A 121,896-nucleotide genomic window follows, 5' to 3' on the forward strand; every position below is an offset into this window, starting at 1 on the left:
CAAAGAGCCTGGAAGTAGTAAGAAGCCAGTGCAGCAATGCATGGGGGGTAAATTGGGGTGAGTTTTACTTCCACCATTAATTTTGACAAAACCAACAGGTCTTATTGCAGTTCACTTTAATGCACATTTAAAGATGAAAGCAATTTTCTTTCTTTCTTTTGTATATATTTTGTATTAAATTTTATGTTTTACAATTTAAAATACTCATTTTACATCCTTAAGATATCAATGACTTCCCTTCTTCTCTTTCCATGGTTCATTTTACATATCATAAATCCCTGCATATTTTACAAAAACTATACGATTCAGTATTCCATTATTACGTTCATCAAAACTTCATTACACTGTTGCACTTATCTTAATGCTGCCAGTGTTTTCAGCTGTACAAAATTATTTCCCATATATTCTATAAACGCTTTTTCTTTAAATGTATGTTCTTCTTGTTCTCTTATTCTATATGTTAAATCTGCGAGTTGTGCATATACTGTCAACTTAAGTTGCCATTCTTTTTTAGTTGGGACCATTTTGGGGCTAACAAAACACGGGCCACAGTAGTAGCACACATAAATAACCTACCGTATTTTTCCCTCTATAAGATGTACCAGACCATAAGATGCATCTAGTTTTTGGAGGAGGAAAACAAGAAAAAATATATTCTGAATCCCAGAAGCCAGAACAGCAAGAGGGATTGCTGTGCAGTGAAAGCAGCGATCCCTCTTGCTGTTCTGGCTTCTGGGATAGCTGCACAGCCTGCATTCGCTCCATAAGAAACATACACATTTCCCCTTACTTTTTAGGAGGGAAAAAGTGAGTCTTATAGGGCAAAAAATATGGTATTTTGACACCTGGGAATTTCAGTCTGAATTATCCCCAACAGAAGGGACTCTGGGTTTTCGGGGAAAGTACTTTTAAAGATTTTTTTCAATTCATTATGGATCATTTCCCAATTTTTTTACCCTTTTACAAGTTCACCACTTTCCCACCACGTCTTTGCATCTCCAGCACTTACCTGATTCAGTCTTATACATCTTAGCAAGCACACTCGGAGTTAAATACCATCTGTAAATCATTTCCAAGTACATCACCTTCAAAAAATAACGAGCAATTTTCCCATATTAAGCACTTGGTCAGTTGCTTGTCTGAATTTACCTTGTGTTTGCTATAGGTGCTGAAAATCACTGGAAAAGAGAGTCACTTTCATCTTTGTTTCTTATCGTTGGACTGGGTAACAAGGGACAAACAAAGGTCCATACAGTTAAAACGATGATTTTCCCAGTAGTGATGTATGGAAGTGAGAGCTGGACCATAAAGAAGGCTGATCGCCGAAGAATTGATGCTTTTGTTTTTGTTTTTTATAAATAATATTTATTAAAATTTTAAAGGTTACAGAAAGAGTAAAAACACCATATCAAACAAGAACAAAACAACGCATCACAATAAGGAAGAAGAAGAAAAGAAAGGGGGGGGGGAGAACAGAGCTAATCTTCCTATAACTTGTCTTTCATTTGCTTGTTTCCTTGACCTCCTCACACCTCCCTTTTTTGTATTCTAGTTCAGTTAACTATTTCAGCAAATCCTTTCCATCTTTTCCACTTTTTGTTCTGTAATTTATCTTAATATAATGTAACTTTACTTTCCCTCCTTTCACCATCAGTCTATTTTTTCCTAAACCCTTATAACATTTCTGCTAAAACCACATAACTTCATTCCAACATCCTTCTAACATTCATTGAAGAATTGATGCTTTTGAATTACGGTGCTGGAGGAGACTCTTGAGAGTCCCATGGACTGCAAGAAGAACAAACCTATCCATTCTGAAAGAAATCAGCCCTGAGTGCTCACTGGAAGGACAGATCGTGAAGCCGAGGCTCCAATACTTTGGCCACCTCATGAGAAGAGAAGACTCCCTGGAAAAGACCCTGATGTTGGGAAAGATTGAGGGCACAAGGAAAAGGGGACGACAGAGGACCAGATGGTTGGACAGTGTTCTCGAAGCTACCAGCATGAGTTTGACCAAACTGTGGGAGGCAGTGGAAGACAGGAGTGACTGGAGTGCCCTGGTCCATGGGGTCACGAAGAGTCGGACATGACTAAATGACTAAACAACAACACATTTCAGCTTTAAAGGCTTTTTTGGGGGGGACGTGGTAGAATTTTGCATATTGGTACTATTTTTTGTAGCAACCGGTTTATAATATATACAATATATAGCCTTGGAAATGTAGAAGTGAGGAAATGGACAAACCAGAACTGTTTTTCATTCAAGAGTTTCTAAATGCAACTGCTGCATGTCACATTCAAGCCAATTTTACATAAATTACATTTCTTAAGATGGTGTGCTATAAATATTGGATAAAACTGCTTTCCTGCTTGTTGGTTTACAGTTCTAAAGATATCTCACTTATCAACAAAGTATATAAAAAACACTTTAAAAAGACTCAGGCACATCACACATGGAAAACCTCTCATTTACTTCTGAATATTTTTGACAGCAAAGCCTTCTTACATTGCTTTTGAAAAAGAAATGTTTGCCAATTGTATTTGCATTTTCTTAAAAGCTATAAAATGATATGTTTGATATTTCTCTTAATTTGAAAAGTGATAAATAAAAGGTCTGAATCTTAACATTTAAATGGGTGCTTTCTTCTCAGATGAAGAACATCAAATTCATGCACGTCTACATTAGGATTTGGTACAGGAGAACTATGTTAAAATAAACAGGCATAGGTTCGATATGGGAAGATATAATCTTTACTTACTCTGGGTTGGATCCAAATTTAAGGGAGTAATCTTATACACAAGAAGATGGCGTAAAGCAAGCTGGTGTGAGTTAAGAAGGCCTCGCAGATCCAAATTCCATTCTATATTGGGGCAGTAGTTGGATGAGCCAGCCTAAGTTACACCACCCTTTTGCCAGCTTAATTTGTGCTGGGCTGCCAGGTCATATGGCAAAGCTGAACAGGTTTAGGAACCAACTGAAGACCCTAATTTCAGCTGCAGCAATGCCCTTAGAACGCTGCTTTTTCAGGACTTAAGATCCATTGCGCTCAGCTCGGCCATTTGGGTCCTGGGATGTATCAGATACCTCCCCATGTCTCCAGCTAAATCAAGCATGAAGGAGTTAAACCAGCATAGCCCGGTTGTGCGGAGAACCTCCCACCTCAGCCAGAGATCTGATGAATCCTAACCCACTCATCCCAGTGGATCTTGTTATCGGATTGTTCCCAAAGGTAGGAATCCTGTACCTACTAACCTGAACATAAATCCATTGAACTCACTGCAATTGTATCAGGTCTACTCAAAAAGTAAGTTGCATTAGTTCTCATTTAAACCTGTTGAATGTCATTCATGACTAGCCTGTGCCATTGATTTCTGCGTTATCTCAATTTAGCTAACCGTCTGGATCCAATTCTCTGTCTATAACAGGATTCCCCAAACTTTGGTCTCCAGCTGTTTCTGGACTACAACTGCCATCATCTCTAGCTAACAGGAACAGTGGTCAGGGATGATGGGAAATGTAGTCCAAAAACAGCAGGAGGCCAAAGTTTGGGAAACCCTGGTCTATAGTAAGCCCAATGCTGACTCCAATGAGATAGCACCATACATGTTCTCTCACTGTGTGTGATGCACACAACAGTTTCTTTGGTTTGTGGTGGACGAAAAATTGTTTGCACTGGTCAAAAAAACGTTGGCAACTCCTGGATTACAAAGACGGTTTGTGGGTTGCATTTGTCCTGGCGAGGCGATGTTGTGAGAGTGTGGGTTGTATTGACTGACACATTCCTTTATCCTGCAAATAAATGTAACATTGTTAACTGCCTAGATGACATTGTTAATTGGACAGCATAGACATGATATAAATAAATGCATAAATATATCTTATTGCTTTTATTCAGTTGCTAGCTAAAGTGACTTGACTTACTTTCCCCCACTTGACTTACTTTCCCATCACACCATCTGGAATCCTTATGCAAAGGCTAGAGTGGCAGAGGGAACAAAATTGGATATTATTATGCAACAGCAGGATAATAATAATACTGAATGAATGAATGAATGAATAAATAAATAAATAATACTCCTCTGTCCATCTGACTGGGTTGCTCCATCCAACAAAAATGCATGAAAAACAGCAACAACATCAAACATTAAAAGCTTCCAAAAAAACAGGGCTGCCTTCAAATATCTATCAAAAAATTACATTCCGTGTCGAGGTCCCCAGGCCACCCCAAATAACTCACACAACACACAGAATTTTTGTTTAATGTTTTTGGCATAATTTTGGCCACAACTTTATTAAAATACAAAAAATGTGAGTGGTTGCTTAGGCATTGGTTGCGACTATCTGCCCCCCAGTGGGGGACAGACTGACATTTCAGTCAGAGAAGGGGAATACATTTGGGGGTATTGAAGGAACAGGGAACCTGCCCTCAGCCTTCCCCAAATGCAACCAGGGGCTCTTGCATGGCCCAAGCCCCTTGACAGGGTTCGGACAAAAGCAATAGTGAGCACCTGTATTCCTTTAACGGAATTCCTTGCAGCAGCAACATTAGAGGGGCAGGCACAGCCAATTCATGCCCCTCAACCAACCAAACCATAAGCCAATGCCTAACCGCAACCTTGGGGACGCGGGTGGCGCTGTGGGTAAAACCTCAGCGCCTAGGACTTGCCGATTGCATGGTTGGCGGTTCAAATCCCTGCGGCAGGGTGCGCTTCCGTCGTTCGGTCCCAGCGCCTGCCAACCTAGCAGTTCGAAAACACCCCCGGGTGCAAGTAGATAAATAGGGACCACTTACCAGCGGGAAGGTAAACGGTGTTCCGTGTGCTGCGCTGGCTCGCCAGATGCAGCTTGTCACGCTGGCCACGTGACCCGGAAGTGTCTGTGGACAGCGCTGGCTCCCGGCCTATTGAGTGAGATGAGCGCACAACCCTAGAGTCTGTCAAGACTGGCCCGTACGGGCAGGGGTACCTTTACCTTTACCTTTAACCACAACCTTACAAGTTGTGACGATTTGCTACGCACTAGGCAAAAAAATAAAATGACCCCAGCCAATCAGCCAGATGGACAAAATTCCTACCGGGCCCCTGCCCCAAGAGCAGATGACCCCATGACAGGCATAGCAAGGTCAAAGCGAACAACCCTGAATATAGGGAGGGAGGGATGGGCAATCCGATGCAAGGAGCGAAAAGAGGAAGCTCTACGCCTCTTGCAGGGAGTTTTAACATTTCTGGCTGTCAATCATCAAATGACAACATTAACATCTTCCTAACAAGGGAAGCCCAATCACAACAGTGGCCAATGATCAATTAGCCTGCCCCACAACTTTGGAGTGTCCTGGCGGTCCCCGCCACAACACGTGCTCTCCATGAAGAACATGCTTTGTTGTTTAACTCTTTGACGTATGCTGGGAGAGCATTCTACAGAGTGGGTGCTACTACCCAAAAGGCCTTCTGTCTGGATCCCTGTAGTTTCATTTCTTGCGATGAGGGAACCACCAGAAAGCCCTCAGATCTGGACCTCAGTGTCCAGGCTGAATGATAAGGATGGAGATGTTCCTTCATGTGTGATTTAAAACAACAACAAGGTCTCCATGGCACACAATTTTGATTTTATTGTTCTGTCTTTTGCACGGCCCTCTACTTAAGGTCGTTACCGTTCTTTCTGCTCCAGTGCTTTTAACACTGGCATGACAAGCATAAATTCTGAAACATGATATTCCTGGTGAGAAGAGGCCGCGATGCAAAAAACTTCTAGACTTCTGGCTCTCCTGCTGCTGTTAAAGGCACAGGTGCCCTGCCAAAAAGAAAGTTGGCTGCCTTACATATAAGTAGAACTTTCATTACCATGACTTCATGCACTATTTGGCAACACATTGCATTGAAAAGAAAAGCAGCATGCTCCAACAGTTCCGCCAAATGGCATGTTCCGTTGCTCTCTTGTCAGCGGAGCATCTGATTGTTATTCAATAAATACGTTTCAGAAGTTGCTATGTCCTTCCCTTCACAAAGCATCCGGTTAAGCTTGAGAAGGTGAAATATTCGTGAAGGTTCTATCCGGTGCAAGGAACAAAATAACACAAGGGTGATTGTGCTCCAAAAGAGAGCATAAAAGCACAGCTCCAGGTGGTTGAAATAAAATTCAAGAAGAAAACTGTGAAAGCCATGGCCAAATTGCAGTGAAAACAACTGCGGTCAACAGCTGAGCTAATTAGTACAATATTCTGTGGCCAATTAGGCTCCAAAAACTCATCACCCAACTTGTGAGTGGTGAAAATGCTACTGGATATTATCTGGGGGAGAGTAGCAGAATTCTCCCCAACCGTTTTGGGGCAGGTTGTTCTACAAAAAGGAAACATTCAGGAAATTATCCTCTGTGAAATTTTGGCTTAGTCAATACTGAATGTTAGAGTTAGTTCATACTGGGGGATGAAGGGAATGATGTGGCAAGGGAGGCAAATTGAAAGGAGTAGGGGCCACGTTTCTTACTTCCATCAACAATATGAAAATGATACTAAACATTGAAAATGGAACCACAGATGCAACTGGAAGTCTCTGTCTTATTTATGGGTGGTAGAAGGCATATATTCTCTGATGCGGTGGGAGTGGGGGCACTGCAGAAATTCACCAACAATTCAGAGTTTCACCTGTTATCAGTATGTGATTTCCTTCCATGCAGAAAATCAGATGCCAAAGAGAATAGTTTTAGCCTAGCCTTCCCCTCATAACAATAGTTTTCTATTTTTTTTAAGTATGGAGGCAGATTTGTGACCTCACTAAGCATTAGACATTTCTCTCATCCTCAGAGCAATAATTAAACTAGCATACTTTACAGAAGTGTTATTATGATCACCTCAATAAAGTACAGGTAACTCGCATCTCACGTGGGGGTTACTTTCCTGGTTATCGTGTGTGTCTGCAAAATCACAAAAAGCCAGAACAACCACTAGAAAACCTTTTAAAAAATAACTGGACTTACCAGTGAGAGATGACTGCAGCTCTTAGTCTTCCTCCTCCTCTCCATCAAGAGATGGAATTAAATTATTCTTTGGCAATGCACTGAAGTATAAGCATAAGATGTGAGTAACCTGTAAGTGAAATGTACATAATAAGAAGTGGTGATTTTTCTAAAAAAAAATGTTTAGGGGTGCTCTCATTTTGACTCAAGAAAATCACCATTTTATAGTTCAAAGCCGGAGAAATAAACATTAAGGAAACACCGTGACAAGAAATGAGGCCGCCATCGGAGGTAGCAATGGAAGTGATGGTTCACTGTGCTAAAGAAGAAACTAAAAAAAAAAAGTTAACGTTTTTTCTTTTGTTAGATTCACATGTTTAGGGGTGCTCATACCCCTGTGTACCCCCAGAAAAAAGCACTGATGATAAGTATTATCCTTCATTTTGTTTTCCGAAATGGCATGTTTAGATGCAAAGTGAAGAGGGTGCTCATTCTTTGAAAGTTGTGTAGAAAAAAATAATAATTTTAAGTATGTGCAGCTTTTCTTCAACGTTCTTGGTGACAAACGATGCTTCTTGATATTTTCACTTCTCCACAACTAAAAGGTGCAGGCACTCTGTTGCCCTTTGCAGAAGGTTACCTTGCACGCTAAGGCTGCCTTAACTCCTAGTCACTGGCATTTGTCCCATTCTTTGTGGAATCAGATAATTCAGATGAGTTCCACCAGCACATCTGCTTCCAGCCAGTTCCATGTGTACATTGCGTGCAGTTGTGGAATTTTCCTTTTGCTGTTTAATTAAATCTGGTAAACATTTGTTTCATTTGATGCTAACCAGTGTTTGCAACTTTCAGAGGGCCGAAACAGCTCTTTTCGTTGCCTTTCTTTCAAACCACCCTTTAGAAAACTCAACAGATTGCAGCGCTCTCCCATCAACGTACTGATTAGGACTGGGCAATATACAGTGGTACCTCGGGTTAAGTACTTAATTCGTTCCGGAGGTCCAATCTTAACCTGAAACTGTTCTTAACCTGAAGCACCACTTTAGCTAATGGGGCCTCCTGCGCTGCCACACCGCTGGAGCACGATTTCTGTTCTCATCCTGAAGCAAAGTTCTTAACCTGAAGCATTATTTCTGGGTTAGCAGAGTCTGTAACCTAAAGTGTTTGTAACCTGAAGCGTATGTAACCCAAGGTAGAACTGTATTGATATATTGTCCCAAATTGGTTTGAAGTCCATATGGTGATATCGGTTTCATAATTTTTGAGCCAGCAATATTCTGTAAATCAGGGATGTCCAACTTACAAGAGACTATGATCTACTCCCACTATAAAAAAACTGCCAGTGATCTACCCAGTGGATTGACAAGAGTTGTTGAGCATTTTTAGGGAGCCAAAGTTAGTTGTTGAGCTTTCTTGGGGGGGGGGAGATCTCACAATCAACCGCGATCTACCATGGACCCACCGCGATGAACCAGTAGATCGCGATCCACCTGTTGGACCTACTGTAAATCATGTGTGTGTGCATGCATGCTACACATACAAAAATCACAATGTGTGGGGAAACTGAAGCCAGCAAATGCCTCTACATAGCTCCATCCTTATTTCAGACACTCTGATACATTGGTATATCATGATGTTTAGCTAGTGATACGTCACGATGCTGAAAACCAGATATCGCCCAGCCCTTGTACTAATTTGATCATCAGTATCTTAATGACAGCAGTGTGACTGGATCAGATTCTCCCAGGCTATTCATTCTTGTATCCTCTCACTTGCTCTACAGTTGCCAAATATTTTACTGTTAAGGCTCTTGTGTCATCAACAGCAGAGAAATCCAGCACATGAAGCTTTCCCAAGTAGCTCTCTTGGTCCCAGAAAAATCTTCATCTGCTAAGGAACAAAATAAATGTTGTATCAATATCATATTTCTTGTGCAGAGTGTGTTTTTTAATTAAAAAATGCAGATAGCACTAAGTTGGCGAATAGGTTATTAATTATTATCCCTGTACTGTTCACCTTCTAGCCTGAGGTCAGTCAAAGAGGGCCTAATCCTCTTTTCACTTCTGTAAAAGATGCTAGGAAAGGAACAACATGGGACAGCCCCCCTTTTTTTAGTGCTCCTCAACTCTGGAACTCCATTCCTAGAGAAATATGGTTTGTCCTTGCAGTGGATGGTTTTAGAAATGAGCAAAGATTTGTTTATTTTTTAATTCCTCCCAGGGCTTCATTAAATAATTTTTGCCTTTTTTGTTCTCTGATCTCTTACCCTGTTGTTTGTTCTGTAAAGTTCTGGGGGTTTGGGGTTTGGTTTTTGGTATTTCATATGTGTGTGTGTGTGTGTGTGTTTGTTTTTGTAAGCTGCCATGGGCGCCAAATTGAAGGAAAGACAAGGAATAAGTATAACTAATGAATAACTAAATATCTGTGAAGCACCCTGGGATCTCTTGATAAAGGGTGGCATATTGAATTTAATAATAATAAAAAAAATTAAAATTGTAGGACTATCATTCCACTCTTCCCACCAATATCTTTAAAGAAACTCCTTTCTTGTTTTAAATCAGAGCAGGACAGCCAGCGGTGGAGTGCCCTGGTACTGACACCAGAGAATAGTGATAGATGTGGATGAGGCTGTGGTCTAAACCACCGAGCCACTTGGGCTTGCAAATCAAAAGGTTGGCGGTTTGAATCTCCATTATGGGGTGAGCTCCCATTGCAATGTCTGAGCTCCTGCCAACCTAACAGTTTGAAAGCACGCCAGTACAAGTAGATAAATAGGTACTGCTGCAGCAGGAAGGTATACGGCATTTCTATGCACTCTGGCTTCCATCACAGTGTCCGTTGAACCAGAAGTGCTTTAGTCATGCTGGCCACATGACCCGGAAAGCTGTCTGTGGACAAACGCCGGTTCCCTCGGCCTGAAAGCGAGATGAGCGCCACAACCCCATAGTCAAATTCAACTGGGCTTAACCGTCCAGGGGTCCTTTACCTTTTCCTTTTACCTAGTGATCTTTACAGCCCTGCCCTATGTGTGTTTAGTCAAAAGTCAGAACTGTTCAAACCAACAAGATATGCTAGTGTATTTCAGGTGTAAAGCTGTATCAAAACTCTGCTTGATACAGGTGGCCTGGGATGAATTTTCAGTTACACTTGAAAAGTGTAGTGCACATGGGGGAGGCAAAATCAATGGATGAAGGAAGGGATGCAGCAGAAATTTGTTCAAGCCACTGCCTAGATTTCCCTAATATGAAAGTAATGGGATTGCGACTTCTCTTCTAAACTCAGCAAGGTCTGGTAACTTTTCTCTAATGACAGCCATTTTGTGGTCAATGTGATGGTGATTTTAAGGCATTGTGTACTGTTTTTCTTGTAAGTTCAGAGTGTGGCGATGACAAATTTAAGTTGTATTTTTGTGGTTGGAAACTTTATATCTCAAATTATATATTTGATCTCCTCCCTCCAATTGCTGTAGTCTATTTTGAGCTGCAGATTGTGGGGCAATATGTTGCCTCTATTTGTGGGTGCCTATTATTATGGGTCATGTGTGCTCTGCTTTTAGAATAATTTCCATAACTATATAAAGAAAGATTTATGTCAGTAATTAAAAAATTACAAAACGTGACTTTGAATTCTGCCTGAGTTGGGTAGAAACATATTTTTGTGAGTCTGACTTAATTTATAGTGAACTTCATTTAATTTTAAACAGGTTTGGTTGTAGCTCTGCTGGAAAACCCATATGTATTTTTCAATCCACATATTTAGCAATTGTGGGGTTTGTGAGTGTGTTAGATCCTAATTTCTTACATTACCATTGAGCATGTGACATGTTTTCGTGCTGTGCAAGTGGAAAGAAGAGAAATATTAATTGGTCCCAGACTGGAAAATGGTTTTGGTTTCTTTGAAGAATAATTGTTTTGTGGGGGAAATCCTCATCTGGTTTTTTAAAATTATTATTATTGTTCTACTTATGGGCTTGTAAATAATAATAATAGAAAATACACATTCAATAATGTATCACACACTGATGAAGGTTCTGCTTATGTGGTGTGTTCTCTATTTACCGTATGTTGCAGTAGTTCAGATTGTACTTGATTCTGGAATAATAGCAGCTAAAAAACATCCAGCAGTATTTACAATCTGGGTAGTCTTCTTATGGGGTTGGGCATTGGCTAAGAATATGGTTTGGGTGCTCTGGTGAAGGTGATCAGGGGTACACCTGGTCCCTTAGATGAGAGAGGCTGCAAAACCCATATAAGAACTTTGTGAAAAGCGAAACACATGCAACACTTATTTATTTAAAAAGCACTTTCAAAATTTCCCCCGAAGACAATTCAGGGAGAGTGGTTTACCAGGAAACAGGTAGGGAAAAAAGGTTGAGCTGTGTCAAAATGTCTCAGAAGACATATTTGAGTAAATGTTTTATAAACCCCTCTACAGAATTGGCACTATGCACAATCTAATTATTATTGTTGTTGTTGTTGTTGTTGTTGTTGTTGTTGTTGTTGTTCAGTGGCCATCATTCTTTCCATCCCCATATGCCTTGGAATGGTGTTAGGTCCAGGTCACTATGGAAATCCAGTTGTGAAAGCCAGGGCTCTGAAACATTTTTGAGGTGTGACCCTCTGAGGAAGACATTCGAAACAGAACCTTACCCAGAAACCTGTCTTTTAGAAGCTTATCACATTCTTCAATATTGGCACCTCCCCACTGACTACTGACATGTGCACCATTTTTGGCACCAAAATAGAACATGGTGTAGCAGGCCGGAACTTGCTTGCACATGCCCCATTGATGCAATAGTCCTAAATTATATGTAGAGCTATGAAATATTTTTGTGTGTGGTCTAAACCACTGGGCCTCCTGGGCTTGCCGATTGGAAGGTCGGCAGTTCGAATCCCCACGACAGGGTGAGCTCCCGTTGCTCTGTCCCAGCTCCTGCCAACCTAGCAGTTCGAAAGCACGTCAAAGTGCAAGTAAATAAACAGGTATCACTCCGGCAGGAAGATAAACAGTGTTTCCGTGTGCTGCTCTGGTTTGCCAGAAGTGGCTTAGTCATGCTGGCCACATGACCCAGAAGCTGTACACCAATGTCGGCTCCCTCGGCCAAGAAAGCGAGATGAGCGCCGCAACCCCAGAGTCGGTCACGACTGGACCTAATGGTCAAGGGTCCCTTTACCTTTAACCATCCAGGAGTCCTTTATCCCTTTTCATCTTTACCTTGTAAGCCTTGCTGAAATCTGCACTTTGCAGTTGTTAACTCATCATCATCATCACTATATTGTTGCCACAGTCATGTAGCTTTCAGCACTTTTTGTGGTTGCTATAAAGAAATGTGCCCTTGTATGCAATTTTGTACTGCTCGACATTGTTTAGTAGGTACATAGACCAGTGGTTTCAAATTGTGCTCTTCAGCTGGATCCCAGAAGCTTACAAGGGGTTTGTCATTAAAACAGGTAATGCCAATAAAGGGAGACAGGTTTTCCGGAGAGCGGGGGCAGAGGACAGCTTGGCTGTCACTGCTGATCTTGGGACATGCAGCCACAACGGAAGCTGGGAGTGCTTTTTATTGCATATTCTAAGGTTACAATGGCTTAGCCCAGGAGGTCTCTGCGATACCCTACAAGAACTGAGTACGCATCCTGGAACATGCTGTAGTATTCTCAGCAGTGCTCAGGACTCAGTTAGTTTTCACCCGTAACTCTCTTTTTGCTTGCTGATTTTCTGTGCTACTCCCCTTCCCAACTCCACTGGAAAATTGGTTTCTGAGAGAAGAGACAAGGAGAGATAAACGATGGTTGGAGAAAGGGAATTGGGAGCTGTGTGTCTAGTTTCTATTGCCACAGGCTGTTGGAGATTTCAGAAGTCTCAGCAGATACTCTCAATTTTAATGTATAGCCAGGATCTCTGTCATTGATGGGGGACACTTCCCAAACTGAGATCTCCAGCTGTTTTTGAACTACAGTTCCCATCATCCCTGACCACTGGTCCTGCTTGCTAGGGTTGATGGGAGTTGTAGTCCAAAAACATCTGGAGACCCAAGTTTGGAAAGCACTGACTTAGCCTTTCAGATGTTGGTGGACTTCACCTCGCATCTGCCCCAGCCAGTATGGCCATAGGTCAGGAATTATGGGAGTTGTAGTCCAGCAACCTATCGAGGCCAACAGATTCTCCATCACGTAGACTCCATGATGCAGGTCCTCTGATATTCTAAGTTGTTAATATGGAAGTCTGTTACGTAAACTGCCCAATGGAGGAAATACCTACTCTGAAGTGTACAATTTTAGCAAGTGTAGCAGAATTGTAAACTGTTTAGGAACACTTGCAGCACATTCTCTTGTACCCTGGTGTTCCATAACAGGTGTTCACTTTAATTCTTCCTAATTTTAATGGTATCATTTTTCTGCCTCTTCTGAAAATTACCTTCTCCTTTCTGTAATTTGGGCCACTCGAGATCTCCCATGCTGTTCCAGTGGTGGTTGGAGTGATTGTTTTCTTTGAAGTGGGACCATTAGGGTGTCAGCTGGATGACGTTAATCATACTCCCAATTTAGGAGCATGGCTGCTTGTGTCTTAAAAAAAAGACCTGCTTGATAGTTGACGACAGAAGAGGCTGCCTTTTAGCATAGCTGATGTAGGCAACTAAGCAGGCCTTTGCAACTGCTTTAATCCTGATTAATCATCAGCTTCTGGTACCCTTCAAGAATGTCACCTGTATCCACAAGCTGTGGTAACATCAGCACACACACACACAAACAAACAAACAAACAAACAATTTGGGTCCTGGAGTTCCAGAGCATATCAGTGATTTTACTGCATCTGTTTGTTGATTTATAGCAACAGGGAATAGAAATGGGCTGGCCTGTGTTGTACTATTGTTCCCCATACAAAAATTTTCCCACCATAAATGGATGTGCAAAGCCTGTCCTTTTCTTTCTTTCTTTCTTTCTTTCTTTCTTTCTTTCTTTCTTTCTTTCTTTCTTTCTTTCTCTCTCTTTATCACACAAACAAAGAGAGAGAGAGAGAGAGAGAGAGCGCAGTTGCAACTGGAGCCAGGATGAAAGAGATGAAATGCTTGAAACTGATTGAACTAGGGCCAGATTATATTAATAACATAAAGGTAAAAAAGGTAAAGGAAAAGGACTCCTGGACAGTTAAGTCCAGTCAAAGGTGACCATGGGGTTGTGGCACTCATCTCACTTTCAGGCCAAGGGAGCCGGCGTTTGTCCACAGACAGCTTTCCGGGTCATGTGGGCAGCATGACTAAGCCACCTCTGGCACAACGGAACACCATGATGGAAGCCAGAGCACATTTACCTTCCTACCTGACCTATTAATCTAATTGCAGGGATTCAAACTGCCGACCTTCCAATCAGCAAACCCAAGAGGCTCAGTGGTTTAGACCACAGCGCCACCCGCACCCCTCATTTACCAGGTAGAAATGAGGAGTACAAGGAGTTATTTCTGCCATCGACCTTGAGTTGAGCACAACCTTGTGCATGGGAAGGAGCACAATGAGGGAGGTCTTCTTGCCCCCACTCTCTCCTGGGCCCCCACAACACTGGGCAGGTGCAGTAGGGTGCCCTCAAGAATGGCCCCTACACCTAGAGCAGCTGGTTTCTAGAAATGCCCTTCACCTTCAAGGGTGCTTCACCTATTCCGCTCTCTGCCTTTCACTTCCATTGTGCCTTCCTGCCACAGGAGCTTGGCACACCTCCGTTTAGCTCAACCACCACCTCACCTCCTGCAACACCATTATTGTAGGCTCCCCTGCAGGTTCAGCAATAAAATAAAATAAAATAATAAATGTCATTGCTCTGTCAGTGCTGAACCACTAAGGGTCTGACACTGGAATTTGCGAAGATCAATTCATCAAGGATCCCTTGGCAAACTGTGGACAATCTGGTGTTCTAGGTAAGATAGGCAGGGGGTGATGGGGCTTGTGGCAACCACAACAAAGGCACAGATACCTTATCCAATTTGAATTGAGTATTGACAATCCTCAAGAATACAATAAACTGTGTCCTTAAATAATGTGGCAATGGAAAACTGGTAGTTAATACATAATGGTTGTCTTCCAGCACATCAGTTTTGCTTTTCAGAGCTGGCAATACTGGTGATGTGGCTGAGTATTTAAAAACAAAGGTATGTATCCCTATTAGGTGTTAAACTGGGCAGTGACGTCCACAGCAAGCTTGTTTCTACCAAGAAAGCCTCACACTTGGTTCCTGCCTTTGAAAGGGCAATGCATGTTCATAACAGCCTCTCAGTGCTGTTCTCAGTGGCTTGGGAAATGCCTATGTGATACACCTTGTGGGAACACTCAAATTTATTCTATTACTTTTTGCCTCTCCCGAATCTTAACAGGCTACTGTGATGAGGGTGGGAACAGGCTGGGGGAAAAAGATTATGTTTTATGCGGCGTGTTTTAATGCTGCTTTAGTGCCTGCCATGGAGACCATGTAACAGAACGTCAGAAGTTCCCTCCAAGTTTCTCAATATGCTTTGCGCCCTGCTGGGAATGTTTGTAAGAATGGCATTATTAAATGGAGCATTCCAGTGATTTCTTGAATGAAACATTGAGGATGGCTGCTATATTTGTTGCCAGCGTGGCAAACATGTATTATAATCTGATGCAGCAAATTTATGTGAGCTCCTTTATTTAACACAATATTAGTTGGCCAGACAATAACTATTTTGTTGAACTGTCAAACCGTGATAGCTGGAGGCTGTCAATAAGTGATGTCATGTGTTTCCCTACACCCCTCTGAGGATTACTTGCTAATGAATGACATTGTAGGAACAAAATTGGAGAGGCTGCTGCTGCTGAGAGTTGGAACCTTCTCTGTATAAAGTCTGTATGGTCTTTTCAGCTTAAATTCCATTTCTGCTGGCATCCCTTTTAAAAAACGGCTGGTAGGAAGGTGGCGGGGAAATAACATTTCAAAGTAATTCTTTCTATGCTCATATTTCTGTTGCCTTCTTTATCAGCTTCTCCACACCCCAAATCTCCAAATACAAGCAGGTGCCCTCGAGACATCATTAAATTTATTCCCTTTCACTTACATTTTTTAAGACAACACTTAATCTTCCTTTTTGGTTTAATGACTAATGAAGCACCTGGCCTTGCCATTGAAAAAGCAAATGTCAGAAGCTGCTTATCCTAAGATTTACGACCAGTAGAGGTGCCCAAGCTGTGCTGTTTTTGCAACAGCATGGTGTGAATGTTGGTGAACAGACAGGCCCGTGCTTCTAACCAAGGCTGCAGTAAATAGAAGGAACTACCATGCTGAGTCAGGCCCACCTTGTCTACCCATGGTTCCCATGGCTGAACATCACGAACCCTGTGAAACTTCCACTATTTTTACCTGAATGTATTTGGCTTTCCATTGGAGTCGCTCAGATGTTCAGCCTAGGGACAACCATCTCTCACCTAGCCTGGGATTTTGTTAACAAGCAGCAGGCTGATAATTATTTGTCCTTCAAACCATGGTTCATGGAGATGAACCTCATTTCCTGGCTCCTGCACAATATCTAGTGGACCATGCTGGCTTTTGGAGGGAGCCTAGCAAAGATTGCAAAATGAACAATCTTGTTTCCTGATCCTTAGCATCCTAAACTTCAGGCTGATTCTGAGCTTTCTAACTTTCAGAGATTTTGAAAACTGCCCAACCAGTTTTTTTCAATCTGTTTAACACCAAAGCCAACGGAAACCGAAAGATGGCTAATGTATTCTGGGATATATTCACTGATACTGACATTTCATTTCACAGGTTCAACGGGATAGCTTTATATATGTATATTAAGTAAAGAGGGCAACAGGCTGACTTATCCGCATATGGTACTCTTGACAGTACTGCAATGCTGTAGGGTTGGCAGATGGTGCAATTACATCTTTCTGAGCTAGGAAGTAACCTTAAAAAAAGAAAAATCACAGGGGGGGGGGATGGAATGTGCAGTATTTCAAAGAAATACCTTCTTGTATTACCAGTGTAGGTAGTGACTGTTGGAACAAAGACTTTTGAAATATAGCTACATTTATTTTTGGAGTATGTAAGAATTATCCACCTGCAGTGTTTGTTTGTTTGTTTGTCTGTCTGTCTGTCTGTCTGTTTGTTTGTTTGGAGACCACTATCTCTGTCTTTTAGAGGGCTTTCTAGGGCAGAGAACCACATTGCCCTAGTGCAGGGTTTCCCAAACTTAGGTCTCCATCTGTTTTTGGACTACAACTCCCATCATCCCTAGCTAGCAGGACCAGTAGTCAGGGATGATGGGACTAGATCAGGGTTTCCCAAACTTGGGTTTCCAGTTGTTTTTGGACTACAATTCCCATTATCCCTGACCACTGGTCCTGCTAGCTAGAGATGATGGGAGTTGTAGTCCAAAAACAGGTGGAGGCCTAAGTTTGGGAAACCCTGCTATAGACAGAGAATTGGATCCAGATAGTTTGTTGTTGTTTAGTCGTTTAGTCGTGTCCGACTGTTTGTGACCCCATGGACCAGAGAACGCCAGGCACTCCTGTCCTCCACTGCCCCCCGCAGCTTGGTCAGACTCATGCTGGTAACCTCGAAAACACTATCCAACCATCTCGTCCTCTGTCGCCCCCTTCTCCTTGTGCCCTCCATCTTTCCCAACATCAGGGTCTTCTCCAGGGAGTCTTCTCTTCTCATGAGGTGGCCAAAGTACTGGAGCCTCAGCTTCACAATCTGTCCTTCCAGTGAGCACTCAGGGCTGATTTCCTTCAGAATGGAGAGGTTTGATCTTCTTGCAGTCCATGGGACTCTCAAGAGTCTCCTCCAGCACCATAATTCAAAAGCATCAATTCTTCGGCGATCAGCCTTCTTTATGGTCCAGCTCTCACTTCCATACATCACTACTGGGAAAACCATAGCTTTAACTATACGGACCTTTGTTGGCAAGGTGATGTCTCTACTTCTCAAGATGCTGTCTAGGCCTGTCATTGCCCTTCTCCCAAGAAGCAGGCGTCTTTTAATTTCGTGGCTGCAGTGATCATGGAGCCCAAGAAAGTAAAATCTCTCACTGCCTCCATTTCTTCCCCTTCTATTTGCCAGTAGGTGATGGGACCAGTAGCCATGTTCTTCGTTTTTTTGATGTTGAGCTTCAGACCATATTTTGCACTCTCCTCTTTCACCCTCAATAAAAGGTTCTTTAATTCCTCCTCACTTTCTGCCATCAAGGTTGTGTCATCTGCATATCTGAGGTTGTTGATATTTCTTCCGGCAACCTTAATTCCGGCTAGGGATTCATCCAGCCCAGCCTTTCGCATGATTCATCCAGCCCAGCCTTTTGCATATAAGTTAAATAAGCAGGGAGACAAAATGCAGCCTTGTCGTACTCCTTTCCCAATTTTGAACCAATCAGTTGTTCCATATCCAGTTCTAACTGTAGCTTCTTGTCCCACATAGAGATTTCTCAGGAGACAGATGAGGTGATCAGGCACTCCCATTTCTTTAAGAACTTGCCATAGTTTGCCATGGTCAACACAGTCAAAGGCTTTTGCATAGTCAATGAAGCAGAAGTAAATGTCTTTCTGGAACTCTCTAGCTTTCTCCATAATCCAGTGCATGTTTGCAATTTGGTCTCTGGTTCCTCTGCCTCTTCTAAATCCAGCTTGCACTTCTGGGAGTTCTCGGTCCACATACTGCTTGAGCCTTCCTTGTAGAATTTTAAGCATAACCTTGCTAGCGTGAGAAATTAGTGCAATTGTGCGATAGTTGGAGCATTCTTTGGCACTGCCCTTCTTTGGGATTGGGATGTAGACTGATCTTCTCCAATCTTCTGGCCACTGCTGAGTTTTCCAAACTTGCTGGCATATTGAGTGTAGCACCTTAACAGCATCATCTTTTAAAATTTTAAATAGTTCAGCTGGAATACCATCACTTCCACTGGCCTTGTTATTTGCAGTGCTTTCTAAGGCCCATTTGACTTCACTCTCCAGGATGTCTGGCTCAAGGTCAGCAACCACACTACCTGGGGTATATGAGACATCCGTTTCTTTCTGGTATAATTCCTCTGTGTATTCTTGCCACCTCTTCTTGATGTCTTCTGCTTCTGTTAGGTCCTTTCCACTTTTGTCCTTTATTATGGAAATATTTGTACGAAATGTTCCTTTCATATCTCCAATTTTCTTGAACAGATCTCTGGTTCTTCCCATTCTATTGCTTTCCTCTATTTCTTTGCATTGCTTGTTTAAGAAGGTCTTCTTGTCTCTCCTTGCTATTCTTTGGAAATCTGCATTCAATTTCCTGTATGTTTCACGATCTCCCTTGCATTTTGCTTGCCTTCTCTCCCCCGCTATTTGTAAGGCCTCATTGGACAGCCACTTTGCTTTCTTGCATTTCCTTTTCATTGGGATGGTTTTCGTTGCTGCCTCCTGTATAATGTTACGAGCCTCCATCCATAGTTCTTCAGGCACTCTGTCCACCAAATCTAAATCCTTAAACCTGTTCCTCACTTCCACTGTGTATTCATAAGGGATTTGACTTAGATTGTATCTTACCGGCCCAGTGGTTTTTCCTACTTTCTTCAGTTTAAGCTTGAATTTTGCTATAAGAAGCTGATGATCTGAGCCACAGTCAGCTCCAGGTCTTGTTTTTGCTGACTGTATAGAGCTTCTCCATCTTTTGCTGCAGAGAATATAATCAATCTGATTTCGATGCTGCCCATCTGGTGATATCCATGTGTAGAGTCGTCTCTTGTGTTGTTGGAAAAGCGTGTTTGTGATGACCAGCTTGTTCTCTTGACAGAACTCTATTAGCCTTTGCCCTGCTTCGTTTTGATCTCCAAGGCCAAACTTGCCAGTTGTTCCTTTTATCTCTTGACTCCCTACTTTAGCATTCCAATCCCCTATAATGAGAAGAACATCCTTCTTTGGTGTCACTTCTATAAGGTGTTGTAAGTTTTCATAGAATTGGTCAATTTCAGTTTCTTCAGCACCAGTAGTTGGTGCATAAACTTGGATTACTGTGATGTAATCATTCTATCATTTTTGAGATTGCATCCCAGTACAGCTTTTGCCACTCTTTTGTTGACTATGAGGGCCACTCCATTTCTTTTACGGGTTTCTTGCCCACAGTAGTAGATATGATGGTCATCCGAACTGAATTCACCCATTCCCGTCCATTTTAGTTCACTGATGCCCAGGATGTCAATATTTATTCTTGCCATCTCATTTTTGACCACCTCCAACTTACCCATGTTCATGGTTCTTACATTCCAGGTTCCTATGCAATATTTTTCTTTACAGCATTGGACTTTCGTTTCGCTTCCAGGCATATCCGCAACTGAGCATCCTTTCGGCTTTGGGCCAGATAGTTAGCTAAACTTAAATACTGCTGAAATCAATGGGACAGGCTAGCCATAAATTACACCTAATAGGTTTAAATGGGAACTAATGCTAACTAACTAGCTAGAGATGATGGGATTTGTAGTCCAAAAGCAGCCAGAGACCCATGTTTGGGAAACCTTGATCTAGCCCAACCTCCTGCAATGCAGGAATATGCAATTGTCCCATATGGAGCTAGAACCTGCAACATTGGCACCACACTCTTAACCTACTGAGCTATCTTCTGAATGTGTGAGAGAGTAGTACCCTCAATCTCACTGACACTTCCTTCTGAACAGACCTACCTTGCAATTCTAATCTCAGGTAGCCATGGTGAAAATGGAAGGTGAGTGGTTTTTATTTCGGACTCCACTCAGAATTGACTCTGGCTAAACTCATGAAATCAGCCCTGAGTGCTCACTGGAAGGACAGATCCTGAAGCTAAGGCTCCAATACTTTGGCCACCTCATGAGAAGAGAAGACTCCCTGGAAAAGACCCTGATGTTGGGAAAGATTGAAGGCACAAGGAGAAGGGAACAACAGAGGATGAGATGGTTGGACAGTGTTCTCGAAACTACAAACATGAGTTTGACCAAACTGCGGGAGGCAGTGGAAGGCAGGAGTGCCTGGCGTGCTCTGGTCCATGGGGTCATGAAAAGTCAGACACGACTAAGCAACTAAACAACAACAAAACTCATTGCTAGCATGCAGATTCCAACAGATATCCCCACCCGCCAGGGGAAAAGCTGTTGACAAAAGAAAAGTTACCCACCTGGTGCAGTTTTGTGTAATCTGATTGGCTGAAGCTCCTTCTTTAACTGCAAATGGGAGGGACCAAACCCTGGGACTTCCTGTAAGCAAAGCATGTCTTCAGTCACTGATCAAGGATTGCTCCTTTTACTCTGCCGTGTGTTGCCAAAGCATACTCTGGCTGTTACTGTGATGAGTGGGTGGGGTTTTTTTGTATGTTGCATGAAAATGTTTGTAATGGTTCTAGGGGTTGCTTGTGCGTAAATCGGCGCCACGCTTGGCTGGGTTACCTGGGTGAACCCTTTCTGTCTGGACAGCCACTCATCCGTGACTGTCTCAATCGCTGGCAGAATCCGTCAGTGGGCGTTTCTTGAACTTCTTCCAGCAAAGAAGCTCTTTGACGCCTAGTCTCCGCCTACTCTCCCTGTGCGGAAGCCTTCTGCACAGGGAGGGTGTGGGCAGCGGAGGACCCGTGCTCTCCCCGCTGGTCTCCGGCGAGGAGTCATGGAGCCCCCTCGCCGATTCCCCCATCTGCCCCCCTTCTCCACTGGTGCTACGCTGATTTCCTTCCCCAGAAGATGGGCTGCCTCTCTCCCTCCTGGGACGCTCTCCGGAATCCCTCTGGAGCCCTCCCTCCTCCTCTGGCTCCGATGGCAGTTCCCTGACAATGTTAATGCATTTATGTTTATGTTTTTTAAATGTAAGTTGCTTGGGGATGTTTTAGGTGGCAAACGACTAAGTCTAACCAGTAGTGATAACAACAAGCAACGATAAATGATAAATTAGAAGAGGATAAAGAAAGCCTTCGGAGAGTGTCCAGGATGCCTTTAAAAATAACAAAATGAAAGCAAAACAAACTACTACCAGATACTATACCAATCTTGGTCCAAGAGTCCTTTGAAAATGCATGTGTGTATTAAAATAGGTTTTTGAGAAAAGAATTAAAATAAAGAGTTGGGAAGCATCCTCACAGCTTGGCATGATTTGAGAATCGTTTGGTCTTCTTGTAGCGCCTTATTTGTTTTTCCTGTGACAAGAAGGCTTAAAAGAAGCAGAAAATGTTTGCTTTAAAGGGTACTGTATAAATAGAGAACTCATCCGTTCTGTCTAAAGAGCCCTTATTAATGTGGCGGCTCCATAGCCGGAGTACATGCATATGTCATATTATATGACAGGGCATTGTTTGCTATACAGCCTTCTGGGTTCAGACATATGTCATTTCAAATAACCAAGCTTAGAGGGCTAGTGCAAACAATTCCTTTTGACATTAGGTCTGTGGTCAGGAAGTCAGCCTATTAATGCACACTTGCAAATATTTTTCTTGTGATTTGCTATTCATGTCGGCCAATTCAAACCACCTTTTGTAGTTAAAATGAAGAAGTCCTCTCTCTTTCCAGCTGCTGTTGCACTAAAAGAAACTTGCTTGTTTTTCTCCTGTGCCTGTCTTATACCACTCTGCACATGAGGAAACACTGAACAGCACATGAATGTGCAGTGTGAGGTGTCTTGCCTCTGCTTATCTCTGTAACTCACTGTATGCCCCCCAGTAGTACACTGGAGTATGCACTCCCAGCTCTTTGGGGCAGATTATTATTATTATTAATAATAATAATAATAATAATAATAATAATAATTTTTATTTATACCCTGCCCTCCCCAGCCAAGGCCGGGCTCAGAGCGGCTTATAAGCAATAATAAAAACAAGTTGAATGATTACAACTTAAAAACAAAATTAAAATACAACATTAAAATATTGAAACATTAAAATATTAAAATGTAGCCTCATCGCAGGAGGAGAAGGAAAGGAAAAAGAAAGAGAGGGAGGGAGGGAATCAAATTGGCTCCAAGCCAAAGGCCAGGTGGAACAACTCTGTCTTACAGGCCCTGCGGAAAGAAGTCAGATCCTGCAGGGCCCTGGTCTCATGAGGCAGAGCGTTCCACCAGGCCAGAGCCAGAGTTGAAAAGGCCCTGGCTCTAGTTGAGGCTAATCTAACTTCCTTAGGGCCCGGGACCACTAGGGGTGTTGCTATTTATGGACCTTGAGGCTCTCCGTGGGGCATACCAGGAGAGGCGGTCCCGTAGGTACGAGGGTCTTAGGCCGTGAAGGGCTTTAAAGGTCAAAAGCAGCACCTTAAATCTGACCCTGTACTCTATCGGGAGCCAGTGCAGTTTGAAAAGCAGTGGCTGAATATGCTCCCATGGCAGAGACCCTGTGAGGAGCCTCGCTGAAGCATTCTTCACCCTCTGGAGTTTCTGGGTCAGCTTCAAGGGCAGCCCCGCGTAGAGCGAATTACAGTAGTCAAGCCTGGAGATGACCGTCGCATGAATCACTGTGGCCAGGTCGGGACGGGTGCATATCATTATTGGTGCATATCATCTTTTTTATATATATAATTATTTATTAAGGTTTTACATAATAAAACAAATATCACAATCAGAAAAAACAAAAAGGAAAAACAATCAAAAGCAGCACAATTCCAAAATGAAAGAAAGAAGAGATAATCAGAAAAAAACAAAAAACAGAGAATAAATTATTTCTTGCTTACTGTCTTTATAACCCTCTTTCCTGACTTCCTCACATCTCCTTTTTCTGTGTTCCCCTTTACACAATCAGATTCAGCAATTCCCTACCCTCTTTCCAGTCTTATTCAATATTATACATTTCAACCTATTATGCCTATAGTTTCCTTTCCTTTTAAAACCATTTATCACATGTTCTTTCTAGCTTATTCCTTTATATCATTTATTTAGTCTCAACATAATAATACTCTGGTCTTACCCCTTTTTTCTTCAAAACATTTTTACGTATTTCTTTTTACCATGTCACTGATGCCCTATTCTCTTTATATCCAACATCATTTTAACATTCAAACATTTTACAGTGTTTTTGGAGATAATCTTTGTTTTTGTTTTTTAATCTTGTTTTTTAAATTGTATTTTTTTTAATACAGTAAAGAGAAAGAACAGCATAAGCAAAGAAAAAACAAACAAAAAGAAAAAACAAACATAAAATTTAGCATCATATAATAACCAACTTTTCTTCGTTTTTGGACTTCCTCACATCTCCCGCTCCTGCATTCCACATTAATAAAACTTTAGCCAGCAATTTATCACCTTATTTCCATTCTTATTATACACATTTTCAATATTTTGTCCCTAACTTTGAAAATTTTATCTATATCTTAAATACCTAATTTTGACATAATATTTATTCAAAGTTTATTATTTTCATACGATTCACTCATTCTCATAATCTTTTCAACTAACTTTATGGTGCCCTGTTATTTTCAAATCTCTCATCCTTCTTAACACTCATATAGTTTACAATGTTTTTGTAAATAATCCTTGAATTTCTTCCAGTCCTCCTCCACTGCTTCTTCTCCCAGGTCTTGGATTCTGCCAGTCATTTCTGCCAGCTCCATATAGTCCATCAGTTGCACCTGCCATTCTTCCAGCGTGGGCAAATCTTGAGTTTTCCAATATTTAGCTACAAGTATCCTTGCTGCTGTTGTTGCATACATGAAAAATGTTCGATCATTCTTTAACACCCTCTGGCCTACAATGCCCAGAAGGAAGGCCTACAATGCCCAGAAGGAAGGCCTCTGGTTTCTTAGGGAAGGTATACTTAAATACCTTTTTCAGCTCGTTATATATCATTTCCCAGAAGGCCTTAACCCTAGGGCAAGTCCACCAGAGGTGAAAGAACGTTCCTTCAGTTTCCTTACATTTCCAACACTTATTGTCTGACAGGTCATATATTTTTGCTAGCTTGACTGGGGTCATGTACCACCTATATATCATTTTCATAATGTTTTCTTTCAAGGCATTACATGCCGTAAACTTCATACCGGTGGTCCATAACTTTTCCCAGTCAGCAAACATAATGTTATACCCAATGTCCTGTGCCCACTTTATCATAGCTGATTTAACCGTTTCATCCTGTGTGTTCCACCTCAGCAACAAGTTATACATTCTTGAAAGTACCTTAGTCTTAGGTTCTAGCAGTTCTGTTTCCAGTTTCGATTTTTCCACCTGGAATCCTAACTTTTTATCCAATTTAAAAGCCTCTTTAATCTGAGCGTAATGTAACCAATCTCACACTTTGTCTTTTAGTTTCTCCAGACTCTGCACTCTCCAATTGTCTCCATCTCTTTCTAATATTTCCCAGTATTTCGGCCATTTGACCTCCATATTGGGTCTTTTCACAGCTTTAGCTTCCATAGGTGAAAGCCACCTTGGGGTCTTATTTTCTAATAAGTCTTTATATTTTGTCCACTGCTTTCCTAACAATATGGTTTGGAGATAATCTTTGAACTTCTTCCAGTCCTCTTCCACCGACTCTTCTCCCAGGTCTTGGATTCTGCCAGTCATTTCTGCCAGTTCCATATAGTCAATCACTTGCATCTGCCATTCTTCCAGAGTGGGCAAATCTTGCGTCTTCCAATACTTTGCGATAAGTATTCTTGCTGCAGTTGTTGCATACATAAAGAATATTCTGTCTTTCTTTGGCACCAATTGGCCGACAATGCCCAAAAGGAAGGCCTCTGGTTTCTTAGGGAAGGTAAACTTAAATACCTTTTTTAGTTCATTATAGATCATTTCCCAGAAGGCCCTAACCTTTGGGCATGTCCACCAAAGGTGAAAGAATGTTCCCTCAGTTTCTTTACATTTCCAGCATTTGTTGTCAGGCAGGTGATAAATTTTTGCAAGCTTGACTGGGGTCATGTACCATCTATAGATCATTTTCATAATATTTTCTCTTAAGGCATTACATGCCGTAAACTTCATATCAGTGGTCCACAACTTTTCCCAGTCAGCAAACATAATGTTATGACCAATGTCCTGTGCCCATTTAATCATAGCTGATTTAACTGTTTCATCCTGAGTATTCCATTTTAGCAGCAAGTTGTACATTCTCGAAAGTATCTTAGTTTTAGGTTCTAACAATTCTGTTTCTAATTTCGATTTTTCCACCTGGAAGCCTATTTTTTTATCCAAATTAAAGGCCTCTCTAATTTGATGATAATGTAACCAATCTCACACTTTATCTTTTAGTTTCTCAAAACTCTGCAATCTCAATGTGTCTTGATCTTGTTCTAGTATTGGTGCATATCATCTAAAGGTTCAGGGCAATCTTATTTCCCCATAAAAATCAACATACAATGGTTTACATTGACCATAGGGAATACCATATCCATATGATTTCACCGGTTATTTTTTAGTAATGGGGAGGTGGGCACTTCTCAGAGTACCCACTTTCAGAAATAGGTATCCGTTGTAGAGGTAAAAACTGAGGCATATTGCCTATTGGTATCCATAAATTATCTGGAAGACTTTGATACTATGAAATGTCTTTACAACTGAGCTTTAATTGAATAAGGCATGCTTTAGAGTGATTTATAATTGCCCATTCAATGTAATCACATGCTATTTTCATGCAGAACATTTGTAGTGACACCTAGATAGTGTAATTTATAAGTACAGGTGCAAATTTAGAAATAATTAATACAATTTTAATGGAAATGAAATAATCTAACCCTAGTGGGGAAGATATCAGGTGATTTGTGTGCCTGCTTAGTCTTCTGATCGGGTGATGCTAAGCGTTGGTATTGTTGAAGTGTTCATATTGTTTCTTATCTTCAAATCAGGCTTGAACTGGATAGCTCTCAAGCAGAGGACACCTTCAAAGAGGGGGCTGTCAAAGAGAAGGCATTCTTTACCTAGTGTAGCCTGGAAGATATGAATTTACAGTCAGGTTTCGTTTTGAAAAAAGAATAAATATTGATTCTCATGAAAATTTCTCAGTATGCCATCATTCAGTTTACTATTTGATGTCCATCATTTGAATCCATGAACTGGCCATTAATTAATTGTTTAATGCATTTTTACCCTGCTTTTCAGCTGAAAAGGCTCCAAGAGTGGATTACAGAACAAGGCATTATGACTTATAATGCCGTCTAAAGACACAGCACAAAAGAGGAACTGAACAGAACTGAACAGGACTGAACAGACACTTGCTTCTAGGGAGTGATGAGCTGCGTGCTTCTGATAAGAATAGCTTTCCACATGCAAATTACTACTTGATATTGTGGCATCATGTGTCAAGCATACGTGTGTGAGCTTGTCCCTGAAAAAAATGATGACCTCTAATTTATAGTAGCACAGCCAGGAACAAATCTGGCTCATTATGACCTGCAATTCATTCTGAGAATTGCAAGAAACTGAAGGATTTATTTATGTCCTCTTGCTTCCTTTAGCAAGGTCCTTGTGTTTCTGGGCACCTGACGCATATTTACAGTGAGACAGGGCCACACAGCATGCATGTATAGTAATTCCACAGGAATGTGGCAGTGCCATTTAGATAAGTGGTGGGCAGAAATTAGATTAGAATCTACTGACAGATCTTTTGCTGCTTTGCAGTAGAGTGCTAAGGGGTTCTTAAGTGAGAAGGGGACTCGCCTCCCTCTTTGCTTTTAAATGAAGATGCTGAAATCAAGAAAACCTGGGCTGGCTAGATGGGTGGAGAACTGGGAGTGGCCTGTTGTGTGAAAGGACTATGAAGTCGATTCTGCTACTGAGAAGGAACTCCTGGACTAAACATGTTCTCGGGGGCACCCTGTTCCTTAATTCTGTGTCCCACTGAGCCACCATTTTGCCCCTAGTTGCAATCACTACTGGACCTTTAGAGCAATAGTATTAAACACACAAACCTTGGACATGTTTTGGACATGATTTCCTGTCCCTGGGAGATAGCATCAGCTCTTCTAACCATACTGGAGACCAGAAACATAACTCATGTTGACTCACTCATGTTCTGGGGCCAGTAGATTCTGTCAACGGCATAAGATCTCATTGTACCTGGGATCTTAAGTTTACTGTACCAGGTTGCTGGTACAGCAATCCTACTACCTGGTACAGCAATCTCCTACTACCAAACTCATCCTGCTTATGCCTAATAAATACCATCAGGAACCTAGGTTTTCCTGTACAAACACACATCCACACTAGCTTTCAGATATTTGCGTGTCGAGATCCCACAAGCCACCCCCCAATAAATCACAATTCACACATAATTTTTGTTTAAGGTATTTGGCATAATTTTGGCCACAATTTTATTAAAATACATAAAAGTGATTGGTTGCTTAGGCATTGGTTCCAGCTATCTGTCACCGCCATCGGGACAGGACTGAGTTCTGGATTCCAGCGAAAGCCAGTCAGGGAAAGCAATACTGGGGAGAGCATGGAGCCGGGCACCAGACCCTCCCCTCCCCTCACATGCTCCCAAGGGCTTGCACGGGCCAAGCCCCAACCAGGGATTTGGACGAAAGGATGGCAAGCCCCTAGATTCCTTTAACGGAATTCCCTTGCAGCAGCAGCATTGGAGGGGCAGGCACTGCCAATCCATACCCCTCCACCAACCAATTCTTTAACCAATGCCTAACTGCAACCTTACAAGTTGTGACGATTTGCTACTCAGTAGGCAAAAACTAGATGGCACCAGCCAATCAGTCAACTGGACAAAATTTTTACCAGGCCCCTGCCCCCAAAGCAGACGACCCCATGACAGGCATAGCAAGGTCAACGCAAAGACCAATACCTAGGGAGGGTGGGCGGGTGTTCCGATGCACGCAGCAAAGAGAACGGTCAGTGCTGCGTATCTTACATTTAAAACCTTTTAGCCCTTTCCCTTCATTGGCAACATCGACATTTCCCTAGTAACAGGAAACTACCCAATCCTTGCTAATGGCTATCCAAACAATCCCGCCCAGCAACAAGGCGGTGGCATGCCAGACCCCACCGCAACACATGCTCTCCAGGAAGGAGAACACGCTTTGTTTCCATGTATGTGCTAAATGTGTGGGAGAAGGCACAATGGAATTGTTTTTGTTTGCTTAGTCCTGGCATCATGTACCCCATGCCCATGCATCCTCTCTTTCTCTTAAAAAGGCAGCCTATGTGCATATAGTTCATTTTTAATGCAGTAAAATATATTTCATGTTAAAAGGTAAATCCTACAATCAATTCTTTCCCTTTAAAAGAACCTGTGTCAATCTCACATTTGGAGATGAGTCAAAAGAGTGAGGAACTGTAAATGCTTTATGTACTTAAGGTGTTTGCGGGCCTACAAACAAAAACACAAAGGTGAGTGCTGAAGTGTGTCTGTGCTCTTGTTGCAGAAAGCCTCAGCCATTCCTCCCTGGTGAGTTTGTAAACATGCATTTCCAGGTCACATTTTATGGCTTTTGCGATCTACACACAAGTGTCAACATGCCTGGAAACCTTGTTGTGGAAAGTGTGAAGTGGCACTTAGTTTTTGAACTGTATTTTACAGCGTTGAGCTTTGAGAACCCTTGTGCAAACAAGTGAGCCTTATGAAGGCAGCGCTTATAAACTCATCTTTCTGATCACAAAGCTTGCACTTCTGAGGAAGAAAATGGCTCCTGCTAGCAGGCTATTTCTGACAAGGGACTGACGGAAACCACCATGTTCTGCAAAACAGACTCTGAATACTGTTACTTCTGGCTAAAACTTTTAAGCAGCAGTCAGTTATGTCAAGCCCCTCTACATGAAACAAATGTGAAGGGAAAGCATCAATTTGAGAAGATAATATGGATGTTCTGAAAATAGGGTTCTACTCTTTTTCATGCTACTTTTAAAGAGACCCTTAATCCTCAAACAACCTTGTAAGATAGGTCAGTATTGTCTGCCATTTTGATTTTGCAGATTGGGTTGTGTGTATGAAGCCGATGACAATCCAATGAGCTGTTGGGGAATTCCCATCACCTTGTCACCATGCCAAGCTTAGTTAGGGGATGGTACCTGGACGACACACTCAACCACTGAATTTGTTTATATTCATGTAGCATCTAGTAGAGTTTCTCTTTTTTTTTTTTAATAATATTTATTCAGGTTTTAAAACATTGCAACGTAAAAAACAGAAAACACAATACAAAAAAAAGCCCTAAACATTTCCAAGAAAAAATGCAAAAAATAGAAAAAGCAAAAACAAAAACAAAAACAGATAAAAAGGAAAAAAAATAAAAAATACACACAATCAAAACATAAAAAAGTTAAACCTTTACATAATTTTTTTTCTATGACTTATTTCCTTGACCTCCTCACACCTCCCCTCTTTGTTTTCTAGTTCAAATAGATATTTCAGCAAATCCTTCATCTTTATTTTTATCCTAATAATTTATCTTAATATACTGTAATTTTCCATTCTCTCTTTCACCAATTAGCCATCCACTTTTCCTTTATTTAATCTTATTTCTCATTAAAATTGATATATTTAAACCTATTCTCTTAAGACATTTCCCCTAGGGTCATAAAAAATCCATTCCATGATTTCTCCATCTCTCATTAAAAGCAAATATATATATATATATATATATATATATATATATATATATATATATCTCAATATATACACTTTAAATTCCCAGTTTTCTTTCACCGTCTCCCCTCCCCAGTCTCAGCCCCTGCCAACAGTTCCATCGGCTTACAACAGTCCATCAACCTGGAGATCTCAAATCCGAGGCTCTTAAGTCTTTTTCATGTCCCATCTGCCAATCTTCTTGATAATCTTTAATATTAAGAAACAGTTCTCGGGGGAGCTCCAACCCAACGATGGTCATATTCCTTCTTATCAAGTCTGCCAGATTTCCATAATTAAAAATAGGGCCCATAAAGTATTCCCGATCTGGTTTCACACTTCTTCCAAGTCCAGAGGCCCCAGAAACTTCGGTCCCCTCCTGGCTCAAATTCATATCCCAAAAGTCATTTGATCCCCACATAGGGTGATCTCTCCACTTTTCCAAATCAAGCCAGGCTCCCATCTCCAAAAACTGGCTTCTCCTAATTACAGTCATGTAAGGCCTCAACTTGTAATCCTCCAATTGTCTCTGTAGGGTTAAAGCTCCCCCTTGCATCACTTTAACAACAACTTTCTCCTTCTCTGATTCTTCAATTTGTTCAATTGAGAAAAATTCTTGTCAACTTCTTTACTGATGCCTACTTTTGTTCCCAAAATATCAACACTGGTAGCCATGGCATCTATCTGTTCATGCAGCTTTCCCAACAGATAAAATGTCCTATTCAATTCAAACGTGACCTTTTTCTCCGCCGACATCCTTGAAATGTCCGAGGTCAAAGCTAATTTCTCAGAGTTTGTATCTTTCCAACTGCATTCTTATGACCATGTCCCAAAACTCCCTCTAGCGGAAAGCAGACTATCAATCCTTCCAGCACAGTCCCAAAAGTCTCAAAAGTAAATTAATAACAATTCCAGTTACCTTTTCTTCTTTTTAGATGCAAAAATGGACAATGGAAACAAAGTCTTTCTTTGTATCTTAACAGCTAGCTGTCAAATTTGACAGCTGTCAAAGCTTTCTATTCACTGTCGATGGGCTCCTCACAGACCTCTCCCGGGTTTGGAGACGTGACGCTTCAGTTCCTAAATTTTACCTTCTCCAGCAAGCTTCCCCTGCTTCTAAAGGGAGTGTAGGTAATAGTTTCAATCAGTGAAGTTTTAATCCTTTACGTAGAGCTTTCCAAGACCTTAGTTAACAAACTCTTTGCTTCAGTCTATTTACAAAAGGGGGAGGTGGACTTCCTGTTTAGACCTTCCCCCGTTCCTTGCCAAATTAAATTGCTTTAAAAACCTAATTTCCCGTTCTACTCACGGGTTGTTGTTTGAAATCCAATTGTCCACAAGAAAAAGTCAGCGCTCTCCGGCAACGGCTATGCGGCTTCATTCCGTAAAAATAGCGGTCGATTCAAAACACTGCGCTGCTCACCCCACGTCGTTTTGAAGCCCCAAAAAAGGGGTTTCCCTGCGGGTAGGGGAGGCGCTCCTGGTGTCAGCCGAATCCCACGTTCCCAGGCTTCCTCCGCCTGGGATTTTTAAGGGGGTCTCTGCCTTCGCTGCGGCAGCAAGACCCGAATTTCACGGAGCGGGTTCCTCTTAATCAGAGGAATTCCGCCATTGCCGATGGTGCTAACCCGGAAGTCATATCTAGTAGAGTTTCTCTACCTGTGAGCAGTGACTTGCAAGTGGGTCACGACGTCTGTGCAATTGGGAGGAGGAAAGACACAAAACCAAAATAATCATTGCTTGTAATCCTTAAGTGGTATGATGAACACCTCTTCCAATTCCAGACTTATACTTAAAATGCACAAAACTGATAGCTGCTGAAGACCTAAGGTCCAAAATCAAAATACCAAATTTTTGGTATTTTGGTAAGTGTTTCTATGAGAGAGAATCAATTCCAGGTGATATGGCCAGTGAGGCACACTGTGTGTGAGTGTGAGTGTGTGTAATTTATTAATATTTTTATTATTTTTCTTAACCAAGGCAGCTATTGGAATAAGGTAGCTATTGAAAAACTTCTTTTCCTTGGCCTGGGAAAGAGGCCCACTACATCACAATATTAACAATGAATTGCGGCATAGCTGCCTTGTTTTTGGTATTTTTTTTATTTTGCATAATATTGACCAGGTGTAGTATGTCAAGAGCAGTATAATTACACACATTTTATTTTATTTATACCCCATCATTTCTCACACAGTTCAAGGAAGTGTCAAAAATGTAATAAAAGAAATTACTGCTTTGCCTACTAACACACCATCATCATCATGAACAGGGCTATAGAAGTGATGTTTCTAAAGTGCTTAAGAAAGTGAAGTGTTTGGAGTGCTGCGGAATTAAATTTCTTTTTAGCATTTTTCGGTAGCTTACCAGACAATGGTGGGGAAATATATGGTTGCTAAAACTCCACTGAAGTGTTGGAGATCACTGTTAAGGAGAAGGTGGTAAAAGGTATCTTTTCTATGCCACTCCAGAATGTTGACTTGGGACAACGACAAGATATTTCTCTTTTCATTTATATTTGCATTGTATTGCTTTGTATAGTCACAGAGTGCCTCAGGTAATGGTTCAAGGACCTCTTTTTCAATGGCAACATTGACTACAGGGGTGCTTTTAGATGTCAGTACCATATGAAAGGAAGTTACAGGAATCTCTTTTTTAATAGTATTTTTAATTAATTTTTACATAACAAATTTAAACACAAACACATCAATCACCTCCATTTAGGATTCTTTGAATCCCTTGACTTCCCTCCACCCTTCCATGGTTACCATTATCAATCCAATTTTCCATCGGCTTATATTATTTCCTCTATGTAAAAAGAATATTGCCCATTTTCCCATTGTTTTTTGTACATTACAAGCATTACTCAAATCCTGCCAATTTTTTTAGTTGTTTACAATGTTCTCTGAAGTACCGTACATTATAATTTTTTCCTATTCCTTCTTAAAATTCTTCTCTTCCTAGTTTCTGATTTTCTCAGTCATTTTCGCCATTTTGGCATGGTCCATCATCTTCATCAGCCATTCCTCTCTGGTTGGAACTTTGTCTTCTTTCCATCTCTGGGCCAGTAGTATCCTCGCTGGTGTTGTCACATACATGAATAGTCTTTTTTGCTCTCTCAGAATATGTGTATCTAAAATGCCTTACAAAAAAGCCTCTTTTTTCTTGAATTTTATTTTAAACATTTTTTTTCAACTCATTAGAAATCATTTTCCGAAAGCTACTGGAATCTCGGGGAATTAAAAAGGAGTGGAAACACATTTCCAGAGGGGAAAAAATAGCAGAGCAGAGCAACAGGGACACAACATGCCAATTGGTTTCCTTAGTACAAGCATGACCATCATTGAATCCATTGGCAGAGCTTCATGCTCCAGCACAGGGGGTGGTGGAGAGCAGGTGGGGGCGGGGCTGGTGTGCATCCTGGGAGCATGGTGTGCTGCCCGCAGGGGCGTGGCACACCACCCATAGGGGCGTGGTGTGTGTCCAGGGGCGTGGTGCTCACCGCGGGCGGGGGGCAGCCACGATGGCACTCCACCGAGATCACACTGCTGGGGGTGGTGCGCTCCCCTCGCACTCCTCTTCCTCCTTCAGTGATTGAATCACAAAGATGGCTGTTCTCTAGGCTAGTCCTTTCTGTGATTTGTGCTGCATTCATGTTCTGAATTTCTGTGCCAGAACTGATTAGGAATTTGTTGGAAGGGGAATGGATTACTAAGATGTGGTCCAGGGGTTAAGCTGTGCATGCTTCCATATGCAGGAACAGCATAGCTGTCAACTTTTCCCTTTTCTTGCAAGGAATCCTATTCAGAATAAGGGAATTTACCTTTAAAAAAGGGAAACATTGACAGCTATGAGGAACAGATCAGGTATAGTGGTACCTTGGTTTTCGAATGCCTCTGTTGACGAACATGTCGATTTTCGAATGCCTTAAACCTGGAAGTAAATACTTCGGTTTCCGAACACACCTCGAAAGTCGAACATGCCACGAGGCTTCCGCTGACTGCAAGATCCTGAGGTCTAGCTGTTGGCTATTGAGTTTTCGGTGTTTGAACGTTTCAGAACTTGAGCAGTCTTCCGGAATGGGTTACGTTGGAAAACCAAGGTACCACTGTACAACCCAATGTCTTCTTGATAGTGTTGATGTGTGATAAGATTACCGTAGTTTTACTGCCTTGTCTATAAGCCGCATACCATCTTGCCGGTAAGCGGTGGTTGCAGCCCAATGTAGTGCCTCCTCTCTAGCCCGGATGGGCAGCACCATTTTAGAATGTTTTCTCATCCTCTCCAGCCACCGTGAAGCCTCACAGGTTCCCACCAAACTCGTACTTCAAATGAGCCAATCTGTGGTAGCTGGGCTGACCAATCAGCACAGCATGCTCATAGAGGTTACTTTTATTGGTTGTTTTTTTAAAAGGTCCATGCATTCACATTTAGTGCACTTCAATGTCTAAAATCCCTGGTAGAGGGCAAGGATCCTGAGATCACGTTAAGGATAGCCAAATTTTGTGCGATTGCCATAACACTTAGGAAACAACCTGTGCTATCATAATGATTAAGGCCTTAAATGATAATTTTAGGTTATATGCTAGTGACTAAGTTTTAATTTATATATTTTTTAACTGTTGCTATATCTGTATTGTCCCTGTTATAGCTAACTGTAAATTCAAATGTATCCCTATCATGTTTTATGACTTCCTTGATATTGTATGTGGGCTGGAACTGGTCTGTGACCGAAATAATAAAATTCATTCATTCATTTAAATGCATATTGAGGCATATTCTCTGACCCTACCCTTTTTTGTTAGGACACCCATGTAACAGATGTGAACAATATAGCAACAAATACAAGAGTTATCCCTACAGCTGGAAAGAATCCTAGAATTGTAGAGTCGGAAGAGACCCCAAGGGTCATCTAAAGAATCCAACTTCTGCTTAAAAACCTCCAAGGAAGGAGAGTCCACCACCTTCTGAGAGAGTCTGTTCCACTGCCAAACAGCTCTTGCTGTCAGAAAGTTCTTCCTGATGTTTAGTTGGAATCTGCTTTATTGTAATTTGAAGCCATTGGTTTGAGTCCTACCTTCCAAGCAGGAGAAAACATCCTTACATAATGTCCTTACAAGAACCTTGTAAATAGCCATTTCTGTGATCACCTGTCAGAAGTAAGCAAGTGCCTACATGTTACCAGGAGGAGGAGGAGTTTGGATTTGATATCCCGCTTTATCACTACCCGAAGGAGTAACATTCTCCTTTCCCTTCCTCCTCCACAACAAACACTCTGTGAGGTGAGTGAGGCTGAGAGACTTCAGAGAAGTGTGACTGGCCCAAGGTCACCCAGCAGCTGCATGTGGAGGAGTGGGGATGCGAACCCGGTTTACCAGATTACGAGTCTACCGCTCTTAACCACTACACCACACTGGCTCTGAGAAGCTTAGGCCAGGTCACACATAGCTTTGTTAGAAGGCAGGCAATGTTTTTTTGTTTTTGTTTTTTTAGTGTTTATTTAGGGCTGCCATTATGTTCAGAATTTCCAAGACATATCCAGAATACTCCATGCACCAGCAGTGTCCGGGTGGAAATCATCCCTGACATATGGCAGCTCATGTCGGGAGCGCTGATTTCCCCTTAAAATAGCTCCTAAACATCAAATTGGTTTGTGGTTTTGCCAAAAACAACAACAACAACAAAAACTCAACAACTTTTTTGTCCGGATTTTCACTGTTAGAAATATGGCAACCCTAGTTTATTTGCAAAGCTGCCCAACGTATTTCAAAAAGGGTTCTGCATCTGAAGCAGAGTTGACACTGTCTCTCATGCTATAGCTGAGGAACTATCCTGCTTCATGTATTTTCATGAAGTTGCCACACGATGCATGTGTTGAGCTGCTTTCAGTGCATGAAATGTGCAGTTCATGTGGAAGTTTTTCATGGCATGGAGCTTGTGATGTGATGTTGTCCATGCTATGGCTGTGTGGAGGAAATGCTAAGATTCCTGTGGTGAGATGAGATGCTGTTCGTGTGCGTATTGTCACGTGTTAACAATGCCCTGTTGTCAGGGAACTGCCATCGGAGCCAAAGGAGGAGAGCAGGCTCCAGAGGGATGCCGGAGAGGGTCCCAGTAGGGAGAGAGGCAGCCCATCCGCTGGGGAAGGAAATCAGCGTAGCACCAGTGGAGAAGGGGGGCACATGGGGGAATCAGAGAAAAGGCTCCTGGACTCCTCACCAGAGACCAGTGGGGAGAGCACGGGTCCTCCGCTGCCCACACCCTCCCTGCGCAGAAGACATCCGCACAGGGAGAGTAGGAGGAGACTGGGCGTCAAAGAACTTCTTTGCTGGAAGAAGTTCAATAAACGCCCACTGACGGATACTGCCAGCAACTGAGACAGCCACGAGTGCAAGGCTGTCCAGAGGGAAAGGGTTCAACCAGGCAACCTAGCCAGGAGTGGCGGCAACTTACGCACGAGCAACCCCCTTAGAACCATTACACTTGTTAATTGACTGTTGATGACCATAGCATTGTAAACCATCCCTTGATAATGTTATGTATGATATTATGCGTGGAATAATACGGTGTGGGCACTGATTGAATTAAATCCAACTCTAGAGAATTTTGCAAGCTCCCTATGGCAAATAATAAATTACTTATGGATACAAGAGCTGAACAAATAGTAGGCCAAGCTTATTTATCCTAATCAGAATAAAATGGAAGCTGGAATACTAAAAGTTCTCAGTGGTGGAGATGTTGGGACTTCAGAAGCAACTATTGTGGTTGTGCTTCAGCCTTTGCTCATTCTGATATGCTCATTTCATAGTGGCTTGTAAGTGGTTAATTCAGAAATGCAATAACGTGCCTTGTCCGGTCAAAATTGCATTGTTTAAATCATATTCCTGGTAAATTTTCATTAGGAGCCTGTGACGATAATTCAGTCAGCATAGCATTTCCAAACTGATTAACTACTCCAAAGTTAAAAAGAAAGAAAGAAAGTATAGGCCGCAGGTAACCTATTAAGGTTTAAATTGCATCTTTCTATCTTCTGCATGACATTTGCAAGTTGCAAATAAATTGGAACAAACATCAGAAGACTAACACGTAGGAATTTGTAACTTAGAAGTCTGTATTGCTAACAATTGATGCTCGTACGATAAATTCTTCCAAGTTGCTTACCTTCCATAGGTTAATGATGAACCCTGTGGTGGAAGGTCTACATCTCTGCTGTAATTTGCAACATGGCTTTTCATCATGGGATAGAATTAGAAAGCTGTGTCAGAACATATAGCCAGAGGGATCGCTGAAGATATAAAAGCAGTCTGCTTTCTTCCTTTCCATAAACAAGCCAATTGTCTGCCCTGTATAAGAGCCTGTTATGTGCCATTGACTTTGTAGTACTTTCTTACAATATGGTATTTGAATTCTGGTGAACTTGGGAAATGACTATATTAAAATATCAGCAATAGTTGCCTTCCTTCCTTTTGTAAGCAGAACTATGTGACCTTGTCTAGCCTTGCTAAAGAGGATAGGTCCTTCTTGGTGGGAGGTGTGGTAGGAATGCCTCTTTATTAATGTTGTTTGAATAATATGCTTAATTGCACCAAATTAGTGACTTTTGACAGAAACACATGTATTAGGGGAAAGTATACATACAATTAGTGAACATAACATACTAAAACGTATTCTGTTAGGGGAAATAGCTCATAAAAATATATAACAAGGGAAATCTGCACCCAAAGGGCAGATAATTTTGTGTGTGGAGTATTGTTGTTGTTGCAAACTGACAGGGAAATGTGGATAACTGAACCGATATCTGGAAAAATGAGAAACTGGAAAAACAACAACCCAGAATTGTCAGATTAATCTATCCCTAGATGAAGCTCTACTTGCTTTTATGTCATCATCCCCCCATCCAAATTTGCCTTTTTCTTTAATATGATGAAGCGATTAATTGGAATAAGTCATAATGTCCTGCCTCACATTGCCTCACAAGTTTCTTAGTTACTGAAATCTAAATTAGTTTCTCTACCCAGCTGTCACAATTTATTCCCTCTATCACAATATTTTCTTAGTCATTAATTTTAGCAAGCATTTGCGAGGCTCCGGCTTAGGGAATCTGAAGTAGAATTACAGTGTATTTGTATGGATAGTAATATCATCTTAGAGGAGCACTGTGACACCAGTATCAAAAGATACCAAATTCAATTCTGCAATCCCCAAATGGAGTTGGAAAAGACTCCAATCTTAACTGTAGAATACAAACATTTAGTGTAGACATTACTGAACTAGATGGTCTGGTGGGTTGACTCAGACAGATTCCTATGTTCCTGGCCCCAAATATAAGCATTTTTGAAACCAGATTAGTGGCTACCAATTGCGTGTCAGGGTCCAAAGGGCCACCCCAATAACTCACACATTACACAGAAATTTTTGTTTAACGTTTTTGGCATAATTTTGGCCACAGCTTTATTAAAATACAAAAAATGTGAGTGGTTGCTTAGGCACTGGTTGCGACTATCTGCCCCCCCCATGGGGGACAGACTGACATTCCACATGCCTGTGAAAGTCAGAAAAGGGGAATACACTTGGGGTAGCGACGGAGCAGGGAACCTGCCCTCAGCCCTCCCCAAATGCAGCCAGGAGCTCTTGCAATGGCCCAAGCCCCCTTGACAGGGTAGACAAGCAATAGTGAGCCCCTGTATTCCTTTAATGGAATCCCTTGCAGCAGCAGCATTAGAGGGGCAGGCACAGCCAATCCATGCCCCTCAACCAACCAAACCATAAACCAATGCCTAACCACAACCTTATAAGTTGTGACGATTTGCTATGCAGTAGGCAAAAAACCAAATGGCCCCATCCAATCAGCCAGATGGACAAAATTCCTACCGGGCCCCTGCCCCAAGGTAGACAACCCCATGACAGGCACAGCAAGGTCAACGCAAACAACCCTAAATATGGGGGGGGGGGGACGGGCAATCCGATGCACGGGCAAAAAGAGGAAGCCCTAGCCTCGTGCAAGGAGTTTTAGCATTTCTGGCTGTCAATCAAGAAATGGTAACATTAACTTCTTCCCAACAACAAGGGAAGCCCAATCGCATCAGTGGCCAACGATCAATTAGCCCGCCCCACAACTTTGCAGTGTCCTGGCGGCCCCCACCGCAACACATGCTCTCCATGAAGGAGAACACGCCATCTTGGAGCTCTTAAATGGACAATTCTCCCAGTGGAGTTCCCCAAGAACTGGTATTGGGACCAGCATTTTTAAAGTTGTTCATAAATGACTTAGAGTGGGGGATGAGCAATGTATCCCAATTTGCTGATGGTAACAAATTGTTTAGGCAGTGTGCAGCGGCCGGGGGTGGGGTGGGGCAGAGGCTGGGCACCCACAGGGAAAAACATTGTGGGTGCCCAGGGACCCTTGGAGCTGGCATTGCTGTTGCTCAATGTAGGAAAATTGTGGGCATAGCAAGTGTGTGCAGTCTCCCTCTCAACTTTATGCTCATGGGTATTATTTTCAATATAAGAAGACTGCAAAATTGGAAAGCACTTCTCCTGGAAGTTTTTAACCATGAAAGGAAACCTACAAGAGCAATGTTAGACATGTCTACACAGAGAGAAGGGCCATTGAGTTTGCTGGAGCTTACTTTTAGGTAAATGGTCATACTTTTGCAACTTGTCAGTGTAATCCTCTGCATGTGTATTCAGAGAGAGAGAGAGAGAGAGAGAGAGAGAGAGAAGTTCTGATTTCAATGGGACTTATTGCCCTGTAATTGGGCTCCATGATCACTGCAGATGGTGACAGCAGCCACGACATTAAGAGACGCCTGCTTCTTGGGAGGAAAGCAATGACAAACCTAGACAGCATCTTAAAAAGTAGAGACATCACCTTGCCAACAAAGGTCCGTATAGTAAAAGCTATGGTTTTCCCAGTAGTGATGTATGAAAGTGAGAGCTGGACCATAAAGAAGGCTGATTGCCGAAGAATTGATGCTTTTGAATTATGGTGCTGGAGGAGACTCTTGAGAGTCCCATGGACTGCAAGAAGATCAAGCCTATCCATTCTTAAGGAAATCAGCCCTGAGTGCTCACTGGAAGGACAGATTGTGAAGCTGAGGCTGCAATACTTTGGCCACCTCATGAGAAGAGAAGACTCCCTGGAAAAGACCCTGATGTTGGGAAAGATGGAGGGCACAAGGAGAAGGGGACGACAGAGGACGAGATGGTTGGATAGTGTCTTTGAAGCTACCAGCATGAGTTTGACCAAACTGCGGGAGGCAGTGGAAGACAGAAGTGCCTAGCATGCTCTGGTCCATGGGGTCACGAAGAGTCGGACACAACTAAACGACTAAACAACAACAACAACAATGTGCATAGGATTGTGGTCTGCATTGCACTGCTGTTCTCTCTCCAAATTTGTCTGGATCTTGCTCTGTGTGCATTCAAATCACCTTAGACCTATTTGCAAAATGAGAACACACCAGCTGCAGAAATCTGAACGTACAGCCATCTCCTATTTGATGTGTATGGCAGCAGCTCTCTTTAAAAGTAACCTAGTTTAATTTCCAACTTTGCTGTGTTAGAATTTTCTTCCTTTCAGGGGGAAGAGTATGCTTTGACATAATTGCAAATGACATCAGAGTGACAAACATGGAGCCAGTTACTGTATGCTTGGGTTGCCAGGCAGGAAAGAGGCGCAGAACAATAGTTCGTTGTTAGTGCTGAAAGGGATCTGCTTTTCAAGTCCTTGTATACTCAAATTCCAAAGCATGCTCCTTGAGAACTGAACTTTGAACAAGCTGAGCTTTAGGCTACATTTTGTGCCAACTTTGTTGTTAGCTTTGTTCAGTTCCTTTCCTTTCAGGCAAGAGAATAAATAAATCTTCTCGTGCACCTTACCCTCTGTGGTCTAGTAAGCAGCATTTGAGATATAAAATATAGTTGCCAGGAATCAGCTCAGTTTTGAAGTGGACGCGGAGAAAACCCATGTATAAGGTGGGCAGAGCTATCTTGACATAACAAAGCACTTCTATCCAAGTGCACGGAACAAAGAAAAACAAGTGGGTTGAGAGATGATTGACAAGGACAATGCCATCGTACAGAACAATGCTGTATCCTTGAACAGGTATACACTGGATTCAAAACTGAAAAGATAAACAGATGAATGCTTTCTAGTAAGGACTCCATTAACCTATTAAGAGATAAATACTCATGAGCCTACACTATGGTTCTTAAATGAGCTCATGTTCTTTGGTTGATGCTGCATAGCAGAGATGAAGAAACCGTAGCCTTCCAAATATTATTGGACTACAACTCCTGACATTTCTAACCATTGGCTGTGCTGGGACCAAGAGAATCCAACAATACATGGAGGGCCACAGGTCTCTATCCCTACTCTTCAGAACAATATTGTTATGAGTTTGGGGGATTCCATTGTTGAAGCAGCCACGCCAGGTCTTTGATAATGGCCCCAGGTACAGGTCTTTAGTATAAGAGAGGAGTTTGCTTTGTGCCGGAGAGCAAATGGGTAGGCTGTCTCCCTCACCTGGCTGGTAGTAGCTGGACTAGAAGCAGGCTTCAGGCAGAAATCTGAGAGTGAGAGCCATGATTGATTTCTGCTTGAATCCAAGGCTGTGGCTTTGGAAGAAGCAAGACCTTCTGGGGTGTTGTGAGCCCCTCCATAATAGTCTCAGGTTGCACATATGTGTAAATAAACTAAACAGTCATACCTCGGGTTGAATATGCTTCATGTTGAGCGCGTTCGAGTTGCGCTCCGCGGCAACCCAGAAGTAACGGAGCGCGTTACTTCTGGGTTTCACTGCTCGCGCATGCGCAGACACTCAAAATGACGTCACGTGCATGCGCAGAAGCGGTCAAAAGCGACACGTGTGCAGACGTGCCGTCACTAGTTACGTTTGCTTCTGGATGCGAACAGGGCTCCGGAACGGATCCCGTTCACATTCCGAGGTACCACTGTATATCATAAAAACTGCACTCTCCCTCATTCAGGGAAGCAGACCCCCGGGTAAGTGCCCAGAACCCCTGGTTAAAAAAAAAAAGAAAAAAAGAAAAAATGTAAAGGACACCTGGACGGTTCAGTCCAATAAAAGGCAACTATGGGGTTGTGGCGCTCATCTCGCTTTCAGGCCGAGGGAGCTGGCATTTGTCCACAGACAGCTTTCCGGGTCATGTGGCCAGCATGACTAAACTGCTTCTGGTGCAATGGAAGACTGTGATGGAAACCAGAGCTCATGTAAACACTGTTTACCTTCCCGCCACAGTGGTACCTATTTATCTACTTGCACTGGCATCCTTTTGAACTGCTAGGTTGGCAGGAGCTGGGACAGAGGAATAGTAGCTCTCTCCGTTGCAGGGATTCGAACCGCCGACCTTCTGATAGGCAAGCCCAAGAGGCTCAGTGCCACCTGTGTCCCATGAATCCCTGGAGTCTTGCATCACACAGAGATTGAGGTGGTGTACAACAATATAATATATCATTATAAAAGGAGATAAAACCATTATGTTATAAAACAAGTAAAACCATTATAAATGGAACAGAATGGTTTGGCCAATTCTATTCAGTTCCAAAATATGGAGTCTTTCCCATAAGCACCATCTCTGTCTTGCAGTCTACTATTGGTCCACTCTCCCCAAAATGGGGGCTGTGTCACTGCCATCACCTTTGGCAAAGATGGTGCATGGTAGATGGGAGGAACCTGAGAGGCAGGGTATTGTAGATATCCCAGGGAGACCTGGGAGGGTCCACCATTTTCTTTGGGTGACAAGGGTTAAGAGCTACCTTGGAGAGAGGACTCTGTGTTTTCTCTTTCTGTGTTTTTATTCAGATTAGTTTCTTTTATCTTATTGCATTATGAAAAGGCTTCAATAAAATCTTATAAATGAAGTCTTTCCTTGGCTCAGAAGGACTGTAGACCTGAGGGTTTTGTAGTAGTAGATTGGGGGGCGGGCAGGGGAGATGATAGTCATTGGAAATGGTTGAGCTAGTGGAAGGGGTCTTATAATTTCCACAGATGTCTATACAGAATAAGTGAAAGAGAAGGTGTAGTTGGTGGGGATCAATTCCATGGTGCATTAGGAAAATGGAAGAATAATGTAACAATGTGAAAGGGAAAATGGATTATGGTCAGGAGCCAGAGCAGAATGAACACTTTCCCACTCTGATCCACTACCCAGGCCCCGCTTCCTAGCTTGCCCCTGATAGGGCAGTTTAAATTTGTGGGTGGTGGGCTATCCCGAGTGGCCAGCCAGGAAATGCACAAGTGGACGGCCACTATGGAGGAGATTTTCACCCTCCAGAATTATGAGGGGCCACCATGCTGGGCCGCAACCACCGCCCACCCCCTCTGGACTGGATGAGTGGTCATTCCATGCTGCATTATCTAACAGTGTGGAAGGGAAAGTGGAATCGGATGAGACGTTTTCAGTATAAGTGAATTTTGGAGGGGCTGGGAGAAGATAAATCTGTGTTTCCTACTTCAAGTGCAACAATGCATTGGAGCTGCCTTGGTTTATTTGCCCTTATCTCTAGAACCTTTTGCACAGTATGGTGTTTATATATGTGTATATGATTTTTGTTTTGTTTTGTCTTGTTTTGTTTTCATTTGCTTTATTGCCGTTTTAGCTTTTTGTGTGCTTGAACCCTGCTGAAGGGAGAGGCATGAAATCTATTTGATGAATAAATAAATAAATAAATAATCCAGATCATAGGCCTACAAAATCAAAGGATGAATGATGGAAAACAAGAACAGAGAGCTGAATGAGGAAACCTTGAAAAGCTTCAGGCCTTGACTTATTCCCTGGGGCTCATGATGTTTCCTTCCCAATGTGCTAAGGGAGGTTTCCAGCCCTATTCTGTGCATGCTGATTCAAAATAAAAGTCCCACATATTACAGTGAGGCTTGTTCCCAAGGGAATGTACATTGGTTACAGTAAAGGTGACACACTCTTAAGAAGAATAAGAACAAGTTGCAGCACTCTAGCCAAATGCTATATTTGTCATTCCCATACAGTGGTACCTCGGGTTAAGAACTTAATTTGTTCCAGAGGTCCGTTCTTAACCTGAAACTGTTCTTAACCTGAAGCACCACTTTAGCTAATGGGGCCTCCCGCTACTGCCGCACGATTTCTGTTCTCATCCTGAAGCAAAGTTCTTAACCTGAGGTACTATTTCTGGGTTAGCAGAGTCTGTAGCCTGAAACGTCTGTAACCAGAGGTACCACTGTACATCTAAATTGGACTTACATTGGAAATGTATGAATCTTTCCACATATACAGTGGTTTGAAAAATGCTTTGATTGTGATTCGCAACAAAATCCTCTAGTTTTGATGCACTTTTTTTAATGCACAATGATATGTCAGTGAAAACAGTATCAGATGAAATACTACATGTGGTATATTAATTATGCATTTTTGGTGTATTAACCTAATTGTTCCAGCTGTTACAATGCTTTTTGCCTTGCCAGTACTAAATAGCCTCTAATGTTGGTGTCAAAAATGCTGTTCCTGACAGATGTTTTCTCATGACTTTTAAAAGCTATCTGCATTTGCAGCGCAAGTATTTGTCTTATCAAAGACACCAACATGAAATAGCTTTATATATTTTTTTAATGCTGCAGAATGTTAATGGAAATAACAAGAGAGGCAACATCTTTCATTGGACATCTTTAAATGAAATACTGGGACTCAGCTAGAAAAAGTGTTTTATATGCGCTGTATGGGGGACGCAGGTGGCGCTGTGGGTTAAAGCCTCAGCGCCTAGGGCTTGCCGATCGAAAGGTCGGCAGTTCGAATCCCTGCGGCGGGGTGCGCTCCCGTTGCTCGGTCCCAGTGCCTGCCAACCTAGCAGTTCGAAAGCACCTCCGGGTGCAAGTAGATAAATAGGGACCGCTTACCAGCGGGAAGGTAAACGGCATTTCCGTGTGCGGCTCTGGCTCTGGCTCTGGCCAGAGCAGCGATGTCACGCTGGCCACGTGACCCGGAAGTGTCTCCGGACAGCGCTGGCCCCTGGCCTCTTAAGTGAGATGGGCGCACAACCCCAGAGTCTGTCAAGACTGGCCCGTACGGGCAGGGGTACCTTTACCTTGACCTTTATGCGCTGTATATGCAATATAACACTGTGACCCCAGATGGCGCTGTGGAGTCCCATATTTCCCAACCGGATTTCCCTGTATGAGTTTACAACGCATTTAACTGAAACACTTGTATGATGTGTCTAGATCCAGCCCAGGCTTTTAGGTTACAGTAAACTTTTCTTCAGGTATAGGTAATAATGAGCACTGCCCGCATTAAACGGGGGGCGCCCTTTGCATGGTCACGCGCAGCACCTGGGACCCTATGTGGCACCATTAGCACAGGCTTGGCTTTGCCTTCCCCAGGTGGGATACCTGGAGGTCTCTGCCTACCTCAGCCAGTTGCCCAATCCCACCTGGGGAGGCGTTGTCCAGGTGATCAGGCCAGGTAGGGGGAGGGACCAGTCTGCCCACACAATAGGGGGAGGATCTTACCTAGGAATTGTCAGTTGGCTCCAGAGCTTTTCCCACCCTACCCACCCTCAGTTAAGACTTCTTTCGCAGGTTAACCTTTTCTCCACAGGTACACAGGCACTGCTACGTCAAGGTCACTGTTGAAGGGCCGGAAAGGAATTCTCCTGAATTGGAAGCAGTGGCGTAGCGTGGGGGGTGCAGGGGGGGCCGGCCGCACCGGGCGCAACATCTGGGGGTTAGGGATAGGGTTAGGGTTAGGGGGCGCAAATCCAGGGTTAGGGGGCGCAAATTACTTGCCTTGCCCCGGGTGCTGACAACCCACGCTACACCACTGATTGGAAGGTTTGCCTTTCCCATAGCAAAACATCACAGCTTTGGCGGTATCAGGCCTTGGGTGGAATCCTTTAGTCTATCTTCCCTAAATGGGGGGAGGCGTGTAGCGGTGACCCACGCCCCCCTTCTCCTTGCGGCGCCGATACCAGGGTTCCTCGTTAAAGGGGTTGTTTTGAGGGGAGGCTTTGGCCGTACGCCTAGAGGTTGTGATTGCTCTCCCCTGTGACGGTGGCGTAACGGGGGCAGGCTCTCTCTGCTTGAACATATGTTCTCCAGAGCCAGCCCATTCCCCCCCCCACTGGATAACCCTGATGTTTCCCAGATCCCCAGCGGGGGACGGGGAGGGATGAACGCCCAATGCCTGAGCCAAGGTCTACCCACATCTGAAACATAATAAATTTGTGGCCAATTTTAATCCCATAGCACGTTGTTTTGAGTAGTTATTCCACATGGGGCCACCCAGGGTTTGGGGGACTCCTCCTGTCCATGCAAAATAAAATAAATATCCAACCAATAACTAATGAGTTGCAGGTGCTTATTGGCCACTGCAGTTGGCATGGAGACAGTGTAGGATGAATGCATCTGATACCATGTATGATGTCACAAACAGGATAAGGTTCAAGTCTTGGCAGAGTGAGAAACAGTTAACAGCCTGTCTGGCTGTTACACAGTCAGATGTACATTATTTGGGGGCTGTATCAGAGGGAGAGTTTACACTGAGGTCCAGCTCCGAGGGCCTTCTGGTGGCTCCCTCCCTGCGAGAAGTGAGGTTACAGGGAACCAGGCAGAGGGCCTTCTTGGTAGTAGCGCCAGCTCTGTGGAATGCCCTCCCAACAGATGTCAAGGAAATCAACAACTATCTGACTTTTAGAAGACATCTGAAGGCAGCCCTGGTTAGGGAAGTTTTTAATGTTTGGTGTTTTATTGTGTTTTTAATATTCTGTTGAGAGCCGCCCAGAGTGGCTGGGGAAACCTAATCAGATGGGTGGGGTATTCTTATTCTTATTCTTATTCTTATTCTTATTCTTATTCTTATTATTGCAATTCATGACGTACCAAAAATTAGGACAATTAATACACATTATAAACATTTTGTCCATCAAAGAGTCAACCTTGTATGTGACTTTTGGAGTTGTTTCACAAAACCTTGTAGGAGATCTAAATTATCTGTATTGTAATATTTCCGCCCTGGTTCTGGACAGCCAACCCCACATGACAACACATTTTTCAAATACGGTAACTAGAAATATTATCATACGCTGGCACATTCACAATAACTTTTTTCAAAGTGGTTGTACCTAGGTGAAAATTAGAGCTGAGCGAAGATGGCTGTCCTAATGTGAGCAGTGGGGCAATTTGCTGCATATCTTGGTGATATACGTATACAGCAAACTGAGAAAGTTTAGCTCACTTAATCTACAATATATTATGGAGAATGGTATGTCAGTTTGTTTGTTTGTTCTCTCTAGGTTCAGCTGCCTCTTGAGATATCACTGGCAAACTGGAATTAAGATAGCGACCACCAAAATGCCACTTTGGTGTGACTTCACTCATTTGCTTTGCTGCTTCTTGTCACCAAATTTGGCGTAATGCTTCCTAGGGTGGGGGTGGCAGACTTTGTAACTCTTTGGATGCTAGGCACCATTTTGAATCAAGATGGCTGACCAAAACATGACATTACTCAACTTTTGGCATGAAGGATCCAACACATAGATTACACTATCCATTTAAAAAACAGAATACTTTGTGGTTTCTAAAAATTCCTGGCCAGTGTTGCGCATTCCTCATGAGTATTGAATAAAACTCTGTTGTTTAGTTTGCCTTGTACAACAAAAGCAAAGAACTCAGAGAGGAGGACAGAAAGAATTATGGGCCAAGGATCTTGACTACTTAAAAAAAATATTATTATTAAACAATGTTAAATATAGAAAAAAACTGTTCTATTCATGTATAGGGAACATTTGTGCTCTCTCCTATTGAAAACCATCTCAAATGGTTCTAGGAATGATCTTTACAGACCTCACACAAAGTAATTAAAGGAATGTGGCTGCTTATTGTGAGGCACTTCAACATGATTGTGGGTCTAACACAATGCATTCACATGCAATAACAGCATTTCCTCTTTGAATTTTATTCAGTTTACATTTAAAGATGATCTTTATTATTATGCACGTTCCAATACAATACATGAACTGAAACACAGAAATCCTTTGAAACTCAGTTTTCCAAATTTTGCAATGTTGTTCTCCCGTCAGTACAAAAATGCATATACTAGAATAAAGTCCTCCTAATTATGCATAAATTACTGAAAATGATGTTACCCTTAGATGGACTTGTTTTACATAAATTTGTATAGCAGGAGAAATTTGATATAAAATGCTGAGGAAATTCCTGAGGACTTATATAAAATCCACAAATTGCTGTAGAGTACTGAACTGTTTAGAAAATGTGAAATTGAGAGAAACCCAAATTGAAAGTTTCATCCATTCCTATTGCTTTAAAAAGTACCTCCCATACCACACACACAGAGAGAACTTTACATCAGAGGATTTGTCCCCAGTTTTTACCATGCAAAATAGGAAATATTAGGTTTGAATTTGCAGCTTCTCCATTTTCCTGTGCCTGCACTTCTCTACCTCTGTTTCTTCAGCTTTTGGTCATACTCCAATCGATGAATCAAGCTAGCAGCCCTGTAGCATCATCTGGGGTGTTACCAAGTACTTAAAAGATTTGAGACATGGGCCATCGACACAAATTTGCATGTGCTAATTTAAATATATACATGCAAATTAAAATGCCATGGAAAGCAAGCCAACTGGTTTCCCAGACAAATCACCCTGATTAACACTTCAATTAATTTGTACCTCAGCTCAGATGACCCCCAAATCAGATTCTCTTCAATTAATTTAAAACAATTACTTTCCCAGCAGATCCTGCTCCAAATAACTTCAGTGCCCTTCAGTTACCCCCAATAGTAATTTTCAATTATTTCCCCAAATTAAAATACTACCCAGTAACCCTGATCACTTCCCCATTCAGTTTCCCCCAAAATTCATTACCAACCCAAAATCACTCAGGGCACTTGTGTGCCATGACACCCAAGCCACAACGTTCCCAGGAGAACAATAAAACACACTGATATGGAATATTTTGGCTTGTGGGTTCAAATAGGCCACAATTTTATTGGTTACAGATGTGAGCAGTTTGGCTTAGGCATTGGGGTGAAACCAGGCTGTATCATGACTCCAGATCATCTGCTGGGAGTCCATGGAAGGGTAAATCACCAATAGTGGGTGCCCTGCAGCTTACATCAAATAGGGGCACCCAGAGAGGTCCCGGTAGGGGCTGTGACATAGCCCTAGCCCACGCCCAGGCTTCAGACAGTATTCATACCCGGATCCCTTTAACAGGATAGCCTTACTTAGGAGGTGCAGGCAAAGGCAACAACCTTCCCTCCAAACGACCAAAGGCTTACCCAATGCCTAACCTCACAAAAGTTGTGACAATTGCTAGAAGGTAGGCAAAAACCAAATGGCTGGTGTCAATTTACCAAGTGGGGGAAAAATCCTACCCAGCCCCAACCATAGCTGTCAACTTTTACCTTTTTTAAAAAGGGAAATTTCCTTATTCTGAATAGGATTCCGCGCAAGAAAAGGGAAAAGTTGACAGCTATGGCCCCAACATGGCGACCAACAATTGCAATACAGTGGACGCTTGGGTTGCAAACGTGATCCATGCGGGATGCACGTTCGCAACCCGCAGTGGCACATCTGCGCACACACAGGTTGTGATTTGGTCTTCTGCGTATGTGTGACCCTTGAAACCCGGAAGTAACCCATTCCGGTACTTTTGGGTTTTGGTGGGTCCGTAACCCAAGAAAACGCAACCTAGAATCACAGAATCATAGAATCATAGAATCATAGAATCATAGAATCATAGAATCATAGAATCATAGAATCATAGAATCACAGAATCATAGAATCATAGAGTTGGAAGAGACCACAAGGGCCATCGAGTCCAACCCCCTGCCAAGCAGGAAACACCATCAGAGGTTGTCAAGCCTCTGCTTAAAGACCTCCAAAGAAGGAGACTCCACCACACGCCTTGGCAGCAAATTCCACTGTCGAACAGCTCTTAATGTCAGGAAGTTCTTCCTAATGTTTAGGTGGAATCTTTTTTCTTGTAGATTTGAACCATTGCTCTGTGTCCGCTTCTCTGGAGCAGCAGAAAACAACCTTTCTCCCTCCTCTATGTGACATCCTTTTATATATTTGAACATGGCTATCATATCACCCCTTAACCTCCTCTTCTCCAGGCTAAACATGCCCAGCTCCGTTAGCCGTTCCTCATAAGGCATCGTTTCCAGGCCTTTGACCATTTTGGTTGCCCTCCTCTGGACACGTTCCAGTTTGTCAGTGTCCTTCTTGAACTGTGGTGCCCAGAACTGGACACAGTACTCCAGGTGAGGTCTGACCAGAGCAGAATACAGTGGCACTATTACTTCCCTTGATCTAGATGCTATACTCCTATTGATGCAGCCCAGAATTGCATTGGCTTGAAGCATCTGTAACCCAAGGTATGACTGTACCAAGTTCATTTCAGAGCAAAGCATGAAAAGAGGGCAGGTGATCTGACAAAGAGGCAAGAAGAGGGTGCCGGCTGGCCACACCACAATTAAATTACCTGCAGCCACACCCACCCTGCCAGCTGATTGACTGGGGCTGTCCCCCAGCACAGATTATGCAGCCGGCCATAACGTAGGGGGGAGGTGGCATACCTACACCCCTAAGCCGTAAAACTATTAAGGCACGGCTGCCTGACCACAGTGCCACCCAGTGTGGTGTAGTGGTTAAGAGCGGTAGTCTCGTAATCTAGTGAACCGGGTTCGCGTCTCCGCTCCTCCACATGCAGCTGCTGGGTGACCTTGGGCTAGTCACACTTCTCTGAAGTCTCTCAGCCCCACTCACCTCACAGAGTGTTTGTTGTGGGGGAGGAAGGGAAAGGAGAATGTTAGCCGCTTTGAGAATCCTTAGGGGTAGTGATAAAGTGGGATATCAAATCCAAACTCTTCTTCTTCTTCTTCTTCTTCTTCTTCTTCTTCTTCTAAAAGGTGAGTGGACTTAGATAAAGATCTGGGGCATTCTCCCTATGGATCCACTGCAGTAACTCCCCTGTACATCACCAAGCCCTGCCTTCTGAAATCAGCGACTCCTGACTCTTGGTTCTCAGACTTTGCGAATTTTTTACTGAGAATCCTAACCCACCATTGAAAGTAAAGAGACATCTCCGAGAAGCATGTGTTCACAGCAATGTTTCAAGGACGTGTCTTAAATTAAGTTGTTTATTTACAATTTAGTACTGCATTCCCCTTAAAAATGGATGCAACAAGGAGGAGAAAGGGTCCATTAATTTATCTTTATGTTTTCTTTACAGCTTTTCCATCACCATGAATGCCCAAGGCAATGTATAGCAGTAATTTCTTTTTCTAAAAAAAAACATCAACTTGTCATAAAAAGCAATTATCCCTAAAATCACAACTTTATATGTTTTGTGGTTTTATATTTTTATTTTGTTCTGTGAACCACCCTAAGACCTCCGGGTATAGGGTGGAATATAAATTCAATAAATCAATAATAATAAATAATAATAACTTTATCAATAAAATTGGCGTCTTTCCAGTGTTGACAACCAATCCTGGTCAAGTTGCGTAATTCTGCATTAGCTCTATAGTGATAAAGTTTCGAGGTTATGAAGACATGAGAGTGATGGTATTATGGGATCCCAATAAGGTAGGACATAACTGGGGTGGGAATTTGGCAGGAACAGTCACTAGCAAGTATTTCAAGACTGTTTTAAGGAAGAGAGGGGAACCTGCCCCTTTGTATATCGGGGGTGGGGGTGGGGAGGCTGTATGGAGAGAGTCTCCTCCTTTAAATTCCTGGGAGTTTACCTTAGTGAGGACCTCACTTGGAAAATCAGCATAACTCAGGTGGTCAGAAAGGCCCAACAGAGATTCCATTTCCTCAGGGTCTTGCGAAAGAATAATGGTAAACAACAACTGATGAACTCCTTTTAGAAAGTTTCCTTTCATATGGTATCACAGTGTGGTATGCTGGCCTGACAGCCATGGACAGAAAGTCTCTACAGAGGGTGGTGAATACAGCCCATGATATCATGGACTGTCCCTTGAGTCCACTAGATAACATGACAAGGGATCATTGCCTTAGGAGAGCGAGAAAAATTCTCAGGGATGACTCACACCCCAGCCATCACCTCTTTAATCTTCTACCCTCAGGCAGTAGATATAGAAGTATAATCAGCCATACCAACAGGCTAAAAAATAGCTTCTATCCGTGGGCTTTTAGGCTGCTGAACGGAAAATAACATCACAAAATTGACTTGCGAGGTGGTGTGTTGTTCGATAAGAGATTGAGTGTTGGGGGGGGGGATCATTTAATTTCATTGTACACAGGTTGCAAAATGACAGTAAATGTATATTATTATTATTATTATTATTATTATTATTATTAAATATGAAACATAAGGATACTTGATTCTGTTGAACAGGTCAGGTAATTTTTGTTTTTTAGTATGTAATCATTTTGTATCCATTGCTGTAGAACTAATAATTGCTTACATTTTAAATGTGTAAATATTTTGTTTTGCTCCTTAGGCTCTAATCCTGAATGCCAGTGCTTTTTTTCTTTTTAAAAAAAATGTTTAGGGGAAAACCACCATTTTATTGTTGAAATCTGGAAAAACATGTACAGTAAATGGACAAAAGTACAAAGATTCACAAAATGTTTAGGGGTATGCGTACCCCTGCGTCCCCCCAGGAAAAAAAGCACTGCTAAACACATTTACTAAATAACAAGCCCCATTGAATAAAATGGGGTTTATATCTGAGGAAGCGTATGTCGGATTACATAGTTAGACCTGTTAAATGTTATATTAATGGACAGCCATGTTGGATTTCATGTTCTCTTAGGTAAAGGTAAAGGGACCCCTGACCATTAGGTCCAGTCATGGATGACTCTGAGGTTGTGGTGCTCATCTTGCTTTATTGGCCAAGGGAGCCGGTGTACAGCTTCCAGGTCATGAGGCCAGCATGACTAAGCCGCTTCTGGCGAACCAGAGCAGTGCACGGAAACACCGTTTACCTTCCTGCCAGAGCGGTACCTATTTATCTACTTGCACTTTGACGTGCTTTCGAACTGCTAGGTTGGCAGGAGCAGGGACCGAACAACGGGAGCTCACCCTGTCGCAGGGATTCGAACTGCCAACCTTCTGATCGGCAAGCCCTAGGCTCAGTGGTTTAACCCACAGCCCCACCCACACACACATAAACAAGAAGTTTATTTTGCTTGCTCCCTAACTCATTTTTAAACTTGCACAGCTATCTCCAAAACACCACATGGACATTACTTAACTCAGAGCAGTGCTGATAAAGTCAGTTAATTACATCAATGGCAATTCAGCCATGATCCTACTCACACCAGCTCTGGATCATATGAATAGGGCACCTGGTGAGAACTACAGTAATACGACAAAATTAATATGCAGCTTGACCTGTTTGTGACTGCACACACCTCATTACAAAATGTAGTCCAAATTGATTGGGTACAATGTCCAAAATGTTCAGGGAGCCATGCATTTGAAGAAACAATAATTTTTGTTTTGCATAGGCCTTCAACAACGTGATGCACCCTTTATGAATTTTGCAACATTTTACAAAGGATTTCAAGTAGAGGGGTCGTGATTTTGCCTTCTCTCGAACAGAAGTGTAAAAAGCAAGAGGACAAAATAGAAAATGAGCTTTTGAAGATGTACCCCTCCAAACTGGAGGGGTTTTGCATAGGCCTTCAACAACGTGATGCACCCTTTATGAATTTTGCAACATTTTACAAAGGATTTCAAGTAGAGGGGTCGTGATTTTGCCTTCTCTCGAACAGAAGTGTAAAAAGCAAGAGGACAAAATAGAAAATGAGCTTTTGAAGATGTACCCCTCCAAACTGTGGAATGCTGGCATCCAAAATGCATGTGTAAAGGGTTTGTTGCAAGAGCTGTAGAACTCTATGGCTTCTTCTGTGATCACTTGTAGCCAAGTAAGATTGTCTTCCATGAACACAGTCTTAACAGTGAGTCCGTAAGTGACTGTGGAGACCAGTTCTGGATCCACACATCCTTCCACAGAGGGGACATAGGTTTCCAGGTAGGAGTTGATGACGGTGAGGGTTTGCCAAGCGTGCCTTCCTCTCAGAACGTTTCTCCCTTTCCTCCTGAGTTTGAGTGTCTTCAAAGCCCATGACACCTTCGGTAAAAGCTGTTCTCCAATTGGAGCACTCTCAGACCAGTGTTTCCCAGTGTTGGTATTTATACTACATCTTTTTCTGTGGCATCATACACTCTGTGGCAGTTTGTTCAGCTGGTAGAACAGTCTTAACCAAGGCTCCTTTGAGCTGCAACTCTGCCTTCTCTTATAATAGCAATGGCTGCCATTGCCATTAGAAGAGAACAGGAGAGACAAGACATCCATGGTGAGTTCCGGCAACTCTTTTTCTACAAAAATAGCACTGGTTTTAACAGTTAGAGCAAAAGGCATGTTGTGTTGTGCTGCTGTCTGCCTCAGAGTATCAGTTAGTCTTTAAATGTTAGTCAGTCTTAGATATATATGTAAGTTCCCAATATTCAAGAGTAGCTGGGGAAACCCAGCCAGATGGGTGGGGTGCAAATAAATTATTGTTATTGTTATAGCATCTTAAACATCCGCCTGCATTGTAGATTTTAATCTGCAAGTGCAAGCACACTAAGTAAAAGTTATATGTTATTTAAACGTTAAAAGAGAGTGTTTTGTGTTGTTTTTAAAGAAGGTGCCATTTTGTGGCAAGGGATCTTCAGAAAATTGTAGGTGGATGCAGCAGGAGATGTTGTGGTAGGCCTCTGAGTGAGCATCTCCACTTAAGTCATCTGCAAGGTGCTACTAGAGACATTCCAAGGCTATCTGCTATCACATGCCAGTTCCCAGAAAACTTGCCACCAAAGGTAGAGTGTCTCATCCCAAGTCCCTTTAATGTTCTCAGTGTCACACAGTTCATCTTGTCCTACCCCAGAAGGTGTACAGATTACCCCAGAAGGAGTACAATTTGCCCCCCCACCAGAGGTACTACCCCTCTTCTAACACCCTAAATGGAAGGTATATAGTTCTGGTTTTGTGTTGATTTGGGTTTACTGGTTTCAAACTTTGAATGGTTTTTAAAATGTTATTGCTGCCTTGGAAACTCAGGGATAAATAATATTTGTATTGGAGTAAAAAAGACAAATGTCATTTTTAATCCACTGAAATGCACACACATACGAATGCTTCTAATCTAACATGAAAAAATAATTGAGCTGTTAGAACTCTTTCTCCATATTAATACTGTGTTTTCATTTATACTTTTATGTTCTATATGTCGTTCTCCTTGCATCTTCCTGCTGTTGCTTTTATCCAAGCTGGGCTGAATACTGTTCCTTCCAAGGGACCATTTCATTCCCTGCAAAAGTGGGGGTATATGTAACTTCTGATGAGCAAAATTAATGAAGTTTCCGTGGGTGGGCTTGCCTTTAAAGATGAGTTAGCCAACTTGTTTCATTTTTGAAAAAAGCAAAAAAAGAAAGAAACTTTGCCACTACTTTGTTTGAATGCCTTTAGCAAACAGATAGTGTTCACTTTCTAACTTTAAATATAATGTGCCTACTTTTCTCCTTGCAAAAAATAATATATCAGTAATAAACCTTGTTGTTGTTGTTTAGTCGTTTAGTCGTGTCTGACTCTTCGTGACCCCAAGGACCAGAGCACGCCAGGCACTTCTGTCTTCCACTGCCTCCCGCAATTTAGTCAAACACATGCTGGTAGCTTCCACAACACTATCCAACCATCTCGTCCTCTGTCTTCCCCTACTCCTTGTGCCCTCAATCTTTCCCAACATCAGGGTCCTTTCCAGGGAGTCTTCTCTTCTCATGAGGTGGCCAAAGTACTGGAGGCTCAGCTTCAGGATCTGTAATAAACCTAGTCCAGTATATATATTTTACTTCGTTTAATGGCTGGCAAACTGGTACAGAAAGTGGGAAGAGGGGAGAGCAACACAGTTTCAGAGAAGAGCAACAAATAGATTTCAAAGGCATGTGTTGGACTGTTCGGGTTAAAATACATGCAGCTGATTGCTTGAGCAGATCCTGTGCAACTTTCAATGCATTTCTGAGGGACTCCAGATTGACTTGAACTTTAACTTGCAACTTCAAGGCCATCCAGAAAAGTAGAAAATAAAATCAAAATGGTGTTTCAGAGGGATCCACTGCCCTCTATAAACCACTCCTATTGGAATTTATTCTTTAAAAAAATGTTTTGTATTTACATTTGGGGTGGGGCCATATGAATGATTGTGATTGACTGTGCTATCTGGAAAAAAGATGGTCCAGATAAATGATTGTAATATATGTTATAATATAATAGAAAATAAAGAGCAGTTGTGGCAGCAGATCAAGGAATGCAACGGAAATATCACAGACGTAAGGATGGGAAGTCAAAATTAATTAAATAAATAAATAAATAAATAAATAAATAAATAAATAAAGTGAATTGAATATTGTGTGTCAAAACCCCAAGCCACCCCCATGAGAATAAAGGCACAAGGACACAGAATTTTAGGTTAATGTTAATGGGCAAAATTTGGGCCACAACTTTATTGTAAGGTTACCAGATTTTTTTCAATGAATCCGGGGACACTTTTCAACTTCAATGGATTTTGTATGGGGACTGATTTGTAAATCCGAGGACTGTCCCCCAGAAATGGGGACGTCTGGTAACCTTACTTTATTAGTTACAGAATGTGAGCGGTATTGGGTTAGACATTGGCATCAACAGACTGTATCTGACTTCTGCCCACTTTGCAGGGAGTCTGGTAAGGGTAAACCACCAGTAGGGGGAGCCCTGCCAATGTGGATCGCCTTGAGCACCCCCTGGGTTCCCGCTGGGGTCGTGGCCTGGCCCTAGCCCTTCTGGATTCCTTTAACGGAATACCTCTGAGCACGGAGGGGCAGGTGATGGCTGCACCTTGCCTCCCCCCCAATGCTATTTCAATGCCTAACCCCACCACAAAGGAGCTGGCACCATGTGGAAGGTGTTGGAATCTCTGCTGCGACCGAGCTGATAAAGCTCATCTTCCGGAATTGTCCTCCGACATGATTAACGACCTGAGCCTTTGATGAGGCTCCAGGCACATTCCCATTCAGCAGAGAATCAAAGTAGCACGCGGAAGTGATGAGATTTTTGGCTACATTGCTATGCTTTATTTTCTAGCTACGCAAACAGAAAATAAATCATTCTCTCTCTGTGAAAGGCAGAGAGCAACTGAAAAACAAAGGAACAAGAAACCAGTAACGTCACATCCATCTCCCGTGAGACTTCCAACAGCCTGGAATGTCTCTGGAATGTAAACAGAGTCTTGTGACTCCAAAACACTGCACAGTGGCAAACAGAAACTAACAGAAGGATGTAAAGAGGAAGGGGCTGAAGCTGCAGATCCATGGTGCGAGACTGTAAAGGGGTGATTCAGCATTGTGCCATGGTTTAAACTGACCCCGGCCATGCCCCCAAGCTGCCTGATTGGCTGCTTGGCAGATTGGCATGGCCAGGCTTCCTCAACGTAAGGTGGGACACAGTCCCACCCCCCACACTGAGGGGGAAGGCTCGGCAGCTCACCCCCAACGCGTCCCCACAAAGAGGTGGAGCCAATATGTCAAATTTTATGGGGGGGGGGGACGACAAACCTAGTAAAAATTATACATATGAAACAGAAAAGATTGTCCAGTACCAGAGATTGACAGAAGCAAGTCCAAAAAATTCATTTCCTCCTTTTGCTGATGGATAATTGTCCACCCTGCCCGCTGTTTAACAGTATGGTTTTGGTGGGCTCCATGCAGTAGATACAACATTAAAATCAGCCCATAGTCAGATTTGCTTTTGTATCACATATTCCATCACCTTTTATTTCAGTTCTAATAGCGTATTCTCAGATTTAGTGCCGGCTGCTCTAACTTGTATGTGTCTTAATATATATACTGATATAAAACACTTCTGAATGGCACAGTGCTGGCTAGAACCTTTTAAAAAAAATATTTATGCCCCCTTCAGATTTTTTTTTTTAAAAAGCTTTTAAGTTTGTTATATAGCTTTGCCATTTCTGCCACAGTGTTATACCGTTTCTAGAAATCATTGCAGTAAAACTTCATGTTAACGTCACTGAGATATTAAAAGTGAGATATAAAATGTCTCGTGATATTTGATATGTGTGTGTATACCAAAATAATTCTATGAAATGTTTGCAACACTTTTTGTCCCTGCTGAATGGAACTTTTAAAGTTAGGTTTTTGGAGAAAAGTACTTTTAAGTGAAAATATGAATTGTGTGCATTGTGTTACTAATTAATTTGTGCTTAAGTCCCCAAGAAAAATTAATTGCTTCTAGGCGAAACTACACGTTACGTGCATATAAGTAACCAAATTAGGGACACCCCTTTTGTTTTCGGGAAAGTTCCTTCACGATGGGGTGAGTTAGAAGAAAAAAGTGACCGGGGAAGGGAGTATCAAACCCCACCCCAACCCCCATCATCCTCTACTTCAAATAGCCCTCTCAGAAAAACCCTTTTTTTAAAAACCAAAAGCACTGCCAGAACTTCATTATATGCATTTCTGTGTAGGTTATAGTTAGCTCCTTAGACATCTTATAAACTGAAGTATGAACTGTGTCTTTGCCATGCTGTGGGTTCTTTTTAAGTAAACAATTTGCCAACTGAGATTTGTTGACCAGGTTGGTTTATTGGTGGAGAAGTAAATTTGGGGAATGATTGGATGAATGCAGGAATGTAGAATTTTAAGAGTTCTTATGAACGAAGTAGATACCCTCCTCTCATTTGAGTAGCTGAGAACTATGTGGAAACCCACAGAGGGGAAAACACACTGGTGTTTTTTGCAGTTTCACCATAATTGAAAAGTTGAGGCAAGATGCATATGCAATATCTGAGGTATCACAGAAACAGGGCTGTCTTAAGCATATGCGGTGCTAGAGTGCAAAGATCACCCCCACCCCGGTTGCCCAGTCCCAGGAGTGCGGGAGGGCGGAGCTGGCCAGCTGGCCACCTCAGTGTCTCACTAGATCAGTCGCCCCTGAACTTGCGGCACAGAGCCACCTACAGCAGAAGAGCTTGCTGCAGCGCTCCGACCGACGGGCGGGCTCTTCCCCAGACTCAACTCTCGGGCCCCAGACTCTCGGTCTGGCGCCCCAGAGAGCCCGGCGTCTGGGTGCCCTGCACCCCTAGCACCTATGGGTATGATGACCCTGCACAGAAATTAAGTTGTATATCCTGCTATACTCACTTACCTAGGCACAAATCCTATTGAATCCATTGAGGCTTAGTTCTGAGTAGACTTACAGTATATTTTGGTTGTTTAGTCAGTTAGTCATGTCCGACTCTTCATGACCCCATGGACCAGAGCACACCAGGCACTCCTGTCTTCCACTGCCTCCCGCAGCTTGATCAAACTCATGTTTGTAGCTTCGAGAACACTGTCCAACCATCTTGTCCTCTGTCGTCCCCTTCTCCTTATGCCCTCAATCTTTCCCAACATCAGGGTCTTTTCCAGGGAGTCTTCTCTTCTCATGAGGAGGCCAAGGTATTGGAGCCTCAGCTTCAGGGTCTGTCCTTCCAGTGAGCACTCAGGGCTGATTTCCTTCAGAATGGATAGGTTTGATCTTTTTGCATTCCATGGGACTCCCAAGAGTCTCCCGCAGCGCCACAATTCAAAAGAATCAATTCTCCGGTGATCAGCCTTCTTTGTGGTCCAGCTTTCACTTCCATACATCACTACTGGGAAAACCATATAAGGTAAAGGTAAAGGTACCCCTGCCCGTATGGGCCAGTCGTGTCCGACTCTGGGGTTGCGCGCCCATCTCGCTTAAGAGGCCGGGGGCCAGCACTGTCCGGAGACACTTCCGGGTCACGTGGCCAGCGTGACGAAGCTGCTCTGGCGAGCCTGCACCAGCGCAGCACACGGAAACGCCGTTTACCTTCCCGCTATAAAGCGGTACCTATTTATCTACTTGCCCTTAGGAGTGCTTTCGAACTGCTAGGTGGGCAGGAGCTGGGACCGAATGACGGGAGCTCACCCCGCTGCGGGGATTCAAACCGCCGACCTTATGATCAGCAAGTCCTAGGCGCTGAGGTTTTACCCACAGGGCCACCCGCGTCCCGGGAAAACCATATAGGATCACATAATTAAAGTCATATGGTTAATCAATCAAATTTTCATTAATCAGGTTGCAGCCTTGGGTAAAACAATGCTCTTTTTAACTGTAAATGGAGAGTTAAGAAAGTATTATACTAAAGTGGCTGAAATAGAAGGTTCCTTCTAAATTCATAGTTAAATGCTACATTTGAGAATCCCAGTGGAATTTTTCACATGTGGGAAAATGGCCCTTTCAAACCAGAAAAAAAGGCTTTCTTATCTAGAATGCTTTTCTTTGGTATGTAAGTGCATCTCTCCCAAGGGCATTTTCTTATTATTATGTGAATTATTTAGGCTACTGCCCTATATCCATTTACCTGGGAGTAAGCCAAGAGGACTTTACTTCTGAGTAGACTTGTGTAGGATTGTGCTGTTAGTTTGTACACCATCAGAAAATGTCGGGAAGTTGTAGTGAAAGTAGAAAGCTTCACACTGGCTAACAGTTAATAGAAACATAAGGTTATACTATTTAGCTTCATATATCGCCTTACTTCATGACACTCATGCTCCTTCAAGCCAATCACCACTTTTTGACAACCAAGTTCATATTATAGCAACAAGAAAAATAAACACAGTTTTATTCTGCAATCCTATTCATATTTACTTAGATGTAAGTCACATCACACTCGGGGGTGGGGGGAGATGACTCCTTGGGTTGTATCCAGCACTGTTGCTCAGCCAACAATAAGGTAGGTGTTTTATCCCATGTTGATGGCCTTTCAGCTGATTCCCTGGTGGCCTGCTGGAATGTGGAGTTAACCAGGGCTATTGACTGTTTTGCTCCGAAGTGCCCTCTCCGATCGCATGGAGCCCGGACAGCCCCATGGTTTTCCACAGATCTGAGGGCAATGAAACAATCGTTGAGACGGCTAGAGAGGCGGTGGTGGATAACCCACTCTGAATCTGACCAGGCATGGGTTAGAGCTCAATGTCGAGCCTACCAAGTGGCGATAGTGATGGCGAAGAAGACTTTCTTCACCGCCTCTATTGCATCTGCAGAAAACAGCAGCAGGAGACTCTTTCAGGTGGTTTGCAATTTAGCGGAACCACCTGCTCCATCAGGGCCCAGTACGGGCCACATGATCTCCTGCAATGATTTTGCAAAGTTTTTTTGCAGATAAAGTCGCTCAGATTCGAGAAGAGGTAGAATCCACCGTGGGAGCAGGGCCGGGGCGGGAGAGTGCTAAAGTCCTGTCTAGTCAAGTTGCATGGGATCAATTCCAATCTGTTACCCCAGAGGATGTGGACAGGCTGCTTGGACAAGTGAAACCAACCACTTGTCTCCTTGATCCTTGCCCATCCTGGCTTATAAAAGCTAGCTGGGAAGGACTGGGTGATGGGCTTCGTGGGGTGGTGAATGCTTCCCTCCATGAGGGAGCCTTCCCAGACCCACTGAAAGAGGCGGTTATTAAACCGCTTCTTAAAAAACTATATTTAGATGTGGCCATGATGGCCAACTATCACCCAGTCTCAAATCTTCCATTCTTGGGCAAGGTGATTGAGCAAGTGGTTGCTGAACAACTCCAGGCACGCCTGGAAGAAGCGAACCATTTGGATCCCTTCCAGTCGGGATTCAGGCTTCATCATGGGACTGAAACTGCCTTGGTCGCACTGGTTGATGATCTCCGGTGGGCTAGGGACAAAGGTGAGAGCTGTTTCCTAGTTCTGCTGGATCTCTCAGCGGCATTTGATACCATCAACCATAACATCCTTCTGGACCGTCTTGAGGGGCTGGGAGCTGGGGATACTGTCATACAGTGGCTCCGCTCCTTTCTCCTGGGCCGTGTTCAGAAAGTGGTGGTGGTGGGGGATGAGTATTCAGACCCCTGGGCTCTCACTTGTGGGGTGCTTCAGGCTTCTGTCCTCTCTCCCATGCTTTTCAACATCTATATGCAGCCGCTGGGAGAGATCATCAGGAGGTTTGGGCTGGGTGTTCATCAATATGCGGATGATACCCAGCTCTACCTCTCTTTCAAATCAGAACCAGTGAAGGCGGTGAAGGTCCTGTGTGAGTGCCTGGAGGCGGTTGGAGAATGGATGGTGGTGAATGGATTGAGGTTGAATCCTGACAAGACAGAAGTACTGTTCTTGGGGGACAGGAGGCGGGCAGGTGTGGAGGATACCCTGATCCTGAATCGGGTAACTGTGCCCCTGAAGGACCAGGTGTGCAGCCTGGGAGTCATTTTGGACTTGCAGCTGTCCATGGAGGCACAGGTCAAATCTGTGTCCAGGGCAGCTGTTTACGAGCTCCATCTGGTACGCAGGCTGAGACCCTATCTGCCTGCGGACTGCCTTGCCAGAGTGGTGCATGCTCTGGTTATCTCCCGCTTGGACTACTGCAATGTGCTCTACGTGGGGCTACCTTTGAAGGTGACCTGGAAACTACAACTAATCCAGAATGTGGCTAGACTGGTGACTGGGAGCGGCCACCAAGACCACATAACACTGCTCTTAAAAGACCTACATTGGCTCCCAGTACGTTTCCGAGCACAATTCAAAGTATTGGTGCTTTCCTTTAAAGCCCTAAATGGCCTCGGTCCTGTATACCTGAAGGAGTGTCTCCACCCCCATCGTTCTACCCGGACACTGAGGTCCAGCTCCGAGGGCCGTCTGGCAGTTCCCTCACTGCGAGAAGCCAAATACAGGGAACCAGGCAGAGGGCCTTCTCGGTAGTGGCACCCTCCCTGTGGAACACCCTCCCACCAGATGTCAAAGAGAACAACAACTACCAGACTTTTAGAAGACATCTGAAGGCAGCCCTGTTTAGGGAAGCTTTTAATGTTTGATGTATTAAAGTATTTTTTAATATATTTTTTGGGAAGCCGCCCAGAGTGGCTGGGGAAGCCCAGCCAGATGGGTGGGGTACAAATAATAAATTATTATTATTATTATTATTATTATTATTATTATTATCTCAGCAAAACAGGAAGGGAAGCATCAACTGACCCATCAGAACAGAGTTAGCAGGGGTTAAAAATTGCAGGTTGAAGGGAGTTGCTGAACCCCCCCCCCTCCACTGATACAAGCTTTACTGTCAGTTGAGCAACTCTGTTGGACAGTGGCATATTTATGCGCAAGGCTTTTTATCAGCTGTAACTTGCAGGAACTCAGTTGTGGCACCTCTCAGGTGGGTGCATTCATTTTGAGTTCCAGCACCTCTTTTTCTAGAAAAATAGCACCGTTAAGAGGTATGTGAAATTGTCAGTTTGCATTTCTTAGTACAGAAAGTATTGCTATTCAACTTAATTCAAGAGGGTTCTAGAAGGTTTCTTTCTTTGTGAAAGAAGCAGGCAGAAGGTTTCTGATGTTTGGGTTATTTCTTCTGGGAAGCTGAGTACAGCTGATTTAAACTGGTTCTGTTGTCTTTTCTGTCAAGGTCATGCTAACTATAATAGTCAGCCCAAGAGGATCCTGGGTTTCTCTCACTTTCTCTTTCTATCTCTCTTGTTCTGCTGTGGTGTTCTGTATGATACAGTGCTAAGGTTTCATCTTATTATAAGTTATTGTTAAGTCTGCTGTAACTGGATTTCTTATGGACAGTGCCAATCCTGAATTTATTGGATTTGTGACCATTATGCTTATTTGCCTTCAGTAGCAGTAAAGCTCTGCTGGATGAAGTACAATTACAGTGGCACCTCGGGTTAAGAACTTAATTCGTTCTGGAGGTCCATTCTTAACCTGAAACTGTTCTTAAGCTGAGGTACCACTTTAGCTAATGGGGCCTCCCACTGCCACTGCACCACTGCTGCACAATTTCTGTTCTCATCCTGAAGCAAAGTTCTTAATCCGAGATACTATTTCTGGATTAGCAGAGTCTGTAACCTGAAACGTCTGTAACCTGAGGTACTACTGGTCTATTTTTGGGGAACTTTGCAACGTGTACGTTTTTGGCTCCTCTGAAGAGGCTGGGGTGACAGAAATATGCACAGCAATATGGCTCCATGTGGTTGAGGCCCCCCCAGTTTATTAGTATACATGGTTAACCTTCTCAGTTATTAGTTTATTAGTAGACATGGTTAACTTTCTCTGCCTTCTTGGTAGTGGCGCCTGTTCTGTGGAACGCCCTCGCATTAGATGTCAAGGAAATAAGCAACTATCCTACTTTTAAAAGACATCTGAAGGCAGCCCTGTTTAAGGAAGTTTTTAATGTTTAATGCTGTATTGTGTTTTTAATACAAAATAAAAAAATTCCTTCCAGTAGCACCTTAAAGACCAACTAGGTTAGTACTTGGTATGAGCTTTCGTGTGCATGCACACTTCTTCAGATACACACAGTTGGTCTTTAAGGTGCTACTGGAAGGAATTTTTTTATTTTGTTTTGACTATGTTAGACCAACACGGCTACCTATCTGTAACTGTGTTTTTAATATTCGATAGGGAGCCGCCCAGAGTGGCTGGGGAAACCCAGCCAGATGGGTTGGGTATAAATAATAAATTATTATTATTTATTATTATTATTATTAACCAAGAATATACATTTGACTACAAGCAACATATTGGCATTCCATTACAGTGGTACCTTAGTTTAAGAACTTAATTCGTTCTGGAGGTCTGCTCTTAACCTGAAACTGTTCTTAACCTGAAGCACCACTTCAGGTAATGGGGCCTCCTGCTGCCACTGTGCCGCAGCTGCACAATTTCTGTTCTCATCCTGAAGCAAAGTTCTTAAGCCGAGGTACTATTTCTGGGTTAGTGGAGTCTGTAAGCTGAAGCTTCTGTAAGCTGAAGCGTATGTAACCCAAGGTACCACTGCATTTAGTTAATTGCCTTGTTTCCACTCTTCATTTCTCCTCCTCCTGCATTAAAGTCAGGAAAGGGTAGTCTGTAAGGGCAACCAGGGCTTAGCCGACCAACTGAAATATCAAGTAATTTTTTTTAAAAAAAAGTTTTCACAGAATCTCAAAGCCGCATTATTTCCTGTCCCACACATCTTTCCCTAATCCATTTGAATTCAGTGAGGCTTGGGGAAATATTTCTGCCAGCCTCTCAGGCTGGTGATCAATTCTATGCACCGCTCATCCAATCTCTGTCAAAAAGTAGTACAGTGGCCAGAAGTTTCCAGACCTACCCTCCACCCCTGTTTCCGAAAAACAGTAATGTAAGTTTTATATTGCTGGAGCTACCAGCTCTCAACTCAGCTCATGCAGTTTTTCTCTCCCTCTTGTTATGATGATTATCCAGCTACATTAGCAGGTCTACTTTTCTTTCTTTTCTTTTATTTAATTTTTATTAGATGTTACAAAAAAAGAAAAAAAAAAACATTTATCTACACAGTTTTCCAGAATGCAGACTAGAAAAGAAGAAAGACGAAAGAAATAAGAAAAAGAATGAAGAGAAAAAATACTTTTCATAATCAATAATACCAAATTCATACTTCAGACATTACAATATATAAATCCTAGTTAAAATATTATAAAAGACTTCCACTGCATTCACCACACATCTCTTGGTTATCTAATTCACCTTTACATCTGTTCTTCGGTCACTTCCTTTCCTTAAATTTTTAAATAGTCCACCTATTCTTTGTATTCCCTGTATTCTTCACAAGGTTCGTCTAAGCACAACCAAATTTTCGTGTTTGATCCCTGTTTGTGTAAATATTCATTTAAGCATTCCCGTTGTTTGCAGGTCTACTGTCAGAGCTGCCTCTAGGTCCCAGCTCACAGAGGACCAACGCTAGGCTGTAGTTATGTACAAAAGTCTTTATTGAGGTTCAGTTTCCATTTTAAAGCCGCAGCGCGCAGCTCTACGTCTTAACCCTAGACCGGCGAAGTCCCGTCTGAGTCTCCGCCCCTTCCACACCAGTTTAAGACTCTCGCTTTGCTCCACCTCTTCCTAAGTTCCTTTCTCCTCTGGGCCCTCCTGCCCGCTAGGGTCTCATCCTTTCTGGACTCCTCTGACGCTGACCCTGATGATTCTTCCCCCTCCTTCCGGCGGGCTTTAGGACCTGGTTCCCTATCCAGGCTACCCTCTGTGCCGCTTGCCTGTACCGGCAACTTTCCTCTTGACCGTTCCCTCGCTCTCCGATGGAGGCGTGGCCAACCCTGACTCATCTTCTCTCGCTGGTGGTGAATATGTGGGCTCTGATACCTGGGACTCCTCCCCCCCACTACGCTCTGGTGGGGAAGCTGGTCCTGATTTCCAACTGCTGCTCTGGGAGTCCCCGCTGGTCCCTTGTTTCTGGGGTGTCCCCCTTGGGTCCCCCCTTGCCCTGCCCATCGGCGCCCCCTTCTATGAATCTTCCGATTCGCTGGAGAGGCTCACAGAATCTCTCGGGCTGCTGTCATCTTCTCCTACGCTGCCCTCGGATTGCTCCCCCTCACTCTCCATCTCCTCTCCTCCCTGCGCTCCCGCTGAGTCCCTGACATCTACGTTTCTGGTACACCCAGGTGCCAATACAATGGGTTTAAGCATTCTCAGATCTGTTTCCTTGAAGTCACACTTATACACTAGCAAAGCTCAGAGCCCAGCTTACTTATACATACACGTGTGTGTGTGTGTGTGTGTGTGTGGTGTGTGTAATTACATTTTCTGTTTTGCAATTTTAAAATACTCATTCTTTCATCCTTAAGATATCAATGACTTACCTTCTCTTTCCATGGTTCATTTTACATATCATAAATCCCTGCATATTTTACAGAAACTATACCATTCAGTATTCCATCGTTACATGCATCAAAAGTTATTTACACTGTTGAATTTATCTTATTGCTGCCAGCGTTTTCAGCTGTACACAGTTATTTCCTATATATTCAATAAATGTTTTCCAATCTTCTTTAAACGTATGTTCTTTTTGTTCTCTTATTCTATATGTTAAGTCTGCAAGCTGTGCATATTCTGTCAACTTAAGTTGTCATTCCTCTTTGGTTGGGACCTTGCTCGTTTTCCATTTTTGGGCTAACAACAGTAATGGCATACATAAATAACCTTTTTGGGGAATTTCAGTCTGAATTATCCCCAACAGAAAGGACTCTTTTTTTTGGGGGGGGGGGAGTACTTTTAAACATTTTAGCCTTATTAATCCTTTCACTATGGGACGCGGGTGGTGCTGTGGGTAAAACCTCAGTGCCTAGGACTTGCCGATCGCATGGTCGATGGTTCGAATCCCCGCGGCGGGGTGAGCTCCCGTCATTTGGTCCCAGCTCCTGCCCACCTAGCAGTTCGAAAGCACCCTTAAGTGCAAGTAGATAAATAGGTACCGCTTTATAGCGGGAAGGTAAACGGCGTTTCCGTGTGCTGCTCTGGTGCCGGTTCGCCGGAGCAGCTTCGTCACGCTGGCCACGTGACCCGGAAGTGTCTGCGGACAGTACTGGCTCCCGGCCTCTAGAGTGAGATGAGCGCACAACCCTAGAGTCTATCAAGACTGGCCTGTACGGGCAGGGGTACCTTTACCTTTACTTTAATCCTTTTACTATTTATGTGAGTTCCACTGATCACGCTTTGACTCTCTATTTTGTAAATAACTGGCTTATTATGTTTCACTTATAGCATTTTTTGAAATGGATGGAGATGACAAAATATTGTTTAAAAAGGTTGTGGGGTTTTTTTTTGCCACACTTCCTGTAGTAAATGTCTGCAGAAAACCCATAAGCAGAACCCATAAGCACTCTTCCTTCCTGTAGTTTCTAGCAACTGATATTCAGAAGCACAACTGCCTCTGACAATGGAGAAAACCCAGCAGAAACTGCTTTGCATGTTGCTAGGGTCGATTAAGGTTCCCAAAATCTTAAATCTTCCTGTAGAATATGTAGCCTCTCCAAACCATTTGATCCTACTTTCCGTGAATTGACTTATCAGCCAAATTCAAATGAGCTTCCATGTGAAAGGAGGTTGTGTTTGAAGCATTGCAGATTGGATCGATATCTAGGCGAAAAATTCGCCTTTGTTTACTATGAGTCCAAAAGCTATTTAATTCAAATCTCTCCAGCAGGACATTAATCTCTGGGACATTAATTGCCTATTTAATAACTCTACATTGCTAATTAGGCTACTAGAGTGATAGCTGGTATTTCTGCAGTTCGGTTTCTAGTGAAGTGTGTTCATCAAGGGAAATTTGGAAATTTTCATTCCACTCCTTGCTTGAAAGAATATGGACCTACTACTTAGTATAGTTTTGTATAACTCAGCCCTCTTTAGATATTACAGCTGCAAAGGGGCAACAAGAGTAGAAAAGAGCTACAGAACTGCACTTTTCATCCTCCCTTCTCCTCCCATGTTCAGCCTCCCCGTACCTATCTGTAACTCCTACAGTGGAGACCCTTTTCTACTTTTGGGGGCTCCATGTGTTCTTGATGAAGGACCTTGATCTCTCAGGCTTCAAAAAACAAATGGAGAACCTCCCTGCTGCAGAAATTGCACCAAGCACGGAGAAGCTAGAAGGAGCCGTGCAACAATGAGACAGGACTTGATGTGGGAACCCATGACCATTTTCTACTTCTGTTGCCCTTAACATCTATGAGGGCTAAAGCAGCTGAAAAAGAGACGTGGTTTTGAATGCAGAGCTGCAGGGGGTGTTCCGGGCACTGGGAACACCATGGTGGGAGTCCTCATCCTACTTAAACTCTGAGGCAGTAAATGCCGTATTTTACCACCTCACATTTGAGATGAATAGCTAAACCCACTAAACCCCCGCAGCTAGTGAGCAAGAGTAAGTAAATCCATAAATAAAACATCTTGAATGGAAAGGTTTTGGTTTGTCCTTTAATTTGTGTTTCTAGGATTTATAAACAAAGTGGAATTTCCAAATTCAGGACTGTGAATGCAAAATCCTTTGAAGTTGTCTGCTTATGTTAATTGTAATCTAAACTTGATTAAACAAAATCTACTAAGCAGAACTTTCTCTCCATCTACCTACTAGATGCACCCCAAAGGAAGCCTAAAGTTAAATTCTCTACAACATGGGGTAAGGGGATAGCTTTTATGTGTCTGCTTAATCCAAATATTCATGGGTAAGATCAATTTGTGGCATTCACTTCTTCTTTTTTAAAAAAGAAATGTTAGGTAACAATCAGATTCAATACACATGCTTAAAATACATTTGGAAGTGAAGTCTGTTTTCATTGATGTAGCAGATGGGTTTCTGGAAAAGATAAGAGGAACTCGGTTGGAGGTAGACCAGAGGCTATTTTTGACATCTTGTTAGAGGGACAGATGATGCAACAGTAACTTAAATAAAAATTTTGTAGCCTTGAGTCATGTTTAGCAGAAATCAATTCAGAGTTCAAATGAGTTGAAAATGCTTCATGTGTGTTTTCAAGGTTGAAATTGTCTTTTACATTGTGAAAATTCCTTGAAGTTTCCTGCCGTACAGTGGGATTTAGCATTCTTGTTTACCCTTCACTCATCCAAATTAAAAGCACAAATGCAATGTTATGTTTTCAGAAGAGCTATTTGGTAACCAAACTTATATTTATGTTTTCTTCTCTGAAGTATTGTCCAAGGTCTGCAGACATGTGAATAATAAAGGTGTTTGTTTTGTTTTTTTTTAAAAAAAGGTGAAGACATTCTTGCTCCTGGCTGCCTGTGGGATATGTGGATAATTGGGCTGGTTTAAAATTAGAACTCTTAACAGGGGTTGACATGTACACAGACTGGGCAAGTCTATCTATATGATTGAAAGAAACCTCTTGTTTTCTAGAGTTCATTATCACATGGCAAGAGCCCTGCATTATGCACACACTTGTAGTATATAAAGTGGTACCTTGGGTTACAGACGCTTCAGGTTACATACGCTTCAGGTTACAGACTCCACTAACCCAGAAATAGTACCTCGGGTTAAGAACTTTGCTTCAGGATGAGAACAGAAATGGTGTGGCGGCAGCGGGAGGCTCCATTAGCTAAAGTGGTCCCTCGGGTTAAGAACAGTTTCAGGTTAAGAACAGACCTCCAGAACGAATTAAGTTCTTAACCCGAGATACCACTGTATACACATGTTCTGTGAAATCAGGGTGTAGATCAGGGGTGTAGATGATGTACACATATCCTCTCACCTGCCTGCCATGTGTTAAGTGATACTTTGAACTATCCATTGCACATTGATACGAATGTTGCATCTTGTGGTTTATTTACCTGTGGTTTCATCTACACAGATTTTCCTGTGACTCTTTTGTCATCAGGTGATGGACTTGCATGTGTGAACATGCATACTTTCCTTACAGATACCATTCTTGTTTCTTGTATGGGATTGGAGGAAGGCTACCCAGTTCTTTATTTCTTTCATAATTTTCTGTCCTTCCCTTCCTCCCACAGGAGCCCTGAGTGGAAGATAAGCTATTGAAAAGGCAAATAAAATGAAATAAAGACACTGAAAAACAATAGGGAGTCCTAAAAGCAGTCACATACCCTTATTAATAATAATACCAAGGTTGCCAGCAACAGTTTCTTTAAACCATCAAATACCTGCTAACCAGGGTGAACATTTTTCCTGAATGAAGGAGACACAGGCACAAGATGGTTTCTATTGGAGGGGGTAGTACTCTTTTGGATACTTGGACCCCAGATATTTTAGGACTTTATGTCCTAGCCCTGACACCTTGAATCAAATCTGGTAGCTACCTTGCTGACAGCCAATGTGCTGCTTTCAGGTTTAGTGACACATGGTCCCATCAGGTTGCTCCTATCACCAACCTAGAGATGATATTGTGCACTAGCTGCAGCCTTCAGACTATTTTCAAGGGTAGCCCCATATACAGCATGTTGTATTAGTCCAAAAAGGAGGTCACTAGAGTATGCACAGCTGAAGCCAGGCTGTTGTGGTCCAGGAATGGACATAGGTGGCAAACTAGCCAAAGCTGGGCTTAGGCACTCCAGTGGGACTCCAAACACAGATTGGATCCTCCAGTACTCCCATACTATAAACCAGTTCCTGCAGAACGAGTGCAACTCCTTCCAGAACAGATTGCACTGGTCCTGATACCAAAATTAGAAGTGTGGCCACAAATGTCTAGACCAGCTTTTCTCCATCCTGGTGCTGTGCAATTTACACATCCCATCATGTTACTGGAGTTGTAGTCCAAAGCCTCTGGAAGATATCAGGTTGAGAATACAGGTCTTCACTGCTCTGAACCAGTTAATGACAAAAATGGGGAACTATGCCATGAATTGGGGCCAAAGGAATTTTCCCCCTTCCACTCACATTTACTAGTGAATGTGACACATGTGAAACCCAGCTGTGGTCACCTGATCATGTGAAACAATATGTTTTGAAACCAATTGGATCTGCTTAAGTTGTTGGAGTTTTCTCTTCAGGATTTATGACAACTCCTCAATCAATCAACCACCAGTGTTGAAATCAATGCCACCTTCTACTGTGATGTTTGGACAATGGATTTATGAAGTGGAGTGGACTTCAAAATAGCCACTTGCTAAATCATCTGTGATGAGTGAAACAGTGCTTTTGGTGAACAGGCATAAAAGGAAAACATATAAGATTGTTGTTACCTCAGCTCCCACCAGCTTGAAATGACTAACATATGCAGGTATGGCCCAAACCCATAAATCCTCATACAAACCTCCATACCTACCTAAGTGCAAACAGCAGTGGGGAATGGATTCATTCCCATCCTCTCAGAACAGATGATTAGGGCCAAGTCAATATTCCTAAATGTCTTGCTTAATAAACTCTCAGGTATGCATCCTCAAGCGCAGGTCGACTCTAGTCCTTCTGATGTGTCAGGTTCCAGAAGCTTGATTCTTTGAACACTTGTGCTATCATACAACTGACTTATACTCCTGTCAGCATCCCCTGTGACCATTTGAAGAGCTGGGTAATGTGCAGGTTTTGCCCTGTCTCACATTAATTAGATTGCTCTACAGAGGCTACTTTTTTTTTTCTGGAGGGCTGCCTAATGACATTGTAAAGAGCAGAAGTGGTGGCGCAACCATTTAACTCCTGCATGGTTAATTAATGATACAGAGGCAGCAGAGCTTGAAATAATAATAATAAAAATAGCCCCTTCACTTCACTGCAAAGCCAGAACAAGCTGAGGTGAAATGGGCAGCTGGAAACCCAAACTGTAATTATTTGCTGTGTTTGCAATTGGTGCAGATTTTGTTCACACAGGGCGTGTTTGGGTCTTTTATCTGAGGGCAGGGAGAAGGGAGCCTCTTAAAGCTGCTGTCTTGTTCCCTCACTTTATTCGCACTCTGGTACTCCCCTTAATGAGTGCAAGAGGGGATTCATCGTGTGGAATAATAATCTGAGTATTTGGTAGTTGAGAGCAGCTTCCCATGACAACTGTGTACATGATCATGAAACATAATTGCTGTTGCTTCTCCACTCTGAATCTGTTTGTTTGATTTTCAAGGCATTTTGTACAGCTTTGAAAAGCAATGTTCTCTCTCTCTCTCTCTCCCTCACTCTCTTGCTTTTGCTTCTCCCCGCAACCCCCGTTAATGCCATGTTTTTGACAGCTGATTCTTATATTGCTGATAATGGTTCTTGCTCTTCCATGGATCCATTTCATGCTGCCTCCAGGTGGCATGGAAAGAAACTGCATTGGTGTCATCTCCCAAGCCATCTCAGCCATTCTATAGGTACTGGGGCAAAGTAGGAAATGGGCAGGTGGGGGCTGCCATTTTCAGGCTTCTCAGAAGAGAGGCTCTAAGTCCACTTGCTAGTTGTGGATCATAACAGAGGCCATGGAGCATTCATGGAGAAAGCCGTTTAGGTTCAGTGATGTGTTTTGGTGAATTCAACCATTTAAGGAGGAGCTGGAATCCTCATTGTGCTCATTCAGCTCCCATCAATGCTAGCCAGCATGGCCAACAGTCAGTGAAGAGAGATGTTGTAGTCTAGCAACTTGGGTGGGGATGAGGGGAGTGGCATTCTGGCAATTCAGCCAGAGGCCATACACCTTGTCCAGCATGAAGGAGGGACAACAGCAATATCTTATCAATTTTTGTAGAATTTTTACTTGTTCTCTGTCCTTGTCTTGCTTACATACCCTCTTTCCCTTTCTTTTGAGGAGCATACTCAGAAGATATATACATTTAACTGGACCCTTGTCTGTTGATTAAAAAACCCCACCAAGCTCACATATAAACTTATTGGCAGAAATATCAAGGAGATTTAAGGTTTATGTAGTAACCCAAAAGATTAAAGCATTGAATGATTTATATTAGTAGTATCTTCTTCTTCTTTGGCGAGCACTCATAGCCAAATAAGATTGTCTTCCATGATCACGGTCTTAACAGTGAGTCCGTAAGTGGCTGTGGAGGCCAATTCTGGATCCACATGTCCTTCCACAGTGGGGACAGAGGTTTCCGAGCTGGAGTTGATCATGGTGAGGGTTTGCCAAATGTGCCTTCCTCTTAGAACGTTTCTCCTTTCTTTCTGAGTTTGAGCGTCTTCAAAGTCTATGGCACCTTTGGTAAAGGCTGTTCTCCAGTTGGAGCGCTTGCAGGCTACTGTTTCCCTATTGTCAGTGTTTATACTGCATTTTTTAAATATTTCCCTTGAGGAAGTCTTTTAAACTCTTTTGTTGACCACCAGCATTACACTTTCCATTTTTAAGTTTAGAATAGAATAGTTGCTTTGGAAGATGATAATCAGGTATCCGAACCACATGACCAGTCCAACAAAGTTGATGTTGAAGAATCATTGCTTCGAGACTGATGATCTTTGCTTCTTCCAGTACACTGGCCTTAGTTCACCTGTCTTCCCAAGTGATATGTACAATTTTTGGGAGACACCATTGATGGAATCTTCCGAGGAGTTGGAGATGGCGTTTATAAGTGGTCCATGTTTCACAAGCATACAGTAAGAACAAAATAAAAAAATTCCTTCCAGTAGCACCTTAAAGACCAACTAGGTTAGTACTTGGTATGAGCTTTCGTGTGCATGCACACTTCTTCAGATACACAGACCAACACGGCTACCTATCTGTAAAAGCATACAGTAAGGTTGGTAGTACAATAGCTTTGTAAACAAGCATTTTGGTTTCCCTGCGAATGTCCCAGTCCTCAAACACACTGCACTTCATTGGGGAGAAAGCTGCACTCACAGAACTCAGGTGATGCTGGATTTCAGCATCAGTGTCGGCCCTTGTGGAAAGATAACTGCCCAGGTAGGAGAAGTGACCAACACTTTCCAATGTTGCACCATTGAGTTGGATTTGTGGCGCTGCAGAGGGGTTGTTTTTGTGCTTGTTGGTGCAGCACTTTGGGGTTTTTTTGGATGTTGAGGGATAGACCAAGCTTTTCATAAGCTTCTGCGAAGATATTTAGGATGGCTTGGACGTCATCTTCTGAGTGTGCACACACTACATTGTCATCAGCATATAGAGATATGGCAGTAGTTTAAGTACTAGCCAGTGCTACCCTTGTGGATACATCTAAGTGGGGAATATTTCAGCACCATTGTGAATTTGAATTCCTGGTCATAGATTTTGATGGTGTACTTCAAATGTGGGATTAGATGAATTCATCATTTAAGCAAGTCACTGTCTCTCTCACCCTAACTCTCTCAAGGGAGCCACCTGACTGTCATGCACAATATGACGAAAATTATAATACTGGCCTACTCCACAGGGTTATGGTGAGGATTATAGAGATAATATATATAACTTGAAACCACATGGGAAAATGCCCACATAAATGCTAAAGTTTATTTCCTTGCTGCTTGCTTTTCTGAACTTTGACTATCTATATTATACTGTGCTCTGTTATGCAAGGTGTCTATCCTGGGAGATTTTTTTTTTTTCCTACAGCCTTGCACGGGTCAGGATTTACACCAATGTGAATGAGAGTAAAATTGGGCCTTTAATTATCTTTCTCAAAGATAAAAAGGTCTGTTGACTTGGAAACCGTGGATAAAAGCATAAAGCAATTAGTGGAGACAACATGGAGGTAATTCCTAGCAATGTCTCTAGGGGGAAAAATGTTTGGCTTCAATGCACAAATTGTTTATGTACATTGCCCTGAAGTTTCTACTTCTGTAGCAAGAGAAGACTGATAATAAAAGCTGTAATAAAATTCAACCCCCCTCCAAAAAAGGCCTCAAAAATTGGCAAAGAACAAGCAGACATACATAAAGTATTAGTCTTGTGTATTAACAGACCTCTACATCTCAAGTGTATGGTTGGGTAGACATGATAATCTTACTTTTAAGATCACACAGATTAGCAGGGAAAGTCGTTTGCAGGAATGTGTGAATACTTTCTACAGATATTTCGGCTTTACCAAAAATATTTCATATTCAGGGCATTTATCCACAAAAGTGAATGCATAATTTTCAGAAGGGTGGCATTTTTCAAATGTTTTTCTCAGTTCATATCCTATCGTAAGATCAGCCCCTTTCAAAATATTAATTGGTTTTCTCTGTGTTCCTACCTTTCCTTGTCCAAATGTTGTCTGTCTTGCTGCTGCAGATGACTTAAGACTGTTACTAAAAGAACACTTTTGTGTTCTGTTGACTTACTTTTTTCCCTTCCCCCCACCCCCCATGGATCCACAACAACAGTTTGGAAACATGCAGTTTTATTTGGGATGCTAATCTGTAGTTGTAAATATCTTTATTCCAAAAATTGAACCCTAGAGGTTCTCATGGCATCTGCATCCCTAGACATTTGGGAATTGAAGAAGGAGAAAGTTGGTTTGTTGAAAACCAGATGCTTGTGAAATGTTGTACAAAGTCACTGGTTTTCATTGGCAGAGAGGGAGCCTGGCTTAAGATTGAATCGGGTGTCTTCCCATAACTGGGCAAGTTGTGTAACTGTCACTTCTCTATTCAATGTATAGAATAGGGTTGCCGGACTGTGGCAGCCAACATATGAGTGTCATTTATCAATGGTCATCTGAACAAGCTCTGAAAACTTTGCTATCTATAATGCACTTCACATTATGTTGTGTTCTTGGCTTTGTATAAAAACTGGTTAAATTGAAAGCCTGGAAAATGCAGACATATTTTTCTCACTGGGTGGCATTCTGGATTGAGATACATGCAGGATGAGTTAGAGTGGGTAAAATTTAGTCATCCCCATCCCCGTTGGTTGTGGGGAAATGGTTGTTTGTACATAAGAGCATGGGTGAAAGTTTATTATTGCAAGGTGATTTCATAGCAAAAGGCATTGCTTGGAGCATGATCAACGCGTGGACAGCTCATGCTGTCCTGATGATTGGTCCACGTAGCATAGCCTAATCGACTACATGGGCCTGGTGTGATGGCATGGCATTGTCCTTATCTGCTGGCTGAGGGAAAAGTTGCTTGTGGGTATTTGTATCTTTTTGGCTACACAGAATAAATGTTTGGCTGCAGCAGCTCCTGGGGCAGTCAGATTTCTTCAACCCATCTCTGCGTGAGACTGATTATTACGGATGGCGAGCAGGTTCTCGTCAGTTGGTTATAATGAAACCAAATGTAACAAAATGCAAAGCTCACTCTTTGACTGTTGCAAGTAAATCCTATCACAATCCCACATTGAGGCTACTAGCCTTTACTCACTTACCTGGAAATAATCCCTACTAAACTCAGTGGGTCTTATTTCTTGTAGAAAGCAGTAGAGGTATGGGGATGTTCCAGAGTACAGTGGTACCTTGATTTAAGACCGTAATCCATTCCGGAAGTCCTGTCTTAAAACAAAGCGGACTTAAAACAAGGCGTGCTTTCCCATAGAAAGTAATTGAAAATGGATTGATCCTTTCTAGACAATGAAAAACACCCCCTAAAACAGCAATTTAACACGCATTTTACTGTCTAACGAGACCATTAATCCATAAAACGACAGAGATGGGTTGTCAAGAGGAGATTTTTGGATTTGTGAGACATTGGGGAAGATTCTGGGGCAAGGCAGAACTGTACAAAAGAAACAGACTTCTCATTAGCCAGGATGGAATTGCGCTACTGATGGTTTAAATAAAGAAGACCGCAAAGCAACTTTTAAGCTGATTGTAGGATGAATATATTTCTTTCTTATGACGATCTTGAACAATGGGGCATACCACATACAATTAATTAAATATACCTAAAGTGTTCAGGTTACTGGATGTGTACAGTGAAGTTTTGCAGTATTCTCTGTTTTCACATGCATTGTTGACAAAGTTCATAAGGAAAATCTATTTTGTAACAGAAAGAAAAAATACAGTAGTACATTAACAATGTTAGCGCTAAATGTAAGAATGAACAATCGTGTCGTTTTACCCAGCAACAGTTCATATGACAAATTCCATAATAAATTATGAATCAATGAGAAGATCTAAACTACTATCTGGCAGAGCTCTTTTAATGGCTAATAAAAGATGCTTTTTGAGTTGAAGTATGTAAAGAACTGTAGACTCAAGCGTGAGACTGCAATTGTTCATAATGAAATAAATTGGTACGCTAAGCTCTGCAGGGCCGGTGGAACCATTTACGCTGTAAAAAAGAAGAGGAAAAGGGGTGAATTACTCTGTTTTCAGTGTACTACTTTACTGCTCTGTGAGGTAGTGGGAAAGCATAAAGGAACCTGGAGTGTGAAGGTTATAAAGCTTTGCAATTTCTTCATTGAGTTCTGACTACTTCTAATATGTAATTCATTTGTTACCATTTTGCTTGTGCCATGTTTATGTGCCATGGGTGGGGCACCTGCCAGGTATGTTTCCAATGTTTTCAAAGCCAAGGGCTTTCAATGCCCCTTGCTCTGTGGGTCCCAAGCTTGGGAACCCCATGCAAAGGATTTTGACAGGTGGGCATGGCAATGCACCTCTCTGTCATGTGACATTATTAGGACATCATAAATATTTGGATAAAGAAAAAACCCTTTTAAACCTTTTAAACAAGGCCTTTGGTTGATTTGATTGACATCCTATGCCCTTTTAAAATGTGGTGGGTTTTTTTTTTTTGGGGGGGGGGTTATAGGGTTTTTATTTTTATTATGTATTTTGTGGTTTTATATTTTGATTTTATTCTGTAAACCACCCTGAAATCTCCAGGTATTATCATTATCATTATCATTATCATTATCATTATCATTATCATTATCATTACACGACTAAACAACTAAACAACAACATCATTATCATTATCATTGTCATTATAATGTATATACAGCCCTATACCCAGGGATCTCAGGCCGGTTCACAGAACAGGGTGGTATAGAAATTCAATAAATAAAATAAAATAATCCAGAAATAATGCTGACATTGATTCAGTTGCAAAGGGCACACATTGCTCTGAAGACCAGTTGTTGGAAAGGTAGGATGAAAAATGTTCTAAATAAATAAATCTTCCATTGCAGCACAAATAAAAGATGAAAACTGTATGGGTCATACCCAGCGTTAGTCAAACTCTAAGTATATGCACCAAAATCAAATTTAATCCACTTATGTTGATGTGTTAGCTTTGAGTATGGCAGTTGAAAATCAACCTATGAGTGTCAGGGGTGTACATCTGAATTTGTATCACTGTCTGCATGATTCATTAATACATTTTCGTAATTAGGTGCCTGATGCATGATTCAGGACCGATGACTTGTGTGAGCAAGCCATTACAGATCAAACACCAGATGTGCACATTCTGAACAGTGCAAAGACTGGTCCCTTGTTACTCCAGAGGGCAGGACTAGACATACTGGGTTTAAAATACCTGGGATAGATTTCAGTTGACCAATGGTTGCAATGGTAAAGCACTCTGACAATGAGACCAACTGCATACACGGCCAGTGGCTGTGCTGAAGGTTTTTCAAGCAGAGGCTGGATAACCTGTTGGGGGATGCTTAAGTTGTGGGTTTTTTGTTTTGTTTTTAAGTTAGCAGAAGGATTAGATTAGAGGAGTAGACCTTCAGGGTCCTCTGCAACCCTAAGATATCAGTGCAGTCAGTTGAGTAATTCAGTTGCAAGGTGCAATCAATTAGTGGGCATTCAGATGATGAGAAATCACGTGACATACATGCATCTGCAAACTACCCCTTTGTCTGAAACTAATTAGTAAAGTATCTGATAATAAAGGCGGGATGATTTATTTTGTTTGTTTTTTTTTGAATATTTTTTTTTATTGCATTTTCCACAAAAAAGAACAAAAAAGCAAATTTTCACAAACATTACAAAAAAGAAAAATTTTCACAAACATTACAAAAGAGAAAGAAAAAAGACATAAACAAAAAAAAAGAAGAGAAAAAAGGAGATTTTAACATAAAAATAAACTCACTTTCCAATTATAACCTTCAAAACCTTATTTTCCTTACTTCCACCCGCCTCCCGAACTTGTATTCTATGTAATAATTAGTTCAGCAAGCTCAATCTTTGTTCGTTTTGATTCTTGATCCCTCCCTTTGTGCTCTTATTTAACTCAGTCACTAGAACCCCTTCTTTTCCTTTTCAATGTCCTCAACATTCAAAGATTTTACAGTGTTTTTGTAAATAGACTTTAAACTTCTTCCAGTCCTCTTCCACCTGCTCTTCTCCTTGATCTCGAATTCTGTCGGTCATTTCAGCCAGTTCCATATAGTCTATTACTTGCATCTGCCATTCTTCCAGAGTGGGTAGATCTTGTGTCTTCCAATACTTTGCAATGAGTATTCTTGCTGCTGCTGTAGCGTACATAAAGAAAGTTCTGTCCTGATTTATTTTGAAATATCTCTCTCTCTCTCTCTCTCTCTCTCTCTCTAGTCAACTGTGCATTTGAACGTCACAATATTACGTTTTAAGAACATGAAAAAAACAATCACATCCAGTGCTTATAAAGCAAGTAGAAAAACAATGCAAGATGGAGAAACCCAACTAAAATCGGTCCTTTAAAATTCAGAACATTTCAAAGCTGTACTGCATCTTTTGGAGAAGAAAGTTCTTTTGACAATGCTCAAGAAAGGGGATCCAATTTGGTACAAAACTATTTCAACTTTGTCCTGAATCTTTTGATGTCAGAAAAATGTGCCAGCTTAGACTTTGAAGTGAATTCCCAAATTTTATCTATTCATCCATTCATTAATAATGGGTGTTACATGAAACCTCCATTTCCTTGCCAACAGCATTCCTCCTGCTGCTACTATGTATGAAAATAGGTTTTTTGTGTTCTTTCCTTATTGAGTCATCAGCATAATTTCATAATAATAGAGGATCATATGGGATTTCATAACCTAATATACCAAATTGCACTTCCACAGCATGCAATAATAGTATCTTCAAATATATCCAACACTTAGTTCTTATTTATTTTACTTAGTATTTCTGGAGTTATATATCACCTTAGCATTGCTTTAGAACAATTTCCCCTTATATTCATATTTAAAGAAGACCTTTGTGCCCTTCCTAGTCTTCATATATACAGTATATTTTTAGCTACGTCTTGTTCCCACTTAGTCACGGTCCCATTTTCTGGCACTTCTTCAATAGCCACTGCTTTATTTGTTGGGAAAACTCACAATAATGCCTCATTTTGCATTTCCAGATGTTACCAAAAGAGAGATCAGAAGATACCATGAGCCAGCTGTTGCATGCCTCTAACATAGAGTTATTTAAGGAAAAGAATGGGCTTCTTTTCTATAGATGTTATATGCCTAGTGTCATATTACAATAAAGAATATATTGTTGTTAATAGTACTTGTTTAGTGCCTACACTGCTAGCCACTGCAAATCAATAACGCGCAATAAAACAAACAACTCTGTCATTTGTTAACTGCACTTACAGTTTTATAATAGATAAATAATAGATAAAATTGTTAAAGAAGAGAAAGAGGAAGGACAAAGAAAAATGGTAGATTAATTGATGGAGAAGAGGAAAAAATAAATGAGCCAGAAACAGAGAGGAAACTTCAGAATGTATCTCAAAAAAATAATTAATAGTAATAGAATATGCTCAGGCATGAAATGAATGTTGAACCAATGAGTTTTGAAGTGTTTTTAAGATATAAAGTAGGGCAGGTGCATGTCGCGGGTAGAATTCCTGAAACAACCATTTCCATTCTAAATGTCAAAAAAGCAAAGTTGTGTTCAGTGTATTAAATTATCAGTCTAAGTTGTTAAATGTATTGACCATGAAGGATAGAATGACCAGCAGAATTCTGAGATGGCAGCTTGCTACCCAGCAGCCAAACTACATTAATCATTTGAGGCTGGTGATGGTGAGGTTGGGAACAACCTTTGGAAAGGTTTCCATGCCTAGTGCAGCAAATATCTGTAGGGAATCCATGGTATCCCAATACTCCCCCAAACTCCAGAGAGGAGGTTGAAATTGGCTGTCACCTTGAGCCTCATTTACCTTACAGGATTGTTGTAAAGAAAAAATGTGCAATGGGAGGGAAAATGTACAACACCTTCAACAGAAAAATGGAATGAAGTAATATTTCAGCTATAATCTATCTTGAGTCCCTGTCAGGGAAAATGGCAGGATATACAGTGGACCCTCTGGATATGAACTTAATTTGTACTGGGGGTCTGTACTTACCCTGAAAAGTCTGTATCCGGAAGCGCTGTTTCTGCGCATGCGCAAAGTGCGCAGAGTTCTGCACACACATGCATGGCGACACCCGGAAGTATACACTTCTGGGTTTGCCGCGTCCGTAACTTTAAATTACATTACCCGAGCGTAACGTAACCTGAGGTACCACTGTAATGATAAAAACAATGATAAAAATAAATTAATAATAATGTAATTGGCTCAAGGTGACAGGTATATGATGCATTTGTGTGCCATGAGATCATACGTGAGAGGGACACGGGTGGCACTGGGGTCTAAACCACTGAGCCTCTTGGGCTTGCCAATCGGAAGGTCGGCGATTCGAGTCCCCATGACAGGGTGAGCTCCCATTGCTCTGCCCCAGCTCCTGCCAACCTAGCAGTTTGAAAGAACACCGGTGCAAGTAGATAAATAGGTACTGCTGTGGCAGGAAGATAAACAACTTTTCTGTGTGCTCTGGTTTCCATCACAGTGTTCCGTTGTGCCAGAAGTGGTTTAGTCATGCTGGCCAAATGACCTGGAAAGCTGTCTGTGGACAAACATCAGATTCCCTCGCTCTGAAAGCGAGATGAGCGCTGCAACCCCATAGTCACCTTTGACTGGACTTAACCATCCAGGGGTCCTTTACCTTTACGTTTACATTGGAGAAGCTTCTTGATGTAGATTAGGATGTCCCTATTTTCATTGGAGAATTGTTGGAGGGTATGTGACCCATCTCCATACTAGAGACTTTTTTTGTTTTGTTACAAGTGACCAGGCAAGCTTTCATATGTTGTCATTTTGTTATTGTGATTATCATTATTATCTACAGAAATGAGCTTCCTATATGTTCTTGTTTGTGGTTATGTATCTGCATACGAAATCTCTCCTTGCTGTTTGCAGTTCTGAACAGTTTCTTAAAAGCAGAAATGCTTTTAATATAGTATCCTGCTGCTCAAAATGCTAAATATGGAATTTCCCCCTCCATTAGTTTAGAAGTTAGCTTGTGTGCAAGTGCTTAGAAGTTGTTGTGGCCAGGCCATTTGTGTACTTCGCTTTAGTGTCTTTGTGTGTGTTCTCAAGCTTTTCCCGCAAGCTCACAATTGATCATGGCTGAGATGTCAAATACCTTGAGAGAACGAGGGAGGGAGAGATTGTTTAAAAATAGGAAATAAACTGCTGCACAAAGTGCACAGCAGGAGGCAAAAAGGGAAATTGAGTTCTAAAGCTGCTTAGAAACTCTAGCTTAACTGGGAAGAATGAGTTGGTTTGTGGTAAGATGAAGGGGTGCTGAACACTGTGGAATCACATTTATTCCTGTGGGCTGGGAAGCCTTCATTAAAAAGGAATATGTGAATTAAATTGTAAACAATTATGGAAGGACAAATGTCATAAGGCTGTGAAGAACAGGGTAGCTTTGTGCATGCGTGTACAAGGGCAGAAATGATAGAAGGTCACTCTCAACCAAGTCCCATTGAAATGCTTCCCTGATTCCCTCAGATGTAAGACTTACAGAAAATACTGTTTTGCCACCACGGCAGAACTGTGGCGCAGAGGTCCAGGACCCCACTCCACAAAGTGAGCAGCCTAGCTCCCGAAGAAAGCAGCATTGGCTTATTACATTGTAAGGCAAGTTAACATATTGTTAAATAAGTTACATAATGCATATTACTTTTTGAATTGGGGAGGGGTGGCAGCAGGGAGGCTAAGACTATTAAAAGTCCAGAGTAAAACAAAAACAAAAAAATCACCAGAATCTCCTGGTCTTGGTTTCCTGATGGGAAAGTGGTTGAACTTCGCCAGTCCTAAAAGAGATACTGTTTTGGAATGCATCAATAACACAAGATCATTGCAGTGTTAAGTCTGGAAGGAAGAAGCACGGTTATAATTTTAGCAGTGCTGTTTTCTAACATGTTGTCATCTCATAACTGCCGCAAAGCTGCATTAAGTTTGAGATGACATCCGCTCGCGCCCTTCTGCATTAATCATTCAAAGTGATGTCACCTTCTTGTTTATAGCTGTAAATCACACAGTCAGATTGTGACTGTTCTTAATCTAAAAAATCTACCAGGCATTTCCCTAAAGACATATTAACAGCCTGGCGGGGTACTGGGAGGTGGTATTGCATGTTTGCTTACCTACAGGGTTATTTAGCATGTGCACAGTGAGTGGAGTTACCAATTCTGTTGTTTAGTCATTTAGTTGTGTCCGACCCTTTGTGACCCCATGGACCAGAGCACGCCAGGCATTACTGCCTTCCACTGCCTCCTGCAGTTTGGTCAGACTCATGTTTGTAGTTTCGAGAACACTGTCCAACCATCTCGTCCTCTGTCATCCCCTTCTTCTTGTTCCCTCCATCTTTCCCAACATCAGGGTCTTTTCCAGGGAGTCTTCTCTTCTCATGAGGTGGCCAAAGTATTGGAGCCTCAGCTTCAGGATCTGTCCTTCCAGTGAGCACTCAGGGCTGATTTCCTTAAGAATGGATAGGTTTGATCTTCTTGCAGTCCATGGGACTCTCAAGAGTCTCCTCCAGCACTATAATTCAAAAGCATCAATTCTAGGGTGCTCCAAAACTTTCTCAAAAAGTTTTCTTTCCCAACAAAAAGGCTTCTGCTTCTCTGTCTCTTCCAGTGGGTGTGACACTGGGATGACTGGAAGTGGGGGTGGGGCTGTATAGTCTTTCTTTCCATTAAGCATACATCCATTGCTCTGTAGCCTCCATGGCCACCCCTGTTTTTTGACCTGAGGAAGTCCCAAGAGAGGAATTACATCATAATGTTTTCCCTGGGTTTAACTGAAGCATAGGAAGACAACAATGAAAGGCCTAAGATCTGTGGCAGAAGAACAGCACATTGGATAGCCTTTGATTCAAGCCATTGTCATCTCCTGGAAGCAGTGCTACTTTTCTACAAACAAACAAACAAACAAACAAACAAACAAATGAGGTACCGGTACTGTGTACTGTTGTGTGCTGCCAGGAAAAAACCAAAAAGCGCACTGCTTATAGAAAACCCCAGCAAGGATGTCATTTGGTTTTCAGTAAATGTGCATATCCAGGAAGGCTGTAGAATGCAGTTCATAAGGGAGATGATTTGCTGAATGGGAAAAGGTGACTTATTAAATTCCTCTGCTACCTCAAAAGTAAAGTAAGTTGAACACACACACATCCCACGTATGAGAAATTCAGTGAAATTTCCCCTCCCCTTTGATAATTTTAAAAGGCAGTATTTTTATACAAATATGTATAATGTGCTGAGAACTACAATAAACTACACCAGGCTTCCTCAACCTCGGCCCTCCAGATGTTTTAAGACTACAATTCCCAGCATCCCTGACCACTGGTCCTGCTAGCTAGGGATTGTGGGAATTGTAGGCCAAAAACATTTGGAGGGCTGAGGTTGAGGAAGCCTGAACTACATTTACAAAACAGAAATACTAATAACAAAGAGCACTCCAGGTCTGACAGCTGAGCTAATAAAATATTATTTCTCATTGTGGATTTAATATTCAAGAAAACATATTCTCATATTTGTCAAACAAAGGAAGTTAAGGCATCATGGAAAGTGTTATGTGATGATAATTTCAAGATACTTGAATCAATTATTATTATTTTTCCAAATCATTGTATTGGGCTAGATGTGTCCTTGTACTGACAGACTTACCAGTCTTGGGGAGGGGAACCCTAAATCATTCTGCAAAAATAAAAAATAAAAATGGTTTTGCTTGTCCCTTAGTGATGCGGATTTTATGCATGCAATTCTCAATGCAATTTTCCAAAGTTCCCCTCAAATCTATTGTAAAAGTCCTATTGCTCTTCCATGATTGTGTTCTTATAGGTCTGGAAGCAACTGGTGTGAATCTAACCAACTCCTTAAATAGTACATTCCCCACCCCCACCTCCCAAAAAACCACCAGTAATAGCAGTATTGATTTTGACATTTTGACAGTGCCCAGATACAGTATGGCATTCATCTTTTTGAGTATCTCATCTCAAAATCTTACTACTATACTTGTAGACACTCCCGCCACAGATGAATATAAGTGCCCTGTTGACTGCAACCCCTCCAGCAGCTCTAGGGACATTTTAGCCATCATGTGTATCAGTCTCACTGGGATATAATACCATTTGTGGATTGTTTGCAGATACACATCGCAGCGGCTTCACATTTCACATGCTGTCCCAGTTTCTTTTATCATTAATTGATGGAGAATGGTAAAAAAAAATCAGCACAGCCATTGTTACTCACCCACACTAGTAATTAGCTTGAAGAGTCTGCTGTAATTGGTCCAAACTCTTCCTGAACTTCCTAATATGCATTTAGACAAATTGGCAAAGATAATTGCTAAAGCAGTATAAATTACAAACAACAATTAGTAAAATATTTACCAGGCTTCTGCAATAAAAAAAATGCAAAAATAGAAAAGAGTGTGCCTGCCTCCTTGACTTAAATAAAATATTCATTCCGTTTTTCTCTCTTCCACCAACATTTATTTCAAGAAATCAAGCTAATTAAATTTAAGAGACTGAATAGAGGGAAATCTTTCTCACTTCTCAACAGGTTAAAACTTGAGGTCACAGGAACTTAAGGGCTATTCACACCACTTCTTGTCTCATTGCTTTCCCCTGGGGAAAACTGCTCTTTAGTGCTCAATCAGAGCACACAGCAACAGGTTTCCCACATATTGTCCTTTATTCCACTTTAGAGCTAAAGAGCAGGTTTTCACTGCAAAAGTTGCAGGGCAAGGAGTACTCCTCTCAGACCTGTGCCTAGAAAGTACAGGTCAAACACAAAACCACTCAAACCAATGCTTCCTGGGCACGGGACAAGTTTTACAGAGGATCTAGCACTGTGCAGATTCCAAAGCAGACCCCCAGACCAATCCACACATTGCTAGGGAATGTGATTGAGTGATGCCTTTGCTTCAAAGTTGCCTTTTGCCAGATCCCTCCCTATCTCTAATGGCACAGCAAAAAAACCCTACTGTATGAAATGGTCCAGATTTAGGCTGGAGGTAAAGTTAGGTGGGCGGGATGCAGGTGGCGCTGTGGTCTAAACCACAGAGCCTAGGGCTTGCCGATCAGAAAGTTGGTGATTCGAATCCCCGCGGCAGGGTGAGCTCCTGTTGCTTGGTCCTTGCTCCTGCCCACCTAGCCGTTCAAAAGCACGTCAAAAGTGCAAGTAGTTAAATAGGTACCGCTCCGGCGGGAAGGTAAACGGCGTTTCCATGCATTGCTCTCATTCACCAGAAGTGGTTTAGTCATGCTGGCCACATGACCCGGAAGCTGTCTGCGGCCAAACGCCGGCTCCCTCGGCCTATAGAGCCAGATGAGCGCGCAACCCCAGAGTCGTCCGCGACTGGACCTAACGGTCAGGGGTACCGTTACCTTTAAGGTTAGTTGAAGCTATTGAAACCCTGCTTCCAAGCAACATATGGTGAATTAGTAAAAAAAAATAAGATTGTTTAACTTACATACTACTGGATATGTAAATTAAAAGATCTACAAATCTAAATGAACTTCTTTGGGGATGTGTTGGATAAATCCCGCTGTTCTATACAAATGTTTTAAAATTGCTGCTGAAGTACAGTTAAATGAAGCTGTTATGTGTACTACAGTCTATATTTGCATATTTGACAGCATCATTACCATGTGCTGAAGACAGTTGGATGGGATTAGAATGTATTGGCATTCTAGTATTACATATTCTTCTGGTAAAATTTTATTAGTAATGTTGCTTCTTCTTTTGGGATGACCCAGCTGCACACTGGAGTGTTACATTTCTGATGTTAATGGAGTTTTTATAGAGCTAATTTCAGGCTGTCAATCCCAAATCAGGAGCTAACCCATGAAAAATAAGCAAATTGGCTTAAAAGTGATCAGATTTCTCAATTTCAATATAGCGTCTTTAGTCTGCCTCGGCACAGTGACATGAAAGCACGCTGTAGTTGTTTTCATGTCTCTGCCATTATTTTTATATGCAGTTATCACAATAGTTTATAATGAAAGACTTAAGAAGGCTACAGTGGCTTGATGTGCCATTAAGTCACACAAGCCAACAATATTGTATTGCCCTTTTGTGTTGGCTCAAAAATTCAGCAACAAATGCATATACAGTGGTACCTCGGGTTAAGGACTTAATTCGTTCTGGAGGTCCGTTCTTAACCTGAAACTGTTCTTAACCTGAGATACCACTTTAGCTAATGGGGCCTGCCGCCGCCGGAGCACAATTTCTGTTCTCATCCTGAAGCAAAGTTCTTAACCCAAGGTCCTATTTCTGGGTTAGCGGAGTCTGCAACCTGAAGTGTCTGTAACCCGAGGTACCACTGTAGTGTGGCATGCTCATCTCTCCCTATAAAGGGACATGGGTGGCACTGTGGTCTGAACCACTGAGCCTCTTGGGCTTGCTGATCAGAAGGTCAGCAGTTCGAATCCATGTGACAGGGTGAGCTCCATTGCTCTGCCTCAGCTCTTGCCAAACTAGCAGTTTGAAAGCACTCCAGTGCAAGTAGATCAATAGGTACCGCTGTGGCAGGAAGGTAAACGGCGTTTCTGTGCGCCCTGGCTTCCATCACGGTGTTCCGTTGTGCCAGTAGCAGTTTAGTCCTGTTGGCCACATGACCTGGAAAGCTGTCTGTGGACAAACGCCGTCTCCCTTGGCCTGAAGTGAGATGAGCACCGCAACCCCATAGTCACTTTTAACTGGACTTAACCATTCAGGAGTCCTTTACCTTTACCTTTTATCTCCCTATAGGAATTCTCTTTTTGTGAGCAACCTTGATTCTGGGTTCTGGGGAAAAGAATAATCACCATCACCATATATTCTTACCTTGTGTATTTGACCGAATGTATGTCATGTCCTCCATGCCAGGGATGTAAATCTGATGGCACGAAAGAGCAAAGAGCAACAGGATTTTAAGTCTGTCAGATGGACTGACGCTAAGTGTTGTTTTTTGTCCGTGTGTGTGATCGCTGTATCAGGGCTGCAACACTTTAAACAAAGCTTCATTAAACACAGGAGTCAGCCTGAAATAAACTGTTTGTATGAACACAGCCTTTATTTATTTTTCATATTTGTTAGCCACTTTTCTTGCCAAGAAACTCACTGCACCTTTCGTTAACACTCAGACTGATTTTCATTAAAAGCTTTCATCTGAAACCAGTCTGGGAGATATATTGTAACATGAAACTGTATGATAAATATTGGCAGAAGGGGGGAAAACTTCATAGTCAAAAGTAGGCCACTAACATTTTGGGAGACGACACTGCAATAAATATGACATTAATGGCCGTGTCTTAAAACTTGGCTGTCTGAGCAGATAAGTACTTAAAATGGGGGGTTACTGACCACTGTGTCATTGCAATGTCACAAACCATGAAGTTACACTAGCAATGAAGGCAGACAATGTCAGCGCAAATGTCATCAGTCAGGGTGGCGGCTGTACTGCTGAGGAGCTGACAAACCTACTGACGAGGCATTTAGAAGGATGGCACATTAAGATTTCACTTAGGAAAGGAGGAGGAAATAGTTCAAATTCGATTGTGCAAACCTTGTTTGTAGTCTGGCCTGAAACTGGGCTGTAAGAAGGAAGCTGTATCCATTCTGATAGCTACTCACTTGGGTTCATGGGCCATCTCAGAATGTTATTTAATTCTGTTTGGCAGCTGCCACCTGCTGCGTCATTGCGAGTGACTCAGGTGAGTGGGCACATATGATCAAGATTAATACCAGCTGCTGCCCACTCTGACTGATGCCTCATCTGTTTTGAAATGCTTTTTTAACCTTTATTCATAAAGAGGGTTAACTTCACCTGCTTATGATGATTCTCTGATGCATTTTTTGTTGGCGTCTGTCTGTCTTGAGAGACCATGGAATCTGCCTCCAGGGGTGAAGCCAAACCTCTGGAGAATCGCAACACCCGCAGTGGCTGCAGAAACTGGTAAAGACTCTCCTCCCTGAAAGAGAGGGGAGTGGTTGTGGGCGGGAGCCTGAACACCGCCCCTAGCAGGGGGCATAGCCCCCTGCCTCCAGCTCACCTGGCTGGCGCTCACGCCCCCCCCCCCCCCGGAGATCTAAAAATCCCTTTGTTCATTTCCCTCTAGCTAACGGATTCATTGCTTAAGATTCATCCTTTGAGTTGTTAACATATGAGAAAAGCTGATGGGCTCTTCATATTGTATCTGATTTGTTCAGAAGGGACCTTATTAAAATGTGCACCTAAACTGAGATAACTCCCACTGTCTGAATATATTGAGTGTTTTGAAGTTCACCAGGTTTCCTGAAGTCATCCACATTGCTGGTTCTCAGGCAGTACCACATAGGTACTAGTAAATTCCAAGCCATTTAAATTCTGTAGCAAACTTGCATACTTTTGATGCACAGAGTTGAACCCAATTCTCTGTATATGGCAACTGACATGGGGCTGGACAAACTACATATTTTCTGCTGACTTTCCTAGGATAGTTCAGTGAGCTGTGTTCATCTTGGTAGGTTAGAATTGTGTAAGGGTGCTCTCATAGCAATGAAAAGAGGAGAGTCACCATAAAAATTTCATAGACAGAGTGGGCTGCTGAGAGTAGGTTTGGGACCCAGTGAAAAAAGAAAAGTAAACCCCACCCAGCAAGGGTAAACCAGCTGTAAATCCTTACTCTGGGATATGATCTCATTTTTATGTTAATAATAAGATAGTATTTGTACCTGTTGGGGATATTAAGATCCCAATGGTGAATGTCAATAATACAGTGGAACCTCGGTTTTCGAACATAATCAATTCCAGAAGACCGTTTGACTTCTGAAACATTCAGAAACTGAGGATCAATGAGCGGTCGGCAAAATCCATTGAAAAAATGGAGAAACACTCCTTGGAAGCCATTCAACTTCCAAGGCACGTTCAAAAACAGAAACAATTACTTCTGGGTTTTCGGCATTTGGGATCCAAATCATTCGGCTTCTGAGATGCTCAAAAACTGAGGTTCCATAAGCACCCAGATGATTGTTGCTGAACTAACTGTACACTTTAAACTTGTATGTGCAGCACCACAATAATGTGCACCACTCAACAATTTTGTTGCAGTCACATGGTGTTCACTTGCTAAAACGTACAAAGATGATAAGACAACACTGCAATGTTGTACTGCCAAAGTGCAAAAGCGAATGTTCATGTAGAGTTGTGAATACTCGGAAATGCTCAGCGCATGCCATAAGCTTGCAAACCGTTATTCAGAATTGTATGTGCATTGAACATGAAAGACATATTTTGTAAAGAATTACATGAAATAGTTGCAAGATAATTGGTCGCTGGGGCCCCACTCAGAGCACCAAACCCCAGTAATTTATACCAGCTCTCCCACCCTATCTTGTCAGTCCTGTATATTTTAAAGGCCATACATTGTTTATTCAGCTGAAGAGGAACATTTTCTCCTGGTGCCTTAAAATAGGTCATAAAGGCATCATACAAGCCTCCCTGAGGAGAGCATACCACAAATGGGAAGCCACCACAGAAAAGGCCTATTCTTGTGTTGCTAACCTCTGGACTATCAGCCCCATGCCACTCAGTGATGTTCTAATTTGTCATCCATTTATTTTGCCCATTGAGCTTGCCAGAACCACCAAAAACCCGAATGAACATTGGCATTGTTTTCGCCCTCTCTTGTCCTCCGTGCATCCATTTGCACTTATCAATGTGGATTATCATTGCATAAAGGTAAAGGTAGAGGGACCCCTGACCATTAGGTCCAGTCATGGCCGACTCTGGGGTTACGGCACTCATCTCGATTTATTGGCTGAGGGAGCCGGCGTACAGCTTCCGGGTCATGTGGCCAGCATGACTAAGCTACTTCTGGTGAACCAGAGCAGTGCACGGAAACACCGTTTACCTTCCCGCTGGAGCGGTACCTATTTATCTACTTGCACTTTGACGTGCTTTCAAACTGCTAGGTTGGCAGGAGCAGGGACCGAACAATGGGAGCTCACCCTGTTGCGGGGATTCGAACTGCTGACCTTCTGATTGGCAAGTCCTAGGCTCTGTGGTTTAACCCACAGCGCCACCCGATACTGGAGAGAAAATGCTGGTCCCAGTATGTGCTTATTAATCATCTCTCCCTTTAAAGATGTGTCTGTATAAAAATAGCAGTGATAAGAACTCGGAGGAATGACAAGAGCAAGGGCTATTACTCCAGTGAATAGTGTTATGCTGTTAAACATCCTTTGGCTTCTGAAAATGTGATGTGATTTATCTCCCTTTGTTTTTGCAGACCTTTTAAAAGTGAAAGCATTCCTATCACATAATGTCCATGTTCCAGGAGCCCAGGAATCCATTTTCACCTAAATAGGACCATATGTAGTCCAGAGGCACATTTTCTGAACCTGTTAATGCGCTGTCTGACAGAAGAGAGGCTAGAGAAGTGTGGATTCCAATATCTGCTTTTTGATTTCTTCACTATTGTTCTACAGAAATTAGTATTGCCTCTTTTTAGCTTCTCGGGGGAGAGGGGGGAGTTATGTCCAACTGTCAAGCTGTTCACAATTAATAAAACATCCCTTGTGCTTGATTCAGACCTGAATGCATGATCTAAAAAAACCAAAAAACCCCAACCTCCAACAACTCTCTTAAATGAGAGTATTCTGCATACAATTTCAGTCCTCTTATGTCCAAGGTGTGCTCGATTCCCCCTTGCACTACAATGTATTCTTTGAGATGAAATGTCTAGGGACAGATACAGCATTCCCCCCCTCCCCATAAAATAGTTCCTTTCTGAATCTGTTTTTCTTGTCGGTGATCATAAATTTGTATATACATTCAAGGAAACTCTGTAAGCAACGTTAAGCTAATGACAAGAGAGACGAAACACCTGTATGTACTAAGAAAAAAATGACTTCCAGAATGGCAAACGAAAGGTATATCTTGCTTATTGAGGTAATATGGTGCCAGCCGTAGGTTTGTGACTACAATGCATCAAATTGTTTTGAGCACATGAAACAAACAAATCACTTAGAGAGACTAAAGCAAACCCAGTATTGCCGCAAGCCATGCCTCGAGTGGTCTCTGAGACCACCCTCCATAGCCCTGCTGTGGGTTTCTTAAACTTTAATGCAGGCATAGGCAAACTTGGCCCTCCAGATGTTTTGGGACTACAACTCCCATCATCCCTAGCTAACAGGACCAGTGGTCAGGGATGATGGGAATTGTAGTCTCAAAACATCTGGAGGGCTGAGTTTGCCTATGCCTGCTTTAATATATTTTCCTACCTCGATTTTCCCCCTTCATCTTAAAATAGCAGGAATCAAGTTGCTTTGCAAAACATTAGACCTTCCTCGTGATGTCTTTTGTCTTTCTAATATGTTGTTGGTCCACGAGAGCAATGTAACATCTGATACGAGGCAAGTAACAGAAGACCTAGTGGAAGAATGATTGACAGGAGTAGAGTGGGATGCTGGGTGGAGGTGGAGGCAGAGTTAGAGCATGTCAGTTGTGGAATGGTTACTACTGCAAATGACACATTATGAACAAATGCAGCCTGTTTGTCTTACTCTGGAAAGAGAGAATTTGGATTCCTGCCCAGAAGAGTGGAGCAAGTTGCATGAAAGACTGTGACCTCTTGGAGTTTGGGAAAGGCCACTTGCCAAGTTTAATGTGACATGTCCACCACAGGCATGAAATGTTTGTATGACCATATGGCCAAGAGTGTAAATACTGGCTATGTATGAATCAACAGATGGTCTGCAAAGCCTTTAAAGCTGATGTATGCTACGTTTTGTGCCCAAATTAAGTATTTGGGGCTGACTTTCATGTTTAAAAATTAAACTTTCCCCTGAATTCATTCACATACTAGTATGCAAAGAGTGTGGGGGAGATGATCTCTCAAGAGCAACGGTTTTTTATGTGACAGAAATGAAGTTGAGACTTATTTCCCTGAATTGCCGGAATTTGATGGGGGCAGGAAAATGCACCAGAGATTTCAAGGAGAGCGGCAACAGCTAATTGCTCCCAGTTATGTGTCAGAAGAGGGCCTTTTAACTTTCAATAAGTTTCCTATCAAAACCTCAAAACAATTAGAACTGGCCTCCTTTTTTTTGTCCTTTAATTATTATTGAACTCGGCTTCTAAATCCCATCAATCAATGGCAAGGAAGGCTACGCATAAAGGGAATGCATGCCTTGCATTTGCAATTATGCACAAGTGCTTTTTGGAAATCATCTCAAAACTTAGAAAGTATTATATCAGGCTAAATTTCGAATCATTCTTGGCTACAAGGTAAATCTATACATCAATAATTCTTGTACTAGACTTCTGGGAGGGCGGAAACACCATTTTGCACAATAAGCTTGTATCTCTTTAACATTCACAGAGGTGAGTTGCGGTAGGAAAGCTGGCAGTTTGGTAAAGGTAAAGGGACCCCTGACCATTAGGTCCAGTCGTGACCGACTCTGGGGTTGCGGCGCTCATCTCGCTTTATTGGCCGAGGGAGCCGGTGTATAGCTTCCGGGTCATGTGGCCAGCATGACTAAGCCACTTCTGGCGAACCAGAGCAGCACATGGAAACACCGTTTACCTTCCCGCCGGAGCGGTACCTATTTATCTACTTTATCTACTTTTCGAACTGCTAGGTTGTCAGGAGCAGGGACTGAGCAACCGGAGCTCACCCCGTCACAGGGATTCGAACCGCCGACCTTCTGATCGGCAAGTACTAGGCTCTGTGGTTTAAAGGACTTTGGCCTACAGCAGAAATCGCTGTGGATAAAGTTGCCCAGTTCCTCTCTTCTGAAATGAAGTTGGCAGTATGGTTGTGGATAAAGTCAGGTGTCTCCAGGGGATGAGGAAGGGGGTGCGGTGGGGGCGGGATGCCCCGGGTGTCTTCGCTGAGGGGGGGTGTGACATTTGGTGTGCCACCCTCTCGCGACTCCTAAGCCTACCCCGAGTGGTGACATTCATTTTGCCGGCGGCATTCCCCTCTTCCCCCTTCATTCTGAAAGCTCGGGGGAGGCTTGGGAGTCATGGGTGGGTGGCGTGCTGAATGTCCGCCGTCGGTGGCTTGGTCCACCCCATGGGTGGCTCGCTCTGCCCCCTGGCTGCAGGGCGCGCATACCGCTCTATGCACCCAAGCAGTTATCCGGCGCCCAGGCAGGCACCCTCCGCCTCCCCCTTTGGGAGCACGCCTGCCCTGGGCAGCGTGGGCATATGCTCCACCACTGGGTGTCTACAGCATGTATTGGCCCAAGGAGCAAAAGACCAAGGTAGTAAGTATCATGGCAGCTGCCATCTTCTAGATCACTTACAAATGAACAATTTTGAAATCTCTGCCTGGGGTGGGAAACGCTGCTCATCCTCACCCTAGAACACATCTCGAGGTAACTGTCTTTCTAGTAAGCACCGTGCAAAACTATTTTAGATGCTTTCATCTCTGCCGTTGCTTTGCCCTTGGCGGCAGTGAATTGAGAACGAGCCAAATTAATCAAATCAACCCTAAGCCCATGTCTGAACGCTGCACAAGCCAGTGCGGAAGGAGTTCTATATTAAATCCCTGCAGCAGCTCCAAGGCTGTATAAACTCCAAGGCTTTAATCCGCATGTCTTTACACTGATAAATAGGAGCCATTGTATCAGCAGAAGACTTTGGCTGCTTGACCTCAAGGTGCAATTGTGAGCTAAGGGAATAATAAGGTCAGCAGCATAGGCTGGATTGATTTGATACAGTGTCTTGTATGTAAAAAGAGCAATTTTAGGCTCACCAGGTCAGAACTTATTATTCTGGGCATCTACAAGGGGAATAGAGCACAGTGGTGTTGATAGTGCATAATCAGGGCAAGACTTATGGTTGCAAAGGTTCTCAACAAAGTGAAATGTGTAACGGACTTCTTAAAGTGAGATCTATTTTGCCTTTGTTTCATCAGCTTGCAAGACCATTGGAAACCCAAAATGGTGAATATACTGGGAATATCTATACATTTTGGGGGCATTTAAAAAGATCTAGCACATTGTTGTATTGATGCCTGGGGGTGCAATGGAAATAGCCACCATTTTTGTCTCCTTATTTAATCTTATTTAAATTACTTTGTATTCTTTCAAAATTACTTGGATGTTCAGCCCCAATACCCATGTTCCAAATGCATCTTGAAATTTTGCTTTAGGTGGAGGCTGGCAGCAGCCTGGAGGTGTGTAAAACCTCCCAGGGAAATGTTACTTGTCTTATGAAAATATTTAGCTCATCCTCTCTCAGCTACCACCACCTGAGGTTTGAGTCAGTGGATTACACTGTGGATCACCAGTGGAAAGAAAACATGGCAGATCCCTGTATTTTCCATCAGTAAGCACCAGAGCTTGCCTCCTCTTTGTCTGGTATTTTCCCCACTCTACCTGCTTGCTACTTTTCAGTGCTGAAAGTTCTCCCAAAGCAGTTCACAATCCCTCTAGTCTGGACCATCAAAACTACATTCCTGCTGGGAAGTGTGATGGGCACATGCATTGACAGTCATGGCTAATGGGCTTGATCTCTTTCCCACTTGTGAATTTATGCACATTGCGTTGCCAACAGCGTCTGGCTGAAAATATACCTTTCTGGGAGAAACATTTGACTCCATAACAAAGAGACAGATACGCTAAGGGTGGTGCCTTGTTTGTCTACCAAAGTGTTAAATCTTCATGGAACATTTTCTTTCGATAACAACAGTTTTTTAACGGTGTGCCTTATAATTCAGCAGCTGCTATCTGATCTCCTATCACACCTCTAATTAACAGCTAAAAAGGAATATTACTTCATGTTAATGACATGCACAGAATATAAAGCACATGTGAACAACAAAAATACATTTGTTTCTGTGATGCTTGATTAATAACAGTTAAATGTTCCTATCTGGACACGGCAGATCTCCAGACGGCATATGCCTCATGTAATAACGAGGCACTCCTTTTTAAAATGCTGCACAAAATTATTGTGTGTGGGGAAGCTTTATGATGCTTCCTGCATTGCAGCAGAAATATCACAATAAGGCATGTTTTTGCATTGACATTTACATGTGAACTATATGGCACAGGTATCTAAATATCACGGGGCTACATGAACAAAAGGGAAGTTAAGATGATACTTGATAACTTTCACATTGAAGTCAAACAAATGCACCCAACACTAAAACAGTTATCTATCATAATAAGCAACAATTCCAACCGGCTGCTTTACTATGGGGACGTGGGTGGCATTGTGGGTTAAACCACAGAGCCTAGGACTTGCCAATCAGAAGGTCGGTGGTTTGAATCCTCATGACGGGGTGAGCTCCCATTGCTTGGTCCCTGCTCCTGCCAACCTAGCAGTTCGAAAACATGTCAAAATGCAAGTAGATAAATAGATACCACTCTGGCAGGAAGGTAAACGGCGCTTCCGTGTGCTGCTCTGGTTCACCAGATGCAGCTTAGTCATGCTGACCACATGACCCGGAAGCTGTACGCCGGCTCCCTCGGCCAATAAAGCGAGATGAGCACCGCAACCCCAGAGTCAGTCACAACTGGACCTAATGTTCAGGGGTCCCTTTACCTTTACCTTGCTTTACTATGGGCAGTTTTAAAGGTGCAGTTAGGTGACTGTTTTATTCCAACAGACCATTGGGAACTGACTGGTTGTTGTTGTTTTTTAATGCAAAGGGCTTTTAATAAGACTTTGCTGTTTTTATTATCTGTATTTTAATAGATTAGATTTTTATATTGTTTTAATTCTATCACAATTCATGATTATCTTTTATGTTTTATCTTTTATGGAGCTCAGCCACACTTCCCTTTGCCATGTTCCTCCTCCAACCCATCAGAAAACCTGCTCTTCCATGCTGAACTGGAACAAATGGCAATTGGGCTTTCTATGGATAGCCATTGGTTCTGATTTAGCACTAAAGAACAGGTCCTCCAGGGGAGAGCAGTGGGAAGAGCAAAACCGCTCAGACCCATGCCTAGAAAACAGGATAAGTGGTTCAGGCCCATGTTTTCTAGGCATGAGAAAAGCAGAAGTATATACGAGTCTCTTGGGTAGGGTTGCCATATTTCAAAAATTAAAAACCAGAAAACCACCAAAATCGTTGAGCTGTTTTTAGACAAACCCCACAGCTGTTGAGCAGGACAAAGCCACCTTTTGGAAATCCCCCTGGATGTCAATTCCACCTTTGAAATGCCGGACGTCTGGCAGCTCTACTCTTGGGTGCTGCCAATGCAGAGGTTTGACTTCACTGTAAGATGTACCATCTATTGTCACTTGAGGCAGACAGATGCCCACAGCTCTCCCTCTGATTGGCTAACAGGCTGAGGAGGGAAGTGAAGGGCATGTGTGTGTGTGTGTGTGTGTGTGTGTGTGTGTGTAGCTGGAATACGGGAAAGGGGAACAGACTTGAAGTGTTGGAACTGAAGGGTTGCAAGGAAAAGAAAGGACTGGAACACTTTTAACAAATCTGGAATACAGTCATACCTCTTTTTGCGAATGCTTCATGTTGCATTTTTTTGGGTTAAGAATGCAGCAAACCTGGAAGTGTTTACTTCCTGGTTTCGCCACATGCACAGAAGCGTCCTGTGCGGTTTGTACATGCACAGAAGCGCTCTATTGTGCTTTGCACGTGCGCAGAAGTGCCACTCTGGTTATGGACTTTTCAGGGCACCCCAGAACAGATCGTGTCCAAAACCAGAGGTACTACTGTACTGGAAAGTGTCAGCAGGCATAGTTGGAGCTCAGCAGCAGAAAGGAGCAAGGAGAAAGCTGATGTACACAAATTTTGAGCAAGGTGCTCGGGAGAGTAGTGTTGATTCAGCTGCAGGTGCTCTTGAATTAAACTCATTTTTTTGACTCATTTCAGTGTGGATTCAGGTTTCGCTTGGGGACAGAATTAATCTTGGTTGCCCTGATGGATTACGATTTGCAGGAGGAAATCAGGGTAAGTGGTACCCTGTTGTTTCTGTTCACTCAGTGGCCTTTGATACCATCTCTGGGATCGATCATATCTGGAGGTTGAAGGCATTGTTTTGTGGTGGTTTCATTCCTAATTGCAGGATTGGTGCCAGAAACTATCATTGGGTGATTTGTCTAAGCTTCAGGCACAGGACTAATGAGAAGTTTCAACAGTGCTACATTGTCTTGTCCCTTGGCCTCCCTGAGACTCTGAGCGTTCTGATATTTGACCTTTTCACCTGCAATCTGAAAAGAGGTTTAATTACTCCAGATTGAAAAGAAAATGCCGTGAGCTTTAAAGTTACCTTAATAATGACACTCTCTCTTTTTCTTTGTTTTGTCCATCTTGCAGTTCTGCTCAGGTTGTAAGCCAGTGTAAGGCATGGTTAATTGGGAAATGGGGGGAATGAGTGGCACTGTAGTCTAAATCACTAAACTTCTTGGGCTTGCCAATCAGAAGGTTGGTGGTTCTCATCCCTGCAAGTAGATAAATAGGTACCGCAGCAGCAGGAAGATAAATGGTGTTTCCATGTGCTCTGGCTTCCATCACGGTGTTTTATTGTGCCAGTAGCAGTTTAGTCATGCTGGCCAAATGACCCAGAAAAGCTGTCTGCAGACAAACACTGGCTTCCTCGGCCTGAAAGCAAGATGAGCACTGCAACCCCATAGTCACCTTTGACTGGACTTAACCATCCAGGGGTCCTTTACCTTTTACCTTTTATAATTAATACTTATGGTGGGTTGATGTGCTTGTCTTTGATAACATCATTGACTTTGCTCCCTTCCAGTTCCTGAGATAAGTTCTTCTTCTTCTTCTTCTTCTTCTTCTTCTTCTTCTTCTTCTTCTTCTTCTTCCATCCTGATGCACATTATTTTTATGAATTGAAAACAAAAGAGCACTCTGAATTTATTTTCAGTTTAACTTGAAAGTAAAATATTCTCCCTTGTCATCAGAATAAATTGTCTTGTGAAGGTAGAGTGATGTGAGAGAGATAAGAACATAAGAGACAGGGGTGCCATTGGGGACAGGGACCAAGCCCCCCTCAAAAAATTCAAGGTGGGGGCCAGGTCTCATCAACATTCTGCAGCCTGTCTTGCATGGTCTTGATCATGGGGAGCCCCCTCTCTCATATGCATGCACATACACATGCACCCCCACACCCATGTGCTAAGTTTTTAAGGTGAGAGACCTTGTTCCACATTGCTTCCTGAGACTGGTTTGAGAAGCAAGGCCCTTTCTGTAGGACAGTGTTGCAGTGGTTGCAACATTACAAAGGTAACTCCAAAGCATATTCTAGGACAATTATGCACATTTCTGCAAGTTTGCAATATGCTAGCCTGCCATAATGAACCATAATTCAAGAACTGACTTGGCATCACTATAACTCTGGGAAAATGTTGCATATGAATTGTTCCCATACACACACAAAAAACAGGTGCAGGTTATTTTTCTTGCTCCTGGTTAGTGGCTAAGACTTGTACAGTGGTACCTTGGTTTACGAACTTAATCCGTTCCAGAAGTCCATTCTTAAACCAAAGCGTTCTTAAACCAAGGCGTGCTTTCCCATAGCAGTGGGGGACTCAATTTACACTCAACAGGAAGCGGAACATGTTCTGCTTCCAAGGCAATGTTCACAAACCAAAACACCTACTTCTGGGTTTGCAGCCTTCTTAATCCAAGTTGTTCATAAACAAAGCTGTTTTTAAACCAAGGTACCACTGTACTGTGTTAGTTTTGGCTAGGGGCATGAATCTCTATAAAATGGTGAACAGCAGTGTCATTAACTTTATACCTGCATAACTCCTTCATGATAGTCCTTTAGACTCCATTTGAAGTTCTCTCTATTGCCACAAAACTCATAAGATTTGAAATGGAAAAGTAAGTGACAACAGTAATAAGAGAAGCAAACGACAAGCACAAGCTCAGATTATTTAATGTAGTCTCTGATTTATATGTTTTTGTTAGTTTTGTCTGAAATAGAAAATAGCATACATGAAAGCAACCTTGTGTTATGTGTGACCTTTTTCAAAAGTTCTAAGTGGATTGTTTAATTTTACACCCACCAGTTTGGAGTATATAGACATCTGATCTTTTACTTGTGTTTTAACTGACATATTTTATATGCCAAAGTCTATTAAATGTAGCACAGCTTTTGCAAATAAGGTTGCTTAGAATTTTAATCCCTCTCCCAATATGCCACTTAGCTAATTTTTTTTGTTCCGTCAAATCCTCCTTTTAGACATTTCCACAGACTTTTCTGAGAAATTCAATTTCTTCCTATTATAGGTTAATGCCCTTTTGGAAGGCAAGTGGGGCTTATTTCCCCCCACCCACCCAGAATTTGTCAGAGGAGTTCTTGGCTATTAAACATTTATGTCAGAGAGCAGGAATAACATTTTGAAAAGATCACTTACACATAAAAATGGTGAGCATTAAAAATGGTCAGTGAGCAGTTCCAGAGATAACCTTAGTGTCTGATTTCTTAACATGGTTGGAGTGAAAAGAAAGCACACACATTGTGCAGCCCAAGTGGTTTATGCCACACAGGATTTTTGGGGGGTGTAGGCAGATGCAAAATTGAGAAGATCCATAACTGAGAAGGTCCATTGGGGGACACCAACTTTTGGTCTCACTCAGGGCACCATATTATGAAAGATTGCCCAAGTCCACCCCTGAGTTTATGGGTGGAAATAGTGTATTGAGGTGAGAACCTGACACCAGAGAAGAGCCCTGGAGAGTGAAATTTGTGCACCAGAAGCTGAAGTGCTCAGAAAGAATCCCTATCTCTAGCAATGTCAGAAGTTCAACTTCCAGTCTGCTAAGATTTTGTTTAAGGGTAAGTTGTTATTGTACATAAATGGTAGCAAGGTTGTTATCCTTGGTGGTCAGTCTTCAGAAAGGTGTTAATGACATTTCTCCTGTGCCATGTTGTCCACTAGGTAAAGGTAAAGGTACCCCTGCCCGTACGGGCCAGTCTTGACAGACTCTGGGGTTGTGCGCCCATCTCACTTAAGAGGCCAGGGGCCAGCGCTGTCCGGAGACACTTCCGGGTCACGTGGCCAGCGTGACAAAGCTGCATCTGGCGAGCCAGAGCCGCACACGGAAACGCCATTTACCTTCCCGCTGGTAAGCGGTCCCTATTTATCTACTTGCACCCGGAGGTGCTTTCGAACTGCTAGGTTGGCAGGCGCTGGGACCGAGCAGTGGGAGCGCACCCCGCCGCAGGGATTCGAACCGCTGACCTTTCGATCGGCAAGTCCTAGGCGCTGAGGCTTTAACCCACAGCGCCACCTGCGTCCCAATATGTTGTCCACTAGTAGGTGCCCATTCATGGGTGAAACTTTTTTTTTTTTTTTTTTGAAAGGGCCATTTTTTGATACCCTTCAGTGGTCCATAGGACTCCACCAGGGGACTTGCACAAGGTGTCAATAGCCTTACAAAAGCTGACATTTGAGCTGCTGAATAGTGTCATTAAAACTGTTGTCCTTTAAGGTTCTGCTCCTAGTCGCTGTAACTCCTGAAATTAGAGTTTCTGACCTCAAAGCATTTTTGGTGGCTAAATTTGTGTTTCTCATTTAGATAGGGTAGTCCTTGGGATGGATCTTTCATTCATTCGGAAGGTTATTTCCATAATCCAGTGGCTTTCAACCAGTGTGTCATGGCACCTTGAATGATGGTCAGGGGTGCCGTGGGCAACACTGGCCACTGTCCCTCTTTCCTTCCCTCCCTTCCTCTGATGCCTTCTCGTGGCTCTGCCTCCCAAAGGCTTGCACGACTATTTGTTGCAGCTGCCCTGGCTTCAAGCGCCCCAGGTGAATGGTGCCTCTGGGGCTGGCCAGGGGGTGTTTCCCAGGCCCCTGTGGGGCAGTGTGAGGAGGGACCTCTCCTTGGGGTGGGGAGAGGCAACTCAGAGACCAGGGGCAACAGCAGCGGCTTCCCAGAGGACTCCTAAGGAGAGAGGAGAAGAGAGGCGGCTGAGGGAACACTTCACAAGGGAGGGTGTTCAAAAAAGAGTGAGGGGCTGCCAGCTGTGCAGGCAAAGGGTGACGTAACTGGGCTCCTGAGCCCCACAGGAGTGCCACAGAAAGAATGCAGCTGGCCAAGGGAGCCATGGACTCAAAAAGGTTGAAAAACTCTACCATAACCCATAGGTAAAGGTAAAGGGACCCCTGACCATTAGGTCCAGTCATGACCGACTCTGGGGTTGCGGCGCTTATCTCGCTTTATTGGCTGAGGGAGCCGGCGTACAGCTTCCTGACCATGTGGCCAGCATGACTAAGCTGCTTCTGGTGAACCAGAGCAACACACAGAAACGCCGCTTACCTTCCCGCTGCAGCAGTACCTATTTATCTACTTGCACTTTGATGTGCTTTCGAACTGCTAGGTTGGCAGGAGCAGGGACTGAGCAACAGGAACTCACCCCGTGGCGGGGATTCGAACTGCTGACCTTCTGATTGGCAATTCTAGGCTCTGTGGTTTAACCCACAGAGTCACCCGCACTCCCACCATAACCCATAAAAGGTAAAGGTAAAGGTACCCCTGCCCGTACGGGCCAGTCTTGACAGACTCTGGGGTTGTGCGCCCATCTCACTTAAGAGGCCAGGGGCCAGCGCTGTCCGGAGACACTTCCGGGTCACGTGGCCAGCATGACATTGCTGCTCTGGCAAGCCAGAGCCGCACACGGAAACGCCGTTTACCTTCCCGCTGGTAAGCGGTCCCTGTTTATCTACTTGCACCCGGAGGTGCTTTCGAACTGCTAGGTTGGCAGGCGCTGGGACTGAGCAGCGGGAGCGCACCCCGCTGCAGGGATTCGAACCGCCGACCTTTCGATCGGCAAGTCCTAGGCGCTGAGGCTTTAACCCACAGCGCCACCTGCGTCCCATACCATAACCCATAGACAGCATTAATTAATTTTGCCATTGTTTTGGTCATTACATTCCCCTGAGAAAGAATGGCATTCTTTGGATGTGAAGTGAGCACTTAATGTATTCATCCACAGGATTCGACCAATCAAACAGGTTCATTTTTAGTTTCATTTTACCCAGGAAGAAAGTGACTAGTTCATCCTTGGCAAGTTGGATTTGGGATTGCACACAGCTTGCTTCTGGAAAATTTCACTTGCTCGTTCCTTAACGTGTTACAGCATGTTCTACTAGGTATGTGGCAACATTTGCTTCCAATGCTCCTCTGCAAGAGGTGTGTGTTGGCAGCTGTGTGGGAAAACCCATCAGCATTTATCCAACATGACAGAAGTATGCCTCAGTAGAGGCAGTGTTTGGGTAACAGATATCACAACAAGTTCTTTAGCAGTAGCCACCTGTTCCCACCCAGTAGGTTCCATAGCTATACTACAATTCACCATGATATGTGTTCATCACCTCCAGAGAAGGAAGAGTTGGCTCTCACCTGAACCTTGTTTCTCAGAGGTGTTGAATACATGGAATGGGCCTACCCAGTCAGCCATTCTTCCATTTTTTTCTATAAGCATGTTCTAAAATATGTTTCTCCCCCCCCCCCTCCAAGTTTTCAGTAGATAGGTTGTTGCTGGTTTATTTATGTTCCAAATATTAGTTTCCTTACATGAGTTCAAAGCTACTTAGCCTGTTCATGTAGCTTGTCATTCAATGGACTGAGATGATGGGAGCATGTCATCTGGACAAAGGCCAGTCTGTGTTTCCCATCTTTTGATGAAAAAAGCAGCAATGCAAAATAAATAAGTAAATAAATAAATACCCATTGTGCCATGCGTTTAACACCTCATCTGTTCCTTTTGTCAGATTTTAAGACATATTTCTGCCCCTACGGCTATCAGCTTCCTCAAAAGTAACTAGACTCCATGGACCCAGAGACTCTCTTGAGACCCATTAAGTTCTCCTAACCCTGCTCCACAGCATGATAGAGCTACACTTGGTTTCCTTGCAGATGGACAAATGAACGTGGAAATGTGAGGGGGAAAACAAGACATGATGAAGAATGTTGACAAAAAGAGCCTTTGACGAGGTGAGTTGCTAAAATGTGATGTTTTATTGAGTGCAATTTGGCTGTGATGTACAATGTATGCAGTAGTTGCTGGGGAATATATATGGTCTGTAATGTAAAGAGTGCCCAAAATGAAGCATCTGTTGAAAGATTTCTCTCTCTCCAAAATACACATTTCAGTGTGAACATATTTTGTTTTGGCATGGGATAATTTATCCCCGTGTCTGCTTTTTCTCAGCTGTCAGCTTCCTATTACAATATTAGCTAAAGTACAGTAATTCAGAACTGTGAGGAGTGTGCTCATTTTCCCACAGAAAGCTCCCACCTCACTTTCATGTGTCTGTAGTACCTTTTATGCACCTTAGAGTAATGCTACACATTTTCCTCAACGGTACTTTAACGACTCTCAGGAATTACACATAGGTTGTTCTGCTTTATACTTTTTTTCTTGTTTTCTTTCCCCCTGTAAATTAGGGAACAGAAAAGACCTCAAGTCTCCAAACTGCAATTTCTCTTCTTTTGTCCTTTAATTTATTTCATTGCCCTTTCCCTCCCCACAGTACTATTTCCAAATACTGGACCTATATTAACACATTCCATAATATCACACTATGATTTTGATACTAAGTTTATAAATTTTGCAATATATTTTGTCAGAAATCTTCTTTCTCCAGTGCCAGTTTTGTGTTTTAAGAAGCTGACATTTTAATGCATCAGTCTTGTTTTGGCTAAGCGACACTGAAAATGCACATTAAAAACCCATACCTGCACTTTGATTGCTGCTCGCTTTCTCATCCAATATTAGACCGTCAGTGCACTTCGTAAGGACTATGTCACTTTGTGTTCTATAGAAAGCATTGTAAGCTGGAGATCTGCAAATATTCATTAAACTGGAGCAGGCTCATACATTCAACTGGCCAAGAATCATTGTTCTGTGGGGAGATTGTTGTCACACAAACACACAACATTTTCCAGGCATTCCGCCTGGCTTGCATGGTTCTGAACTGTGCCATTGATGACTATTACATATTTCTCCGATGAAAATAGGGACATCCTATTTAATCATTTTCTTCTTCTTCTTCTTTTTCTTCTTCTTCTTCTTCTTCGGCGATCACTTGTAGCTGAGTAAGATTGTCTCCCATGAATATGGTCCTGGCATTATGTTGGTGACTGTGGAGGCCAATTCTGGATCCACACATCCCTCCACAGTGGGGACAAAGGTTTCTGGGTGGGAGTTGATCATGGTGAGGATTTGCCAAACATGCTTTCCTCTTGTTTCTCCCTTTCATCCTGAGTTCCTGCTTCTTCAAAGTCGATGACGCCTTTGGTAAAGGCTGTTCTCCAATTGGAGCGCTCAGAGGCCAGTTTTTCCCAATTTTTTGTGCTTATACTGCATTTCTTTAGATTAGCCTTGACAGCATGTTTAAAACTCTTTTGTTGTCCACCAGTATTTTGCTTTCCATTCTTAAGTTGGGAGTAGAGTAGTTGCTTTGGAAGACGATAATCAGGTATCCAAACCACATGACCAGTCCTATGAAGTTGATGTTTAAGCATCATTGCTTTGACACTAGTGATCTTTGCCACTTCCAGTACACTGACATTAGTTCACCTGTCTTCCCAAGTGAAATAATAATAATAATAATAATAATAATAATAACACCCACTCATCTGACTGGGTTGCCCCAACTACTCTGGGTGGCTTCCAATATATATAAAAACATAATAAAACTTTAAATATTTTTTGAAAAAAACTTCCCTATACAGGGCTGCCTTCAGATGTCTTCTAAAGGATGTATAGTTACTTACCTCCTTGGCTCAGGGGTCGCTTAACTCCACCCCTTCCAACATTTCTCCAATAAAAAGAGGGGCATCCTAAGGAAAAGCAGGACATTCCAGGATCAAATTAGAAACTGGGATGGCTTCTGTAAATTTGGAACTGTCCTTGGAAAATAGGGACACTTGAAGGGTCTGCATATTAGCTAAATAGACACCACATTCAAAGGTTCTTCCCACTATATCTTTTATTCTCATTCTTTCTACAACTTGCCCTACAAAGTAGAGATTAAGCACTGCGTTTTATTGCAACATAGATATAGATAGCAATTAGGATCACAGTATTTTAAATAACTGTAGCCTAGCTGTTTTGGAATGTCAAAGTATGGCTACGGACCATCAAGTTCCTATCACAGAGTTCAGAAGTAATGGAGATGTCCACCCCCACCCATCCTACTCATGTAAAAACACCAGGTAGGCCCCACAAATAACCCAGAGATGCATTTTAAATAAAAGGACACATTCTACTCATGTAAAAACATGATTCCTGGACCTTCCGTGGGCTGGATTGAGAAGGCGATTGGGCTGCATCTGGCCCATGGGCCTTAGGTTGCCTACCCCTGTCTTATGTTTTGTGGTGAATTAATGAGTGGTGGCTGGTTCTACAAATTGAAATTTTTATTCATAAGTTATCATACTGTACGTTATACTGACATGACTGCTTCCAGACAATGCCACTGACAATAGCTATCATGGCAACAAATCACCTGCACTTGGCCAACTTCTTATTTATGCAGAGTCCCATCCTCCCAAGAAAAGGAAGTGTACCAGAATATCTACTTCACAATGGAAACTGGTTTGACAGGTGGTGGGTTTGTGTGTGTGTGTTTTTGCCACAATCCTCTTCCTCTTGAGCAGCAAGCTTTATGAACTGTAGGAAAACAAATCATTTGCTGCATGGTGGGGGTGGGGGATGGAGGACCAGCAAAATCCAATTTTTGCATGTAGCACTGGACAGATGGAGGGGGGGGGGAACTGGTCTGTGTGCAGGATGATGACTTATGGAACTGCACATCCCTAGGTGTGAGAAGAGTCTAAATCTGCTCCGCCTTGTTCACCCCACTGAACCCAAGTATTTCTGTCTTGACAGGGGTGTGTTTACCATCTTCTTGCTGGGAATGAGAGTGGCTAAACTAGAAACCTGCCTTACACACTTCAAAGTCTCCAGGGTAAAGTAAAAACCAACCAGCCAGTCAACCAACCAATCACCTCTTCCATGCTCCACATGGCTCATTTGATTACCTGAACCCTTTTGGAGCCTGCCAGAAAGTAGCACAGAGAGTAGATCTGCTTTGGAAAAGTTTTCACTCCTGCCAAATGCTGTGACTCTCAGATAAATTCTGTTATTGGCAGTGGGGGAAATGTGGCTGCATTTGGTGTATTCAGTTGACTCTATTGTTGCCTTGTAACAACAGAAACTTTGATTCTCCATTCTGTGCTTCCCTTTCTTTGCAACCTCCTCACAGCAGTATTAAGGTGCTGATGATAAGTAGAATTTTCGCCAGGAATATGTAGTGACTCAATCTACACTTTGAATTGAACTGATGATTAATGAAAGAAGTCACTTACTAATGCTGGAGAAATTCTGGAAAAGTAACACTACAGTCACTTGTGACCCTAGTCGATTGAAAATGTTCTTCCCTTAGTGTTTAGGATTAGTTAATCATGCCATGATGTCATCCAGCCGTGAATTTTTCTTTTGTGTGGGATAACTCATTTGATGGCTTCACATCATGGGAGGAGGGATTGTAAATATGTCATGGGGGTAGTGTTGAGCCCAACACTTCAGAGGCAAACTTTGGTAGTCTTTGGTGATATGGTGCTCTGAGCGAGCCCAAAATATGGTACCCCCAAATGGATCTTCTCACTTATGGATCTTCTCAGTTTTGCACCCCCTTGGCTTGGCACCCTGTGCAAGGCAACCAACCACACTGTCCTAAATCTGACAGGGGCTATTGAAAACAATGGCTATCTCTTGTCTCACGCAACATGTAACTCTGACCTGCTGTGAGGCACCCTCTTTAGAACTCTTGTCTCTTCCTGTGTTCCTTTGTGTTCCTTTCCTCCTTAGAATAATAGCCAGATTGCTACAGACATACATTATCGGAAGTGATTAAATGCACCTGATAGTTCTATCTCTCCCATGAAGAAATATGCGAATCTTGAGCATACAGACTCAGAAAAACTAATTGTGGCTTCCCTGGGTTGGCTTTTGGGTTAGCTTATTCCCTCACCCCCACACTGCTCCCTGTGCCTGTTTAATCTATCAATAATATAGCAACTGGATGATGTGCTTGTCGTAAAAAGGCACGAGGAAGCTCCCTTCTCAGCAGGCCTACAGATTGCTTTGTTGGGAGCTCTTAGCCTCAAACTCTTATTACTGCAGTCTGTGGAGAGAGGAAGGCACTTGCTTAACCCTAAAATGCCAAAAGCGAGCCTCCCCAAAGAGTGTTTTGAATGTTATTCATGCTGGCAATGATTATGCATATGCCAAAGTACCCTTGGAGCTACAGATAACTTGCTTAATGCTGAGCCTTTATCTAAGGGATTTTAAGATTGCAAATAGATACCCTGAGAATGATTTTCCATCATGAAAGCATTACAGCTGCATGCACTGATTCCCCTCCCCATATTGAAGATATTTATGATCACTTATTGAACATATTTATGACTGCATGTCCATCGTTCAATGCCCAGATATGTAGCTTGCTTAGCAGTGTGTCCTCCAAAGCTCATTGTGGTTATTGATTTATCTACTCATTAAAGATGACTTAACAGCTGAGTCAGAATGAAACAGTACTGCAAAATACTTGCTGCTACTCCTAATCTTTGTTTGTATTAATGGTTTAGACAAAGGTTTAATAGTGATGCAATAAATAAAAAAATATTTCTGCTTTCACAGTATATGGAAACAGATGAAGCTGTCTCTTACCAGATCAGATCACTGGTCCATCTGTTGGCATCCATCTGTTTCGAGAGACAATGGAGTACGCCTCTGGGGATGGAGTCAAACCACTGTGTTAGCAGCACTGAAGTGACCTCCCTTAGATGTGTATGGAGGTCCTGGACTTCCCAGAAGACAAGACCTTGCTATTGGCCTTGCTGATCTGATCCAAAGGAAAGCAGAGCAATACGTTTGGCATCAGAAGCTGCTGGAAGAAGGTGTACAAGGTGCAAGCCAACTGTCTTAGAAACTGCACTCTGGATTTATGTAGGGTTTACTCCAGGCATAGGCAAACTCCAGCCCTCCAGATGTTTAGGACTACAATTCCAATCATCCCTAGCTAACAGGACCAGTGGTCAGGGATGATGGGAATTGTAGTCCCAAACCTCTGGAGGGCCAGAGTTTACTTATGCCTGGTTTAATCCTTAGCCTTTTCTTCTCCCAAAGATATCCCTCAAAGCAATGGAGGTTTAGGATCAGAGTTTTTCTTCTCCTAAGTGGGCTCCCTTCCCAAATTGGTGATCCCCATCTGTTCCTCACTTCCCTCTACAGCACATGCAGAAACCGTCTTCTTGTCTGTAGGATCCACTATTAGTCCCGTACACTCAATTCACCAGAGCCTGTCTTCACATGCAGAGGGAAGTCCCTAACTCACTGAGGGTTGGAGACCCATCAACTACCCTCACCTGGTTTAGCTGGCCAGTTGAAGCCATCTCCAGGGGTGTGGCCACTGTCATATGCTGACAGCTTCTGGGAGCGACAGTTGAGAACTAAGTGCAGGAGGGTATCTAAGGTGGTCAAACCACCCTAGAAGAAGGTTGTGTTTCCCACCAGAGGTACTACCCCTCCCATAACACCCCATGCATGCCATCTAGCTCAATTTCAACTATGGCAGGAGTAGCCAGTGTGGTGCACTTCATATGTCACAGGACTGCAATTCCCATCAACCCCAGCCAGCGTGGCCAGTGGTCAGGGATGATGGGACCTTATACAGCAAAGCCATTCCCTGAAAAAAAGGACCACCACAAAAACCCTTAAGTCATAACTTCTAACTTTGTCAGAGTCCGGAATTAAAAACCCAGGCTGAGGGGGTACCAGCATGGCAGGTTCCACCACCATCTTGCCTCATTGCCACCACTCCTGCTCCTCCTGACCATCCCAAGTGCCTCCCCTCTTTCCTCTGTTCTGCAAGAGGCCAGCACCAAACACATAGCACAAGATGGTGGCCGAGGGCCTGCTCAGCTAGTTGGTGCCAGTGGAGCTAAGTACCAGGGCTCCAAGGAGAGGTCAGTTGCCTGGCATGGCTTCCCTGAGTGCAGAAAGGGGGCCTTGTGTGGACTTTTCTCTTTCACTTCATAATGGGATACATACTGATGCATGTGGTGTTTCCTATTATAGGCAAGTTTCACCTGCTGAACAGCAGCCTGAAGGGAGAGAAGACAGAGTGACTCCACCTGCAACTGATCAGCCTTCAAGGACTCAGAGGAGAAGGTACTAACGAGATGCAACTGGCTTCAGCCGTCTTAAGTAGAGTTTCCAGAAGCAGTCAGATGCTAGTAAGAATGCTTGTAGTTCCTGGCCCTACCTTGCTGCTTCCTTTTGTTTTGACCCTATGATCATCAGATTCCCTGACGCTTGGACCATCTGACCATGTGAATTGTTGTTCGCCCACCCCTAGGACTGGACCTGACTTCAGATGCCGAATCTTCCTCCAGGCAAGTACACCTCAGAGACTCTTCTAGTTGGTTGCTCTCTCACTCCACTGAGCCCTGCATGTTGTTGCTCAGCAACGAGACTATGACATTTGCCCCCCTCCATTGCTTGAGCTGCCCTCTCTCTGTCTCATGTCCTACTTTATGCCACACTCTGTCACCCCAGCAGGCAGGTAGTTGGCTGGTCCCCAGAAAGGCCCAGGAGAGAGAGGATACCTTGAGATGTGGCCAGTGACCGTCCCCCCACTTTTCCAGCCAAGTTTCCCCACATAAGACCCTCAACAACTTTTAAAACTGGAAAGCTGCAAGTTTCTGTAGTGTGACTGGTTGTTGGTATTTTGGGTTTTTTGGTACCCTACCCCTTTACTAAACTTTTGTGTGGTCTTTTAAAAGACTGGCATAGACGCCATCGGGCCGGTGTTGTGAATAAGTGTGTTAAGCTTTTGGATGAACCCCTTTTGAGGTTGCAAATAAATGTTTGTGTTAGGCTTTAGAAACAATGCAAGGCTTTGGATGCGAGGGCACTGCAACAGACTCGGAAGCATGTGTGTGTGAGTGTTGTCCATCTGAGTTCAGTTGCTAGGAGGCAGGCATCGTACCAGAGCCGTCGGCATGTTGCCCATGTTAATCCCTGTCCAGTGTGTGAATATGTATGTCACCATCATGTATATAGATATATGCAAAGCTAACCTGGCGCATATAGACTGGTACTGCCCCTCCAGCAGAGTAGATGTATGACAGGCAGAAATTCAGCAGCTCAGAACCAAAATTTTGAGTCTTAATCCTTGGAAGCCTATAGGATCTAAATTCCCACTTTTAACAGTTTAAAGGGGTCGCAGATCCCTTTGTGTGCTCACTGACTTGAATGAGAGAGTGTGTGTATAAGATTTCAGACTTGAGCAAACTTGTCTTTGAACTTGGTGGAGCCTACAGATTGGACCATGCTCATTTTGAACCATGTGTGTTTGCTTAAAAGTAAGTCGCACTGGGGTAGCTCAGCCAGCCCCACCCTTTTCATGTATTCTATCAGTAGTGTGCTTTTTTGGAAGGAGGACAGTGATGTAGAATAGAACGAATCTGTTTTCATCTGAGGAATGTTGGAGGGTATACAACATATAGCCAAAGTAGGCAAGGCAAGAATATGCAGGAGTGATGTTCAAAAATTTCCTTTGTCCTTTTAATAAACAAGAGGTAAGGAACAGAAGTGGTAAAAAATAATGATTCAGACTGCCAGCTTATGCTCCCATCTCTGTGAAACAGACATTTGACCTTCAGCATGTGGAAGGTTGGAAAAAAGTCTCCGTTTATGTACCACATGGGACAGGGCTTGGCAATGCACACTGCTTCCCTCCGTGCAATGAAAACCACACATGCAAAATGGATTCACAAACATAGTTCTCAAAAGTCCCATGCCTACCTTCCTTCTCAATTTGCAGTTTTGATTGAAAGCTGTCTCACTGTGGGGGTAAGTAGTTTTTGGTGCTGTTCCAGTCTGAAGGCCTGTACTTAACTGTGGTATTGGACTTTGCAAACTGAAAACGGAAAAAAACTTTCCCTGTGTGTGTGTGTGTGTGTGTTTTTTTTTTTTAATATTGGCTGGATTGACAGAATTTCAGTAAGTGAAATGTTTTAGGGCATGGAGTTATGTATGGTAAATTGTGTAATAGCTGTAGACATGTGCCTAGGGAAAGGTCAGCAAAGGGCACTGTTTTGCCATATCTCTGGTTTCTACAATTGCTCCAAATGAGCATGAATTAGTTACAAAACCCATGTCTCACAGCAAAAGCTTCTTCTGTGTGTAAACATGACTTTAATCTAAGTGAAAACCATTTTAGTCGCAACACATCATTCCAGACAAGGCAAAAGATCAAAGTCCAAATTGAAAGTCGAAATTGCATCCTTGCTTACTATCTGCGTTTATCAAGGTATTTCAATGCTTTTCTAAGCCTTGGTGCTCACAAACAACTTCCTGAACTCTTCTTACCACTGGAATTGCTTAGATAATGTGCTTACTATGATTTTCCTTGTAAAGATTTGGTTCTCTCTGACACTTGTCTGCCTTACAATATGTCAGGGGCAGACCAGAGGAAGAGGAGTGGTGGAGACCACCTCCCCATCCTGACCCTTCCAGGGAGGAGGAAGAGCAGGACAGTATGGATTTACAACAGGGGTTTGTGGGAAGTCACAGCTCAGAGACAGAGGAGGGGAAAAGATGGGAAATGATAGGAGAGGAGGAGCAGGAAAAGGCAGAGCAGCAGCTGCCTGACACGTTGTCACTAGAAAGCATTCCAGACCCTCCATCTTCCAGAATCCGGCGAGTCTTAAAAGTAGGAGATTAAAGAGTTCAAAGACTACTTCTTTGTGGAACAGGAATTCAATAATATGAAGCAGCACCCATGATTCCTATGCTAAACCACAAAGCCATCTTCCTAGCCCCCTCACTTGTAAAGCTTAGGTCCTCACCATACTCATCCAGAACTTATTCCTGGTTCCTTATCTTCTCCTCCTTGGTTATTTTTTTTCAAATACAGAGAAAAGGCTGCTATAGAGTAGAGTAAGGAAATGTGGTTGTATGAATCAGTCCCAAAGTCACACATAAAGTTGATTCTTTGATGGGTACAGGGTTGTGACTGTATATCTATTGGCCTCAACTTGATGGGTTACCAACTGGCAAGCCAACCTAAAACTTTTCCCCAATAGTAAAAATTAATATATCCCCCAAAGAAAACTGTTCATCACCTGTTATGGAGATCCATCTTGACAGGGCTGAGATGCAGTCTGACTGTTAACTGTTTCTGGCTTTGCCAAGACTTAAAGCATATCCTCTTTGTGACATCACATGTGACATCAGAATGGCCTGTTTGCATTCAAACTAGACTATTTCCATGCCCAACAGCAATGGCCAGTAAACTTCTGCAACCAAGTAACCATCAGCCTGACTACCCAGTTGTTTCTATCTAGACTATTTGATGTTCATTTTTTGCTCTCATAAGCAAAGCCTGAAAAAGAGCTGCGTATAATCTGAAAACCTGCTTCCACTGTTAAAGAAAAGTAATTGTCAGAGACTGGGCAGAGGAGGAATGGTGGAGACCCCCTCCCCATCCTGACCCTTCCAGGGAGGAGGAAGAGGAAGGCACTATAGATTTACAACAGGGGTTTGTGGGAGGTCACAGCCCAGAGGCAGATGAGAAGGAAAATTTGGAAATAATGGGAAAGAGGAGCAGGCAGAGCTGAAAGTCTTTATACTTTTCTGGGCAACCAACTGGGAGCAGCTGACAGCACCCTCACACAATATTTCTGCTTTTTCAGCTTGTGGTTCACTGTGGTGGAATCTAGACACATACAAAAAGCACGGTGAAAATGTTTTGGGGTGTTGTTGTTTTTTTTTAAAAAAAATATTGAATTTGCCCTAAGCTCACCATCTCCATCTGGTGTCACATTTCTATAATGCACTTAAAATGCAATAATTGCAGCTTTATAGCTGAGTCCTATGTTCAGTCTTTTCAGTGGCTTGACTGAGGAATCTTTGTTTCTACACATAGTTTGTTGTTTGTTTTTATATGTTAGTTTAAAACAGCATCTGACACAAGCATGAAAGATCTGCATGAGGGAAATCCAAACCATCATGTTGAGGTGTTCATGAAAGATCCTTGTTAATGGTTTCTGAAATCCCAGCTAAGATGTAATTGAGCAACTGCCTGGCGTTGACCCAGTGCTGTTTCATTTTCTAAAAATGTTTATGATTAAGATTAAGTTAAGGTGCCATGTGTTGGGGCTACTGGAAAGGCAGGATTAGTGTCTGGAATTTGAAGGTCCATTGAAGCTGGTCTCCCCATACATCTGACCATTTATAATTCTCTGATTTCAAACATGAGAAGAAGAGTTATACTCATCAGAAATCTGAGAAGGGCAATGGGGAACAGCATGCTAAATGTAGCTTTTTGACCTGCTTCGCAATTCATGGAAGGAAACTTGTCTAGATTCTGAACATCTTATAAGCTTGGTCATTGTGGATGAGGAAGCTTTGCAGTTTCTGACACAGTCCAAGAGGGCAAAGTTCAGGGACATCTCTATGAACCTGCCTGAGGATGTTGCTGCAAGCACAAATTAATGATCTGTGGTTAGCGATGCTTGTGGTCTACTGCTTGCAACTACATCAACTAAATGTTTTGTTAGGTTAAAAAGCTACTAGCGGAACAGAATAGCCCAAGGTCAATTGCAGCATTGTGAATTAAATCAACACAAATATGTTGGTTGTGTGTATTTATGATGATGGTTTTCTGTAGTACCATCAATATTTTGTGATGCTTTATAGCATAATATAAGCAAAGCAGCTAGGGTCCTGCCCCAACAACCTTACATTGCAAATATTGACGATGTGGAGAGAAACAACTTAGAATATTGGAGAAGTTTTCCCAAGCCAGTCTTGAGTAATGAATGGATGTGAACCTGAAAAAGCTTCCAATCTTTCCTTCACCGCAGATTTTCATCCAAGCCTGGTGAGAATGCCAGAGTAGAAGGGGGAAATTCTGAAGGTGATGTCAGTACCCACTCTTGAAATCTCCCATAACAATCCATTTGTGCCATTCCTACTGGACCCAGTGAACTGAAGCCATTCCATTAGGCCAGCCTTCCCCAACCTGGTGCCCTGTAGATATTATTACACTACAACCCACACCATCCCAGTTCATTGGCCATGCTAGTTGAGGCTGATGAGAGTTGTAGCCCTGGAGAGCACTGTAACAATGAAAAAAAAAATTGTACCCCATCCATCTGACTGGGTTGTCCCAGCCAATAGGCTGCAGAAGGCTGTTTTAGGTCTTCTTTGGGAGGGGAAAAAGAGGCTGCCGAGGCAATTTCCAACATCAGGAAGAGAGCAATTTCCACTGGTCATAAGTGTCGTTTAAGGTCCCTTTCCCCAACTTTCTAGGCTTCCTTCCATTAGTTGATTGCCCCATATGGAACCATTAAAAAACGCTCCAGAGGGGCATAATTTTCAAAGCCCTCACTTCAGATTAGCTGCAAATAAATATCAGAGTTGGTCAGGGGTCCTTTTACCTTTAAATATGAGAGTTGTGATATTTTTCCCCTCCCCCGAAGAACAGGTAATTTCCAGGTTAATCTGAGGGGAGCCTTGGCATGCTTATCTATCTCTCAACAAAGTGAGCATGGAATGAGAAAAGACAAGGGTGGTGGCTTGAATATAAAGCATGCAGCATGAAAAGTAGCAAATGCATATGATGTCTCAAACATCACTTATGGAACTTGAGTAAACATATACTGCATGAGAAACCAGCCAGTTATATGTACAGCCGTACCTAGGAAGTTGAACGGAATCAGCTCCGGAAGTCCATTCCACTTCCAAAACATTCTAAAACCAAACCACAGCTTCTGATTGGCTGCTGGAAGCTCCCGCAGCCAATCAAAGCCGCAGATGCTCTGTCTGACATTCGGGTTCCAAAAGAACGTTTGCCAACCAGAAAAATCACTTCTGAGTTTGTGGCTTTCAGGAGCCAAAACATTTGAGTTCCAGGGCATTCGACAACCAAGGTATGACTGTATTGTCCTTTGATTTAGCTATTGATCTAGAGCACCTTAAGGTCCAGCTATGGGAGCCAGTATCACTGACATGGAAACTTTGCACATTTTTCTGCCCATCCCCTCCAGAAGTTCTTGTCTCAACATCCATCCATAGGCATTCTGGTATGACCTCAAACCTGTAGCATATGAATTGGGCCTTCGAGCTCTTGGGATTTGCTTTAATCTTGGCAGAATATTGATACCTCTTAAACTGTGCTGTTTTTACTGTGTGCACTTTCCTACTGAGCTATTAACCATCCATAACAGCAGCATATAACCATATATGTTTATAGAAATCTGTTGGAAATTTTAAGCTGCATTTTTTAATTGCTTCTACTGGTGTTTTAAATACTGCAGTTAATCATGGAATGAGTCTCAAGTCTACTGGAGTGCAGAGTGATATTGAATTTTAAAAGTATGACCAGGGAGAAAAAGGGAATACTGTGCCCTTGGAATTAAAGTCCTAGCGTGGAATCTATGAAAGTAATTTTGCGTGTTGAGTTCCACAGTGCCGCCCCCACCCCAAATAATTACACACTTCACACATCAATTTTGTTTAAGGTTTTTGGCATAATTTTGGCCACAACTTTATTCAAAATACAAAAAATTGTGAGTGGTTGCTTAGGCATTGGTTATGACTATCTGTCCTGGCCCTCAAGGACAGAGCTGGCCCTTCCGGACTCCACCGGAAGCCAGCGTGGGAAACAAGTATTGGATGAGAAGTGAGGCCGGGAAACAGCCCTCACCTCTCACCCTCATGTTCCGGTGGGGCTTGCACGGCCCAAGTCCGGCTCCACGGACAAGGACGAAAGAATGGCAAGCCCCTGGATTCCTTTAACGGAATTCCCTTTCCGCATCATTTGGAGGGGTAGGCACTTACCCCTCCAAGCACCAATTAACCAATGCCTAACCGCCAACCTTACAAGTTGTGACGATTTGCTACGCAGTAGGCAAAAACCAAATGGCACCAGCCAATCAGCCAGATGGCAAAATTCCTACCAGGCCCTCGCTCCAAGGCGAACGACCCCATGACAGGCATAGCAAGGTCAAGCAATCAACTTAACTAAAGACCCCCCTTAATAAAGGGAGGGAGGGCGGGTGATCCGATGCCAAACGGCCAAGAGGACGTCCCTACGTCTGGCCCTACTATTTATAACTTCTAACTCCTCCTCCGAATTGGTAACAATCAATGTTCCCCAGCAACCCAATTAACCCTTAAGGCTAGGTTGCTGATCAATTTTGCCTAGTCATGCCGGGGCGGCCTGCTCCCCAACCGCAACACGTGCTCTCAGTTAGGGAGAACACGCTTTGCGTGTTGAGTTCCACAGTGCCGCCCCCACCCCAAATAATTACACACTTCACACATCAATTTTGTTTAAGGTTTTTGGCATAATTTTGGCCACAACTTTATTCAAAATACAAAAATTGTGAGTGGTTGCTTAGGCATTGGTTATGACTATCTGTCCTGGCCCTCAAGGACAGAGCTGGCCCTTCCGGACTCCACCGGAAGCCAGCGTGGGAAACAAGTATTGGATGAGAAGTGAGGCCGGGAAACAGCCCTCACCTCTCACCCTCATGTTCCGGTGGGGCTTGCACGGCCCAAGTCCGGCTCCACGGACAAGGACGAAAGAATGGCAAGCCCCTGGATTCCTTTAACGGAATTCCCTTTCCGCATCATTTGGAGGGGTAGGCACTTACCCCTCCAAGCACCAATTAACCAATGCCTAACCGCCATGGAGCCTCCAGCTCACCGCCAAACCACTCACAGACCCAACCAAGACCTCAGCTTGTCCGCCACCGCACCTATCCAAGCCTCATTCCCTGAAGCAGAAAGGTGCACGCCATCAGCTCGGAAAAAGGATGGCATCTTAAAAAGAATCGCAGGGTGATAAATCACCTCTCCACCCAGCTCAGCAATCCGCTTTTTCACAGCTGTATTGATGCGCTTTCTGGCCCTTTCAGTGGCGACTGGGCAACGGCTGCCCCTCCACACGCATCGCTGCAAAAGCTGAGACCAAAATATTTTAGCTGTAGGCACCATAGCCTGCAATGTCCCCAAGTCCGTCAAAATTGCAGCACGCAGTGAAAAACAGTCCACAGCAACCAGGTCGTTCTCTCCCAGCTGTATTACAATAGCCGATGGCGGCCCCTCACGGAGCAACTGGCTCCGGATCCGTGGTAGGAGCTCCGACCAACGCATTCCCCGCCTGGACAGCCAGGACAGTTGCACATGTGGAGGAAGGCCGAGACCTGGACCCACACTAGACTGCCGTGCTGCGACACCAGCCCAATGGACGATGCTGTGCCCCACCATCCACACGCGGACAGCTGCCAGACCGGTATAAGAGGATGAAGAGTCGTCCCTCCTCCGTTTTGCGTGCCTCCGCGAAGCTCTCTTGCGGCGACGCTTTCCACCTGACGACCTTCTGGCAGGCACTGGCAAGCTGTCTTCAATAGAAGACTCAGAGTCAGGATCCTGCTGCGAAGGACCTGGGGCAACATATGAAGCAGATGATTCGCCCCCCCTCCGTTTGGTACGCTTCAGTGAAGACCTCCTGCAGCGACGTCTACCGCCCGAGGACTTCCTGGCAGGAACTGGAAGACTGCCCTCAGTGGAAGACTCCGAATCAGGGCTCAGCTGTGATGTACCTGGAGCTGAATGAGGATTGACAACAAGTGATATACTGGAGCCAGAAGCCGCCACATCCGCAGGCTGGGAGAGCCCAGCTCGGCGGGTGGAAGCTACCAAAGGGGTTCCCCCCCCCCCCCGCGGCCCTCCCAGAAGAACGGCGAGGCCTCCGAGAACGGCCACGTGCAGCAGGTAAGTCACGGGGATGGGCTAACTGGGAATCAATCATCAGACCCCTAAGTGATGAGCCATCTCTCTCCTCTTCACCAGATGACGGTGACGCTGGGGATGGCGCCACAACTGGACGTGGACGCCTTCTGGACACGGCAGGCTGAGCTGAACACTGTTGAAGGAGACCATCCATTTCGGCTGCGAAGCGAGATAGAGCCACTGGATTGCCTGCCATACTTTCCACCAGGGATTGTACCCGTCCCACCGGTTGACTCAAGGTGGGAGAACGCAGTGCCTGTGATGGACCTCTAATAGGCCGTTTTGCACCAGAGGCTGCGCTGGGACGGGCAGCGACTTTCTTAGGAGCCATACCTGCTAATTAGATTCAAATTGAGAATTAACGATTACCACCACCGGGCGTCACCGCCAGCCACAGATAATAAATTCAATCAGTAAATAATTCTCCAAATGCTGGAAGATAACACAAAATAAGACAATAGGAACTAGTGTCTATGGAAACTCCCTATGTACCATCTAAATAACAACCAACTACTTTGTATCTCTATTTTTTATTTATTTTTTATTATTATTTATTGCCTTTAAAATTATACTTTAAACCAGAGGGATGTGCTTCCTCCTTTTAGCCAGCAGGGGGCGCCCGATATCCCCCAGCTCGCCTGTGGAAGGTGCAACACAGCACTGATCCACCAGAGGGAGCTCCAAACAAGCAAACCAGCTGCAGTGACCTACCTGGCCACAAGGGGGAGCAGCCAGAAAATAAAGAACGTCGGGCACAAGCAGGGATGCGGCCCACCAATGCACCACACAAGGAAGGGGGAAGGCCGGGGGAACAGGAAGGCCTAGCCTCCCAACGCCGCTGCGCCGGCTCGGCGCACGCAGGCGACTTCTGGCCTACCTCTCCGCCCAAAGGGCCGCACGCACGCCCCGCCGCTCGCCGATGGCCGAGCGGCGGGATAAAATTACCTCCCCTCCCGGCGCCCCCGAGACCCGGGAGGCAAGGCGACCCCCCCCCCCCGCCGGGCGCTGCCGCGGCTCGGGTAGAGACCAGGGGAAAAGACCGTCCTCTCCCGGCGCCCAGGAACCGCGGCAAGGTAAGGGAGGAAGCCGATTTATTTTTCTTTTTATTTCAAGCGGAGGGGGAGGGGGGCCTTAAGGCAGCCGGCCTCCGACCGCGGAAGGTAAGGGAGGAGGCCAATTTTTATTTATTATTTCCAGTGGGGGGGGCCCTAAGGCCGCCGGCCTCCGCAGCCCCAGCAGCTCAGCGCACCCCCACCGCCGATCTCCGCTGTCCCGGCCCCAGCGCCAAAACGACCAACGGCGGGGAAAAATCAGTAGAGGCCCTGGCGGCCTCTATAGGTGGAATAAACCAGGTGCCTGGCCCAGAGGCAGGCCCCGGAAGGCCGGGGGGGAACCCACCCTCAGGCCTAATGTTTCGGGTTTGAAAATAAAAGAAAATTAAAAGGAGGGAAAGAATATTAAACTGGAGGCAGGGGAAAGGAACAGGGTAATGGAAGGCAGAAAACTGAAGGCAAGGCGAGGGGGAAAAAGGGGGAGGAAGAAATCAATAGAGGCCGGATAATGACTAGGGAAAAAGGGGAATTTTAAGATAGGCCCGAAGCAAGAGGCAGAATACAACCGTCTCAGCAGCTCCTGATCCGATGCCAAACGGCCAAGAGGACGTCCCTACGTCTGGCCCTACTATTTATAACTTCTAACTCCTCCTCCGAATTGGTAACAATCAATGTTCCCCAGCAACCCAATTAACCCTTAAGGCTAGGTTGCTGATCAATTTTGCCTAGTCATGCCGGGGCGGCCTGCTCCCCAACCGCAACACGTGCTCTCAGTTAGGGAGAACACGCTTTATAGGAAGAATCAATTTGGGGGATCCCTTTTCTTCTCTGTATAGGTTACACTGAAGGACCAAAAATGAGTGTCTCCAATGACCTACTGAGGAAAGCTCATAATGATGTCTTTGATTTTTCGGTTCTCCAGTGTCTAAAATTCTCCATATAACATGAATCTGTTTCATAGCAAAGTGTTTATTGCCAGCTTTCCCAAACTCGCTTACTTGATTGCTTTGGGGTTTTGAGGAATCACACGGCAGGGAAAATTGCCCTTCTGGGTCTCATTACAAACACCATCATTAGCCGGTCCTTTTTGACAGGCCTGGTGGTTACGTAGTTTGATAAGCTTGGTGTGGTTTTCTGCTAATCAA

The 121,896-nt window shown here is 43.1% G+C and overlaps 5 long non-coding RNA genes across 6 annotated transcripts; 3 read left to right on the top strand and 2 right to left on the bottom strand.

Moving 5' to 3' along the window:
• Nucleotides 1–10,116: 10,116 nt before the first annotated feature.
• Nucleotides 10,117–108,142, top strand: LOC307220956. The gene is made up of 5 exons (XR_013841213.1): nt 10,117–10,238; nt 98,720–98,797; nt 101,099–101,237; nt 104,735–104,812; nt 107,715–108,142. It is a non-coding gene; the product is annotated as an uncharacterized lncRNA (long non-coding RNA).
• LOC307220984 lies at nt 77,076–84,089 on the bottom strand. Its single transcript, XR_013841249.1, has 3 exons — nt 83,652–84,089; nt 81,910–82,071; nt 77,076–77,904 (listed from the first exon to the last, which is right to left on the bottom strand). It is a non-coding gene; the product is annotated as an uncharacterized lncRNA (long non-coding RNA).
• LOC307220986 lies at nt 86,252–92,449 on the top strand. 2 transcript variants are annotated; one of them, XR_013841251.1, is made up of 2 exons: nt 86,252–89,596; nt 92,153–92,449. It is a non-coding gene; the product is annotated as an uncharacterized lncRNA (long non-coding RNA). The 2 variants fall into 2 exon arrangements; XR_013841252.1 differs by lacking the exon at nt 86,252–89,596 and adding an exon at nt 89,618–89,838.
• LOC307220990 lies at nt 104,834–114,051 on the bottom strand. Its single transcript, XR_013841256.1, has 4 exons — nt 114,020–114,051; nt 106,598–106,663; nt 105,557–105,723; nt 104,834–105,254 (listed from the first exon to the last, which is right to left on the bottom strand). It is a non-coding gene; the product is annotated as an uncharacterized lncRNA (long non-coding RNA).
• Nucleotides 114,052–114,188: 137 nt separating this feature from the next.
• On the top strand, nt 114,189–121,696 carry LOC307221000. Its single transcript, XR_013841266.1, has 3 exons — nt 114,189–114,331; nt 114,848–114,962; nt 121,588–121,696. It is a non-coding gene; the product is annotated as an uncharacterized lncRNA (long non-coding RNA).
• Nucleotides 121,697–121,896: the final 200 nt, after the last annotated feature.

Source organism: Podarcis cretensis, assembly GCF_951804945.1.
Source record: "Podarcis cretensis genome assembly, chromosome: 7".
In the NCBI taxonomy this organism is placed as follows: domain Eukaryota; kingdom Metazoa; phylum Chordata; class Lepidosauria; order Squamata; family Lacertidae; genus Podarcis; species Podarcis cretensis.